Raw genomic sequence first — 144,179 nt, forward strand, 5'->3', positions numbered from 1 at the left:
GACGTCCGGTGCAAAGTTCGGAGTCCCGGGGGAAGTACTTTGCACAAAGAGAGAGAATTTTTCCCGTTCCAAAGTTCGGGTTCCCATACATTTCAGTATAGCATGGTGTTAGATGCTTTCAGTATAGGTATAATGCACTGCAATGCATTATACCTTCAATCAAAGTGAAAAAAGTAAAAGTCCCATAAAGGGACTAGGTAAAAAAGGAAAAAAATTAAATACTTTTAAAAAAAAATTACATAATAATAATAATAATAATAAAAATCCACTAATAAATTCACATTTTTATGTAACAAAAAAAAAAAAAGTGTTTGGTATCGCCGCGTCCGAAACAATCCGATCTAGACTGACAGAAGAGAAGAGAAATATCCATGTAAAAGCCCAGAACAACGTGTCACGTGTCACAATCAGAGGAGCAGGTGACAGCGTCACTGTCAGCCGACATGTTACACATCACAGTGTGTGGGGTACAATAGGGCACTATCTGACACTTGTAGAGAGACAAAAGGTCGGGCTGAGAAACGGAGCCGTGACACAGGTCTCATCACACAGAGGGACAAGTGTCTGCCGCACATCTTCCTCCTCCTCCTTCTCCCAACGCACAGGAAGATGCCGATCAGTCAGACCACAAAGTCCCATGGAGCTCGCTGTGATTCACTATGGAACCTCAATGGGCTCATTGTGCCACTTGTCCCCAGAGAGGAGGCATCCTGCAATGTCCGACACAAACGCCCTTCCCCCGGCATGTAACATAGTAACATAGTAACATAGTTTGTAAGGCCGAAAAAAGACATTTGTCCATCCAGTTCAGCCTATATTCCGTCATAATAAATCCCCAGATCTACGTCCTTTTACAGAACCTAATAATTGTATGATACAATATTGTTCTGCTCCAGGAAGACATCCAGGCCTCTCTTGAACCCCTCGACTGAGTTCGCCATCACCACCTCCTCAGGCAAGCAATTCCAGATTCTCACTGCCCTAACAGTAAAGAATCCTCTTCTATGTTGGTGGAAAAACCTTCTCTCCTCCAGACGCAAAGAATGCCCCCTTGTGCCCGTCACCTTCCTTGGTATAAACAGATCCTCAGCGAGATATTTGTATTGTCCCCTTATATACTTATACATGGTTATTAGATCGCCCCTCAGTCGTCTTTTTTCTAGACTAAATAATCCTAATTTCGCTAATCTATCTGGGTATTGTAGTTCTCCCATCCCCTTTATTAATTTTGTTGCCCTCCTTTGTACTCTCTCTAGTTCCATTATATCCTTCCTGAGCACCGGTGCCCAAAACTGGACACAGTACTCCATGTGCGGTCTAACTAGGGATTTGTACAGAGGCAGTATAATGCTCTCATCATGTGTATCCAGACCTCTTTTAATGCACCCCATGATCCTGTTTGCCTTGGCAGCTGCTGCCTGGCACTGGCTGCTCCAGGTAAGTTTATCATTAACTAGGATCCCCAAGTCCTTCTCCCTGTCAGATTTACCCAGTGGTTTCCCGTTCAGTGTGTAATGGTGATATTGATTCCTTCTTCCCATGTGTATAACCTTACATTTATCATTGTTAAACCTCATCTGCCACCTTTCAGCCCAAGTTTCCAACTTATCCAGATCCATCTGTAGCAGAATACTATCTTCTCTTGTATTAACTGCTTTACATAGTTTTGTGGGATTCATACAAGCACCATACAGAGCCACAACCCAGATCTATCTATCCATCTACCTATCTATCTCTATCATCTATCTTTCTATCTATCTTCTATTATCTATCCATATATCTATCTATTATCTATCTATCTATCTATCTATCCATCTATTATCTCTCTATCTATCTATTATCTATTTTTTATCTACTATCTATTATCTATCATCTATCTATATTGTCTATCTATTATCCACGATCTATTATCTATCTATTATCTATCATCTATCTATTTATCTATCATCTATCTATCTATTATCTATCTATTATCTATTTATCTATCATTATATCTATCTATCTATTTATTTATCTATCATCTATCTATTATCTACCTATCTATCATCTATGTATTATCTATCTATCTATCTATCTATCTATTATCTATCTATCTATCTATCTATCTATCTATCTATCTATCTATCCATCTATTATCTATCTATCTATCTATCTATCTATCTATCTATCTATCCATTATCTATCTACTATCTATTATCTATATATCTATCTATATACAGTGGGGGAAATAAGTATTTGATTCCTTGCTGATTTTCTAGGTTTGCCCACCGACAAGACATGAACAGTCTATAATTTTTAAGGGTAGGTTAATTTTAACATTGAGAGATAGAATATCAAAAATAAAATCCATAAAATTACATTGTGTAAATTATATAAATTTATTAGCATTTTGCAGTGAGAAATAAGTATTTGATTCTTCTGGCAAACAAGACTTAACACTTGGTGGCAAAACCCTTGTTGGCAGGCACAGCAGTCAGACGTTTTTTGTAGTTGATGGTGAGGTTTGCGCACATGTCAGGAGGAATTTTGGTCCACTCCTCTTTCCAGATCATCTCTAAATCATTAAGATTTTGAGGCTGTTGCTTGGCAACTCACAGCTTCAACTCCCTCCATAAGCTTTCTATGGGATTAAAGGGAACCTGTCAGCAGATTTTGCCACTATAAGATGCGGCCACTGCCTTTCAGGGCTTATCTACAGCATTCTATAATGCTGTAGATAAGCCCCCGCTCCAACCTGCAAGTGAAGAAAGATAAGTTATATTATACTCACCCGGGGGGGCGGTCCAGTCTGATGGGTGCCGCAAGTCCGGGTCCGGCGCCTCCTATCTTCTTGCAATGCCACCCTCCTGCTTCATCGCTCCCCGGCATTGCGCTACTACGCAGGCGTACTTATCTGCCCTGATGAGGACAGAGTAAAGTACTGCAGTGCGCAGGCGCTGTGAAATGTCAGAGGCCTGGCGCCTGCGCAATGCAGTACTTTACTCTGTCCTCAACAGGGGAGATAAGTACGCCTGCGCAGGAGCGCAATGCTGGGGAGCAATGAAGAAGCAGGAGGATGGCGTCACAAGATGAAGGGAGGTGCCGGACCCGGACAAGTGACACCCATCATACCGGACCGCACAGGACCGCCCCCCCCCCCTCCGGGTGAGTATAATATAACTTATTTTTCTTCACCTGCAGGTTGGAGCGTGGGTTTATCTACAGCATTATAGAATGCTGTAGATAAGCCCTGAAAGGCGGTGGCCGCATCTTATAGCGGCAAAATCTGCTGACAGGTTCCCTTAAGGTCTGGAGACTGGCTAGGCCACTCCATGACCTAAATGTGCTTCTTTTTGAGCCACTCCTTTGCTGCCTTGGCTTTATGTTTTGGGTCATTGTCTTGCTGGAATACCCAGCCAGGACCCATTTTTAATGTCCTGGCGGAGGGAAGGAGGTTGTCACTTAGGATTTTACGGTACATGGCTCCATCCATTCTCCCATTCATGCAGTGAAGTAGTCCTGTGCCCTTAGCAGAGAGACACCTCCAAAACACAATGTTTCCACCTCTATGCTTGACAGTAGGAATGGTGTTCTTTGGATCATAGGCAGCATTTCTCTTCCTCCAAACACAGCGAGTTGAGATAATGCCAAAGAGCTTAATTTTTGTCTCATGACTGTGATCATGATCATGACTGTGGTCCCAGCTGCCTTGAGATCATTAACAAGTTTTCCCCGTGTAGTTTTAAGCTGATCTCTCACCTTTCTCTTGATCAAGGATACCCCACGAGGTGAGATTTTGCATGGTGCCCCAGATCGATGTCGATTGACAGTCTGTAACATTCCTGCCGGCATCACTGCATGGCTTCCCATCTTCCATCATACTCACCACTCCGGGCCATGCTGTGAGTTCTGTCTTGTGGCGGCTCCTTGCTGCGGGCCTCATGTCCTTGCTTGCTGTATACTTCCTGACTGTATGCTTAGGGTGGTGGCCCCGGCACTTCCTGATTCTTATAGAGACTGTGTGCACACTCCTAATATGTCCCCAGCCTATTGCTAAGAGGCATGAGGTACTTAAGGCAATTCCACCCACTGGGAGATGCCTGAGCAACGATCTTTCTTAGTCTGTATTCTGATACTGAGTTGCCAGGTCCTGTCCTGTTACTCCTTTTGCTTCTGTCACCCTAGGGGCTGTATACCCAGGCCTGTTCCTGTGTGTCTCATTTCCACCACCCTGGGGGCTGCTTACCCAGGCCTGTTCCTGTTTTCTGTGTGTCCTGTTCCTGCCACCCTGGGGGCTGTATACCTGGGCCTGAATCCTTGTCCTGAACTTGTTCCCATGTCTGTCCTTGTCTGAACTCGGCCCTATACCTGTACTTGTTTGTATCCTTGTTTGTTGCCTTCCCTCCTCAGCTGTGTGTATCCTTGTGTCTACTCTTTCTGCTCTGCTCTCCCTGCAATCCGAGGCTCTGCTCTGCTCCACTTGCTGTAACCTGTGGCTCTGTTATGCTCCGCTCGCCGCAACCTGCGGCTCTGCTCTGCCCTGCTCTCCGCAACCTGTGGTTCTGCTCTGATCACTGCAACTCGCAGCTCTGTTCTGCTCTGCTCGCCGCAACCTGCGGCTCTGCTCACCACAACCTGCGGTTCTGCTCTGCTCTGCTCGCCGCAACATGCTGCTCTGTTCTGCTCTGCTCGCTGCAACCTGTGGCTCTGCTCTGTTCTGCTCACCGCAACCTGCGGCTCTGCTCTGCTCCCTGCATCCAGCGGCTCTGCTCTGACCTGCTCCTGTTCCCGCATCCTGCTTTGCTCTGCTCCCCTTGTGCACCCTGTGTGTCTTTGCCCCTCCAGTCTGAACTGGTTCATACCTGCTCCCTTATCCTATTCGTAGCCGACTGTGTTCCTGCCCTTCCCGTTATCATCCTAATTCCTCCAATGTGTTCTGTGCCCGCCTGCCTGTGAGCCGTGCCTACCTGCCTGCCAGAGTGCCAGCTGTGCCTGCCTGCCTTACCAGAGTGCCAGCCGTGCCTGCCTGCCTTACCAGAGTACCAGCCGTGCCCGCCTACCTGCCAGAGTGCCAGCTGTGCCTGCCTGCCAGAGTTCCAGCCTGCCTGCCAGAGTGCCAGCTGTGCCTGCCTACCAGAGTGCCAGCCTGCCTGCCAGAGTGCCAGCCATGCCCACCAGAGTACCAGTCGTGCCCGTCCGTACTTGCTCGCACCTGTCACTAGTGTTTCGTCCCTCAGTGGGATCAGCTGCTACAGCCAGACACCGCCCTGGAGGGGTACCTGGCAGCTACCTGCTTCACAAGCCTGACCTCATCATCAGAGGCTCCATTGAACACCAAGGTAGCTGCTTAGTCATGCCCCTTCCAGGGTAGTCTGGTTTGTGGCACAGTGGGGCCACAATCCTCGCTCGTGCCACCCAGTCAGGGGGTGAGCATTACACAGTCATTTTATATTGCTTCCTTTTTCTTACTATTGTACCTGCAGTTGTCTCCTTCATCTCACCCAGCGTCTTACTTATGGTTTTGTAGCCCATTCCAGCTTTGTGCAGGTCTAGGATCTTGTCCCTGACATCCTTATAAAGTTCTTTGGTCTTGCCCATGTTGTAGAGGTTAGAGTCTGACTGATTAATTGAGTCTATTGACAGTAATCTATCTATCTATCTATCCATCCATCCATCCATAATTTTTTGTAGAATCTGGGTATACTGTAACCCTTTCCCACGTTCCTCTCCATTCTTGCTGCTCTGTAGACCACCACCTCCATACCATGAGTTGCCTCCTTTGACTGTATCTTCCATCAGAAGGAACAATTAAACATTTGGAGGTCTCCGTTACTGACTTTCATTGTTACCTCGGACTACAGGACCACAAGCTGCAGATTTTATAGCAGGTTTCATCTTTTGCATTGAAATCCACAGTGGAAATTCGTCTCAGTTCCACCACATGATGAGCGTCTATGCTGCGTCCATCGGTGTCAGAGATTCTATAGAAGCTGAACTTTATTTTTATCGGTAAATATAGTTCTTTTTTTCATTCACAGTGAAGCCGGAATCAGCAGAACCCAATGGCGCTCAGAATAAGTCATTATGTTTTTGTTTGTTTGCTTTGTTTGTTTTGTTCTTTTTACTTTAGAACGTTGAAGTGTTTACTTGTGCGATTCTCCTTCTGGAATGATACATTTTCGATGTTTGGCCGTAATAATAAACTGTGTGTTCCGGAACCTCTCCATGAACTATGCGGAGTAATCAAGGACAAGTAGCAGGAGGAATACGTCTCTGATGTTTATGAATCGTGCGCACTCAGGACGGATGAGTGTACCGTGTAGAGACCGTCATCCGGGGATAATAATAATAATAATTTTTATTTATATAGCGCCAACATATTCCGCAGCACTTTACAATTAAGCGGGGACATGTACAGACAATAAATTCAGTACGAGTTAAGACAATTTAAACAGTGACATTAGGGGTGAGGTCCCTGCTCGCAAGCTTACAATATACAAGGAAATGGGGGGACACAATAGGTGAAAAGTGCTTGTTATTTCAGGTCTGGCAATTATAATAAATAGGGATTTTCATATAAAGCTGCATGATCCGGTCATCAGCCCGTGTGTTTAAGTGCAATAGTCAAGTATAAAGTGCAGTTATCATATGCATGGAGGGTGTGGAGACAGATGAATAGTAGGGTGCAGATTCAGAATAATATTTAGAAGGAGGGAACAGGGCAAAGTTCGTTTACTGAGTAGTTGATGTGGTAGGCTTGTTTGAAGAGATGGGATTTTAAAGCTCACTTGAATAGGTCGGGGCTAGGTATCAGTCTGATCGTCTGGGGAAGTGCATTCCAGAGAGCTGGCGCAGCACGAGAGAAGTCTTGGAGATGGAGGTGCGAGGTTCGGATTACGGGGGATGTTAGTCTTAGGTCATTTGTAGAACGGAGGGCACGTGTAGGGCGATAGACGGAGATGAGAGAGGAGATATAAGGCCGTGCAGAACTGTGGAGAGCTTTGTGGGTGAGAGAGATGAGTTTATACTGGACCCTGTAGCGAATGGGTAGCCAGTGTAATGACTGGCACAAGATGGAGGCATCGGTGAAGCGGCTGGACAGAAATATGACCCTGGCTGCCGCATTCAAGATGGATTGGAGAGGAGAAAGTTTGGAAAGAGGGAGACCGATCAGAAGAGAGTTGCAGTAGTCCAGACGGGAATGAATAAGAGCGACAGTAAGAGTCTTAGCAGTTTCAACGGTGAGAAAAGGTCGGATTCTGGAGATGTTTTTAAGATGCAGGTGACAGGAGCGAGTGAGTGATCGGATATAGGGAGTAAAGGAAAGTTCGGTGTCGAATATGACCCCAAGACAGCGGGCATGCTGCTTGGGAGTTATGGTTGAACCCTCCAGGGTAATTTCGATGTTGGGTAGAGTGAGTTTAGTAGAAGAGGGAAACACAAGTTGTTCAGTTTTGGAGAGATTTAGTTTCAGATAGAGGGAGGACATGATATTGGGAGACCGCAGACAGACAATCCTTGGTATTTTGAATTAGGGTAGGGGTGATGTCGGGGGAAGAAGTGTATAATTGGGTGTCGTCAGCATAGAGATGGTACTGGAACCCAAATCTGCTGATTGTTTGTCCAATAGGGGCCGTGTAAAGAGAGAAGAGGAGGGGGCCCAGGACTGAGCCCTGTGGAACCCCGATAGTAAGGGGACGAGGAGAGGAAGAGGAGCCGGCAAAAGATACAGTGAAGGAGCGGTCAGAGAGGTAGGAGGAGAACCAGGAGAGGGCTGTGTCCTTGAGGTCTATAGAGCGGAGCATAGTGAGGAGGAGCTGGTGATCCACAGTATCAGATGCGGCAGAGAGATCCAGAAGAATCAGCAGAGAGCAATGACCTTTGGATTTAGCGGTTATTAGATCATTAGAGACTTTAGTGAGGGCAGTTTCAGTGGAGTGTAGAGAGCGGAAGCCAGATTGTAGGGGGTCAAGAAGAGAGTTATCCGAGAGATAGCGGATTAGACGGGAGTTGATGGGAGTGGGGATGTGTATAAACACGAGAATTGAAATCTAGATGGTTATTCTATTTCTTTCATGCTCCAAAGTAACAAATAGAATGATAAAATAAAACTTGATGACGCAAAGGTTGTATCTAACCCCTAAATGTGGGTGCGGAGCAATAATTGCCAGACTCATTCATTCATTCATTCATTCATTTATTTCTTAATTAAACCTTCACCTGACCAGGCGATTTTCCGCTTTTACATTTTCTTTTTTTCCTCCCGTTCCTCCCAGAGCCGTAACTTCTCTATTTTTCCGTCGACGTGGCCAAAAATGAGGGCTTTTTGTTTTTTTTTTTATAGGACGAGTTGTACTTTTGAATGACATTATCCATTTTATCACGCGTCGTACTTTAAATCTGGAAACAAATTGCAGCGAAACGACAAACAGAATGCAATTGTTTGAGCTTTGCTTTCACAGTGTTCATCGTACGGTGTTGCGGCAGCCAAAAAAAATTTTTTTGTCGCTTTGACTTTTGTTTTCTCATGACAGCATTTACCAATTGGGTTAATTATTTTTTTTTAATAAGTTTTTCTATTTTCATAGATCAATGTATAAGGATGTGGAGATACCACATATGTGTATTTTTTAATTTCTTTATGTTTTTTTTTTCTTTATTTTTATCTTTTGCATATGTTTAATGGGGAAAAGGGCAGTGACTGGAATTTTAATTTTATAAGCATTTTTTACATATCTTTTAAATATACTGTATATATTATTTCATTTTTACTGTGTATTTAGTCCCCTAAGAGAATTTGAACGTGCGATCGTCTGATCGCCTGTGCTGTATAAAGCAACACTCTATTATCGCTGTATATAGGAAAAGTCACAGCCTGGCTTTCAAAGCAGTATCGTTATTTGTAATTGGCTTACAAATACTGAAGTAAAATACGGTACTTATAAAATACTGCACGTGTGAACGTGACCTTAGTTCTGTATTCGTTGCTTTGTATAGTTTGTTACAATTCCGGTATATCAAACATGTCACTTTTTACTGTTTTATTATGCTTATTTAATAAAATCTATTAAAAATAGGTAATTATTTTGATAGGTTTTGTTCTGTTATCTTTTAGAAGCTTCATAGAAATAACATTTTACTTTTGCTGTTTACCTTTTCTTCTATCTATAATGTACTGAATATTATTTAGTTTTTTGTTAGAGAAAATTCTCTCATAGACAGCAGTGCAGCCTGTGGCTCACTGTTAGTGTTTCTGCCTCCCATACTGTAAGTTTAATATAAGTTAAAAAAAGAAAATGCTTTATTCTTTCCTGCGAGTGAATAATATAAAGGGTGGAATTAGTTTCCCAATCTATTACCTGTCACACCCCCGGTGACTTGCACAGGTGGAAAGTGCCGACATACTCACTGCGGTCACTGCTCTGCTATCCCAGTTGCAGGCTGTCTCACTGAGCTGCCTCTTGTAGCATTTCCAACACTGCTGCTTCCTCCTGCTGTTAAATCTCCACCTGGCTACATGGAGTCGCAGACACTTTCTACAGATATTTAACCCCATTGTGTCCTGCAGAGGTGAGATCCTCTGCCCTATCCCCAAGCAGCCAGGGGTTTATTAACCAGTTCCTCCCACCCCTTCTTGCCTGATTTAAGGTTATATTTCAGTCTCTGTCTAGATTCCTGTAATGTGCTGTCTTGCAGTGTCTCTCCTGTTTTCTGACACGGCTTGCCTACATGTTTATCCTGACCTCTCTGCTCCTGACCTCAGCTACATATATTGAACCTGTGCTGCCTGCCCTGACTTCGGATTATCTGGCCAGTCTTTTCCTCCGTCCACCTGTGCCTCATATGCGTGTCTTTGACCCTCCGGTCCCCTGCTGCAGACCCGGGGACTGCCCTGGAGTGGTGCCTGGTGACTAACGGCAGCCAAGCCTATCCTCACCATCAGAGGCGCTAGTGAATACCCAGTAGTCATTCAGTCACGCTCCTCCAGGGAATGGCCGTCCCGTGGCGCAGTGGGTCCACACTCACCAGTGTTACCTTACCTTATCAGTGCATTTTCTGCTCAGTTCCGGTCACACTGTTGTCTCACTCTTGGCTGTGCTGTTGCTCATTCATTCCTTTTGGGAGTTTTGATTTAAGTCTAGCGTCATTTGTATATTTCATACCTCTTATCCCATCCTTACCCCTCTGCCCTGGCTGATAGAGTTATCCAGTCCTTAAATCTTTCTTTTTACCCCAATTTGGTATATAAGAATGACGTCTCCTAATGGGGAAACCCTATTAAGATTGATATAACCAGAAAAAAAAATTCTAATCTTGCGATGACAATTTAACATGTCAGAAGTCACCATTAGGTGGAGCTCTCTCTACCTAAATTCATACAACCCCAATGGAACTAATTTGGAGCTGAAGAAATATGCATGCAAAGAGCTCCACCTGGTGGTGACTGCAGGCAGACAAGAATTTATCACTTCACTGCAAGAGAACTTATCATGATTATGCAGGCTACAGAGCAGCAGGAAGTGAGTAGGAAATATTCAACATAACTTGCATTTTATTTATTTATTCCAGCTGTGTCTATGCTTAAGAGTCCAGAGGGTGGCCATAATCAGTGATTGACAGCCTTCCCTTTATAACTGTGCATAGAGATATCTGTAGAGCCGCCCACTGGACTCCTAAACATTGAAAAATAGCAAATTAAATAAATAAGATGCAAAATGTGTGATATTATCCCTCCAAATGTGTCATGTATAGGGGGCTCAGAAGCTGACCGTGCTCCATGCATCGCCGATGCAGGTTGTGGGATACAGCCACCATCTGATTCCAAGTGCTGTGATTAGAACTGGCTCCGATTGCGGTAATTCCATCTGTTCGATTCTGCTGTCAATCATGACTTCAGTGTTTAAGTGTTTGGAATTTCGGGGAGGTCTCGCATCTGTGTGTTCGGATACTCAACCCACCCTCGTGTCTGCCTTGTTCACATTTGAAGACCAGCAAGTGGCTGAGCCTCATAGTGTATTTCCTACAATACACTGCAGCATTACAATATTTTATATTTTATATCACAGGATCAAATCCCCTAGAGAAAAACAATTAAAAAAATCCTAAAAAAAATATATATTTTAAAATAAAACTTTTAATAGTAACTGCCATAACTTGCTTTCTATATTATTATACTCACAGGAGCTCCACCCACCCCCAGTCTCACACATGGCCATCTCCCATGTGGTGCAACTAGGACCTTCCTGACATCACAGGAGCACTCCCCCTGGGAGGTATGTGGTTAACCAGTCCCACCCATCACTTTCAGGCTAACCCTGAAATCCAGCCCTTTACTAAAATACAGGTTTGTGGGACTACAAGACCCTGCGACCTGTCCTGGATTCAGATCGCAACAGATGTATGTCTGTGCAAAACATACCTGTCTCTGAGAATACCACCACATACCCTCATCCTCTGTTCAAACCAGTGGGCATGAACGCATGATCATAGTCCTGGGCCCCGAGAAAAGACATCCCTGTCATCTCGGGCTACCAGTCGAGGGGACCCTCTCCATCCATCTATAAACATTGGCTTCTGGAACCTGATCCCTCAGCCTCACCTGTTCCTCAGGATAGCCACTCGAACCGCCGTGACTTCAGATGTGGACAGAACCACCAGCTGTTTAGCTTCTGGGGACCAAAACACCCTACAGGCTTCCACAGCCTTCTTAATGTTGTCATGCACCGACTCTCTGGCACACTCTTCCATCAGGTCTTCCTGGACCTCTGCAAGGTGCTTGAGAAAGGGAGTCTCACTCGTCTCCACTGCACAGAGACGATCGCCTGGCTCAGTTTCCGGCATCGGCTCTCTTCGAATATCCACCTCTTCGATTCGCTTGGCCTAAACAGACACCTGCTGCTCCATTTTCTTCAGGGCTGCCGTATTCATCGCCTGGCTTTCTGCCAGGCAGCCTTTGAGCTCGGACACCTCTCATTCCAATGCACTCACTCGGCCCTCAGCAGCCTGTCTCTGAAGCTTCTCTTGCTTTATTTGAGCATGTATAGCCTCCTTGAGCCTTCTTAGCTCGCTTCTTCTATCCTCTGAACTGGGTGAGCTTCCATCACTCAAGGAGGTATGTGCTTCAGGCCCTACTTCTTTGGTGGCTTTCTCCACTCCTGCACCTTCGGTCATCACCTGGGATTCAGCTGTGACACCGCCAGCCCTTTCTGGGGTCTCAGCAGTGTCACCTTCCAAGGTATTTTGCTCCCTCTAACTCTTCAGAGAAGGGCAAAGAGTCTACCAATCAATAATAAAAATGTGAAAAAGCAAGGTAGATGTGTGGAAAAAATCTTTAAAATTTAACTTTTATTATTCTACTATAAAAGAATCTATATGGTTCATAAATTTACTCAAACATACAGTGTCATGCGAATATATTTGGCCCCCTGAAACTTTCAATCTTTTCCCACATATCATGCTTCAAACATAAAGATACCAAATGTAAATTTTTGGTGAACAATCAACAACAAGTGGGACAAAATTGTGAAGTTGAACATAATTTATTGGTTATTTTAAATTTTTGTGGAAAATCAAAAACTGAAAAGTGGGGCGTGCAATATTATTCGGCCCCTTTAACTTAAAGGGAACCTGTCACCCCGATTTTTCAGATTGAGATAAAAATACTGCTAAATAGGGCCTGCGCTGTGCGTTACAATAGTGTATGTAGGGTACCCTGATTCCCCACCTATGCTGCGAAATACATTACCAAAGTCGCCGTTTTCGCCTGTCAATCAGGCTGGTCAGGTCAGGTGGGCGTGGTGACATCGCTCTTTTCTTCCACAGCTTTCCGTTGGTGGCGTAGTGGTGTGCGCATGTCCAAAGTGACGAATCCACTGCGCGCACGTGAAGAAACAGCGCGCGATTTGCGCTATTACCCCTGTCATCGGTGGGGGCGGCCATCTTCCTGTGGCCACGCGTGCGCAGATGGAGCCCTCTGCTGCACGGGGCTTCAGGAAAATGGCCGCGGGATTCGTCACTTTGGACATGCGCACACCACTACGCCACCAACGGAAAGCTAGGGAAGAAAAGAGCGATGTCACCACGCCCACCTGACCTGACCAGCCTGATTGACAGGCGAAAACGGTGACTTTGGTAATGTATTTCGCAGCATAGGTGGGGAATCGGGGTACACTACATACACTATTGTAACGCACAGCGCAGGCCCTATTTAGCAGTATTTTTATCTCAATCTGAAAAAACGGGGTGACAGGTTCCCTTTAATACTTTGTTGCGCCACCTTCTGCTGCGATTACAGCTGCAAGTCGCTTGGGGTATGTCCCTATCAGTTTTATAGATCGAGAGACTGAAATTCTTGCCCATTGTTCCTTGGCAAACAGCTCGAGCTCAGTGAGGTTGGATGGAGATCGTTTGTGAACAGCAGTTTTCAGCTCTTTCCACAGATTCTCGATTGGATTGAGGTCTGGACTTTGACTTGGCCATTCTAACACCTGGATACGTTTATTTGCTAACCATTCCATTGTAGATTTTGCTTTATGTTTGGGATCATTGTCTTGTTGGAAGATAAATCTCCGTCTCAGTCTCAGGTCTTTTGCGGACTCCAACAGGATTTCTTCAAGAATGGTCCTGTATTTGGCTCCATCCATTTTCCCATCAATTTTAATCATCTTCCCTGTCCCTGCTGAAGAAAAGCAGGCCCAAACCATGATGCTGCCACCACCATGTTTGACAGTGGGGATGGTGTGTTCAGGGTGATGAGCTGTGTTGCCTTTACGCCAAACATATCGTTTTGCATTGTTGCCAAAAAGTTCGATTTTGGTTTCATATGACCAGAGCACCTTCTTCCACATGTTTGGTGTGTCTCCCAGGTGGCTTGTTGCACACTTTAAATGACACTTTTTATGGATATCTTTCAGAAATGGCTTTCTTCTTGCCACTCTTCCATAAAGGCCAGCTTTGTGCAGTGTACGACTGATTGTTGTCCTATGGACATACTGTCCCACCTCAGCTGTAGATCTCTGCAGTTCATCCAGAGTGATCATGGGCCTCTTGGCTGCATCTGTGATCAGTCTTCTCCTTGTTTGAGATGAAAGTTTAGAGGGACGGCCGGGTCTTGGTAGATTTGCAGTGGTATGATACTCCTTCCATTTCAATGTGATCGCTTGCACAGTGCTCCTTGGGATGTTTAAAGTTTTGGAAATCATTTTGTATCCAAATCCGGCTTTAAACTTCTCCACAACAGTATCACGGACCTGTCTGTTGTGTTCCTTGGTCTTCATGATGCTCTCTGTCCTTCAAACAGAACCCTGAGACTATCACAGAGCAGGTGCATTTATAAAGGGGCTTGATTACATACAGGTGGTTTATATTTATCATCATTAGGCATTTAGGACAACATTGGATCATTCAGAGATCCACAATGACCTTCTGGAGTGAGTTTGCTGCACTGAAAGTAAAGGGGCCGAATAATATTGTACTCCCCACTTTTCAGTTTTTGATTTTCCACAAAAATGTAAAATAACCAATAAACTTCATTCAACTTCACAATTGTGTTGCACTTGTTGATTGTTCACCAAAAATTTACATTTGGTATCTTTATGTTTGAAGCATCATATGTGGGAAAAGGTTGAAAAGTTCCCGGGAGCCGAATACTTTCGCAAGGCACTGTATGTCAACAAAGACAACACAGCAACAAGTCACATATAAGCATCACTCACTCTAGTGATGTGATGTATAAATGAATGGGTAGGGATAATGGGAAATTATCACTTTAAACATGTACCCTACTAAACAACCAATAAGCAAGATATCTTGAAGGCACAAGAACACAGCAATGCACTGGTGAGTATTTATTTAGACTGGTGGTCTATATTAAATGTAAAGAAGAAACAATATGAATAACGAAAAGGAACGATCTCACCCAGCGTTGTTCCTTCCTTCACTGGACTGCAAAGGTTTAAGGTCCAATTCATCCACATCTAATGGGGAGGCCTCTATAAGTATCCATACAGTACTCTATCACGCGGACACATCCAAGGACCATGCATGATTCATCCCCAAAGTGTAATTTTCACTTCATACACTTTGGAGATGAATCATGCATGGTACTTGGATGTGTCCACATGAAGCCTCTCCTCAGTACAAGACATATGAAAGCCCTCATAGAATTTGCTAAAAAACATATGAGGGACTCCCAGACTATGACAAATAAGATTCTCTGGTCTAATGTGACGAAGATAGACCTTTTTGGTGATAATTCTAAGCAGTATGTGTGGGGAAAACCAGGCACTGCTCATCACCTGTCCAATACAATCCCAACAGTGAAACATGGTGATGGCAGCATCATGCTATGGGGGTGTTTTTCAGCTGCAGGGACAGGACGACTGGTTGTCATTGAAGGAAACATGAATGCGGCCAAGTACAGAGATATCCTCGAGGAAAACCTCTTCCAGAGTGCTCTGGACCTCAGACTTGGCTGAAGGTTCACCTTTCAACAAGAGAATGACCCTAAGCACACAGCTAAAATAATAAATGAGTGGCTTCAGAACAACTCTGTAACCATCCTTGACTGACCCAGCCAGAGCCCTGATCTAAACACAATTGCTCATCTCTGGAGAGACCTGAAAATGGCTGTCCACCAATGTTCACCATCCAACCTGACGGAACTGGACAGGATCTGCAAGGAAGAATGGCAGAGTATCCCCAAATCCAGGTGTGAAAAACTTGTTGCATCATTCCTAAGAAGACTCATGGCTGTACTAGCACAAAAGGTGCTTCTACACAATACTGAGCAAAGGGTCTGAATACTTATCACCATGTGATATTTCAGCTTTTCTTTTTCAGTAAATTTGCAAAAATTTCTAAATTTCTGTTTTTTTCAGTCAAGATGGGGTGCAGAGTGTACATTAATGAGAAAAAGTGAACTTTTTTTAATTTACCAAATGGCTGCAATGAAACACAGAATGAAAAATTTAAAGGGGTCTGAATACTTTCCGTGCCCACTGTATCTATCATCTATCTATTATCTATCTGTTATCTATCTATTATCTATCTATTAATCTATCTATCTATCTATCTATTTATCTATCTATCAGTCGATGCAAAACTTTTGGGCACCCTGCATAGTTGGTACCTAGTAGTACGCCCTTTTGCAGGTATCACAGCTTGCAAACACTTTTTGTACCCAGACAAGAGTCATTGAATTCTTGTTTGAGGGATTTTCTTCCATTCTTCCTTGGAGAATTCTTCCAGTTCTGTGAGATTCCTGGGTCGTCTTGCATCCGCTGCTATTTTGAGGTCTAGCCACAGGTTTCCAATAATGGATAATCAGGGGACTGTGAGGGGAATTGTAAAACCTTCAGCTTGCACCTTTTGATGTCATTTATTGTGGATTCTGACATCCTCTTTTCAATTTCAGCATTTTTGCAGATGGTGTTATGTTTGCAGAAAGAACTTGTTGATATTTCGTTGAATCTATTCTTCTCTCTTCCCGTGAAATGTTCCCTGTGCCATTGGCTGCAACGCAACCCCAAATCATGATTGATCCACCCCCATACTTAATGGTTGACGAGATTTTCTTTTCCTGAAATCCTGTGCCCTTTTTTTCTCCACATATATCTTTGATCATCATGGCCAAATAGTTCTATTTTAACCTCATCGGTCCACAGGACTTGTTTCCATAATGCATTAGTCTTCTTTAGATGTTCTTGTATACTTCTGTACCAGTCGTGACTTGTATTGTTTAAGATTATTGTACTTGTTTTTATTATGTATACCCCTCCTCACATGTAAAGCGCCATGGAATAAATGGCACTATAATAATAATAATACTTCTGCTGCTGAATTTTATGGCGAGGACGCAGGAGAGGTTTTCTTCTGATGACTCTTACATGAAAGCCATATATGCGCAGTGGTCTCTGAACAGTATAACAATGTACCACAAATCTAGAGTCTGCTAAATCTTTCTGAATACCTTTTCAGTCAAGCAGGGGTTCTGATTTGCCTCTCTAGCAATCCTACGAGCATCTCTCACTGAAATTTTTCTTGGTCTTCCAGACCTTATCTTGACCTCTACAGTTCCTGTTAACTGCCATTTCTTAATTAATTAGATTTTGAAGTGAGGAAAGAGCAACTTGAAAACAATTTACCATCTTTTTATAGCCTTCTCCTGCTTTGTGGGCCTCCACCAATCTCATTTTTAGAGTGCTAGTCATCTGTTTAGAAGAACCCTTGGCTGCTGTTTTTTGGCACACGATTAGAGGAGGCTGGGTTTTTATAAAGCGATGATTTTACAAAACGATGATAGTGAACAAGTCATAACCCTAACGGGATAAGTAAGGTCTGAAACCTTGTTCAAAGTTATCTGAGGACACAAATCTACAAGGGTGCCCAAACTTTTGCATTAGCCCATTTTCCTTTTTGTAATTATTTAAAATGTAAAAGAAGAAAATAAATATATATTTTTTTCTAAACTACAAAAGAAAGGTGTCATCTTTAACTTGAACCCTTTTAGATATCATTTCATCTTCAACTTGCTTAACTAGTCACAATAACAGTATTTTTGACCAAGGGTGCCCAAACGTTTACATGTCGCTGTATGTATACCGGATTTCATCCAATCTCCCTATAGGGTCCATCCCATATCCTTCCTATAATCGCCAGCAGCTCTGTTAGCCCCCTTCTATCTCTGTAAGCCGATACCTCACCTACATCTTTCCTCATCCTTCTACTTATATTTCCAATGTAGCAGAGCTGAGTTTGTTAGTAGATTCTTACACTTGGTGAAGATAATCCTAGGCAGGAGCAATCGTTGTGTGGTGATATATTCACCTCTGCTACATCTGAGGTCGTCTCTCTCCGTAGATGTAGCAGAGCTGAGTTTGTCATCACACATACGTAAATCTTTTATGAGTGGAGAAGACGATCGTTAACGGTTGTGGAGACTTCTTCCATCTCTTATATAACAGATTGGGGACTTCTTTACTGTCTTTACACTAGAAAAGTATCATGGCAGCAGATTGATTTCCGGTGTAATATTCATACATCTTGCAGTGTATGTGGCGTTATTGGCCATAGTGACCGGTATGGGAACATTAGTCGTATTTGGGGCTGGATTCCCAGATAAAAGTTTACAGTGATTGGGGACCAAAGACAAACTCATCTGTGAGCATCGCCGGCTCCTCTCAGCTACATCTGCCTCTGTCTGCGGACGCTCAGCCTCTTCGCCCCTTTATAGTCTCTTCCCTCTTGTCTCTCCGATCCTTCTCCTCCCTCCTCTCCAGTCATCAGCACCTCTTGGACGTCCTCCCCATCTCACACAAACTCTTCCCCTGTTCCTCTCCTTCTTTCAGGAGATAAATCCCTGCACTCAGCATCTCTCCTCTCCTGGATTTCCTGCCATCAGCTCTTTTACCCTGTAAAGGATGTCTGACACCGGATCCCGCACATAGAGGAGCACACGAGGGGCACTACAAGGACCAGGAGCACTGGGATATTAGGCTCCAGAGTAGGGGATCTGGTCCATGGGACGTCTGAAGATGCTGCTGGCCGCCCACCTCCCGCACAGCCTCCTCTTCTGGGGTGAGAGACACTGAACATCATGGCGAAAGTTTATCATGGGTGGTAGATAGAGCTGTGCTGGTACTGCAGGTGTGAACGACGGCTAAAGAATCTGTCTGTCTATTTATCTATCTATCTATCTATGTATCTATCTATGTATATCTTGTAATGGCTGTACTGTATCTATCTCTATCTAATCATCTACTATATCTATCTATTCTATGTTATCTGTCATTATAACATCTGTGTCCCTCTATCTTTACCGAAACATCACTTAGAATATCTATAGTCTATTTATCTATCATAATATCTATAGGAGAAGGAGGTCTGGGAGCTTCAAGGGGATCCACATGCAACACCAAATGGGTAGAGCCAAATCAGGAGGCAGGTGGGCACAGAAAACAGGAAAAGTAGAGAGGATAGCGGCACATCACTGATGAAAAAATGGAAAAAACTGCATTCCTATGACTAAGGGGGCTGCATGCACCTCAAACGCGTAGGGTTTTTCATGTTTTTAATATGGCTTGTTATGCCTGAATAAAGTTTTTTTTTTCAGTTTTTCATCAGTGGTGTGCCGCTATCCTCTCAATTTTTCCCAAAATATCTATACTGCACCTAATTATTTATTATATATTTCATCTATCTATCTATATATATCCATCTACTCTGTCATCTATCTATCAATTATCAATATCTATCTATCTATGTCATCTATTATCTATCGATTATATATCTATCTATTATCTATCTATCTATTATCTATTTATCTATGATCTATCTATCTATATTATCTATCTATTATCTATTTATCTAATTAAAGAAAATTTGGCAGTACTACCAAAAAAAAAGAGAAATCTGCCGAAACGTTGCTGCTAATGGATCAGTAAAGCCGAGGTTTTTCATTTTGATTTTTGGAGTGCTGCCTGTTTTTTTCTGATTATCTATCTATCTATCTATCTATCTATCTATCTATCTATCTATCTATCTATCTATCTATCTATCTATATATATCTCTATCTATCTATCTATCTATTATCTATCTATCTATATATCTTCTATCAATTATCTGTATCTCTCTCTATGTTGTTAGAACTTGTGTATGGCGTATATATACACGAGTGTTGCAGACCTTTAGATAAACCTCTTATATGTTGTGTATTATAGTGTGACCTTTGTATAATTATGATCATAGCCTGAGAGCCATTAGTGTCTGTATTTAGCCCGGGGTGGATGTATATAACTGGAGAGGGTGAGGGGCCTGTGAGGGAAATGTTCAGTATTTGATGCTAATATTATCTATAGTTTGGAGGCAATATAATATAATACACTCAGTCCTGTGTCCTGTCCGCCCGGGATGAGCAGATATTGTGCTCTCCAGACTGCTGGAGCAGAAGTCAGTGTGTGATGTATTATATACAGGGCAGTAGGTGTGTGCATATCCCGGTATATATATCTATATACTGTGTGTACAGTGTGCAGCCGCTTAATAATATCAAGCAACTTCTGCCAATTTATAACACTGATTACATCCCATGTAATAGAGGGTAAACTGGTAACTAATCAGTGACAAAATCTGTGCTAAATCTGCATGTAAAACAGCTGTTGATTTACTGCTGACTTCTATGTGTGGTCATACATCTATCTATCTATCTATCTATCTATCTATCTATCTATCTATCTATCTATTATCTATCTATTATCTATCTATCTATTATCTATCTATCTATCTATCTATCTATCTATCTATCTATCTATCTATCTATCTATCTATTATCTATTATCTATCTATCATCTATCTATCTATCTACCTATCTATCTATTATCTATCTATCTATCTATCTATTATCTATCTATCTATTATCTATCTACCTATCTATCTATCTATCTATCTATCTATCTATCTATCTATCTATCTATCTATTATCTATCTATCATCTATCTATCTATCTACCTATCTATCTATCTATCTACCTATCTATTATCTATCTATCTATCTATCTACCTATCTATTATCTATCTATCTATCTATCTATCTATCTATCTATCTATCTATTATCTATCTATTATCTATCTATCTATTATCTATCTATCTATCTATCTATCTATCTATTATCTATCTATCTATCTATCTATCTATCTATCTACCTATCTATTATCTATCTATCTATCTATCTATCTATCTATCTATTATCTATCTATCTATCTATCTATCTATCTATTATCTATCTATTATCTATCTATCTATCTATCTATCTATCTATTATCTATCTATCTATCTATTATCTATCTATTATCTATCTATCTATCTATCTATCTATCTATCTATCTATCTATTATCTATCTATCTATCTATTATCCATCTATCTATTATCTATCATCTATCTATCTATTATCTATCTATCTATCTATCTATCTATCTACCTATCTATCTATCTATCTATCTATTATCTATCTATTATCTATCTATCTATCTATCTATTATCTATCTATCTATATCTATCTATCTATCTATCTATCTATCTATCTATTATCTATCTACCTATCTATCTATTATCTATCTATCTATCTATCTATCTATCTATCTATCTATTATCTATCTATTATTTATCTTTTATCTATCTCGATCTATCTATTATCTATCTATCTATCTATCTATCTATCTATCTATCTATCTATCTATCTATCTATCTATCTATTATCTATCTATCTATTATCTATCTATTATCTATCTTTTAGCTATCTATCTATCTCGATCTATCTATTATCTATCATCTATCTATTATCTCTATCTATCTATCTATCTATCTATCTATTATCTATCTATCTATCTATCATCTATCTATCTATTATCTATCTATATATCTATTATCTATCTATCTATCTATCTATCTATCTATCTATCTATCTATCTATCTATCTATCTATCTATCTATCTATCATCTATCTATCTATTATCTATCTATCTATTATCTATCTATCTATCTATCTATCTATTATCTATCTATCTATTATCTATCTATCTATCTATCTATTATCTATCTATCTATCTATCTATCTATCTATCTATCTATCTATCTATTATCTATCTATTATCTATCTTTTAGCTATCTATCTATCTCGATCTATCTATTATCTATCATCTATCTATTATATCTATCTATCTATCTATCTATCTATCTATCTATCTATCTATCTATCTATCTATCTATCTATCTATCTATTATCTATCTATCATCTATCTATCTATTATCTATCTATATATCTATTATCTATCTATCTATCTATCTATCTATCTATCTATCTATCTATCTATCTATCTATCTATCTAATCTATCTATCTATCTATCATCTATATCTGTCCATACCAGTTTTCAGGATTTGAAGCTTGGATTGTCTGCAGCGTTACTGCTGACATCAATCATTCCTGAGCCAAAACTGAGATCTGATCTGCTCCATTCTAAGTCAATCAGATCTGTTGGGACACAAGTGTGATCAGAGCCTTGGGCAGATGTTAATCTGATGGAGATCTTGGTCCGGCTTCACACGTACGGACGGCGATGTACGGACCGGTCAGACAGTAATGAGGCTGTTGTGTTCGGGTCTGGAGACTTGCGGCCAGTTGATACCTCGCCGTCCTTCCCATACCATGAATGTCGGGTTTGGTGTTAGCGGGTCTGGTATTGTGAACAATTCCAAGAGGCTGCGATGAATGAGGGGAGGCAGCTGTACGGTGGGCTACGGGGAATCCCGCTCCCTTCCGATCTGTTATTGACAGTCCACCTTCGGTGTGACTAAACTTTCATTTTTTTTATAATTTTGTTTGGTTTGAAAAGTTCTGAAACTTTGCAAATCACTTTATTAGAGGATTTGTCTTTATACCTGTAAAGAATAACATATAAGTGACTGCCAATCCCCGGCTTTTACCCCCGGTCTATCGTCCTGCCTTCAGTTGCAGTGATATTCCCTTTAAATGCTTCGCAGTGTTGTATCCCCGGCCGAATTACGATTTTCCGCTTTATGACGTAATGTTGCATTTCCCCTGGTATCGTCCATTGGTGTAAGTTATTATGTATTCATCCCCACTAGAGTCCAGGGATCAATTATTCATCCCCTCGCTATGATCTGCCTGTTTTACGTCTTGTTATGAGCCGTCTACTGTATACTGTAATATCCTTTCTGTAGGTCTGCGGTGGATGTAATCTTTGCTCCTTGTGTAACGTCGGGTCTCTAGGTCCTTTCAGTATTTATTACTATCACGCTGCTCTATCACTGGTTGTGATTACAAATCCCTTCGCCTTGTATCATTGTGTCATTTTTTTTTTATCAATAATTATTTGCTTTTTAATGTCTTTATTTTTTAGTATCTAGTGCTTTGTTTTCCTGAGAGCTCCAGATCCTCTACATACACACAGAATTAAAAAAAAAATAACAATCTGGCTTCCTGAAGCAGCCACTAGGGGGAGCTATGCAGCATACACTGAACATTGGACTCAATAATCACACAGTATGTGAGAGCTCACTCTAGTGGTGGATGTAGGTAATCATTATGTTATCTTTAAAGGCTACATTTGACGTGGAAAAATTCCTTTTACATTTGTTAGTGGTTTCCTTTAGTTTAGATCCGATGATATGTAGTAATTTTCTGATTTTTCATGCGTGGGAGTGTCCCTCCAAGTAATACAGGCTGGATGTGAGGTCTGTGAATATCCAGGTTGCTGCTATTTATTTATTTTACTCAATTATATAGCTCGATTAATTCAACAGAGCGTTACATACTTCATAATCACTGTCTCCATTGGGGCTCACAATCTACATTCCCTATCAGTATGTCTGTGGAATGTGGGAGGAAACATGCAAACATGGGGAGAACATACAAACTCCTTGCAGATATTGTGAGATTTGAACCCAGGGCTGCAGTGATAACCACTGAGCCAACGTGCTGCCTACCTGATATCTTCATTAGCTCACATATCAGCACAGCTTTTATCCTGCACTTATTTATTCTTCATGTGCTTTCCTCCTTCTCTATAGCCTTTTTTCCTGCCTTCCCTGAGACTGTACATGCTTTCCCCTCTCTCCACACTGTGGAAATTTGCATACAAAGCCCTTTCTCTCCTTGCTGCTATTTCTTACAGAAGTGAAGCGAAGCAGAGGGAGCCTTTAACCCATTATCTACCAACGTCCTTTTTTTTGGAACGCCTAATCTTCAGCTTCTAGCAGCTATGATTTTATAATTTTTATAATTAGGTCCAATTTTTTTGTGTTGTGTTTGTAACATGAATGTTTTCAAAATAGGAAATCACGTCATTGTCATTTTTAATTGAATATTGGGACGCCCTTTTCTGAAAAATCCGTACTTGTAAACATTTTGCAAATTATGTTTCTGATTCATTAGGACCCAAATCATTAAAAATCTGTCAATAAAAAAAATGAAAATTGCTAATTTGGCAAGTAATGGGTTAAAATGTAAGTTAGTGCAGGAGATTTTGAGCTTTGTATCAGGCAAAGTACTGACTTCTGTAAAGATATATCAGCTAATGAAGGTACCCCCAGCAATGAAGTGTAAATTGTGTGGGAATCCAACAAAACTGAATCATTGCATGGTTCAAGGGGACTTACACATAGAATCTAGGCTTGTGCTTCCATTAGGCTGCAGTCTGCATAACTTATGAACTTTCCACTGGATTTATAGATGACGGTTAATAAATCATTATGGGTGCTATAGCAGAGCCAGGTGAGACAGGGTTATGCCCTAGCTCTGCATGTCTTGATGAGATGCACCTGACTAGCTTTTTACTAGAACCAGGTCCTGTGTTCACTTTGGGGTGCTGGATGGAGCAGAGACGAGTGTGCTGTTGGTGAATGAGCAGCCAAAATGTGAGCTGCAGCTAAGAGGGAGAAGTGCTGGGGTCTCTCTGTAAATGGAAACTGCGCGGTTCAGCTAGGAAAGCTGAGCAGTCTGTGTGTTGGAGCTGTAGAGTAACGTGCGGAAGCTGCAATCTGTTCAGTGTGAACTGTGCCCGGAGTTGAACACTTCTTTTTGGCGCTGGAAGATGCTGGAGCTCTGGCTGAAGGGGATATTGAGACTGATGGGATTGTGCCTTCTCTGTGTGTGTAGTTTGCTCCCGGAGAATGGACTGTAATCTGTTCGGGGAAGCCCGCACTGACATATATGTGCTCTGCTAAATGAACCAGAAGAGGCTGTTTTTCCGGTTTTGAATCCCTTGGAGTTCAATGAAAGCAATAAAACTGCACCTGTTAGGACCAAACCACATTGCCTGTGTGAACGCTACCAAATGTTCTCCCCTGGTTTCCCCCCTGTGGCCAAGTGGAGTTGAGTGGCGCAGCTGCTTGTGAATGCATCCTGCTGCTCCATTCTTTTTTTGGTGAGAATACACACCCATCCAGTATGTAAGAAGGTGTCCTGACTGTCCCCCAATGATGAAAATAAAGATCGGGCATGTCAGATTTCAACATGCCCGATCCTTTAATCCTCACGTTGATAGGCCACCTCTAAAGGTGTCTGGCTGCAACTTATACAGATCATCATTAGAACCGGTGGAGCATGCATGTATATGGGGTGGGGGACAGGAGCAATAGTTGTTGGCCTAGTTCAGTCGACAGGTATTAAAAGTGTACGGACAGCGTTAGAGAAAGCAGTGGCAATGGGATAAGTTGCACTACTAGGCAAAAACACCCGTATGCCCCATTCCAGTGCGGTCCTATTGTCCTGATTACCTCCTACCTTTAATTATTGACTGAGTCTCCCAAGTCCAGGAGAACTCCTATCTTTATAAATTCAGGGCTCCCTATTAGGATACTTAAAAATGATATTATAATACGGGAATATCAGCAAAATACAGACTGCTGCTACTGTCCCACTATACAGTAGTGTTAATATATGTCAGTTCACACTGACATACAGTGGGGAAAAAAAGTATTTAGTCAGTCACCAATTGTGCAAGTTCTCCCACTTAAAAAGATGAGAGCGGCCTGTAATTGGCATCATAGGTAGATCACAACTATGAGAGTCACAATGAGAAAACAAATCCAGAAAATCACCTTGTCTGATTTGGCAAGATTAATTTTGCAAATTATGGTGGAAAATAAGTATTGGTCACCTAAAAACATGCAAGATTTCTGGCTCTCACAGACCTGTAACTTCTTCTTTAAGAGGCTCCTCTGTCCTCCACTCATTACCACAAAAACACTAGGGCATGCCCTTATCATCTCCCGCCTTGACTACTGCAACCTCCTACTCTGTGGCCTCCCTTCTAGCACTCTGACACCAATCCATCCTACACGCTACTGCCCGACTAATCTACCTGTCTCCCCACTATTCCACAGCCTCTCCCCTATGCCAAGCCCTTCACTGGCTTCCTATCATCCAGAGACTCCAGTTCAAAACTCTTACTATGACATAAAAAAGCCATCCACAACCTGTCTCCTCCATACATCTGTGACATGGTCAAATTATGGTGGAAAAAAAGTTTTTGGCCATTAACAAAAGTTCATCTCAATATTTTGTTATATATCCTTTGTTGGCAATGACAGAGGTCAGACGTTTTCTGTAAGTCTTCACAAGGTTGGCACACACTGTTGGAGGTATGTTGGCCCATTCATCCAAGCAGATCTCCTCTAGAGCAGTGATGTTTTGGGCCTGTCGCTGGGAAACATAGACTTTCAACTCCCTCCAAAGGTTTTCTATGGGGTTGAGATCTGGAGACTGGCTAGGCCACTCCAGGACCTTCATATGCTTCTTACGAAGTCACTCCTTCATTGCCCTGGTGGTGTGCTCGGGATCAGTATCATGCTGAAAGAGCCATCCACATTTCGTCAGGGGGCGACAAAGACAGCGTGCTGAAACGCGCGTTGGGGTGGACGCCATCCAGGAGCTAATGCGCCACATTACTCTGTAAGTGATTACCTATCTTTGGTCTTATTACTGTACACAATTCTTGATGCTTTAACGGCACCTTATTTTACACCTCCATTCAGTACTGCTATTATGTTGCTCTAGTCACTTTATGACATACACAGTTTTTTATACCATGTCAATAGTATTTACTACACTGTTTTAATATAAAGATTTTTAGTATCACTTGGTATCTTAATTTTTTGATTTGTTCACAACATACTGTTCACTTTTCTTCGTTGTAATATATTTTTTTGCCATACTGCACTAAGCACTTTTTCTAATCGCCACCTGTGCATATTTATTTCTGAGTAATTGTATGTACATTATCTTTATCTATTTCTATATAATTTTACACAGTAGTGGTCCTTTTACATATCCCTGCATGTGCGTCCCTTTTAATATTTGTCTATTTTACCTACCATTGCTTATTGTCCAGTTATCTCTACCTGTATTTAATAAATAAAGTTTCTACTTTTGGACTATATGATGGTTTCTTTCTCCTCTTTTAGCCTTATGTTATTTTCCGATTGTCCACGTAGTCTCACTTTAGTCAGGCTGTTTGGTGGTAGGATCATTATTATTATTATTTTTACTCTATATATATATTTTATACTCACTGAATATTACGGATACCCTCACCAACATTTAGCAATTCCTTTGTTACATTTTCTTTTTGATACCTATTATTATTATTATACATTTTTATAGCGCCATTTATTCCATGGCGCTTTACATGTGAAAAAGGGGGCAAATATGGACAAATACAATAAACATGAGTAAAAAACAAGGCTTACGGGTACATAAGGAGGGAGGACCCTGCCCGCGAGGGCTCACAGTCTACAGGGGATGGGTGAGGATAAACTAGGAGAGGGTAGAGCTGGTTGTGCGGCGGGTCAGCAGGTTGAGGATCACTGCAGGCTGTAGGCTTGTTGGAAGAGATGAGTCTTCAGGTTCTTTTTAAGGTTTCCGTGGTAGGCGAAAGTCTGATGTGTTGGGGTAGAGAGTTCCAGAGTATGGGGGAAGCACGAGAGAAGTCTTGGATGTGATTGTGGGAAGAAGAGATGAGAGGGGAGTAGAGAAGGAGATCTTGGGAGGATCGGAGGTTGCGTGTAGGTAAGTACCAGGAGACCATGTCACAGATGTATGGAGGAGACTGGTTGTGGATGGCTTTGTATGTCATAGTAAAGGTTTTGAACTGGAGTCTCTGGACGATAGGAAGCCAGTGAAGGGCTTGGCATAGGGGAGAGTCTGGGGAATAGCGGGGAGACAGGTAGATTAGTCGGGCAGCAGAGTGTAGGATGGATTGGAGAGGTGTTAGAGTGCTAGAGGGGAGGCCAGAGAGTAGGAGGTTGCAGTAGTCAAGGCGGGAGATGATAAGGGCATGCCCTAGTGTTTTTGTGGTAATGAGTGGAGGACAGAGGAGCCTCTTAATGAAGAAGTTACAAGTCTGTGAGAGCCAGAAATCTTGCATGTTTTTAGGTGACAAAATACTTATTTTCCACTGTAATTTGCAAAGTAAATCTTGCCAAATCAGACAAGGTGATTTTCTGGATTTGTTTTCTCATTTTGACTCTCATAGTTGTGGTCTACCTATGATGTCAATTACAGGCCTCTCTCATCTTTGTAAGTGGGAGAACTTGTACAATTGGTGGCTGACTAAATACTTTTTCCCCCCACTGTAGATTATATCTCCTGTAACTAACGCGTTTCACAGACAGAATGGGGAATATGATTTCCCTGCAGCTTCCTCCCTCTATTATCAGAGACCCCTCTGCAGCTAAACTAAGCGATTCCCATAACACACATTCTTGGACAATTGCTGGTTGTCAGATTCCCTAATATATGAATCCTATAGATTGGATATGAACTCGCCGACTTGGATGCAGAGTATAAAATCCCGTACTAGAGCGATTGATATGTGATGCAATCAGTATGGCTGTAACCTTACTAATGGCTGTGACCCTCTGACTTATTATTTGTCTATGCAAAGCTGATAATGTGCCTAATGTAGGCACTAACTGAAGAACGCGGACAAAGAAAAGAGCTGTCTGCGACAACACGGCATAGACGTGATAATTCAAGCCCCGGACAGACACACAGAATACGCTCATTCACTGACATAATATATTGCAGGCTATCCAGGGACAACATGTGTCGTGTAGAGAGCGATTAGCGCAACTGCTAAGATCAGAAATATGGAGTTCTTGCTCTTAGATGTGACTAATGTTCTAAATTTTTCTATTGTAGCATATGGGTTTGCATAGCAAACTTGTATTTGAATTTTGCAGCGGGGAACCGAAATGCAATGTTGTAATGTAAAAAAACAAAACAAAAAAAATATCCTCCCAAACATGGTATTTTGACAGCTTTTCTATTTTTTTTCTAAAAATGTAAACTAAAGTGGGTGCAGTGTACCCCGCTGGAAAGTCACAGACCTTGAAAAAGCTTTATTTTCACACTGGCAGGCACAGAATTTGGTGGTTAAGGTCGCATTAGTTTGTACCAGCTTTATAGTTACAGTCTCTGATGAGGTACAGCACTTGCAGGTTACTCTCCCACAGACTCGTGAATAGCAGAACAGAACAGTAAAACAGCCGCTATACGTAGGGTAGCAACTGTTTAGCACAGCATATACCGCCTAGGCACAAAGCTTTCATGGCTCTCATGGTGAGGTGTATTCACTAAGTCGTAGGTCTGGAGGAGTTGCATGGACCAGAGATGTTGATGTAGCAGAGAACAGCCGAGCTAGGTGTGCTGGACAGCATCTGGAGCAATGTGGAATAGCAGATCTGGTTGGGCTGGATGGCTCTCAAGGTATTGAAATAGCAGAGGTGAGTATGATAGCAACATGGTCATGGAACAATGCAGCTGGGTGTGATGTGTGGTATTTTAGCTGTGGAAAAGCAGAGCTGAGTGGACAGGCACCTTGGCACAGCAGAGCCAAGTATGCAGACATACTCCTTGGGAAAGTAGAGCTAAATATGAGGATAGACAATCGGAAAAGCAATGCTAAGTATACTGACAGGCACCTTGGAATAGCAGATTTAAGTAAACGAATGGCTAGATTAGAATAGCATGGATAGATGAAGCAAAGCCCAGCTGAACAGCGAAGTTGAGTTTGTCAGGAGACTCACTTTCTCACTTTGAGATATATGCAGCAGAGTCGAGGTGTAAAGCTGGATTTGTAATGTGACACACAATAGAGCAAGTAGAAAAGCCAAATGCTTTGGTAGTGACTAGGATGTCAAGTTGTCAACTACCGGAATACTCAGGTGGCATATTCCCACCTGAGTCAGCCAATAAGGCTGTATCTTATAATATCAGAAGTGCAGGCTGGGTTACGATGGTAACCGATGTACACTGGAGCAGAGGGAGATGGCCGCCGGAGAAGGAGGCTGCAGAGCCTGATCTCTGGAGTTAGCTGTCACGCAACGTTAAGGAAAGGCTAAGTGCAACACAATGGGATAAGGGAAAGGGAACCAAACACTAGGGCAGGGGGAGACCCCTAGACAGATCTAACGTCACCATGTCTGCCCTATCGTCCCTTTATAGGTTCCGCACCTGTCGCCGAGCAGGATACCTAATCCCTGCCTGACCCTGGTGATAATCCCTGCTCCAGAAGGACAGGATGAGCACTAGTCAATCCCCACTACTGCTAAAGACAGCTGGGATACACAAAACAATGGAACACTTAGCTTGAGTAGACTCAGAGCGAAACACCAACATCATCCAAACTCCAAAGAAGACACTAGCCGACTGCTGCAGCTCCAAGTCTCAACAGTGAAGTGCAAATAAAAGATATCGCAGCAAGTTAGGAGTTATAAACACCCAGATCCAGGTGTGACCATAAGAGCAGGGGGAGGTGGCCACTGGGTTCTAGTGTCACAAGGACCGGGCAGAAGTCTCCAAAGCAAACTGCTGAGACCCTCTGCAGCCAGACGTAGTGCAACGGTCTGCAGCCTCTGACACATCCGTGACATTAGCACACGTAACAAATGCATACACTTTAAATGGAATCTATCATTAGGATTTACCCAACTAAAGACTTTAGTCTGCTGTGTGTATCCTATAAGTGTGTCCTAGAAGTGTGAAGATTAATGTAGAATTAAAACCAGAATTGAACCAGAAGGGAACTGAAGGTAACTGGACACAGTCACTGTAAACAATGTTTCACTTTCACCCCTATAATCCTTCACTTTCTGCAAACTCCCCTAATCCCTACTTCTAGTAAGGAACTGTTCATCTCCTCTACAATCCTCCCCATCCATCTCACCTCCTCCTCAGAACTGTTCCTCAACATACAATCCTCTGTCTCCAAACACAGACAGCCACCTCATGTCCTCTCCTGCTCCCACCTGCTAACACTTTCTCTGCTCCTTCTTACTGCTGGTGATATCTCTCCAAATCCTGGTCCTCCTCACCACATCCCCACAGTCAGTTCTACCTCCCATCCATGCTCTATCACAAACTTCCGTAACCTCTCTAACCTTATACCCATTTGCCCAGACCCCACTTCCCCAGTCCCACTAACAGGAGCTCTGTGGAACGCTCACTCTGTCTGCAACAAGCTTTTCTACATCCACGATCTTTTTGTTAGTACCAAACTTTCCTTCCTCACCATCACCGAAACCTGGCTCACCCCTTCTGACACAGCCTCTCCTGCTGCACTTTCGAATGGCGGCTTCCACCGTTCTCACACACCCCGCCCCAGCAGCAAGCATGGTGGAGGACTTGGTTTTCTCCTGTCAGATAATTGCTCCTTCAATCCCACTGCCACCCTCTGTTACTCTCCCTTCCTTTGAGGTGCTCTGTGCAGCAAATTGAGTCAAACTTTTCAAAAAGTGCACAATAATAGTAAACTCGGCACAGCTATAGACTCTCCTAGAGGGGAATCTACTGTATCATCCCTGCACAGCAGAAAACTGTTGCAAAAAAAAGTTGCAAACCCTGAGTAAGATTTTGCCCTGCAGTTTAGCAATGCCACTTTTTTTTTAAAAAGTGGACAGGATTAGTAAAAAGAGTGGGGGCTAAACCGGCAAAATCTATTTAGTATAATAAATTAAAGAAACAAAAAAAAACATTGCACAAGAGAGTGGACTAGAGATGAGAGAATCATTGAAATTGGAATTGACTAGCTTAAGCAAACATTCACAGTAAATTTGATTATTGGCAAATCAAAACTATTCAAAATATTCCAATTGCTCTGGAGAATGTATAGGACACTATTCTCTTCTCCTAATATACTAGACTTGTTCACTACTGTGCTGTCACACACTATCTGTACAGTTTCTTCAGTGTTTTACAGTTTTCTCTCTTGCTAAGCTGTAACCCGTGCTGTCCTCTCACTCCCAACATTAACAATAAAATTGCTGCTGCATTCCCTGCCTCTACTTTTATACAGGCTATGATTGTCCCTCCTGATTGGCTGGGCTATATCACGTGATGTGATAGCTGTAAGGCATTCTAGGGGAGTCCTCTCGCAAAGTCATGTGATCCTTCCTTGGTTGATGCAAACTTCTACAATCTGTAAAATGGTGGTGGTAGAATTGAGCAAAATGCTTTGTAACAGCCTTGTCTAGCATCCAATTTGTTAGTCTATGACCATTATACCAGAGGCCTGTGAACTACATCCTACCTGACAGTATTCCCGGCACTTCTTTTGAATAGTTGGTCCAGTGCGTCATCATCCTTGAACCCGTGAAGAAGGCATGATAGTGCGCTAGGAGGACAAATTAGATGATGAGTCATTGATGAGAACAGGTAGGCAGAGGTTCGCTGGGCTCTGCTCCAGCAGCACAGGACTACTGAAGTGGGGCTGCAGCTATGGCACATCAGGCTTCTACAGGTGTTTATGTCCTTGCACAACTTTTCACAGATGAGCGCTACCATCACCCTCATCTTGCTCCTTATAGTACTGCCCAATCTTTGCGCATTTGTCCAATCCAGATCTTCCTAATTCTCTGACTCATACTCATGCCTGGCTGCTACCAGTAACCCCCTATAAATGAAAACCCCAGCTTGTCTTCAGGATTCCCAGTACTAAAAATCAACTAACTTTTGCAGGACTCTGATCTATGATGTACATCATCATAGAGATGATCAATTTCATTCCCACTGCCCTAATCAAGGGATTGATGTGATTTATGTCCCATATGAAATGGATTTAGTTTCCCCTGGTTCTGAAGTGGATGATGACCCATTCTATGCTGTCAGAAACATGCAGCTCCATTTCAGCTGCTTCTGATCTGGACATTACCTCTTCCTATAAAAACTGGTCAGACCTTCTTGTCCCTGCTGGTGAAAGATTTGTCTTCCTGTGCTAAAGCTAACTGGTTGGAGTAGAATTGTTGTAGTAGTATTCTGTGGTTTTCTGTAGTACATGTGTGTTTATCTCCCGGTCCCTGTTGCCGTTTAGTTTATTCCTCCCTGTTCCTATCCTCCTCCCTATTGTTGTTTGGTGCTTTTGTATGATAGAGGTTTTCTGTAATCCCTGTTTTGTCTTTATGTCTCGTTAACCTTACATTTCTATCCTATGCCTCATCCTCATGGGGTGGCGGAGGGGACAGATCAGAGATTACCTGGAGCATAGTAAGGTCTAGCGTACCCCCGGGACAGGGATAGTTAGGGTCCCAGTTCCAGGGACAGTTTGAGGCCCCCCTTCCTTACCGAAGACCGTCACAGCGTGACAGGCTTTGTGAATTGAATTGTTCATATCTACATTATAGTCTTTGTATGCTATAAAGGATGTTAACTGAGGGTGTACAGAATGAGAAAAACAGCGCAGCGCTTGTCTATAGGTTGTGTGTGATATTGCAGTTCAACCCTATTGACTTCAGTCAGCTAAGCTGCAATACCAATTGCAACCTGTGGACAATTGTGGTGCATTTTGTGGTAGAAAGCAGCCATGTTTTTCTAATCCTGCCCAAGGGTTCAGAGGAGGGTTTGTCTAAAGCAGATGACCAAAATTAATGTTCAATCACTTGAATATTTAATTGCTGGGTCTGATTCCCCCCCCTTGTGTAGGTGCATTATTTATAGTGTCCTAAGTATTTAGAAAATTATCTACAATCCCCCTCTACTTTCATTAGTAATGAGTCTCTTCTCGCCAATCAGACTAAGCACTAATGTTATTCAATCTCGCCGCGTTCCCTTTAAGCTTTCTTCCTTAATGAATGCTTGTGAGAAGAGTGAGAACGATGTGCCATATTAGTTATGTGCATTATGATCCTGATAATGATGTTTTAAGGTGAGAAGTGGTGGTGAAAACCAATCCTAAAGAGAGTCAAACAGGTTAAGATTGTATTAGTAATTAGTAAAGGCTTCAAAAATAGTAGATCTGAGTATAGCAACGTAGGCCGTGGCTTAAAAGTATGGAGACCTTAAGATACAACAATTAGGTAGGTATTCATGTGTTATCTTCACTTTTGGTCCCATGTCCTGAAGAGATAATGATGGCCTTATTTACCATAATGAAGAGGGCTCAAGAAAAGATTGTTCCATCAGTCTGGGTGAGGGAATTCTTGACCAAGGTCCAAGATGATCCCACCTTCCAACGAGTGAAAGATTTATTCATAGGATCAATATGGTCCCACTGGTCAGAGAAAGGAAGATGGTGAACACCCAGATGAACCCATCTTTAAGGGTTAGGAAGATGGTGATCAAAAACCAAGAAGGTTCAATTTGCCACAAAGAGGAACATAGTGATGAGGGACCATTAAGGTCCCATTATTAGTCTGAGCAAAATGGTGACCAGATGATGGTACACAGTAAGATGGTCCCATCCGTGAGGGTGAGGAAAATGGTGGCTAGGAACCAAGAAGGTTCAACCTGCCAGAGAGAGGAACATAGTGATGAGAGACCAAAATGGTCCCATATATCACTGAAAGATAGTGAACAAAGACCAAATGGTTCAGTTTATCAGGGAAAAAAAACATAATGACCTGGGACAATGATCCTCTTAATTGACAGGGAGAGGAAGGTCGTGATCAGTGACTAAGATGCTCCACTCTTTCAAAGAGGAACATAGTGACCAAAGAGCAAGATGGTACTTTTTTTTTTTCCAGCAACAGGAAACTGGTCAACAGGAACTAAGATGGTCCCATCTGCCAGAGAGAAAAAGATGGTGAAAAAAATCTAAATTGTCCCATCTGTCAGTGATAGGAAGATGGTGACCATGAACAAGGATGGTCCTATCTGACATGGAGATGAAGATGGCAAACACGAACCAAAAGGATCCAAGTAACCAAGACCAAGATCTTCTTAATTACCAAAGGGCGGAAGGTGGTGAAGATGAATTATTATGTTCTCATCTACTAGGTCCAGACAATGGACAAACAAAACTTAGATGGTTCATCTGTCTGTGACAGAAAGATGGTGACCAGCAACAAATATGGTGAGATCTGACAGGGAGAGAGCTGTTCCTGAATTAGTAAAACATATCTAGCATTTATTTAATTCACCTTATTCTAATTACATGCTAAATAGTTCTGGAAGTTTATTCCCCTCTTTCCTATAATTGACTTACTATGCGGAAATAGGATCACATCACAAATCCTTGCCAATCTATGTAGGTCAAGGGCTTTGTGGTCTTGCTCATTGACTCCTCTGTCCTAGGAAATCATCATTGGATGTACCAATGTGAAGACATGCTTGCTTTTCTTCAGTCTCACATATTTAGATAAATCTTATTTGGTCACAGTCCACACTATACTAATTGGAGCCGGGAAAACCATCGACAGTAACATTTCTGACATTATTGTAATTGCCCCTTTTTTGTTTAGTTTTTGGAGTTCTTCATCTGTTTTTTTCATTTGCACCAAATTCTTGTAAATGTTCTCCTTTTTATGTCTGTCTTACATGTGTTCATAGTTTATTTTTTTTTATTTTTTGCCAATGTGAGTGTGGTTTTTGTTTTTCTGATTTTTGCAGCCGATTCATCAATTGCGACCTTTTTTTTATGTATGCCAGACATAATCGCGACTTTTTGCTCTAAAAAAAAAAAGCGCATAAAGAGGTAAAGAACAAAAATAAAGAACATTTTTATTTATTTTCTGCCAAACTCCTTAAGCACAATTGCCATTTTGAATAAGTTGGTGCAAAAACAACAATGAATAGCAGAAGGGAATAAAAAAAGGAAAAGTGACTTAAAAAAAATGAATTGTGCCCATAGAGCTATGTGGTTTTCGTTTTTTCTGTTCATATAGCTGAACCCACAAACTAAAAAAATCCACGAAGCTAGAGGTTTGATGCTGTGTATAAAATAACTATACGATTATATGGTGATGAAAAGCCCAAAGGCTTAGTCATAAGGGGTGCACAGGAAGGACTACACGAGGACTTTGGTGGGTGAGGGTGGTCAGATGCCCTCATAAGAAGCCACCATTACTGGAAATGGCTTTGGGATCCCCAAGCTTCAAGTGTCAAATTTTTTTGCGGGCCCAATGCCGACCTATCCAGAAGAGTTGTGCGCTAATTAGTTTGGGAGTTCAGAAAATTGTTTGCGTAACAATCTTTGGAATGCGTAGACGAATAAAAGGAGAGAGCATCTCTCCAATTCTAAATGTGGGACCCAACAGTGAGACTTTGACTTTTTCTGCTCATTTATGGCATATCCTCTATATATGTCATAGATGTCCAGGATTGAAATACTCCTTCATGCGTTTTAGGCTTGACAAATCAATGTAATACCTCCTTTCCCCTGTGGAGGTGCTATAGGGAAATTGAACACTTGATGCCAAGTTGGTTATAGGGGGCCACACTTCAAGTTGGTGAATCTCGTGTATGACGGCTCTAATATGGCGTTGTCGATAAGTGATCTAGTGATGGTTGGGAACAATTTGGCGTCCTATGTAACTATCGCTATGGCGGATGCGCACTTGTAAGACCACATACAGGGACCCTGGAGCCCAGATACTTTCTAGTCATTCCAGGCAGTTCCACATAATTAACGTCTACACTGGAAATGATTAATGTTCATATACATACTATACGTGTATCTACTCCTTTCTTGGAATTTTGGCTTATACTAAACTAAAATAATCTGTTCATACTTCATAACAACATTTCCAGATCCACATTTCTGCCCCTGGAAATACTTGTCTCTGACTATATCTTTATTTTCTAGTCATTAAAAATAAATGTGAGCAGTGGCGTAGCTGCAAGGAGTGCAGAGGTTGCATTTGCCACCGGCCCTTGTGCCCGAGGGAACCCAAAGGCCCTTCTGCTACATAAAAGAGCAGCAGTGCTATGAATAGCAATTAACTATTTGATGTCCTTTGTTTTGCATTGAGTTCCAAGAACTCTATGAAAAACTAAAAAAACAAACATAACCTCAAAACATAAAAAAAAGGAATCTACAACAACAAAAAAACAACTTTATGTAAAAACCTATTATGCATGGAAATGAACGCAAATTGCATACTTGTGGTCACCAGATCCTGAAGAATCCTGACACCGTGCAGTGCGCGCGCCGCGAGGATTCACAAGTCTGCAGTCATCTAGTGTAACTGCAGATTTAGACAACCCCTTCAAGTCTTTTAGCTCAGTTTTGGGCAGAAACCGAGCTGAAGCTCCAAGTTTTTGAGGAGGATTTTGAACAGTTTCCACTCTTAAAACTCAGCAAAAAAAATATTCAGCGTGAACATATCCATAGGCTATATTAACACGTTGAGGTTTTGCAGCATTTTTTGCTGCTTTTTTTTATGTTTCAGCATGTTTATGTTTCAGTTTCAGCAAAAGCCACAAGATTTCAGAAATTTCATGCCCACTCTTGTGTTTTTTTTTTTCCTTACGGAATTTGAAAACTGCGGAGTTTTTTTTAAAATCTGCATCACTTCAATTCTTTCAGTGTTTTTTTTCATCCATAGAAAGCAATGGCAGCGTGAAAAAAATGCTCCAAAAAAAAAGCAATGGCATTTCTCGCTGCATTTTCGTGGTGTTTTTGAAGCATTTGAAGGTGATATCTTAGATAGAGAATTTCCAGTATTATAGAGGTTGTCACCGTCCCCAGCTTCCAGCCTGAAGATTCTGGTAGAGTCTCCTCTTACTATGATCCATAGGGAGGTCAATAGTGCGCCTCCCTGGGGTCACGGCTGGAGCGTGTACCTAACATGCTCATAAGAATAGAGACTCATTGGTTGTTGTGACATTAGATTAAGAAGCTGTAATTGCTACTAAATCCTCTGACTAATAAATAAGCAACCGCATTATACAAATTTTGGAAGAAATGCATAAAATCCAGCCAAACATGTAGAGTAAATCATTACAAAGAAAAACTCAAAACACAGTCCACTCTGTTGGAAAATAAAATATCTTTCATTACTTTTAGGCTTGCACAGCGATAGAAACAAAAAAAATTACGACAACATCTTCAAAAACAGCACCACACCGGGCCACAGGTTACGCATGGTATTGCAGCTCAGTTCTATGGAGGTGAGCTGTGGTTACCTACACAACCCATGGTACCAGTGGCATATTATGGGTAGCCAACTTCCAGGGCAAGGCAATCTTTTGTGCCCCCCTAACCTAGGAATTTATACTTGAACCTCTTCACCTTTTGGTAACCTAATTGTGAAGAAAACTCACAACGTTTTGACCTCGCAGGTTTTTCAAGCCATAGAAATGCATATATCTTTCTATCCCTTGATAAAGGCCCTGCACGGCTGAAACGTTGTGATTTTCCTGCACTAATAAAATTACCAAATGGAGGACGTCTGGTGCCCTGGTTCATGGATTTACCCGGGGACTGTTAGCACTCACTAAGTTTCACTTCTTTCCCAGACAAGTTTTGATCCTCTAGTCCCCCATGGATGAATATTATATTTTAAGGAAATACTGATGTATTTATAAGTTGCCTTTTGACCCTCTAATTATTTTCTACTTTTTGCATGACATGAAATTTTCTCTTTTTTTCTCCCTTTTTATTTTTTATGCAACTATTTTATTACCCTAGCTCGAAACCTAACCCTATACCTAACCCTAGTATTAAATCTAACCCTAGCTCTAAACCTAACTCTATAGCTAACCCTATAGCTAACCCTAGTATTAACCCTGACCCTAGTTCTAAACATAACCTTATACCCAGGGCCGGACTGGGACTAAAATTCAGCCCTGGCATTTGAAGTCACACAGGCCCACTTGTCACACGGTGACTGTATAATATCTTTGTACACTTGTAGGTTACAAGAAGTGAGGGGAGTGTAACACGACTATATAACATATAATTACAGCTGTATCCAGCATTACAGCTCAGTCCCCATAGAATGTAATACAGCACAGCCCCATAGAATGTAATGCAGCCAGCCCCCATAGAATGTAATGCAGCCAGCCCCCATAGAATGTAATGCAGCACAGCCCCATAGAATGTAATACAGCCCAGCCCCCATAGAATGTAATGCAGCACAGCCCCATAGAATGTAATGCAGCCCAGCCCCATAGAATTGAATGCAGCCCAGCCCCATAGAATGTAATGCAGCACAGCCCCCACATAATGTAATGCAGCACAGCCCCATAGAATGTAATGCAGCGCAGGCCTCATAGAATGTAATGCAGCACAGCCCCCATAGAATGTAATGCAGCCAGTCCCCATAGAATGTAATGCAGCCAGCCCCCATAGAATGTAATGCTGCCAGCCCCCATAGAATGTAATGCAGCACAGCCCCATAGAACGTAATGCAGCCCAGCCCCATAGAATGTAATGCAGCCCTGCCCCATAGAATGTAATGCAGCCAGCCCCCATAGAATGTAATGCAGCACAGCCACCATAGAATGTAACACAGCACAGGCCCCATAGAATGTAATGCAGCACAGCCCCATAGAATGTAATACAGCACAGGCCTCATAGAATGTAATGCAGCACAGCCCCCATAGAATATAATGCAGCCAGTCCCCATAGAATGTAATGCAGCCAGCCCCATAGAATGTAATGCTGCCAGCCCCATAGAATGTAATGCAGCACAGCCCCATAGAATGTAATGCAGCCCAGCCCCATAGAATGTAAGGCAGCCAGCCCCCATAGAACGTAATGCAGCACAGCCCCCATAAAATGTAATACAGCACAGGCCCCATAGAATGTAATGCAGCACAGCCCCATAGAATGTAATACAGCACAGGCCTCATAGAATGTAATGCAGCACAGCCCCCATAGAATATAATGCAGCCAGTCCCCATAGAATGTAATGCAGCCAGCCCCATAGAATGTAATGCTGCCAGCCCCATAGAATGTAATGCAGCACAGCCCCATAGAATGTAATGCAGCCCAGCCCCATAGAATGTAAGGCAGCCAGCCCCCATAGAACGTAATGCAGCACAGCCCCCATAAAATGTAATACAGCACAGGCCCCATAGAATGTAATGCAGCACAGCCCCATAGAATGTAATGCAGCCAGTCCCCATAGAATGTAATGCAGCACAGCCCCCATAGAATGTAATGCAGCCAGTTCCCATAGAATGTAAGGCAGCCAGCCTTCATAGAATGTAATACAGCACAGGCCCCATAGAATGTAATGCAGCACAGCCCCATAGAATGTAATACAGCCCAGCCCCATAGAATGTAATGCAGCCAGTCCCCATAGAATGTAATGCAGCCAGTCCCCATAGAATGTAATGCAGCCAGTCCCCATAGAATGTAATGCAGCCAGCCCCCATAGAATGTAATGCAGCCCAGCCCCATAGAATGTAAGGCAGCCAGCCCCCATAGAATGTAATGCAGCACAGCCACCATAGAATGTAATACAGCACAGGCCCCATAGAATGTAATGCAGCCCAGCCCCATAGAATGTAAGGCAGCCAGCCCCCATAGAACGTAATGCAGCACAGCCCCCATAAAATGTAATACAGCACAGGCCCCATAGAATGTAATGCAGCACAGCCCCATAGAATGTAATGCAGCCAGTCCCCATAGAATGTAATACAGCACAGCCCCCATAGAATGCAATGCAGTACAGCCCCCATAGAATGTAATGCAGCACAGCCCCCATAGAATGTAATGCAGCCAGTTCCCATAGAATGTAATGCAGCACAGCCACCATACAATATAATGCAGCCAGCCCCATAGATTGTAATGCAGCACAGCCCCATAGAATGTAATACAGCACAGCCCCCATAGAATGTAATGCAGCACAGCCCCATAGAATGTAATGCAGCCAGTTCCCATAGGATGTAATGCAGCACAGCCACCATACAATATAATGCAGCCAGCCCCATAGAATGTAATGCAGCACAGCCCCCATAGAATGTAATACAGCACAGCCCCCATAGAATGTAATACAGCACAGCCCCCATAGAATGTAATGCAGCACAGCCCCATAGAATGTAATGCAGCCAGTTCCCATAGGATGTAATGCAGCACAGCCACCATACAATATAATGCAGCCAGTCCCCATAGAATGTAATGCAGCACAGCCCCCATAGAATGAAATACAGCACAGCCCCATAGAATGTAATGCAGCCAGCCCCATAGAATGTAATGCAGCCAGTTCCCATAGGATGTAATGCAGCACAGCCACCATACAATATAATGCAACCCAGCCCCATAGAATGTAATGCAGCTCCCCCCAATAGCCCCACAATCCAGCTATCACTCATTGATATATAATAATAATTTAAAAAAAAAAACACTCTACTCACCTTTCCTCTTGCCCCGCGCTGCTCCAGCCTCCAGTCTCAGCAGCTGCAGTCTGCCCGTCCGGTCACACAGCAGGTGCGTGATGATATGACGTCATCGCGCACCTGCAGTGTCAGCGGCAGGCAGAGCGGGGAATGATGGGAGAGAGAGCGACAGCAGACGCTCTCTCTCCTCCATCATTGCATTCAACTGTACTCGCGTCTATGATGCCGGTATAGTTGAATGCGGGGCCGGGAGTGTGCCGACAGCGGGGGGAGTGTGCCGACAGCAGCACACTCGAGCGGCCCACTACTGCCACCGGCCCTTCTGGCATTTGCCAGAACTGCCCGATGGCCATTCCGGCCATTCCGGATCTGCTTATACCTAACCCTAATATTAACTCTAACCCTAGCTTTAAACCTAACTCTATAGCTAACCCTTTACCTAACCCTAGTATTAATTCTGACCCTAGCTCTAAACCTAATGCTATACCTAACCCTAGTATTAACTCTAACCCTAGCTCTAAACCTAACTCTATAGCTAACCCTATACCTAACCCTAGTATTAACTCTGACCTTAGCTCTAATCCTAACCTTATACCTAACCGTAGTATGAACTCTAACCGTAGCTCTAAACCTAATCCTATACCCAACCATAGTATTAATGCTAACCTTAGCTCTAAACCTAACCCTAGTATTAATTCTAACCCTAGCTCTAAACCTAACCCTATACTTAACCCTAGTATGAACTCTAAGCCTAGCTCTATACCTAACCCTATGCCTAACCCTAGTATTAACTCTAATTCTAGTAATAACTCTATCCCGAGTCTTAACCTTAGTTTTATTCTCAGTTATAACCCTAACACTAGCCCTAGTTAGAAAACGTATTTGAAAATTAAGAGTTTATTATAACTTTTGTATTTTTTTTAAAGGGTACACTTTCTTAAAATTTGGGATTCCTACCTTAGCAGGTCTCTGCTTCTCTTCTCACAAAATTATAAGATAGAGGAGAGGCGGAGGATCTGGAAGAGAGCAGATTGCAGCTTTTATCATTTGAATCGCTGGCTATGCAGAGCACAGCAGTTGAAATTAGTTTTTCATAGGCTGCTGCCCTCTGTATAGACAGCAACCAAGTTCCCTTCATTACACTGAGAGCTTTGTCATCTTGGTTGCTGCCTATGCAGAGAACAGCAGCCGATGACATTTTGACTTGGTCCTGCATAGGAGACTGCAGCACCGACTGAGATGTCAAAGTAGCTTTACATACAGTATCTAGCTCGCTTGCCAGGCGCTCACTGTGTTCCTGAAAAAGAAGCAGTAGTGGGTGCAAATTTTGCACCCCAATAAAATGTTGCGCTCAGGGAAATTCTCCATTGGCCTTTTTTCCCTTCACACTACACCCTTATGCTGGTTCTTGAGGAAGGCAGACATTTTTTTCTAATGCTGTTCAACCCCTTTAAGGGCTCAACAACCCCTTTAAGGGCTCAACTACACAGTAACATTTTTAATGAAGTATTTCAAAGAACGTCGTAAGGTGATGAAAATGGAAATGAGAAAGTTCCCATTATTTTACTTACTTTGCCAACTTTAATATTTTTCATCACACCTTTTTACAAACAGTGTTTTAAAAACAAAGGGGTATCCCCAGCAGTGATCTAAATCAATAGGCATTAAAAGGGTTGCTTCAGGGTCTATTTCTAGCACTGCCTTGCTCCCCTGCCTTCCTTCTTGTAAACTGCAGAAGTAATTTAGGCAGTAAAATATAAAACACAAGGTCATGTGATAACTGTGTCACAGCTCAGAATTATAAAAGGCCCAGGGGAGCAGAGAAGGAGAGGAGTCGACAGCTGGACCTGCATTAGGACAGACATATAGAAGTTGCTGAGCTGGTTTATAGCCTCAACTACCAGTACAAGACAGACCAGTGAAGTGAACTGAAGCCTTGAGTGAGGAAAACGATGAGAGAGAGCCAACCAGAGAGATCAAAACGACCAGAAAGAGGGAGCCGATCATAGGAATTGCAAAAGATGGAGAGCCAATCAGAAGAATTGAGGAAGAGGGAGCTGATAGATAGAGCGGACCTGAGGGATCGAGATGAGCCAAAAAAGGAGCCCATCAGGGGAATCGAAAGAGAGAGGGAGCCCATCAGGGTAATCGAGAGAAAGAGGGAGCCGATCAGAGAAATCGAGAAAGAAGGAGAGCCGATCAGAGGAAGTGAGGAAGAGGGAGCTGAGAGATGCAGCTAACTTGAGGGATCGAGATGAGCTAAAAAAAAGGAGTCCATAAGGGGGTGCGAGAGAGGGAGCTGATCAGAGGAATCGAGAAAGAGGGATCTGTGAGTTACAGCCTACCCGAGGGATCGAGATAAGCCAAGAAATTGAGCCCATCAGGGGAATCAAGAAAGAGGGGGAGTTGATGAGAGGAATCTAGGAAGATGGATCCGTGAGATACAGCCTACCCAAGGGATAGAGATAAGCCAAGAAAGGGAGCCTATCAGGGGAATCGAGAGAGAGAGGGAGTTGATCAGAGGAATCAAGGAAGAGGGATCCAAGAGATAAAGCCGAGGGATCAAGATAAGCCAAGAGATGGAGCCCATGAGGGAATTTGAGAGATAGAGGGAGACTATCAGAGGAACTCAGATGACTGCGGTGTAAATTACGATACACAGGGGACTTGGGGGCTGCCCTTCAGGAAACGTAGGTGGCCAGCGTAAATGCATCGCTGGAGTGAATAATCAATAAGGGACTTGAGGCCTAACAGAGTAGTACCACTGATTCCCGTTAGGGCCTGTACTGAGATTGTTACTGCTGACTTACTAATTAAGCTACTGAGACGTCATTACCCTTCATTTTTGTTTGTTGCCTTGCAAGATAGAGATTTCATTGTTCAAATTCTTATAGCAACTCAAACCCCCCAAAAGGGGAATACATGTCTATTGTAAAAGACTTCATTGCATTTCAATAATTTGTTAATACTTCTTAAAGGGAACCTGTCACCCCGTATTTTAAAGATGAGATAAAAATGGCATTAACAAGGGCCAGAGCTGAGCTTTACAGTACTGTCTTCTGTGTGTTTATATTCCGCACCTATCTTGCCGAAATACCTTTTGAAAGTCGGCGTTTGGTGCTGTCACTCAGTCAGGTCTGGTCAGATGGGCGTTGATAAGTTGCGGTTCCTCCCCCACCTCTTGCGTTTCCCTGCGAATGTTATTCCCGCCGTCAACGTTGTGCTTAGCGCCTGCGCACTAACGTATAATTTGGCGCCTGCGTATTATGGTTTTCCCAACTGTGGGCAGATCATAATGGACATTACTGCGCATGCGCGTGTCGGCACTTTTACCTGTGTGCCCCGGAAGTGGTCATATGCGCATACTGTATAGCTGGATGCCGGTAACAGTTTCTCAGCCCCACCTGCGATCGTAAGTTTTACCGGCATCCAGCTATACATTAAATGCGCATATAACCACTTCCGGGGCACACAGGTAAAAGTGCCGACAAGCGCCTGCGCAGTGATGTAACGTACGCTATGCCCACAGTTGGGCACAGCATAATGCGCAGGCGCAAGAGGCTCATTTAATGCGCAACTGCGAAAAAAGTGCGCGATCTGTGTGATTCACAGAGCGCATTTAAGTCATACACGCCGAGGAGCAGGGGGGAGGAACCGCAACTTATCAACGCCCATCTGACCAGACCTGACTGAGTGACAGCACCAAACGCCGACTTTCAAAAGGTATTTCGGCAAGATAGGTGCGGAATATAAACACACAGAAGACAGTACTGTAAAGCTCAGCTCTGGCCCTTGTTAATGCCATTTTTATCTCATCTTTAAAATACGGGGTGACAGGTTCCCTTTAATACTGTATCCTAATCATCTAAACCTTTGTGTTAGATTAATAAATAATCTTTGGTTAAGTTACCACTGTCTTCATCTTCCACGCTGTTGCATCCACACACCTTTTTACAACTACGCCACCTGCCAATCCTCCATTACCGTTCTGCCACTCCTGTGTACCTACCTTTGACTATGCTACCAGCCTCTTCTCCCCTTAGTGGTTGCAATATTAAATCCAGACCAGATCATTACACAACCCCTTTAATATAGTGTTGTCCTCCTCTCTCTTTCTTTGTAGCTATAACAGCTTTCGCTCTTCTGGAAAATGTTTTACAAGTTTGGGAATTTCTAACCATTCATGCAGAAGAGCATTTGTGTTTTCAGGCACTGATGTTGGAGGAGAGTCTGGTGTCACAATCTCCATTTTAGTTTATCCCAAAGGTGTTGGATCTAGTTGAGGTTCGGGCTCTGTGCGGCCGGTCAGCTTCTTCCACCAATCTTCCTCAACCATGTCTGTATGGATGTTGTGCATTCGGCTCAGTCATGGGGAACAGAAAAGGACACTCTCTAAACTGTTCCCACAAAGCTGTCCAAAATGTCTTGTATGCAAAGGATTAAGATTTCCAATTCTAGGATCTAGGCCGTCCCTTGAAGAACACCCCATAGCATTATCCCCACTCCACCAAACTGTACACATTGCAGTCAGGCAGGTAACGTTCTCCTGGAATCACCAAACTCAGAATCATCCATCAGATGCCAGATAGAGAAGTGTGAAACGTCACTGCACAGAACACGTTTCCTCCAGAGTCCAGTGGTGGCGGCTTTACACCACTCCATCCGCCGCTCTGCATTGTGCTTGGTGATATAAGGCTGCACTGCAGCTGTTTGGCCATGAATCTCCCGGCGACGGTGCAGTGCTCGTGGTAACGTTAACCCCAGAGGAGGTCTGAACTCTGCAGTTATGGAGTCAGAAGAGCGTTGGTGACTTTTCTGCCCTATGCTCTTCAGTGCCCAGTGACCACGCTATGTATCGTTACGGGCTCTCCACTTCGTCACTCAGTTTCTGCGGTTCCTTCCACTTTTCAATAATATATCTCAAAGGTGATGGGAGAATATTTAGGAGGAACAAATGTTATGAACGGAATTGTTACACCGTTGGTTCCTATTATAGGACAGCGCTGGTATCACTGAGCTCTTTACTACCAGCCATTCTGTCCCATTTTAGTAAAGGCAGAGGGTATGGCAGGTGGCAGAAGGTTAAACACCGGGGGGGTTGAGGGGCCGGATGTTATGCACTGGGGAGAAAGGGGCCGGATGTTATACACGGGTGGGGAGGGGGCTGAATCTTACACATATTATGCGAGGGGCTGGATTTCATACACTGGGGAAGGGGGGTGAGGTGCCAGTTGTTATATACTGGGAGTGAGGGGCCCAATGTCATATATCGTGAGCGAGGGATCTGAGGATATATACCGGGGACAAAGGGGCTAAAGTTATATACTGGGGTGAAGGTCCAGATGTTATATTTCGGGGGCGAGTTGTTATACACTGGGGCAATGGTACTGGATGTTACCAAGGAGGGGGGAGCGGGGAGATAAATGTTATATAACGGGGGCGAGGGACCAGATGTTCTACACAGGGGGTTCGAGGGGCCAGATGTTATACACTGGGGGTGAGGGGCTAGATGAAATATGACTGAATGAGGGGGAAATATGACTGAATGATAAACCTGATTTCAATGATAAAGACGTGTCCCAAGACTTTTGTGGTCATATGTTGTCTGATGCCAAAATGATATATAAATAGACAATCCCGGTAATGGCAGCCATATTGAATATCACACAGTTTTACCTGAAATAACTATATACACTGTATGTATATATACAGTGGGGCAAAAAAGTATTTAGTCAGTCAGCAATAGTGCAAGTTCCACCACTTAAAAAGATGAGAGGTGTCTGTAATTTACATCATAGGTAGACCTCAACTATGGGAGACAAACTGAGAAAAAAAAATCCAGAAAATCACATTGTCTGTTTTTTTAACATTTTATTTGCATATTATGGTGGAAAATAAGTATTTGGTCAGAAACAAACAATCAAGATTTCTGGCTCTCACAGACCTGTAACTTCTTCTTTAAGAGTCTCCTCTTTCCTCCACTCATTACCTGTAGTAATGGCACCTGTTTAAACTTGTTATCAGTATAAAAAGACACCTGTGCACACCCTCAAACAGTCTGACCCCAAACTCCACTATGGTGAAGACCAAAGAGCTGTCAAAGGACACCAGAAACAAAATTGTATCCCTGCACCAGGCTGGGAAGACTGAATCTGCAATAGCCAACCAGCTTGGAGGGAAGAAATCAACAGTGGGAGCAATAATTAGAAAATGGAAGACATACAAGACCACTGATAATCTCCCTCGATCTGGGGCTCCACGCAAAATCCCACCCCGTGGGGTCAGAATGATCACAAGAACGGTGAGCAAAAATCCCAGAACCACGTGGGGGGACCTAGAGAATGAACTGCAGAGAGCTGGGACCAATGTAACAAGGCCTACCATAAGTAACACACTACGCCACCATGGACTCAGATCCTGCAGTGCCAGACGTGTCCCACTGCTTAAGCCAGTACATGTCCGGGCCCGTCTGAAGTTTGCTAGAGAGCATTTGGATGATCCAGAGGAGTTTTGGGAGAATGTCCTATGGTCTGATGAAACCAAACTGGAACTGTTTGGTAGAAACACAACTTGTCGTATTTGGAGGAAAAAGAATACTGAGTTGCATAAATCAAACACCATACCTACTGTAAAGCATGGTGGTGGAAACATCATGCTTTGGGGCTGTTTCTCTGCAAAGGGGCCAGGACGACTGATCCGGGTACATGAAAGAATGAATGGGGCCATGTATCATGAGATTTTGAGTGCAAGCCTCCTTACATCAGCAAGGGCATTGAAGATGAAACGTGGCTGGGTCTTTCAACATGACAATGATCCAAAGCACACCACCAGGGCAACGAAGGAGTGGCTTCAGAAGAAGCATTTCAAGGTCCTGGAGTGGCCTAGCCAGTCTCCAGATCTCAACCCTATAGAAAACCTTTGGAGGGAGTTGAAAGTCCGTGTTGCCAAGCGAAAAGCCAAAAACATCACTGCTCTAGAGGAGATCTGCATGGAGGAATGGGCCAACATACCAACAACAGTGTGTGGCAACCTTGTGAAGACTTACAGAAAATGTTTGACCTCTGTCATTGCCAACAAAGGATATATTACAAAGTATTGAGATGAAATTTTGTTTCTGACCAAATACTTATTTTCCGCCATAATATGCAAATAAAATGTTAAAAAAACAGACAATGTGATTTTCTGGATTTTTTTTTCTCAGTTTGTCTCCCATAGTTGAGGTCTACCTATGATGTAAATTACAGACACCTCTCATCTTTTTAAGTGGTGGAACTTGCACTATTGCTGACTGACTAAATACTTTTTTGCCCCACTGTATATATATATATATATATATATATATATATATATATATATATAAAGATATAAAAAAACCTAATTTTTGAAGATGAGAAAGGGAGTATATTTCAAGGAACATATCAAAAATGTGTGCCTCTTTATAGATCTGGAAGAGCTGATTTTGTCCTTGATCTGTGCCGTTCTGTAAAGATGAGACATATATCCTGGGCTGTCTTCTGCATGTGTCAAATGAGATTTCGGTCCAAGTAACAGTTACTAAAAGTCACCTCTAAAGTCCCAATGTTTTCTTCCTCGTCCAATCCCACGGACTGTCCCACATCTGTCCGGACGCTGGCCCCATTCTCTCTATCAGAGCTCAGAGTCCCCACAGGACTTCATTAGAAGCTGGGGCCACGCTCTGCATAGTAGTAATGAGAGGATCGCGTGCTCTGCAGGGAGGTGCAATGTTCTGCAAGAATGAGAAGAACCGAGTCTATAACAATGCCTGACAGGATGATGCAGCTGAGCGGCCATAGTCTGCTGAGCAGTGAAGGGTAGACGTAATAGATGCCAGCGTTCATGAATTAAGCCTCTCGGTCGCGGACTTCTTGGTGGCCATGGACATTGAATATGTTGAGAATTAGTCACATTGCATATCTTCTGCATAAAGACTCTTCATATAATACCAGATAGGTGAAAGCCACTTTTCCTCACAAAAAGTAACAGGATCAATGCCTCTGAGTGTCCCCATCACATTTTGTCCCCATAGTGGCTGCTAAGGCGACAGTTATGCCTGTAAGAGGGCCGCCGATCTCACGTGGAAGGGACTATCCTCAAATTACCTTACAGGTTTCCCCTCTCGAGCCGGCGTCTGTTTTAACAACAGAACCAAACAGCTTTTCTCACATGAGGTACTTGGCTTAAATATTACCGCATCAAAATATTTACAGTCTCTGCAATTTTTCTCCAAAACTCAGCTTCCACCATTTGCACATTTCACGATCTTGGTGGCGTAATCATCAGTGCCCACATACAGGCCTCTCGGGTAATATGACAGAGGTACTCTCTCTAAGCTCCTCACCCTCACTCTCTTTTATTCCTCTCCTTATGGGTGAGCATGGCTTCATGCACCCACAGGACTCATAGAGGCAATCTCCCTTCCAGCCAGGCTCGGACTGGCCCATAGGAGAACTGGACAATCTTCCGGTAGGCCCCTGTGAAGAAGAAGAAGTGCTGATGAGCAATGTTATTGAACTTGATTCTCAATTTTCAGAACTGACTCTAATTTCTGAATATCCTTTTTTAAATATGGGGCCCAAAACTGGATCCCATATTCTAGATGTGGCCTCACCAGTGATTTCTATCGGGGTAACAATATGTTGGGATCGCAGGATGTTATCTCTCTTTTTAGATACTTTAAAATCTTGTTTGCTTTTGTGGCTGCTGCTTGACATTGAGTACTGCTGCTCAGCTTACTTGTAACCAGAATACCCAAGTCCTTCTCCTGTTTCATATGTCCTTTGCACACCACTGATGTCAGACTTACTGGATGGTAGTTGCCTGGAACCACCTTCTTACCTTTTTTTAAATATCGGTACCACATCAGCCATCCTGCAATCCTGTGGCACCACCCCTGTTACAACAGAGTCTAAAAGCATAAGATATAGCGGTCTGTCAATTACTGAGCTCAACTCCCTCAGCATCCGTGGATGAATTCCCTCTGGGCCAGGGGATTTGTCAATGTTTAATTTGCATGTAGCTGAACAGGGGGCCCCAAGAATTAATGTTATTGGTGGGTCTTTGCCAACCCAGCCTGACACTGCTTCTGTCACCTGGAGTAACAACCAATTCAGATGTGCTCTTTACTCATTTAGGCGGCATAGCTCCTACCCACTCCACATGTCCTAGTGCCCTCTGCAACTGACCCAGAATGGAGGGAAGACGACTCTTAAATAACCTCTCTCTGTCACTCATGCTCTGTGTCCAGCCTTTCTCAGGCATCATACTTAAAATTGCTTATCATACTTTGCACTGCACGATTAACTAAAATGAATGCTCCTAGGAACGTTTGTTTCTAAAATTGTAAAATTGTACAGTGTAAACAGGCTGGTGATTACAGCTCGTTCGTCGGGTGAAACTATTTTTGGTTTTGCACAAAGGATCATCATCGTCCTCGGCAGCACAACGTTTTATGGAAAGGGGACCTGTGCTACTTGTTACAGATTTGCATTGGAGTCCAGTAAGTGCCCCCGACCTCTCAGCTATGACCCTCCAGAGGTACACCTCTTGTTCCCACCTGGTACTGGATTCCATTGAATGCCAATGTCATATGTAAATCGTGCTTGCCGACTTTCAGTAATCTATTCAGGAAGCTGCCTGAAGAATGGACTTCGACTTTCGAAGCCTGAAGTAGTTAAAAGAAGCGACAAAACACAGAAAGTATGCTAAGCAAGTTGTTTTGACAGTGCGGTGCATACGTTAATTCTTTTTGACATTTTTAGGTTCTTTTTCAAGAAGCTTCTAGGTGGAATCCACCTGTAAAAAACGTGGTTTGCACTTACCCTAATGGTTTGTTCACACTGAGTTTTTTTGAGTTTTTGGAGCACAATGTTACCGAAAACATAGGTGCAAAAACACTCATACCTATGGATAAAAAAGCTCAAAAGACTGAAAAAATGAACCGCAAAGCTATAGTATGTGCACACGATGTCTTTAAGTTTTCTTCCACAAAGCCGCTTCATGAAAAAGATGGCTGCTTTTTCCTGAAGATGCTCCACCGGCCCCATCTTTTTTCCTATATCTTCTATTACAGAGAGCGGGCGGCTGCGAAACGAAGCTGCACAAAGATTGCGGTACATGCTACTTCTTTTTCGGAGTGGACCCACTTAAAAAAAAAAGAACTTTGCTCCTAGCCTTACAACGCAGTGGTAATGGAAATCTTAATGATCTTTTCCAGGATCCTGATATGTTGCTGGAGGATAGGGGAGCAGTTATATGAAGGAAGAGGAGTGACAACTGCTTCATGCACATGTCTGTTGTTTTTCGAATATGTTTATATATGTTTTATATATTTTTCTTATACTTTTAACCCCCAGTTCCAGGTCATCACCTGGGGGTCTTGCACTTTCTTTTATAATCCAGTATCATTCAGAACTTAACCAGCTTGTCTCTGATGTGAAAATCTCATCCTTTCGCGTTTCTCCTAAGCTCGCGCTGTGACATCATTCCAGCACATTCCCGCACACCTCCCTCCGACTATCTGATGCTGCACAACTCTCCCCCCGATGGTACGCTTCCCTTCTTCCCAGGGTAACTGATAAAGCAGTTTCTTAAATGCTGGATTAGCAAAGTTATCAAATTTAATTTTGTCCCTTCGGTGACTAAATAGCAAAAGCCGCTTCCACCGGGGGGGGAAGAAAAAAAAACGGTAAAAGGTGGAAAGTCACAGACTCTTACAGGAGAGTAAAAATGCAACACTAGAGAAAGCGAATCGAGAGAAATCACGGAATGCGAAAAAGGAAAATAGGATGGGGACACGAGAGAGGATAATGGGCGTGAAGTGGAATTTAGGAAGCCATACTAGAGTGCAAGGTGCGGCAATTACCTTGTATCTATCGGGTGTAAAACCCACCATAGACGTAGCTACAATCATTAACAACCCACCCGTGACCCATAATCGTTAATGATAATCATTATGGCGCTACATTGATTGGTTCACACTGATGGAAATTTTTTTTCTCCTTCAATGTGAACAAAATTTCCGAAATGTCGCTACTAATTAACCTCTTAACGACCACCAATACACGCTCTGTTTAAAAGGGGGTCTATTCCGCAGTGCCGTAAAAGCCATGGTGCAGAATATCGGTTTCACTGAGAATCTTCCTGACGTCTATTTAAAAAAAAAGCAGAATTCAACTCTCCTCATCCTTGTATTTCAAGGCAATATGCACTAGCGGCAACCAGGGGTGTAACTACAATAGGTGCAGGGGTTGCGATTGCCCCCAGGCCCTGGAGTCTAAGGGGCACAAAAAGTCCCTTTGGACTATATGAAAAGACCAATACTATTAAAGACTTGCAATAATTTGGGGTCCGGTTGGATCTTTTGCATTGGGGCCTATGAGCTTCAAGTTACGCTACTGGGAGCAGTATAAGGACCACCGTCAGGAGACAATGGTTGTGAGGTCTAACCGGCCGCATGACAGTCCATATCATGACAAGTGTCACATTAGGATGTCAGAATCCGAAAAACAAGTGCATTTGAAACATAAAAGCTACTTAAAGTTACTGCTCAGCTGAGCCATAGACCACAATGGTCAGCAGGGTACAGCTCTCTAAATTTTATCTTATTTACTAATAGTATTTTTTTTTATATTTTAGCTGTTATGAGAAAGTCACTGGTAAAGTACTGAAGGGGAGATGTGTTTCACTACGCTTAATGGCGCTAGTGATATAAAACCTAGAGATTTTCCTCCAGCACACTTAAGTGTGGTGAGGGGTTAACAGCTAATTTGTGTAATGGGCTGAGGTTTTTGTGGACATCCATATAGCAGGTGGGAGGTTGTCCACCTTATCTCCACCCCGGGTGCGGTCTGAGGCTTAAATAGCTGGCCTCCAGTCTGGGTTCAGTAGGGCTGGAGAGAGGTTCTCCAGTGGTTTGTGTCCTGAGCAGGATAGACTGAACCTGTACTATCCCTAGGTTGCTCCAGAGCGGCAGCTCCACACTAATGTATGGACTGTGTTACAGCATTTTTTTTGTTTGCCTGTGTTTATTTTTCCCTTCATGTTGGTGTATGCTGTCTGTCTAATAAACCAACAGAACATTTAAAGAGACAGCGTTCCTGTTTTCTACTTCCATGTACCGCTGAGTGAGCTAAACTACCGCACTGTATAGAAAAGCGCAGTATACGGATGTTTTCTACACTTCTAAAAAAAACCATAAAGATGGACAAAAGTATTATTGAACCACTTATGACAATTGTAGTCAATGGCTCCACCATGACTACATCATAATGTGAACAGCTCCTAACAGGACCTGCTGTAAAAGCTCCAGGAGAAATGAGAAAATTGTAGCAATTGCATTGAAGTAAAAAACACTTAGAAATCCCGAATTCTTCTAACCAAGCCGTGTTATATATCAATACAAACATTGATCAATACTGGACACAAGTATGAATTCGTATTTAGGGATGCTCTACGACATGTGAGAATAATTTTATTTTTTGGCAGCAGCTAACCCGTCCCCCAAATTAAAAATAAAACAAAAACAAATTCCATGTTGTTGATTTATTAAGTCTGGATTTTCATACAGAACTTCTTTAAAGAGGGTCTTCTGCTGGCACATTTTTCATGGTTGTGCACTACCGGGATAGTCCACTGATTTCAATAGTAGCTGTGAAATATTTAATTTTACTGAAGCTGGAGCAGAGGATACACAGATTACAGATTACTACGGGTCCAGGTAGCAGGACACCCTGAGACCAGTTTATCATCTAGGGCAGGGGTCCCCAACCCGTAGCTCGCGAGCCACATGTGACATGTGGCTCGCCGACGGTCACAGAAAAAAAAGTCCCTAGGGACTGTACAGCGGTGCAGGAGAGCTATTTGTAAGGCCCCGCCTCTTTCCGTGATGTCACGCCTCTCAGGAGAAGCTCCATTTGACATTAACCCAACCGTCACCCACAAGGCCTACGGCTTCCAGCCAATCACCTCTCCCCACTCTTCTTGCTTACAGGAAGCTTGTGACTTCCGTGTTGCTATTGGTGGTTGCACAGAGACTAGCGATTGGATGTTCCTCAACTACAGTGGGCGGGAACGCGAGCGGCAGGGATGCGTTGTCCCAGTTACCTGTCCCGCGCCGGTTATGTTGTTTTGCCTGGTGTTCCTGACGTGAAGTGATGCGGGCCTCTTCTGTGAGGCTTCCCGCTCTACTTCTTCACGGTTGGTCTTATGGTGGGGCTGTTCCTGACTGCGGTGGGGCTGTTCCTGACCGCAGTGTAATATCTGCATAAAGGAGCCATGTCTCACCGGCTATCTAAGGAGGAATTGGATGAGCAGTTTGAACAGTTCTTAAAGGAGGTAACTCACAAGGATCTGCACTGGCCGCTGCCTCACATCTCTCACAACGTGACGGCATATGTCAGCTACAACAGAGCTACCAATGGTGTGTGTGGTGCCAGCTTCTGTCCTTCCACAGCTACCTGCGATTATATATTATACTGTTATTACATGGCCACAGATCGCCTTATTGCTCAGTGGTGCCATATCCATAGGATAGGATATTAGTGGGGTCTCCACATCAGGGACCAGCTCTGAATACAGTGTAGAGGCCATTCTTCGGCTCTGCAGCTCCGCTCCTAATGAAATGGATGGGGCTGATCTACAGCACCCTGGTACACGGAGCTGTGTTGGATCTGTATGCTGTGGACCACTTACACATGTCCATACTGCTCTGTACTGGTTGCCTTAAATGGGGCCAATTCCATATGGAGCAGTATATGGGGCCAATTCCATATGGAGCAGTATATGGGGCCAATAATATATGAAGCATCTTATGGGACTGTTAAAGGGTATTGACTTTTAAGATTGCCACTTCCAATAGGTGGCACTAGAGTTCAATTTGCATAACAATAATCTACTATATAATTGTCTAAGGGTCACTTCCTTCTTTCTGTCTGTCCTTCTGTCACGGATATTCATTGGTCGCGGCCTCTGTCTGTCATGGAATCAAAGTCACTGATTGATCTCGCCAGCTGCCTGTCATGGCTGCCGCGACCAATCAGCGACGGCCACAGTCCGATTAGTCCCTCCCTACTCCCCTGCAGTCAGTGCCCGGCGCCTGCTCCATACTCCCCGCAGTCACCGCTCACACAGGGTTAATGCCAGCAATAACAGACCACGTTATGCCGCGGGTAACTCACTCCGTTACCACCGTTATTAACCCTGTGTGACCAAGTTTTTACTATTGATGCTGCCTATGCAGCATCAATAGTAAAAAGATCTAATGTTAAAAATAATTTAAAAAAAAAAATCATTATATACTCCCCTTCCACCGCCTTTCCCGCTCCTCGCGACGCTCTGGTGACCGCTCCATGCAAGCGGCAGGTTCCGGTGCTAAGGATGGTAAGCGACAAAGACCTGCCATGATGTCACGTGACCGCAACGTCATCACAGGTCCTGCGCTCATACCAACCCTGGGACCGGAAGCTGCCGCGTGCACCACACACAGGCGACAGGACTACAAGGGACCCTCATGAATACAAGGGGCCCTCTGAAGCTGAGTATATGTTTATTTTTTAACCTGTTACATACGTGGCTGGGCAATATACTACGTGACTGGCCAATATACTACGTAACTGGGCAATATACTATGTGGCTGGACAATATACTACGTGGCTGGGCAATATACTACGTGACTGAGCAATATACTACGTGGACATGCATATTCTAGAATACCCGATGCGTTAGAATCGGGCCACCATCTAGTGTAAAATACATAAGGATAGAGTGAAAGCAAAAATCTGCATGTTATTATTTGTGCCTTCTCTAGGTTTTTCTATGACTATCTGCATTGTGGCTCTCGACCAACTTTCATAGCGGAATGTGGCTCTCAAGGTAAGAAAGGTTGGGGACCCCTGATCTAGGGCATCTGTTCGTAACCATTGTCATAACCAGAATCCTATGCTCCCGATGCAAAATTTGAACCTGGGCCCCACCTGCATTTTGGTCAGATGTATGGACGCTTGTAGCGTTCTAGATCCTATAAAGACATGCATACTCATCCCCATGTAAAAATGTCCCCCTTCCTGGCTGTTTCCTTTAATAATCTTCCCCATCATGGTCCTCCATCCTGTAATAATGTCTCTCTTCATGGGCCCCTTCCTGGTATGCTGTTCGTCATCATAGGCTCCTTCTGATCCCCTTCCTGTTGTAATATCCTCCATCCTGAGCCACTTCTTGCAAAAATGTCCCCCTTCCTGGTATAATGTCCCCTATCAGTGGATCCTTCTTTATATAATGTCCCCATCCTTTAACAATGTCCCCCATCCTGCTATATTGTTACCCATCCTGATCCCCTTCTTGGTGTAATGTCCTCCATCCTTAGCCACTTCCAGCTAAAATGTCCCACTTCCTGGTATAATGTCCCCTATCAGTGGATCCTTCTTGATATAATGTCCCCATCCTTTGACAATGTCCCCCATTCTGCTATACTGTTACCCATCCTGATCCCCTTCCTGGTGTAATGTCCTCCATCCTAGCCACTTCCTGCTAAAATGTCCCACTTCCTGGTATAATGTCCCCCCGCATGGGTTCCTTCTTGATATAATGCCTCCAACCTGGTATACTGTCCCCTATCCTGATGAATTGTCCTCCATCCTTAGCTACTTCCTGCTATAATGTCCCTCATCATGGGCTCCTTCTTGATATACTGTCCCCCATCCTTTAACAATGCCTCCATCCTGGTATGCTGTCCCCCATTATGGGCCCCTTACTGGTGTAATGTCCACCCTCCTGAGCCACTTCCTGCTATAATGACCCCCTTCCTGGTATAATTCCCACTATCTGGTATAATGAACCCCACCTTGTATAATGCTCCCCATCCTGGGCGCCTTACTGGTATACTGAGCCCCTTACAGCACATCCGTGTGAAGTGGGCTTCTGAGGCTTTCTTCATTCATGGGCCTGGTCATGGCTCTGCGACTGTGATTGTAACAGATCTAGTACGTTTTGCATCCATTTTTTCCCTTTGTAATGGATCTATTTTTACAATGGCACGCGTGCACATAATTCTCTCCGCCCATTGACGTCATTGTGGGTTGCCGATGAGGTGTCATGGCAGTCGTGGTCTACTGTTGACTGTGGCCGGGCTTTAAACGAGACGGTGATTTCTGCTGTATGCAGATGCTGTGGCATCGCTGTACATAGCACAAGCGATTGGACGGGCGCAGCTTCAAGTCCCCTAAGAGGACTAACAAGTACTGTGAAAAGTAAAATTTAAAATCATAGAAGTTCTAATCCCCCATCTTTATCCCCTATTGAAAATATATATATATATATATATAAAATACAGATATGTGGTATCGCCGCATTCAGAAACGTCTGATCCATCAAATTTTGAAAACAATTAACACAATCGGTCAGTAAACGAGCTGAGGTCTGAAACAGTAATATTCACTAACACACCAGGAGCTGAGATCAGAGGTGTAGACCAGGTAAGGCGGAACGTATAACTGGCAATGGGGTTTATATAGTGAGCAGCCCAACACACAGAAGGAGGTAACAACAACCAAAGAAGGGAAATAACCCCCGAGCTCACTGTCTGGATGGTACCACAATTCCCAGGGAATTAAATAGCACTTGTTGTTGGACCATGTTGCTTGCAATAAAGGTGCTGCACCGCCCGACGACAGAAGTGAAAGCAAGAAGAAGTGTCACCTTTCATTGTAATCCTCTCTGTCATGATAATGAGACTTCTGAATAGTTTTTCATACAGGAAACAAGAGTTTAGTATTGGGTCTATGGGTCTAGTGGTCGTTATAAAAAATGGCAACATTTCTATGCTTTTTATATAGCTAGTACAATGAACGCCAGTTACAGGTCTTCATAGAACTTTATGAGCACCAACTGTCACAGCCCATTTACCTTTGAATTGAGAATTTTGAGAGGGAACGATCAGTCCAGGAGGAGAGAGAAGCAGACTTTTCTGATAAGATATATTATGAAGTTTCTTATTTTCATGCGTTCTAATGATTTTTGGTTAAAAAAAAAAAAGTATCAAAAGGATGCTTACACTTAAATAATACTAACTACACGGCGGCCAAAAATTTTGTCTCGCTTCTTAGTATTAAGCAATGGGTAACATTGTCGTAAAAAGGGGCAACAAGGCAGGGGACTCTGATCACAAATCAGAAAGAGGTTGTGTCCCAATGCTAAGACTCTCATTGATCATGAACCACCCGGTGATCAGCCAGTGTTCCTTGTCTCTACAGCACCTCCACAGGGGAACTTAAGTATTACATTCTTCCCATTAAAATCTATGAGCTGTCTTAGGAGGACTCCCCTTCTGTTACCCCAAAATGCCTTCATAATTTATTTGATTGAAAATGGGTTTTCTAGACTGACATTCCATCGATTTAAACGCCATATTTATGCGCATTGTATTGAAGCGGAAATGTTCGACCTGAATCTGATACTAGCAGATATCAATTAATATTAATATAGAGGACGGCATTAAAATAAATTGCATCAGTTTCTGTGAAAAGTGGTTAATAGAGTGGATTGTGCATGCAAACTGAGAAAAATAAAGAGTCTCCAAAATGTCTCATATATCATATTTATAACTCAGGTTTGCTGTGCATGTACTCGTGTAGACTTTCCCATGATATATTGCTCACGGTTTGGTTTCTATATCAGAGTATTAAGTCTGGTTCTGATCCATCAAATCCATCCATCTGCCTCTGCTGGTGAGGAGCCTGCTGTAAACTCTTCCCTTGTGGCCACTGTAAAAATTGCAAGATTACTCATTTGTTTCTTTTTTAAGAAATATTGTGATCTGAAAAAAAAAATTTCCAAAAAAAAATAAAAAAATACATATAGCAAAAAAACCTGATTTAAGCGATAGATCATTTTCTGATGAAACATTGCCAATAAAGTAGCTGTCGGCATTTCAGAGCCCTATTTTAAGTTAACACCTATGTTTTGGGAAAACCCTTTAAAGACTAACTGATACTTGCCAGAATTTATTTACATGGTCTAAATATCGCTGTTCTTCTGAATCCGGCGCTGTTTTTCTTTTGTTCCTGAGACTCTCTGTTCCTGAGATATGGCCTCTTCTTCCCTACATAGAGATTTTAGACACCTGGGTGAGGTTTACAAAGAAGGCGCCCACAGAAAAGAAGGTTTATATAAAGGGAAAAAAGGCTATATCTCAGGAATGGAGAGGCGCAGGAACAAAAGAAAAACAGCGCCGGATTCTTGAGAACAGGGGCACTCATATCAGTTACAAACAAGTAGCTGTCGGCATTTCAGAGCCCCATTTTCAGTTAACGCCTATGTTTTGGGAAAACCCTTTAAAGACTAACTGATACTTGCCAGAATTTATTTACATGGTCTAAATATCGCTGTTCTTCTGAATCCGGTGCTGTTTTTCTTTTGTTCTTGAGACTCTCTGTTCCTGGGATATGGCCTCTTCTTCACTACATAGAGATTTTAGACACCTGGGTGAGGTTTACAAAGAAGGCGCCCACAGAAAAGAAGGTTTATATAAAGGGAAAAAAGGCTATATCTCAGGAATGGAGAGGCGCAGGAACAAAAGAAAAACAGCGCCGGATTCTTGAGAACAGGGGCACTCATATCAGTTACAAACAAGTAGCTGTCGGCATTTCAGAGCCCCATTTTCAGTTAACGCCTATGTTTTGGGAAAACCCTTTAAAGACTAACTGATACTTGCCAGAATTTATTTACATGGTCTAAATATCGCTGTTCTTCTGAATCCGGCGCTGTTTTTCTTTTGTTCTTGAGACTCTCTGTTCCTGGGATATGGCCTCTTCTTCACTACATAGAGATTTTAGACACCTGGGTGAGGTTTACAAAGAAGGCGCCCACAGAAAAGAAGGTTTATATAAAGGGAAAAAAGGCTATATCTCAGGAATGGAGAGGCGCAGGAACAAAAGAAAAACAGCGCCGGATTCTTGAGAACAGGGACACTCATATCAGGTACAAAAAAAAAAAACCCAACATAATTATGGCAAGTGATGGGCTTTCTGTTGAGAATGCCAGGCAGTGCTTGTTTTAAGATGTATGGAAATAAGATTCTCTGCATAAGAACTAAGAAGGGATGTGAGGGTTTTCTTTTACATAGTCACTGTTTAATATATGCATGTTGACTAATAGGGAAGTCATAAAAATGGCATCTCATCCTAACCCTGGGGCTATCCTGCCATGGGAATGTACTGAGTTATACAATATGTGTAAGCCAGTGCAGCCATGACATGATGCCGACCGAATGCTGCAGGAAACATTATATTGCCGGAAAACCGCTCACTGCAACAGAAGCCGACAGCTGAACTTTATTGTTTACTATGGAAGTATGATTTAGCAAGAGCAGTCCTCCACCCCCTACTCAAATTAAAGAAGTCCCTCGAAGATCCCATATTGGGCTGCACTTATTAAAGGCTCAGCATGGGGACGGTGCAGGGACCTACTAGAGATATAATTGGTGGCACCCTCCTGTTTTAGAGAGATAATTATAATAGTGACATGTATTGCACCTTGGGTGATCATCACATAGCCTTAAAGGGTTTTTCTGGTGTTATATGAATAATGCTTAAAGGGATTGTCTGGCATGTAAAAAGATCTAAAATTGACACAGATGTTCTTAAAACATTTAGTTTATAACTTTAAAAACTTCCCTGCCATTTCCAGAAATTTACATATCAGTTCGCTATATAAAGTTCTGCAGTTTTCTAATATGTTTTGCGTTTCAATTCTTCTTCACTCAAGATATTCTTTGCAGTCAGTGAATGAGAACACAGTCCTATGTATATGCACACACTGCCTTATTGAGCTCACAGAGCATTGCCTACAACGAATGCAATCGTATCCGCCTCTCAGTAGAAAACAGGACTCTCGCAGCTGCAGGGCTTGTTACAGTGTATCAGTACAGATTATCAGCCCGTAGACCGACAGACTCATTATTCCGATTCCTAAATCTAGCTGCTGTGGGAGCAGGATATGATTAGGATAGTTGCCAACTGTCTCCGATTTTCCCGGCTTCTCAGGTCAAATGAGGCGGACCGGTAGAATTGGGTGAAGTCTTCATGCCCTGTATGAAAACAATGAATATTTCTATTCACTTCAAATTTTGAAAATGACAAATAATCAAAACAGTAAATGATAAAGTTATATTAATTATACCACAATTGAGCTTTAAAAATTGCTCTATTCACATCTGATTTGGAGGATCCATCATAGATTCTGCCAAAAATTTAAGAGCAGAATGCTGACCTATTTTTACTGGGAAAATGGGGGACAAAACAACAGAAAGCCAATAGACCCGATTAGAATCAGTGAGGTCTACTTTGCAACAGGAATAAGTGGCTGTCAGTCAACTCTGGTGGTGCCCTCATCTCTCGTGAGGACCAAGGTTCGTGCCCGACAATTCTTTCCCCTGAAATGTGCAATCAGGAGAGAGTTGGGACACCCCCATGCACATTACATATTGGATGCTAGAGAAGGGCAAGATGATCTGTGGGACCCTGGTCTAGTGGCCATGTCAGTAGTCTGTGGGTGGCGAACGGACCGGTGTCCTGCAAACGTCGTCCTACCAGAGCCTCTTCTAACTAGCAGGTCTGGCTGTCACATAATGACAAGGGACTGCGGGCAACTACTCGATCCCTCGAAATAGGAGTGCCCTAGGCTATCCCTGCCTCCCGAATTACTCCTGATGGTGGAGATGCTGGGGTTTCATATCTTGCTATGCTCCAATCCTACCCTTATCTGTTCCTTCCCCCATAGGGAGGTGTGAGGCCGAAGTGTATAGGCAAATATTACCAGACAAACAGTGGTAAACAGATAGGGATAAAAGAAAACAACAATCATACAAATACACTTACAAAACAACAGAGCGGGAAACAGGGAGGAATAGGAAGGAGAAACCAAATGGGAGAGGATAAGGATAAACATCGAAGCGAACTCCACCCAGCTATCTGAAAAACTCTCTAACCACCTGCTCCACACACTGAACTCTCTCCATCAACTCCAAACCAGGTATTGGAAACTATCACTGGCAAGGTCAGAAGCAAGAAGGGTTCTTATACTTGCTGGGAGTAACAAACGCAGAACAGCTGATACAACCCAAGACACAGGACTCCGGGAGTCCCACGGAGCAGTTTAACCCTTGCAGCCCCAGAGCAAAGAAATCTAGAACTGCTAATAGGATGGTGAAGCCGTTCTAACTACCACAGGTGTATGTGCCACCAGAAGCTGCAATCATCTGACCCCGCATTGTCACAGTATCCCCGTGACAGTACTCCCCTCCTCAGAACTCGGTTTATCAGGATGAGAGGTATGAAAGGCCAAAACCAACCTTGTCACATGAACAGCGGATTCTGATACAAACATTCTTTCCTCTGGAATGTAACTGTTCCAATCCACTATATATTGAAGAGACCAGCGAACCAAGCAAGAATCAAACATTTTAGCTATCTGGAATTCCAGACTTACATTAACTATGACAGGTGAAAATGGTGGTAGGGATGATAATGAGGAGGCCACATATTTTTTTTTAGATGAGAACGGTAAAATAGATTATGGGTCTTAAAAGTAGATGGTAGAGCAAGGCGAAACGCCATTGAATGGACGACAGCAAAAATCTTATAGGGACCAATGAATCTGGGTTCTAGTTTCCAAGAAGGAACCTCTAATTTAATAATATTTGAGGATAACCACACAAAATCACCCACACCCAGCAAGCGTTTTCGATCAGCCATACTCTTGTATCTGGACCCCATCCTCCTTAAGTTATTAACAACAACTCGACATACCGATATAGTTGATGAGGAAAACCATTCTTCCTCAGGTACCCCAGAAGAACGATTACAATTGAAAGCGCAAAACTGAGAATGAAACCCATTTGCCCCCAAAAATTGGGACTTGACAGTTGATTCATGACAACAATAATTTACAGCGAATTCTGCAAGCAGTTAATATGAAACCCACTATTCCTGATTCTCAGACACAAAGCACCTAAGATATGTCTCAAGATTTTGGTTCAGTTTGCCCATTAGATTGTGGATGAAAGGTGGATGAAAATGAAAGATGAATCCCTAAATAAGCACAAAATGCTTTCCAAAATCTAGATATAAATTGAACCTTCCCAGTCGGAAACAATATCAGATGGAATCCCATGCAATTTCATGATCTCCGTAATAAAAATTTGTCTTGGCATTCGGTAATGCAGGTAACACAATGAAATGAGCCATCTTGCTGAATCTATCCACCACCACTGAACTTATTGTGTCATATGCTGACATAGGTAGATCAGTGATGAAATCTACAGACAATCGAGTCCATGGTCTACAGGGAATCGCCAAAGGTTGAAGAGCCCTGGACGTACAAGTATGTGGCGTCTTAGAGTATGCACAAGTACTATTGGCAGCTACATAATCCTGAACATCCTGGTGGATCCAAACTACTAAAACGATGAGTAAGAAGATCTGTCTTGGCCTTAATATCAGGAAGTCCAGCCAAGACTGAATCATGAAGTTCACTCAAAATTCAGAGGTTCACAGGGACAAACGATTTACCTCAAGGACAGGCAGCAGGGGCATCCCCCTGAGCCTCTATGACCTCTTTCACCAGATCAGAACATATTGTAGCAATAACTACTCCTTTCTGTAATGTGGGAACCGGCTTGCGATTACTTCCTCCCCACGGAAAACAACGAGACAATGCATCCACCTAAATGTCCCTTTTCCACAGCCTATAAGTTACAAAAAAAGTTCAGTTTAGTAAAAAACAATGACCACATTGCCTGTGTATAGGTGTCAGACATTTAGCTGATTCCAGATACAATCGATTTTTGTGATCAGTGATGACCACTACCGGATGAACAACCCCCTCCAAAAAATCTATGTCTATCTCCAAAATGAACGGTAGAGTAACATCTGGCTGTATAACAAGCAGTAGATTTTTTCAAGTTAGCAAACAGTTTACAGGCCGGTTTAGGTCATTTGGAAAAGTCTGTTCCTTTCCTCGCCATATCTGTAAACACTTAGGCCACTACTGAAAAGTCCTTGATGAACTTGCAGTAATAATTGGCGAAACCACTGTAAATCTTTTACATTTTCAGGATGATCCCAATCCAATACCACCCGGCATTCTCAGAATCCATACGAAAGCCAGTGGAAGATAATAGATGTTCCAAAAAAGGAATCTCCTGAACAGTAAACATACATTTTTCTGACTTGACATAAAGTTTATTTTCCCTGAGTATTTGTAGGACCTGCCTGACATGTACCTGATGTCACTCAAGGTCAGGCAAATAAATCAATATGTCACCTAGATAGACTTACACAAATCTACTTGCCAGATTGCAGAAAATGCTGTTTACAAATTGCTGAAATATGGTGGGAGCATTGGTAAACCTAAATGGCATGGTGAGGTTTTCATAGTGTCCCTCCTGTGTATTAAAAGCAGTCCTCCACTTATCCCCCTCCTTAACACGGATGAGATTACAGGTCCCCCTAAGGTCCAGTTTGGAAAACAACTTAGCCCCGATGATCTGATTAATGAGATTCGGAATAAGAGGGTATGGATCCGAAATAGTTATCTAATTTAGTTCCCGGAAATCCAAGCAAAGGCACAGCCCCAATCTTTTTTCTTAACAAAGAAAAATCTGGCTGCCACTGGAGATGAGGAGGGTCTGATGTGTCCCTTAGCAAGACTCTATGTAAAATAATCTATCGTGTTCTTCCTCTCAGGACCAGAAATATTATACAACCTGCTCTTAGGCAACTTAGTCCCAGGAATCAAGTTGACAGAGCAATGATAAGGGCGGTGAGATGGTAGTTCTTGACACCCTTGTTTCGAAAACACATCCTCGTAATCAGAGAAATACTCCGGTAGAGACCTGGTACTTACTATGGATAAATGAGTGCTCATGCAGTTATTTTGACAGTAATTGGTCCACCTCACTACCTTCCGTGCCTGCCAGTCCACTACAAGATTGTGTAGCGTCACCCAAGGTAGTACAAGAACTATTGGGGAAGGAAAGTGGATCGCCCCCGTGGGCAAGGGGTACTCGGTACCGGGTCCTTCGATTCTCAGGGGGATGTCACGGTGGCTGACCCGGTCCATGGCCCTCGGGAGGTCTGTTGAAAAGGGAAAGGTCTTTAAAGGGATATGTTCGTGACGCCACCTGTGGTATTTGGTCAGGGTGACTGACGCTGCTAAGTGGTCCGCTGAGGTGATGTTATGGCAGCTAGTTGGTATACCTTCCCACAGGTGAAGTGGATCCCCATGGCTTCCCAGTGTATAGATGGTGGATGGTGTGAGGCGCAGTTGAAGAACGAGGACATAAGTTTTCAGTCTCTTTACCTTTTACTGAAGGTGTCAGCATCCACAGTCCAGAGCACAGATCACAGGGCAGGCAGAGTCCGGCTGGTTTGGAGGTAAATCCAGAGTCCCCTTATCCAGGTAGAAATCGGTAGCCTTCCTCTAGCGCCTTGGTGTTGTAGTACCTTACTGCTGAGCCTCTCATAAGGTCCTCACAACTGTTGTAGATGTTCTAGATGTTATTCCTCTCTCTGTCCCCCTGATGGATAGGACAACCCGTATGACCGGTGGCCTGAGGCTTTTTACAGGGACTCTAGCATGCCCCGGCTGTTGTGAAGTCCGCTCTTGGGCTCCCTCCGGTGGTTGTAAGTGGCACTTTTGTGAGTTCTGCTCTTGGGCTCCCTCTTGTGGTTTCAAGTGGTATGTGTTGTGAATTCTGTGGCTGAGTTCACTTCTGTGGTCACAAGTGGTATTGCAGTCTCTGGGCTTCCTCCCTCAGGTGTTTTGGTGAGCTCGTTGGCTGCCTTGCTATTTAGCTCCACCTGAGTCTGTCTTCCTTGCTCCTTGTCAATGTTCCAGTGTTGGATCTGAGCTACTGCATCTTTCCTTGGGCCTGCTGCTCTGCTAGATAAGTGCTTCTAGTTTGTTTTCTGTTTTTTTTTCTGTCCAGCTTGCTATTGTCTTTTGCTGGAAGCTCTGAGAAGCAGAGGGGTGCACCGCCGTGCTGTTAGTTCGGCACGGTGGGTCTTTTTGCCCCTTTGTGTGGTTTTCGTTTTAGGGTTTTTTGTAGACTGCATAGTTCTCTTTGCTATCCTCGCTCTGTCTAGAATATCGGGCCTCACTTTGCTGAATCTATTTCATTCCTACGTTTGTCTTTTCATCTTGCTAACAGTCATTATATGTGGGGGGCTGCCTATTCCTTTGGGGTATTTCTCTGAGGTAAGTCAGGCTTGTATTTCTATCTTCAGGCTAGTCAGCTCCTCAGGCAGTGCCGAGTTGCATAGGTAGTTGTTAGGCGCAATCCACTGCTGCTTATAGTTGTGTGAGGATAGATCAGGTACTGCAGTCTACAGAGATTCCACGTCTCAGAGCTCGTCCTATTGTTTTTGGTTATTGCCAGATCTCTGTATGTGCGCTGATTACTGCACGCTGTGTTGCCTGATTGCCAGCCATAACAGGTATGGCTGCTCCTTGGATTTAGCTGTCCGCAGCTGCTTCTACTGATCGTCTTTTCTGCTCGGCTATTTTCGCCTGGCTTTTTTCCTTCAGCCAGTGCCACTTGTAAATGGTTCCTGGTTGGATTCACATCTCTTTGGATTTCCCTGTTTTCCTGACCAGTTCAGCAAAGCTAAGTTCTTGCTTGCTCTTTTCTGTCTTGTGGACTTATCCGTTCTGTGCTTTTTATGTTTGTCCAGCTTATCAGTATGAATTAACTCAGTGTTGCTGGAAGCTCTGGGAAGCAGATTTACCCTCCACACCTTTAGTCAGGTGTGGAGATTTTTGTAATTTCTGCGTGGATTTTTTTAGTGTTTTATACTGACCGCACAGTATTCCATCCTGTCCTATCTAGCTAGACTGGCCTCCTGTGCTCATCCTGGTTTCATTCTGTGTATGTCCTTTCCCTCTCCACTCACAGTCATTATTTGTGGGGGGCTAATCTATCCTTTGGGGATTTTCTCTGAGGCAAGATAGTTTTCCTGCTTCTATCTTCAGGGGTAGTTAGCTCTTAGGCTGTGACGAGATGCCTAGGGAGAGTTAGGAGCATCCCACGGCTACTTCTAGTGTTGTGTTGAGCTTAGGGACTGCGGTCAGTACAGATTCCACTTCCCTCAGAGCTCGTTCCATGTTGCTCCTAAACCACCAGATCATTACAGTACAAGTGGCCATAAATGAATTAAATGCATCTCAAAAAGAAGGAAAAAATTCTGAGCCATTTTTTTTTCTGTGCTCTCTTTTTGTCTTTTTTTTTTCCTCTTGACCTTTGGGTGGTGCAGGATTTGTGCTCTGGCATGGATGTTCAGGGTTTGTTTTCTCGTGTGGATCAACTTGCTGCAAGAGGACAGAGTATCCAAGATTATGTTGTCCAGACTCCGGCTTTGGAGCCTAAAATTCCTACTCCTGATTGGTTTTTTGGAGACAGATCCAAGTTTTTGAACTGTAGAAATAACTGCAAATTGTTTTTTGCTTTGAAACCCCGTTCTTCTGGTGATCCCATTCAGCAAGTAAAAATCATTATATCCTTGCTGTGTGGTGACCCTCAGGACTGGGCATTCTCCCTTGAATCAGGGGATCCGGCATTGCAGAATGTAGACGTATTTTTTCAAGCGCTCGGATTATTGTATGATGAACCTAACTCTGTGGATCATGCAGAAAAAACCCTGTTGGCCTTGTGTCAAGGTCAGGAAGCGGCAGAATTATACTGCCAGAAATTTAGGAAATGGTCTGTGCTTACTAAATGGAATGAGGATGCTCTGGCTGCTATTTTCAGAAAGGGTCTTTCTGAAGCCCTTAAAGATGTTATGGTGGGCTTCCCTACGCCTACTGGTTTGAGCGAGTCTATGTCTCTAGCTATTCAGATTGATCGGCGTTTGCGCGAGCGCAAAGCTGTGCACCATATGGCAGTGTCCTCTGAGCAGAGTCCTGAATCTATGCAATGTGATAGGATTTTGACTAAAACAGGACGGCAGAAATTCAGACGTCAGAATAGGCTGTGTTTTTACTGTGGTGATTCTGCTCTTATTATTTCTGATTGCCCTAAACGTACTAGGAGGGTCGCTAGGTCTATTACCATTAGTACTGTACAGCCTAAATTTCTTTTATCTGTGACCCTGATTTGCTCATTGTCGTCCTTTTCTGTCATGGCATTTGTGGATTCAGGCGCTGCCCTGAACCTAATGGACTTAGAATTCGCCAGGCGCTGTGGTTTTTCCTTGCACTCTTTGCAGAGCCCTATTCCTTTGAGGTGCATTGATGCTACACCCTTGGCCAAGGATAAACCTCAGTACTGGATGCAGATGACCATGTACATGGCTCCTGCACATCAGGAAAATTGCAGTTTTCTGGTGTTGCATAACCTGCATGATGTTGTTGTACTGGGTTTTCCATGGTTACCGGAACATAATCCGGTGCTGGATTGGAAAACTATGTCTTTGACTAGTTGGGGTTGTCAAGGGGTACATAGTGACGTTCCTTTGATGTCAATTTCCTCTTCCCCCTCTTCTGAGGTCCCTGAGTTTTTGTCAGATTTTCAGGATGTATTTGATGAGCCCAGGTCCAGTTCCCTTCCTCCACATAGGGACTGTGATTGTGCTATAAACTTGATTCCAGGTTGTAAGTTCCCTAAAGGCCGACTTTTCAATCTGTCTGTGCCAGAGCATGCCGCCATGCGGAGCTATGTTAAGGAATCTTTGGAGAAAGGGCATATTCGGCCGTCTTCGTCACCATTGGGAGCGGGTTTCTTTTTTGTTGCTAAGAAGGATGGCTCCTTGAGACCCTGCATAGATTATCGTCTTCTTAATAAGATCACGGTCAAATTCCAATACCCCTTGCCTTTGCTTACTGATTTGTTTGCTCAGATTAAGGGGGCTAGTTGGTTTACTAAGATTGACCTCCGAGGGGCATATAATCTTGTTCGTATTAAACAGGGTGACGAATGGAAAACTGCATTTAATACGCCCGAAGGCCATTTTGAATACCTTGTGATGCCATTTGGGCTCTCTAATGCTCCATCTGTGTTCCAGTCCTTCATGCATGATATTTTCTGCAATTATCTTGAAAAATTCATGGTTGTATATTTGGATGATATTTTGATTTTTTCCGATGATTGGGAGTCTCATGTGAAGCAGGTCAGGATGGTGTTCCAGATCCTTCGTGATAATGCTTTGTTTGTGAAGGGGTCTAAGTGCCTATTCGGAGTTCAGAAGGTCTCTTTTTTGGGTTTTATTTTTTCTCCCTCGTCTATTGAAATGGATCCTGTTAAGGTCCAAGCTATTCATGACTGGATTCAACCCACATCTGTGAAGGGCCTTCAAAAATTTTTGGGCTTTGCTAATTTCTATCGCCGATTCATTGCCAACTTTTCCAGTGTGGTTAAGCCCCTTACTGATTTGACGAAGAAAGGCGCTGATGTGACGAATTGGTCCTCTGCAGCTGTTGAGGCCTTTCAGGAGCTTAAACGCCGATTTACTTCTGCCCCTGTGTTGCGTCAGCCGGATGTTTCTCTTCCTTTTCAGGTTGAGGTCGACGCTTCTGAGATTGGGGCAGGGGCCGTTTTGCCTCAGAGGGAATCTGATGGTTCTTTGATGAAACCGTGTGCCTTTTTTTCCAGAAAGTTTTCGCCTGCGGAACGCAATTATGATGTTGGCAATCGGGAGTTGTTGGCTATGAAGTGGGCGTTTGAGGAGTGGCGACATTGGCTTGAGGGAGCTAAGCACCGCGTTGTGGTCCTGACTGACCATAAGAATCTGATTTACCTCGAGTCGGCCAAGCGGCTGAATCCTAGACAGGCTCGATGGTCCCTGTTTTTCTCCCGTTTTGATTTTGTGGTCTCGTATCTTCCGGGATTTAAGAATGTTAAGGCTGATGCCCTCTCTAGGAGTTTTTCGCCTGATTCTCCTGGAGTCCTTGAGCTGGTTGGCATTCTTAAGGAAGGGGTGATTCTTTCTGCCATCTCCCCTGATTTGCGGCGGGTGCTTCAGGAATTTCAGGCTGATAGGCCTGACCGCTGTCCTGTGGGGAAGCTGTTTGTTCCTGATGGATGGACAAGTAAGGTGATTTCTGAGGTTCATTGTTCAGTGTTGGCTGGTCATCCTGGGATTTTTGGTACCAGAGATTTGGTTGCTAGGTCCTTTTGGTGGCCTTCCTTGTCGCGCGATGTCCGTGCTTTTGTGCAGTCCTGTGGGGCTTGCGCCCGAGCCAAGCCTTGCTGTTCCCGCGCTAGTGGGTTGCTTTTGCCTTTGCCGGTCCCTGAGAGGCCCTGGACGCATATTTCCATGGATTTTATTTCGGATCTTCCTGTTTCCCAGAAGATGTCTGTTATCTGGGTTGTCTGTGACCGGTTCTCTAAAATGGTCCACCTGGTACCTTTGCCTAAGTTGCCTTCCTCCTCAGATCTGGTTCCATTGTTTTTTCAGCATGTGGTTCGTTTGCATGGCATTCCGGAGAATATTGTGTCTGACAGAGGTTCTCAGATTGTCTCTAGGTTTTGGCGGGCCTTTTGTGCTAGGATGGGCATTGATTTGTCTTTTTCTTCGGGGTTTCATCTTCAGACAAATGGCCAAACTGAGCGAACTAATCAGACCTTGGAGACCTATTTGAGATGCTTTGTGTCTGCTGATCAGGATGATTGAGTGTCTTTCTTGCCGTTGGCTGAGTTTGCCCTTAATAATCGGGCTAGTTCGGCTACTCTGGTTTCACCTTTCTTTTGTAATTTTGGTTTTCATCCTCGTTTTTCTTCTGGGCAGGTTGAGCCTTCTGATTGTCCTGGTGTTGATTCTGTGGTGGACAGGCTGCAGCAGATTTGGACTCATGTGGTGGACAACTTGACGTTGTCTCAGGAAAGGGCTCAACGTTTTGCTAACCGCCGTCGCTGTGTTGGCCCCCGACTTCGTGTGGGGGATTTGGTTTGGTTGTCTTCTCGTCATGTTCCTATGAAGGTTTCTTCCCCTAAGTTTAAGCCTCGGTTTATTGGTCCTTATAAAATTTCTGAAATTATTAATCCGGTGTCTTTTCGTTTGGCTCTTCCAGCCTCTTTTGCCATTCATAATGTTTTCCATAGATCTTTGTTGCGGAGATATGTGGTGCCCGTTGTTCCCTCGGTTGACCCTCCTGCCCCGGTGTTGGTTGAGGGAGAGTTGGAATATGAGGTTGAGAAGATTTTGGATTCTCGTTTTTCGAGGCGGAGGCTTCAGTATCTTGTCAAGTGGAAGGGTTATGGCCAGGAGGATAATTCTTTGGTTGTTGCCTCCGATGTCCATGCCACCGATTTGGTTCGTGCTTTTCACTTGGCTCGTCCTGATCGGCCTGGGGCCTCCTCAAGGGGGGGTACTGGTCTGAATTCCGCTCTTGGGCTCCCTCCGGTGGTTGTAAGTGGCACTTTTGTGAGTTCTGCTTTTGGGCTCCCTCTTGTGGTTTCAAATGGTATGGCTGCTCCTTGGATTTAGCTGTCCGCAGCTGCTTCTACTGATTGTCTTTTCTGCTCGGCTATTTTTGCCTGGCTTTTTCCTTCAGCCAGTGCCACTTGTAAATGGTTCCTGGTTGGATTCACATCTCTTTGGATTTCCCTGTTTTCCTGACCAGTTCAGCAAAGCTAAGTTCTTGCTTGCTCTTTTCTGTCCACAGATTGTGGACTTATCCGTTCTGTGCTTTTTATGTTTGTCCAGCTTATCAGTATGAATTAACTCAGTGTTGCTGGAAGCTCTGGGAAGCAGATTTACCCTCCACACCTTTAGTCAGGTGTGGAGATTTTTGTAATCTCTGCGTGGATTTTTGTAGTGTTTTATACTGACCGCACAGTATTCCATCCTGTCCTATCTATCTAGCTAGACTGGCCTCCTGTGCTCATCCTGGTTTCATTCTGTGTATGTCCTTTCCCTCTCCACTCACAGTCATTATTTGTGGGGGGCTAATCTATCCTTTGGGGATTTTCTCTGAGGCAAGATAGTTTTCCTGCTTCTATCTTCAGGGGTAGTTAGCTCTTAGGCTGTGACGAGATGCCTAAGGAGAGTTAGGAGCATCCCACGGCTACTTCTAGTGTTGTGTTGAGATTAGGGACTGCGGTCAGTACAGATTCCACTTCCTTCAGAGCTCGTTCCATGTTGCTCCTAAACCACCAGATCATTACACCTGGCCTCTCGTGGGTGCCACCTTGCCTCCTGGGTATGGGGAGGATAAGTAACATGAAATTAGCTGTCCTGTCGGTCGCTGGAGCAAGGCATAAAGGACTGTTGTTCCATCGGTGTTTCGGCTACCGGATCCTGTACCTCAGAAGGAGGCAGCCTGTGTAGGGCAGAACTCCTTCTGGTTTCCTCTCCTTTTGCTATGACTTCTTCTCACTCTCTACAATAGAGTTCTCTGTTCGTGTCCTTTCTTAGGAACTGCCGCACGTGGGGCAGGTGCAGCTCCGTGGCTTTCTGTCTAGGCCTCTGACAGGATCCCACCCCTGTCAGGGACCAACTACCTGAGCGGAGCTCAGATAGCAGCTGCCTGAACAAAGCTCAGATCGCTTCTGCCTAACTTCCTATCCAGACCACCAGTTTTACCTAATTGTGAAGAGTGCCCTAATAAATAGGATCATAGCTCCCCCTTGTGGACTGGAGTATGAAATGTGTTGTATGTTTGTGTTACCTGGAAAAGAGATCTCCTTTATTGCCTCCAAACGTAAAATCACTCCCCCTAGAGGAGAACAACATTACTGCAACGACCAGGACCCTGGGGCGCTGCACAAGCCCTCTCAATACATAACATTTCATGGGTCCAGTGTGCATGGCCCCTATCTGAAGACGTATATACTGAACGAGCTGAGTGAAATACCACTGGCTCAAGGCTGCAGAATCTATAGCGATTATTGGAGTAGGTCTTGACAACTCATGAGGAACAAGGCCCTAGGTCTGGATGAACCAGGCGTTAACCAGATTAAACCCCACCCCACTGCGGCTGTTTGTGGTTAAATATGGATAGGCAGGTACCCACAAAATTACCCATACCCCCACAAAAAAACACACTCCTCTTTTGTGCCAAACCACGGGAGGTCTGGTGCAACAAGTTGCCAATCCAATTGCATGGGTTCCTCAGTGGACTCAGACCAAGATTGATTAGACACATGACTCCCCGACAGTTGAGGTGTCACCTTTTATCTCTCTCTCTCAGAAGGTGGTTTATAGGAATAGCTGGCCAGATATCACTGGCAAGGTCAAAAGCAAGAAGGAGGGTTCTTGTTGGAAGTAACAAACTCAGAGCAACTGATACCACCCAAGATAGAGAACTCCAGGAGTCCAGCTAAGCAGTTTAACCCTTGCAGCACCAGGGCAAAGAAAGCCAGAACTGCTAATAGGACAATTAAGCCGTTCTAACTACTGCAGGTGTATGTGTCACAGGTCGCTGCGATTGTCTAACCCCACTCTGTCGCAATATCCCCATGACACCGGCATGATATCACTGTTACCGCATGACATACTCATGACATCGGCATACTAATCAGGAGAGGCACCAAAAATGCCGGCAGGTAGAAGCAGGGACTACTGATGTGGCCGCTAAACCGGGGTCCTACAAATCATTTTGCTCAACTCTATCGGCTGGTCTCACCATATATCACCCAGTTTGCCTGACATTCATCTGATGTGTATGGTTTCTTGTTTGGTCTAGGATCCGATATGTTAGAGTTCATCCTCTAACATAGTCATGTCTCCTTTCAGCTCAGATCAGCCTCGCTCTCTCTGGGTCTCCATCAGCATCCTGGGCTCACACAGACTGCCTCCAAGCCAACGAGCAATGCGTTAGTGACCAGTCCTGCAGCTCCAGACTCCGTACGCTGCGGCAATGTCTAGCGGGCAGGGATCGAGATGTCCTCCTTTCCAGCCAGGAGTGTAAAACTGCTCTGGAAGTGCTTCAGGAAAGCGCTCTCTACATGTGTCGCTGTCGAAGAGGAATGAAGAAGGAGCTCCAGTGTCTACAAGTCTACTGGGGGATACATGCTGGCCTGACAGATGGTGAGAAGAAGTTTGTGCTCCCAAAAATGAAGCAGGCATAGCAGTGCCTGAATGTCTTAGGAATTATTTCTGTTATTGGAAGTCACCATTCCCCAACATTGAGAAAGATTTGATGCTTTCTAGATCTCTGCTGTCCATCTATATTGTAGAAATGGACAAGTTATATATGTCAAATGGAGGCAGACTCCCCATTTGAGAAGTGCTCAAGGTTTATGAACATCCAAAGCGTCCCCCGTCAGTTGCAGCACTCCCATAAAGGGTATCATATCCTTTCCAAAAACATCTATCAACTATCCGTTGGATTGTAAAATATAGAGGTAGAGGTTCAAGCTCTCTGACTCCCACTCCACTAATGGCTCTTTTTTTTTTAAACTGGAGGACTACTTTACAGCATATGTCCGGAATATGCTTTAGATACCTAAAAAGTGGAAGTCACATTGCTTAATTCCAAACCATGGGGGAACGTTGCTCCTGTTGGACCTCTTTTGAGATTTCAAAGGGAATCTGTAAATATGCTCAACCCTCCTAAGCCGTCTATATGGGCATGTAGATAACAGAAAACTGAAAAAAAAATGATGCCATGATATCTGCGATCCAATGTCTTATTCAAGAGAAATCCACATTTTTCTTAATATGTAAATGAGCCATTAAGATCTATGGGCCGGAAGTAGATCTCCCTGAAAATCTGCCTCCAGAGTTTATTATAAATGAAAGGGGGGCGTTACCAGTGTGAGACATGTAGATCAGGAGAGCAGACTGTCAATCACTACATGTCTCACACTGGTAATGACCCCTTTCAATTACAATATAAGCTTTGGAGTTAGATTCTTAGGGAGATCTATCTCCCACCTATAGATCTTAACAGCTCATTTATATATTAAGAAAAATGTGGATTTCTCTGGAATAAGACATCAGATCGCAGTTAATAAGGTATAATTTTATTCCGCTGTCTATGACCTACATGCATATATAGACAGCTTAGGAGGGGTGATCCTACCGACAGATTCCCTTTAACTCGTAAATGTAGTGCTCATAAATGTACAGTGACTTAAAGAGCTATTTTTTTTCTTACTTAAATGTGGCTAAAATAATTTTTGTAATTAGGTTTCATTAAAAAATTGAATCCATCAATAATCTCATTCTTAAAGATCAATGGGAGAGTTTCTAACTCTTCTACCTCTCTTTTTTTTAGCTCCTCTCAGCTGATTTAGGATCACAGACCACATCAAACTTGAATGAGCAAGGAAACAAAGAGCCCGGAAAAGCCAAACAGTTAAAAATTTTTGTAATGAAACCGAATCGCAAAAATGATTTTATCCCCCAAAACATGAATTTACTCGTGATGGTCCAGCCCTTTAAGGCTGATTTCAACAAGTTAAAGGTCCTTATTCACAACTGTATGTTACAGAGAACAGAGGAGATCATCACAAATTGTACACTGATCACAGTGACCATTGAGAAAGGTTGTAATTATTCAGATTTGTCTCTGCAGGGGATGAGTTTTACGAGTCGTCACCATATGAACCAGTGACCTCCCGCTTATCAGACATCTTTCGCCTGGCATCTATTAACTCCGGTGAGCAACAGTAAAAAAAAAAAAACCCTTGTAAAAAAAAAAAATCTTTGTATATAAAAAAATGAAGGCCTCTATAAAGGGTATATAAAATGAAAAGTTTTCCAATTCCCTAATACACTTTGTCCCATGTTTATCAGTCTGGCGTTTTATTTTCTGTGGGTCAACAGCATTGGAATGGCACTCCCGATAATGAAGACAGGTGTTCATTGATTAAGTACGCTGAGGAGTTACATACAGGTGTCCTCCTTAGTGACCAAGTCATTTTTTCAACTTTTTCCAAGTGTGTTGCACAAAACTATATTTTTGTGCAATTGTGGCACAGAAAAGTCGCAACCGTTTTTTTTCCACACGACTTACAACAAAAGTTGGCACGAGTTAATTAAAAAAAAAAACCTTTTCTTCTATTTCGGTAATGATCTCTGCTCGTAGTAATTGAATGAAAACATTGTTTATTTCCAGAAGATAAAACTCTTTCCTGATGCTTACGCACGTGCAGGAGAGATGCCGACTTCTGGAAGTTTGCTGCCTTTCTTGTTGGCATTGCAGCTAAAATGTACTATTGCAATACAGTTGACATGTGAGATACACATTCTAGGTGTGGCATAGTTGAGTTTCTATAGCATGCGGGTGAGGTCAAACTGACCAACCAGGCACCGAAGCATCCTCCGATGGACACAAGAGGGTCACCTAATGGGATGACCATGGCGCCTGCCCAGTGAGAGGCCGTTGTTATTGCACGCCAGATAATAAGGCTTCTTGTCTATATAAATGTAGTTAATATTTTCTGATCTCCCCTATCTTACATCCCACAGGCAAAGAGGCGGCCATCATGAAGCAAAATGCCTGCTTGGATGCAGCAAAGTTCTGCAACGTCAATGACACATGCAAAAAATTACGCTCCAATTTTATCTCCGTCTGCAACACAGTGGCGGATGTGCCATGTTTCCGTCGTAAGTGTCATAAGAGCCTGCGTACCTTCATGGAGCGCATCCCTTCAAATCTGACCCACCCCCTTCTGTTCTGTCCCTGTGGGGACAAGCCGTGTGCGGAGAGACGCCGCCAGACCACAGTGCCGAGCTGCTCCTTTAATCTACCCGATGTCCCCAACTGCTTGGAGGTGTGGGCCACCTGTAGACAGGAGCCAGTTTGCAGGTAAGGTGGCACGTTGTAAAAATGTGGCTATTCCAAAATTATTGTTTAACCCTCTTTAGCCTTTCCAGGACTTAGACCTATCTCTTTAACTTCAATACCCTAAAGTGACTACTACACAGTCTTCTGAGCTGTGATGTGCTGGTTCTGTACACCGTGTACATCCGGCCACAACTGGAGATTCTGAGTGCCGGGTGCCAATCTAAAGGTACCGTTACAATAAACGATTTACCAACGATCACGACCAGCGATACGACCTGGCCGTGATCGTTGGTAAGTCGTTGTGTGGTCGCTGGAGAGCTGTCACACAGAGAGCTCTCCAGCGACCAACGATGCCGAAGTCCCCGGGTAACCAGGGTAAACATTGGGTTACTAAGCGCAGGGCCGCGCTTAGTAACCCGATATTTACCCTGGTTACCAGTGAACACATCGCTGGATCGGCGTCACACACGCCGATTACACACGCCGATTCAGCGATGACAGCGGGTGATCAGCGACCAAAAAAAAGGTCCTGATCATTCCCAGTGACCAACGATCTCCCAGCAGGGGCCTGATCCTTGGTCGCTGTCATAACGATTTCGTTAACGATATCGTTGCTACGTCACAAAAAGCAACGATATCGTTAAAGAAATCGTTATGTGTGACGGTACCTTAAGGATAGGTCACCAATGTCTAAGTCATGAATAACTTCTTTAAGACTTAAAGATAAGATAATGATCATAGGGATTTGTAATTTTTTTACTTCTAGATGGTCATCTCTTTCCAGATCTATTCAATCAGATAACATTTTGGTGGCATTAGGATATGCCACCTGCATTAATTGTCCCTACTGAATAAGCCAGCAATGGTTCTGGTAGCCAGGGCATACAGGGTTTCTATACCGCCAAAGCCATTTTTTGATGCATAAACCTATTGGGAGGCAGTTGTACAAGATCCAGCTATACGTAAGAGTACTAAAAATGCTACTAGGGTATGTACACATAACGTCAGGAAGAGTCTACCTGTAACCAGCCTTAAAAAAAGCACTAAAAAACTACCAAAAAGAATGGACATACACACCATAACATCACAGCGACTTGCTATGCATAGAATCCTAGAATATTAGAGTTGGAAGGGACCCCCATGGTCATCTGTCCAACCCACTGCTCAATGCAGGAATCACTAAATCATCCCAGACAGATGTCTGTCCAGCCTCTGTTTGAAGACTTCCATTGAAGGAGAATTCGCCACCTCTGGTGGCAACCTGCTCCACTCATTGATCACCCTCGCTGTCAAAATGTTTTTTCTAAAATCTTATTTTTTTCTAATATCTAATAGAAAACTTGTTGTTTAGTTTATTTGTACTTTCTTTAAGTGCTTCAGGTTTCCAAAGCTACGGAGCACTTCAAAGAACTGCCAGGTCCGTTCATCTGGTGGCTTATGCTTAGAAGCCGCTCACTGTTAGTATGTACATGCAAAGCTGCAGCAAAAATGTCAAAAGTCGCACTTCAGGAAAAATACTGAAGGTGTTTTCTTGAGGTGCCTTTTGCAAAACTCAGTGGGTACGCTGGTGCCTGAAAGACATTGTGAGCAAATACGGATGGAAAATCTGTTGATTGAGGAAACAGCACCTCAAGAAAGGTGGAGTCCTACAGGATGGATCTCAACTGATCCTAAAGTGATGGCATAGGTTAGCAATACACCATCACTTGATAATACCTCTTTGCCCCCCGGGACTTTGTGTGTCACTTTCCATAGTCAATCCACATGTATGCAAACACAATACTCTACCGTGTAAGACTTTATCGAAAAACTCCTGCTGTAAAGATTCCCCCCATTATTACATGGCAAACTCAATATTAATATTGGACAAATGCCAAATGACGTCATCACTATAAAATGGCACAATATATACAGTAATGAATAGGTACATACCTACGGTAATTATATTCTGACCTCATTTAAGCTCGTGCCTCATCCACATCTTGTTTTTAGTAATATGTTCCTATTCCCACCATTCTTACTCATATCCCTCAATTTACTGTCATGACGAATAGTGCAGTACATCTGAAATGGGGCGTTTCAGTAAGAAAATAAAATATACTATTGCAAGCAAAGTACAAAAAATACTAAAAAGTTCTCATATGTTCTCATATGTTTAAAATAATCACAATTCTCTAATATCAAGATATCAGCTCAATTTTTGATACAGACCCTAAGATAAAAACAAAATGAGCAAGTAAATAAGTAGTACATGTAAATAACATAGGGTACTTAGCACTATTTTGATTAAAAAAAGGCAAAAAACATCCCACTTCAACAAGGTGTTCCCAATTGGGATAGTTCTATGTCTAGTTTTAGACCTTAAAATAGACGGGGCAGAACTTGACCTAGGCCTGACTGTTCAGACACCTGCCCATGGGAAGCTACATAAGTGTCCAGCCCAAAAAGGGGGAGCCACGACCCTGTTTATACAAAGTACAAAAACATTATATAAAACCAAAGAAATGAGCTGGAACATATGTTGGTATAAGTTCAATGTGTAGGTGAAACTTCACACTGTGGCCATTTTAAACAGACAGAAACTTAGGTTCAAAATGGCCACAGTGTGAATTTACACCTACATATTACACTTCTCACACTACTCATTACTTTGGTTTTGTTCAACTTTTGATATGCAAGACAGCTTCCTTCAACCTCTCCCTATTATTATTATTATTATTTATTATTATAGCACCATTTATTCCATGGCCCTTTACATGTGAGGAGAGGTATACATAATAAAAACAAGTACAATAATCTTAAACAATACAAGTCACGACTGGTACAGGAGGAGAGAGGTCCCTGTCTGCGAGGGCTCACAATCTACAAGGGATGGGTGAGGATACACAGTAGGTGAGGGTAGAGCTGGTCGTGCAGCGGTTTGGTCGATCGGTGTTTACTGGTTGTAGGCTTGTCGGAAGATGTAGGTCTTCAGGTTCTTTTTGAAGGTTTCGATGGTAGGCGAGAGTCTGATATGTTGTGGTAGAAAGTTCCAGAGTAGGGGTGATGCGCGAGAGAAATCTTGTATGCGATTGTGGGGAGAGGAGATAAGAGGGGAGTAGAGAAGGAGATCTTGTGAGGATCAGAGGTTGTGTGCAGGTAAGTACCGGGAGATGAGGTCACAGATGTATGGAGGAGACAGGTTGTGGATGGCATTGTACGTCATGGTTAGGGTTATGTACTGGAGTCTCTGTGCAATGGTGAGCCAGTGAAGGGATTGACAGAGGGGAGAGGACGGGGAATAGTGGGGGGACAGGTGGATTAGTCGGGCAGCAGAGTTTAGAATAGATTGGAGGGGTGCAAGAGTGTTCGAGGGGAGGCCACAGAGCAGGAGGTTGCAGTAGTCAAGGCGAGAGATGATGAGGGCATGGACTAGGGTTTTTGCAGATTCTTGGTTTAGGAATGTACATTCCCTGACAGAAGTTATGTCGCTTATCCATGTTATGTAAATAAAAGCTTATAACCTGATGTTAAATTCATCCATAGGTTGTATAAATTATTCTTTTGAAAGCTGAAAGCTGAAACCCTCTGAAATGTGGTTTAGGTTAAGAAAACAAATTGTCATCAATGCAGAAATATTGATCAGTTAATGAACACAGAATGGTCTGATTTTGGCAAGACAAAAGTTTTATCGCCTGGTCATATAATGCACCCAATCCTAGTTTACATCCTCACCTGTGCTCAGTAAATGATCGTTTAATTAGTGTGTGTGTATAAAAAGAAACACAGCATCCCAGACCTTCACTTGAACTGCAACTTGAGTTCTGACAACATGCCAAAAATCCACCCTGCGACCAAAGCCTGGATTATCAAGAGGCTGAAGACCAGATCCACTGCAGAGGTGGCTGGCACTTTTAATGTGTCTCAGCGTCAAGTACAAAGAATTAAAAAAGATTTGAAGAGACTGGAGATGTGTTTGACAAGCCCAGGTCCGGCGGACCCCGCAAGACAACTGCTCGGGAGGAAAGTTTGTTGGTTAGAAAATCCAAAGCAAGCCCCTCTTCCACTGCAGCAGAGCTCCAACAGGCCTGGTCACCTCAAGTCCCTGTGTCAACTAGAACAGTTTGTAGGATTCTGTCTCGAAATTGCCTCCATGGTCGAATCAGTGCCCAAAAGCCAGCACTAAACAAAAGGCAAATAAAAAACTGTGTGGCATTTGCAAAGTCCCACAGCCTGCTAAACAGATGGACGCTGGAAAAGTGGCAGAAGGTGGATTTCTCTGATGAATCTTCAGTAGAATTACACCACAGCCGCCGCAAATACTGCAGGAGACCTACTGGAGCCCGTATGGATCCAAAATACACCCAGAAAACAGTTACATTTGGTGGTGGAAAGATCATGATCTGGGGTTACATTCCGTATGGGGGTGTGCAAAACATTTGCAAGGTGGAAGACAATATCAATAGCCTTAAATATCAAGAAGTATTAGCTACCTCTTATATTCCAAATCATAAAAGGGGTCAGCAGGATGATGCTCCATCTCATACATCCATCTATACAACAAAGTTCCTCCAGGCAAAAAAGATCAAGGTGCTCAAGGACTGGCCAGCCCAGTCACCAGACATGAATTTCATTGAGCATGTTTGAGGTAGGATGGAAGAGGAAGCTTGGAAGACAAAACCAAAGAATCTAGATAAACTCTGGGAGGCATGTAAGACTGCATTCTCTGCTATTCCTGATGACTTCATTAATAAATTGTATGAATCATTGTTGAACTGCATAGATGCAGTCCTTCAAGCTTATGGAAGTCACAAAAAATATTAAATATGACTCTAATAGCACCACAACTTCATTCACCAATGTTATGCAACATGTATTTGTATTTAAGTTAATTATTTGTTTGAATATCACATTACTTTCTGTGGGTGACAAAACTTTTGTCTTGCCGAAATCTGACCATTCTGTGTCCATTAACTGATCAATATTTCTGCATTGATGCCAATTTATTTTCTTAACCTAAACCACATTTCGGAGAGTTTCAGCTTTTTTGAGTTGAAGGCGGCAGAAAGTGGAAAGGGCTTGGATATGTGGTTTGAAGGAGAGAGTGTCAAGGATTACCCCGAGGCAGCGAGCTTGTGGGACTGGGGAGAGTGGGCAGCCATGCACTGTAATGGATAGGTTCATTGGGAGGGTCGCGCGAGATGGGGAAACATGATGATGAATTCTGTTTTGTCTATGTTAAGTTTTAGAAATCTAGCAGAAAAGAAGGATGAAATAGCAGACAGACATAGTGGGATTCTGGTTAGTAGGGTGCTGATATATGGTCCAGAGAGGTAGATTTGTGTGTCATCAGCATAGAGGTGATACTGAAAGCCGTGAGATTCTATGAGCTTTCCCAGGCCAAAGGTGTAAATGGAGAAGAGCAGTGGCCCTAGGACTGAACCTTGTGGGACTCTGACAAATAGGGGGCGAGGGGAGGAGGTGATGTGTGAGTGGGAGACGCTGAATGTCCTGTCTGTTAGGTATGATGAGATCCAGGATAGGGCCAAGTCTGTGATGCCAAGGAATGAGAGGGTCTGTAGTAATAGGTAATGGTCCACTGTGTCAAAGGCAGAGGACAGGTCCAGGAGGAGGAGGTCAGAGTAGTGTCGCTTGCTCTTGATGGTTAATAGGTCATTGGTGACTTTAGTTAGGGCAGTTTCAGTGGAGTGGTGGGACCGGAAGCCAGATTGTAAGTGGTCAAAGAGGGAGCAGGAAGAGAGATGAGAGAACAGTTCAAGATGGACGTGTTGTTCCAGTAGTTTTGAGGCATAGGGGAGAGGTGATATAGGGCGATATCTAGATACAGAAGATGGGTCAAGAGGGGGCTTTTTGAGGATAGGTGTGTTTGAGGCATGTTTAAAGCTTGAGGGGAAAACACCAGTTGTTAGTAATAGGTTGAAGAGATGGGTTAGGGTTGGGATGAAGACTGTCGCGAGGTTTGGGATGAAGTGGGAAGGGATCGGGTCAAGTGCACAGGTGCTGAGATGCGATCTTGAAAGGAGAGTGGAGAGTTTATCTTCTGTAATGGTGGAGAAGTTGGTTTTGGAGGTGGAGGGCTGGGAAGTTGGGAGGAATGGCTCTGGGGGTTGTCGACCAAAACTGTCTCTGATCTTATGCTTGAAAAATTAGGTAAAGTCTTCAGCCGAGATGAGTGGGAGGGAGGAGGTGCAGGGGAATGGAAGAGAGAATTGAAGGTGTTGAATAACTGTTTAGGGTTGTGAGACAGGGAGGATATGAGAGATGAGAAGTAGGTTTATTTAGCTGTGACGAGAGTGGCCTTGTAAGTAGAGAGGGACTGTTTGAATGCGATGAAGTGCTCGTTGGAGTGGGATCTTTTCCATCTCCGCTCTGCAGCCCTGGAAGCTCGCCTCAGTTCTTTGGTCAGGCTGGTGTGCCAGGGCTGTCTGCTGATTTTGCGAGCTTTCCTATGTGTGAGAGGGGCAAGAGATTCCAAAGCTACAGCTATTGTGGTGTTATATAGAGCGGCAGCGGCATCCGCATAGTGTAGGGAACTTATTTCTGTAAGAGAGAGAAGGTATTCAGAGAGTGAGTGTAGATCGAGGTGTTTAAGATTTCTGCAAGGGTGGGCAAGTTTGTATGTTGGGGGTTGTAGACAAGGAGTTGAGAGGGAAGAAAATGTGAGTAGATTGTGGTCTGAAAGAGGAAGAGGTGAGTTAGAGAGGTTAGATAGGGAGCAGAGGCGGGTGAAGATGAGATCCAGTGTGTGACCATCTTTGTGGGTGGCTGTAGAAGACCATTGAGTGAGGCCGAAGGAGGAAGTGAGAGATAGAAGCTTAGTGGCAACTGAGAGGGAAGTGTCAATGAGGATGTTGAAGTCACCCAAGATTATATAAAGCGTATATATGATAAAGCGTACTAGACTTCTGTTTCATTTCAATATCTAAGCCAACATCCAAAGCCAACCCAGATGGTGAGGTCTGGCTTAGCTATTCCAATGAGCAAGTCATCCAGCCCCCTTCATACACATCACCAATAAACGGAGTGGACAGGATGTTCTCTACAGTGTCAAAACATAGTTCGAAGTTGAGCTTCCAGGATGGGTACCGACATCTCAAGATCTTGACATCTTTTTTTTAATTTATGCACATAGGTAGGTTTCATTCTTTTTTTTTGTTACTTAAAGGGTATATCCACTACTGCATAAACTTTTATTGATAGTCCCAGGGTATTCAATGCATTTAACAAAAATCCATACTTTCCTCCTGTACCCGGTCTTCAGCTCTCAGCCTTGTGTCCCCCTTCGGTCTCCTGACATAAACAATATCATGAGGCTATTGCCAACAATCAGCGGCCACTGATCGTCTGCAGCCTTCACAATTCCGAGCTGAGAATAGTGTTTCTTCCCTTTTTAAAGGGGTAGCTGAAATATCCCTTTAAAGGTGCACCTAAGCTAACTGACATCAGCCATTTTTTATTTTAGTAACTATAGAGGTATACTTTAATCACAGAGTAACCCCGACTTCATAGAGTGTATGTTGGACCTACGAAAGGTCTCCAGAACATGATATAATACATCCCCTAGTATATAAGAACTAAACCAATAACCCAAAGGCCAAATATTACAAATAATAGACTCAAAAATCGAAGGGACAAAGCAAAAAAATTAAATAGATAATAAAATTCTTAAGTAATCCCAAAATGACAAACAAAATCATAAATGCTAGAAGAAACAGTCAATAATAATGGAGAAACCAGCTTAAAAAGACTAAAAAGACATACATAATAGAAAGGAAACAGGTAAAATACGTAACAGTGCACATAAAAAAGCCAAATACAGAAACAAAAACATCTCCACCCACCCCCAATACGGGTCATGTTATAAGTTATAGCGATATTGCATCAATAAAAGTTTAAAAGTGTATGCCTCATATTAAATAGTATGATATATAAAATGCATAATATGTCCAAACAGATGGAATTATAGACGACATCCATACAGGAAGACAAAGCCGTAAATAGATATAGCATTAATCAAAGGATTAAATGTGGAAAATAGTAAGCCCAAGAGGTCGCATGTTTCACCAATACTGGGCTTCATCAGGAGGTCTGATAGAATATATAGCCCCATCTGTCTCCTTGGTTTCTTCTCCCATCAGTGCAATATTTTATATATTGATCTTTGCAGGACAACAAAAACCAGATTAGTATTTTAACATTTAATAATTTCCATAGTGCCTGTTATAAATCATTATATTGTCTTTTTACGACACCTAGGTCCAGACTGGCGGATTTTGTTACTAACTGTCAGAGTTCTCCTCAGTCTGTTAGTGGCTGTGTACGAGATAACTATGCAGCCTGTCTCGGAGCGTATGCCGGGCTGATTGGTGAGTTTCTGGCTTTCCGGCTTCTTGGTCTTGCTTCAGTGGGCATTACCAATTTCCGTAATCCATTACTGGTTGCCTTTGTGTTTTTTTTTCTTTTAGGATATGATGTAGCTCTGAATTTCCTAGACTCGGATCCGCATTCAGTTTCCATAGGACCTTGGTGCTCTTGCGGTGGAAGTGGTGACCAGGAATCTATGTGTGAACTGTACTTGAAAGAGTTTACGCAGAACCGCTGCCTACGTGAGTGGGGATACGGAAAAAGCAGATCCTTATTTTATCTTCTAGACCAGAGAAAGCAGTCAGACTTCTGATATGTTATAGATAAGCAGGAGAACTCAGACCTTCATTAATTACTGATTTCCCCTTTAAGTGCATGATATCCATTAGATAAAACACCGGTATAATCAGCACCGTTCTGTGCCCTCCATACACGCAAGGCTGGGCTACACAAACATTTTTAAATGCATGTCTCAGATGTATTGCGATTGATCGAAGTCACATTGACCCTCATGATAATTCAATTTTGTGTATGCAGCGGCATTAGAAATGCATGAAAGAACGTGGTCCGATAAAATGTGTTTGTGAAAGCATTGTCTCTAGATTTGATCTTTGTAGATGATTAATTTACTGTAGGGAAAAGGATGATCCAAAGGAGATAGATAATAGATAGATGATAGATAGATAGATAGATAGATAGATAGATAGATAGATAGATAGATAGATAGATAGATAGATAGATAGATAGATATATAGATAGATAGATAGATAGATAGATAGATAGATAGATAGATAGATAATAGATAATAGATAGGTAATAGATAGATAGATAATAGATAGATGATAGATAGATAATAGATAGATAATAGATAGATAGATAGATAGATAAATAGATAGTTAGGTAATGATAGATAGATAATAGATAGATAATAGATAGATAAATAGATGATGATGTTCGTCCTTCGTTTTCGAAGATGACCATGACTTCAGGGTTTACGCAGTGGTTGAAGTCATGACTTGCGCTTGACTTGGATTAAAGTGAGGAGGAGTTGCGCAGTCGTCAACCTCACTCTCTCACCCGTACCTATCGAGCCCCAGTGGCAAGAGCTAGGCGAGACAACTGGAGATAGGTCAGGGTGAAGTGGATGGCCAGCAGTGTCCTATATGTGCCTCGCTGCGCCCTCTCAGCGCTCCACAACACTGTGCTGGAAATCGCTTGTCTGTCCATTGAACCTTGGTTTATTCCGCACAGTCTGCCATATCCAGTCTTCACATGCAAGGGTAGGCAAACCCTTGAAAATCACTGTAGGTCTCAAAGAAACCCAACAGCTACCCTCACCTGGTTTGGCCCGCCTGCCAAGGCGGTGTTCCGGGGTGTACCCGCTGCCGCATGCTAGCAGCTACTTGGAGGTACAGGTGAGAGTTGAGCATCAGATGAGGACCAAAGATGGAAGAGCTGTCCAAAGAGGACACGGCAAGCACTCCACCAGAGGTGCTACCTCTATCTAGATACCCCATATACCCCAGATATATAGATATAGATAAATAGATAGATAGATAATGATAGATAATAGATAGATAATAGATAGATTATTATGATTATTACTAGATTGTGGCCCCATTCTAACGCATCGGGTATTCTAGAATATGCATGTCCCCGTAGTATATGGACAATGATGATTCCAGAATTCGCGGCACACTGTGCCCGTCGCTGATTGGTCGAGGCAACCTTTATGACATCATCGTCGCTATGGCAACCATTATGACATCTACGTCGATACTGTGCCCGTTGCTGATTGGTCGAGGCCTGGCGGCCTCGACCAATCAGAAACGTGAGATGTATACGTCCTTTATGACATCATCGTCGCTGTGCCCGTTGCTGATTGGTCGAGGCCTGGCGGCCTCGACCAATCAGACGGTGGGATTTCTACGTCCTTTATGACATCATCGTCGCTGTGCCCGTTGCTGATTGGTCGAGGCCTGGCGGCCTCGACCAATCAGAGACGCGGGATTTCTACGTCGATGCTGTGCCGGTCTCTGATTGGTCGAGGCCTTGTGGCCTCGACCAATCAGAGAGCCGGGATTTCCAGGACAGACAGACAGACAGACAGACAGACGGAAAAACCCTTAGACAATTATATATATATAGATTATTTATTGTTATAGCGCCATTTATTCCATGGCGCTTTACATGTGAGGAGGGGTATACATAATAAAAACAAGTACAATAATCTTACACAATACAAGTCACAACTGGTACAGGAGGAGAGAGGACCCTGCCCGCGAAGGCTCACAATCTACAAGGGATGGGTGAGAATACAGTAGGTGAGGATAGAGCTGGTCATGCAGCGGTTTGGTCGATCGGTGGTTACTGCAGGTTGTAGGCTTGTCGGAAGAGGTGGGTCTTTAGGCTCTCTTTGAAGGTTTCGATGGTAGGAGAGAGTCTGATGTGTTGTGGTAGAGGGTTCCAGAGGAGGGGGGATGCACGAGAGAAATCTTGTATACGATTGTGGGAAGAGGAGATAAGAGGGGAGTAGAGAAGGAGATCTTGTGAGGATCGGATGTTGCGTGCAGGTAAGTACCGGGAGACGAGGTCACAGATGTATGGAGGAGACAGGTTGTGGATGGCTTTGTATGTCATGGTTAGGGTTTTGTAGTGGAGTCTCTGGGCAATGGGGAGCCAGTGAATGGATTGACAGAGGGGAGAGGCCGGGGAATAGCGGGGGGACAGGTGCATTAGTCGGGCAGCAGAGTTTAGATAGATAGATAATAGATAGATAAATAGATAGATAATAGATAGATAGATAATAGATAGATAGATGAGATAGATAATAGATAAATAGATAGATAATAAATAGATAAATAGATAGATAATCATAGATAGATAGAGAGATAGATAGAGAGAGATAGATAGAAATACTAACATTTCACATTATATCTCTAGGAAATGCCATCTATGCCTTTGGCAATGGTACGGATATTGTACACAAACAGAACACCCCTCGTCCTGCCCTCACGACCATTTCTCCTCAGACTGAGAAGAGACACGTTCTCCCAGATAACCAGAGTGATAGTAACACACAGTATGAGATAAACCCAGACATCTGTGACTCAATCCAGGTAAGAGCCAAAACCTGTGACGTATGTAGTTGATCCCACATACCTCCTAACTTTGCGGGGCACAGAAGTATTGCTTCTAGTGAGGTCGAATAGAGGCCCTTTTCACAGTATGATATCACTTTCATGGCCCTCACACTGCCCACCATGCACAGTATGAGCCCCCTGTATTGTTCCGTAGAGCGGTAGTCGTGGGCGAGCTGCCGCTCCTTGACGCCCTGGCAATTTACAGAAATTCATGTCTCATTCCCAATGTGCTGGCATGTGTGGGGTGCGTTACACTCACTATCTGTAAGCCGCAGGCCTCCACTGTCTCCAGGCCTCAATTTTCAGGAGCCCCGCATATAACTCAGGGGACACCAAGTTAGTTTCAACACACAAAAGTTTACTGGACAGTTCAAGTTAATCAGATTGTAACGCGCAGTATCGGGCACAACACTTCTCATTTCTTGTTCCTTAGTACAGTACATTTTCGGTATTTCTTTCTGTTCTTCCTGGACTATCCCTATACTCACTGATCCTGTCAGCAGCAGGGACTCCCAGTTCAGTTCCGCAGTACTCCCGAGATTCCTCACCACCCCACATGCAGTCCAATGTCCATCTTCCTCTGTATGCCAGGGGATGAGATGCTCTTAGTAGCGCCTGTATCGAGCCTTGAGCTCCGGACGTTGCAGGAATGTTCATAGGGATTTTATAAGGCCTTGTGCTGCCTAGAACATCAGGTTACTGTATACTTTATACATTACTATATCATAATTTATGTTAAAAATACGCATAACACTATTCACACTACGTTATAGGACAAGGATCTGACGGGTCCCTGCTCCACCATCTTGTTCAACTGTATCTGTATACTAAGTAGACATGGGAATTTTATTCTTGGGACACAGAAAGAGCTGCAACATAGTTCCTACTTCTTGAAACAGCAGGACAGCTCCCCAAATTTCGGTCTGTTCTGCTAGATTCAGATGATCAGAATGTGTGGATCCAATGTGTTGTAGATAACAGTTGGGTTGGCTGTAAATCTGTGGTTCGAATACTTGATAGCAATGTGTGACCTGCCGCTGATGTTTATAATTACTTATTGCAGGATAAGAAGAATGACAGTTCTCCCCACATCAGGATCTGTGTTTCTGAGGTATTACATCTTCTTTACCACCTTCTAGCATTATTCCATGACTTGTGAAGTTGTGATCATGCTGACTATTCTCATCATTGCTCTATTTAGTCAATAAATCATCTATAAGGTTCTCAGATTTTCGTTCCACATATTCTTTCCAGCCTTCAGCTCTCCAGCTTTTATGAACCAACAATGCCTAGCGTCCTCTGAAGCTGTGGACTTTCAAGATATGGAGGAAGTTCAGTTCTTTTACAGGTGGAAAACCAAAGGTTGGAGATATCTGGTCCAGAAACGCTCTTAGTATCAAAGTCACTTATCTATATTTAGGATGGCCATAACTTATAGGGACCATCCTTCTGACCTCAGTGGGCAATCGTTTTTGGTTTTGGTATTATCACTTCTACTACTTCAGAAATAATCGTAAAAATATTCTCCCTGGAGGCTTGTCGTTTGGGCATTTCCACCATTTGCAGTAGAGAACCTTCCTACTAGATATTTATAAAATGCTCTGCATACTAATTCTGTTTTCCCTTCTCTCAAACGAACTCTACACCCTAATCCTCCTTCATGTTATCTAATCTATTCTTCCTTTTAGTGTTTTTGTCAACTCTTCCCACCATTGTTCCATTACTTTTATTCCTGTACCTCACTTTTCGTGAAATATTGCCCCTTCTTCCCTATATATAATTCTAGTCTTGTTAGGAAACATGGTCCCCAAGAAGACTCCTAAAGGGAAGAGTTTAGGATCACACTAGTGATGAGTGAATCTATTCGCAGGACCCTGGTCCGCTGTCCATGTCGGTCATTGGTGGCCAGTGGAAAGAACCTAGCAAACCCTCTCCTACCTGTTTGTATCTTCCAGTTATTAGGTCCAATGTTCCGTCATGCCTGTGTGCCTACAGATATTGCCGGCAGGTAGGACGCTTCCATCAGTCAGCCACAGACTACTGAGGTGACCACTTGACCGGTGTTCTGAGAATCGAATCGCCCACTTGGCTAATAAGACTAAATTTATATACAGGGAAGAGAGGGCCATATCTCATGAACGGAGTGGCGCAGGAACTAAAGAGAAACAACACCAGATTCAGATTAACAGTGGCATTACAACTGGTGAAACAATTACGTCATTTGGGCAAGTGAAGGTCCTCTCTAAATTATTTTTTGGGGAGTAACTTTTTTTTAGATTAGTTAAAAAAAATACTCACCTCTCCTCTCTCTACCAGTTTTTGTCTTCTCCAATCTTTCCCACTCTCGTTTTGACATTGCTTGGACCTCTGCTTCCTGCTGTATCAGTCATTACTCATTACAGGGACATTTGACCACTGCAGCCAATCAATGATTTATTGGACACATGCCACTAGAATAAAATAAGTGACTACCCAGGTCAATCATGAGATGAGCCTCCTCTCCATATTTAACAGTTAGTGCAGATGTGTCCTAACCCTCCAGTTTTAACAAACTGGGTGCAAGCTGTGTCTGTGCACTTAGTATGCACTTTATTTTGGGAACTGTTCCTAATGAATACTGTAACATTGCCATAGGCCCTCATTCACCAGAGGCCAAAAGTGTGTTCCTCGGGCCTCCATTTGGCCATTATACCTTTGTATGCTGTTTATTTTATGGCATAGAAATGCAACAGATGGCATTTTTTTTATATTGAGGGCCATTGCAAAAAATGCATACCATGCGGAATACGATTTACAATGTGTCTAGGGTAGACCTGTATGCTGACTGTGGCCATTGTCTGGCACTTATCTCCTGAGGACATGTACCTTAAAGAAGGACTGAACCTAGTGATGTGTGTATGGGGCCTCCATACTCTTCCCTGACAGATGACATCAGCAGTGGTGTAACTTGGAGCTCGCGGGCCCCGATGCAAAATCTCAAACAGGGCCCCTAACTTTCATGGCTCTGTAATAATATTGATCCAATAGGGACCAAAGGGACTGTTTTATTTCATAGAATTATAGAATGGTAGCGTTGGAAGGGACCTCCTGGGTCAACATGTCCAACCCCCTGCTAAATGCAGGAGTCACTAAATCATTCCAGACAGATGTCTGTCCAGCCTCTGTTTGAAGACTTCCATTGAAGGAGAACTCACCACCTCTAATGGCAGCCTGTTCCACTCGTTGGTCACTCTCATCTGAGCTCCTTAGGTTCCGAGTGCGATTGGAACCCCTGCACATATTATAGTTACTCCCTTGAACGTCAGAGAAAGGAGGATCGGTCACGTTGAATTTCAAGGCCTGATCGTTTTGTTCTCAAGGAAGGTTGAGCTATCGGGCAGCAGCTAACTCCCCACTCCCTATAGAAACCGCATGCACACTCGGCCGAACCAAGGGCTTTTTGTAGTCAAAGGGCTTTTTAACACCTTGTTAGCCGTGCTCCTGTTCCGTAATCATGCAGTGCAGGGGGTCTCACAAGGATGACCCCCGTAGCCATCCATATAATTTATTTCGGGATCTTTGACTTGCTGCCATGTTCTTGTCTTTTCCTGATTACATTGTCACTTCTGTCACGTTCCTAATCGTGGTGAGTTGTTGTATCACCTCGCAGTCCTAGAGGTCTAGGAGGGTTAATCCTGGTCGGACATGTTCTCCATAATGCTGCACCTTCATGTGTCATCTATTTGCTCTTTTTTGCAGTCACAGCTCAATGCAGAGCTTCTCCCGGACTTACGGATAGAAGACAACAACTCCGGGATGTCTCCGCACCACGCCAGCATGATGTCCACCCTCATTGCTCTGTACCTCACCACCCTGTTCTGAGAGAGCCCTCTGGCACAAGGATGACACGGACTGAAACCTTGTACATAACGAACCTTTAGAAAGCGTTGCCGGCCAGCAAACTTGTGACCACCGGATAAAAAAAGGTGCTGGACTGATACAGTAATTTACCGGGTACAGTCACCTGCCGGGCACTCGGACATTACAGCCGCCTCTAGATCTGTAAATTATTGGTCAGTTAGACATGACTGCGTGAGTAAATATATGTATAGATAGAATAAAATTAGGGCGCGATAATGAACTCCAAGGTGGAGAGAAGACCTGCAGAGTCACAGCGGAGCGATGCGCTGCAAATTCCGATAGGGATGAATCCATCACAAAGACTTCTACCCAGCAGATTTTTCTGTCAACCTGAGAGGGGAGAAATATCACAACCGTATTGACCCAAAGCCAGACAAAAGTGAAGACGTGGAATATAAAGGAGGAAACCTGCAAGGAAGTGAAATAAAGCCGCCTGCACGGCGAAGCTGACAGGTGATGAGTTAGCAGCAGGGAGATATGTCGCTCCAGCTCCCTGTATATAAATATCTTTATACTTCCTTCTGCAATTCTGCATTTTTCTTCATTTAACGAATTAAAATGTATTGACCCCAAAGTCTCATTCATTTTATTATTGAGCTAGAAAAAGAAGTGGTTAGACATCTCCAAGGGATGAGGCGGGGGATGGCGGAGAGACGGAAAGAGACTGCAAAGAGACACTTATCTTCAGATGTCATTACCGGCAGTAGATAGGGGACCCCGACTGATCAGCAAGTAAACCATGCAGCCTCTTGGGCCATAATTGCCAACATGTCCCACTATTAAGGACAATTTTTTTTCATGCATATATTTTTGGCTAAAAACAATTGTTGTCGTTGCCATACATTAAAAATGTAGCATCCCTTCTTTAGCCTTGCAATGTAGCGTCTATTGTTGGCCCCAGAATGAGTTAACTGAGAATCAGTCAGTGGGGGTCGTTATGACAGTCTAGCGGGATAGTTTGCCTCTTTCCAAGCTCCTCTCAGATGATTTCTATCCACTCCACATCAAAGTTGAATGTGCGTAGAAACAAAAAGTCTGGGCTTCCTAGGAGATCAGCAATTTTAAGTATATACTGCAATACTATGGCATCAAAAGATTTCATATTGAAGTCCTCTAGATAGACTGAAAAAAAAAAAAGATAAAAAAATGTATAAAAGTATCACGGCTCACACCATGCTGCCAACAAGGTGTCACGGATCCCAACAATATGTCAGGGATCCCAGGGAAGATACCTTTATCATCCCCACTGCTCACACCAATTTGTCACGAACAGGGGTGGTTTGGTTGCCCCTGGTTCCTTCTGAAAGGGATTTATCTATATCCCACTTCCCTGTTTCGGTTTGGAACTTGTAGCTCTCTGGCGCCCCCCTTACCCTCAGGTCAGATTAGGTACTGCACCTAGGGTAATTAGTTGCCAGAAAGGCTGCCTGCTATGTTCTGGCTATTGGGCACACTGCAGCGAGGGCAATATGACTACTCCCACACAGGCAGGAACAATAATTATCAACACCGCCGTCGCTACAAAGATTCCCAATCACACAGAACAAAGTATGCTGCCACCAGCTCCGATTCCACAAGGGTCCGGAGCCAATCCAAATTAGTAGCGTGATTCACTTCAGAGGAAGCGACAGTTCGTTTATAGAGCATGAAGAGACAAGCTAGTAGATTATATATTTTACTCCATAAAAAAGGTAGGCAGTGTTTACAAGGTATAAACAGATTATATAAAGGAGACAATTCGCATGTAAATGGAAATTACAAATAAAAAAGGATTAACAGAAGAAACACACATACAGTTCCTTATATCATTTCATATCAGCATGGCGGCCGTGTGCTCAGGAGATACATCCAGGTGCATTAGACCAGCTGTGCTGAACTGTTGCTAGCTTGCTTCCTGGGCCAAGACTGAAAACTTACTATGCCCTCTGGCGTGACATCACTGAGTGGGTTGAGTAATGATGTGCACTCTTTTCCCAGTTATTTATGTTTTTGGAAGCCCCCAGGCAAAGGCATTCCTAGGCAAGGGGAGCGAAAACAAGTAGCTTTACGGGATTGGTCGTCTGCAGTTTAAAAGCCACACCCTGCTCACACATTAGTATCAAGTTGCACTGTTTCTCTGCCATAGGGCTCTGTTTGTGGTATGAGCTAATGCAGGGGGGAGAAAGGAGGGTCGAAGCTGCAGTGTGTGTGTAGAAAGCCATGTAACCTTCTGAAACTAAACTCACAATATGCCATTTTTGGCATTATCGTGACAAAAAGGTTTTGAAATCACCTTCTTTTTCCAACTAACAAATAAAGAAATGTAAATATATACAGCATAGGACTAGTGCTCTTTGGACCCACCAGAGAAAATCATTCTTGGGGCCGACTATGTAGCTACATAGAAATAAATACAAGACCAATAATTGTGCAGTAAAACACGCTAATTTCAGGGTGTAATATAAGGTAGCACACGTCTTAATTATTGTACGTAGCAGGGGTTGGGGTAGCCCCCCTCATAGAATAGAATGTAGCCCCCTCATAGAATAGAACGTAGCCCCCTCATAGGGTATAATTCAGCCCAACACAGAATATAATGTAGTCCCCTCAGAGTATAATGCCACCCCCTCACAAGGTATAATGCAGCCTCCATAGAATATAATGTAGCCCCCTCATAGGGTTGTATAAATAGAACAATAGTCAAAGTAAGTAATACATAACACTGTGGCCAAGAGAGGAAAGCACCTCACTCCCTAAATAAATCCACCACAACAAAGGATAATAAGCTAGTGGAATACTCCCAAAAGTATAAACACAAGAGAAGATGGAGTACAAATAGACCACCAAAAACCAAAACTAAAAATTCTATGTACAAATGAAAAACAATCAACATCATAGTACAAAAAGGAAAACAATCAAGGAGACATACTAGTACAGCAGGGAAAAATAAGTCACATATTCCCAAGGGTGAGCAGGATCAGATATGTAAACAAATAAAGATAGTGTTAGTGACATGCATAATCAACAAAATCTGGAGAGTAAGGCTTCTTTCACACTAGCGTCGGAATCTCCCCGTCGCAATGTGTCGGGGAGAGATTCCGAGGCTAGCGTTTAACGTACTGCACAATGGAGGCAGCGGATGCATTTCTCCGGCGCATCCGCTGCCCCATTGTAAGGTGCGGGGAGGTGGGGGAGGAGTTCCGGCCGCGCATGCGCGGTCGGAAAAAGCGGTCCGTCAGGAGCAAAAAACGTTACATGTAGCGTTTTTTGCTCCCGACGGTCCGCAAAAGCACGACGCATCCGTCTCTCGACGGATGCGACGTGTGGCAATCCGTCGCAAATGCGTCGTCAATACAAGTCTATAGGGAAAAAACGCATCCTGCAAGCACTTTTGCAGGATGCGTTTTTTCTGCAAAACGACGCATTGTGACGGATTGCAGAAAACGCTAGTGTGAAAGTAGCCTAATCAAAAAGGTGTCAGTACACAATAAACACCAAGTTCCTAACCCTGCTAACCCATCACCAAAGGCAGTGTCCTGAAGTTTCCCTGCTGGCCCCTTTGACGAGCGTTTCGCATGACAGCTTTTTCAAAAAGGGGGTTGTTTTTTTATTTGTATGTAATATTGGACTACAGAAAGCAACAGTGTAGAATAACTACACCATAAACATACCCTCTGGATCAAAGTAGAATCAGCTGTGGAGGATATCCACTATTAAAACATAGCTTTTAATAATACATTTAAAATCTTGTACACCCAAAATAGACACAAACAACAAAAAGAAGTGCTCAAGTGAACCAGTGCTCAGAATTAAAATATGGATTGATCTCACCAAAGATGACGGACAATGGTAACTTCCAGCTGTAAGGATGAGGTCCGGGGTTGTGAAATGGAGCCAGAGTGGAGATGGATGTCTGTGTCCGTAGTCTAAGGAGGACTTATCTTAGACTACGGACACAGACAGTCATCTCCACTCTGGGGCACCTAGCCACTTCTGGACCCATGATATGTACGGACTTGTATTTGGACTCTTTGGGCCTATTGGCACCTATCTCTATTGAACTCCCCTGATGATTCTCCGTGACTGGAGTTAAAACGCGTAGGGAGGAAAAGGATTTATGTCTGGGAGAAGAAAGGACTTTGCCTTCATCTACACTTGGTGTGGCGGTTCTCTATAGTGAGGTCCACTTGGGGCCTGTCCTTGTGAGGACAGGAGTTACATGGGGGTAGACAGGGTAGATAGTGCATTCATAGCCCTGCCTCCATTTCACAACCCTGGACCTCATCCTTACAGGTGAGATCAATACATATTTTAATTCTGAGCACTGGTTCACTTGAGCACTTCTTTTTGTTGTTTGTGTCTATTTTGGGTGTACACGATTTTAAATGTATTATTAAAAGCTATGTTTTAATAGTGGATATCCTCCACAGCTGATTCTTATGTAATATTGGTAATACAATTTTCTAGATAATTTTTATTTTTGTTTTTTGGTGGTCTATTTGTAGTCCGTTTTCTCTTGTGTTTATAGGGCATAATGTAGCCCCACTCATAGATTATAATGCAGCTCCCCTCATAGGGTATAATGCCGCCCCCCTCAAAAGGTATAATGCAGCCACCCGATAGGGTATAATGAAGCCCCTCTCATAGGATATAATGCTGCCCCCTCATAGGGTATAATGCAGCCCACCTCAAAGGGTATAATGCAGCCACCTCATAGGGTATAATGAAGCCTACCTCAAAATGTATAATGCAGCCATTCCATAGGTTATAATGCTGCCCACTCATAGGATATAATGCAGCCTCTCCCTCCACAGAATATAATGCAGCCCCCCCATAGGGTATAATACAGCCTCCCCTTCACAGAATATAATGCAGCCCCCCTCATAGGGTATAATGCAGCCTTCCCCCCACAGAATATAATGCAGCCACACATGGAATATAATGGAGCCCCCCCATAGAATATAATCCACCCCGCAGTCTTATGGCCATCAGGACTCACTGATATATATATATATATATATATACATATATATATAAAACAACACAATACTCACCTCTACTCCTTGCTCCCATGCTGATTCCGGTTCTGCTCCGGTATCAGCAGCTGCTCTGCCGTCTACCCAGCACACATCGGGTACACGATAAAGTGACGTCATCGCGCACCTGCTGTGTCAGAGGCAGAGGCGAATGATGGGAGAGGGAGCGTCATCTCCTCTATTATTGCTTTCAACTGTATCGGCATCTATGGAGGAGCGGGGGCCCTGGTCTGCTGGCTCTAATATCAGGCAGTGTTAGCCTGCAGCTAACACTGCCCACTATTAAAGTTAAATTAATATTCACCTCTCTCTGCGCCCATGCGGGTGTGGGGAAGAGTGAATATTCATTTTTCTTTAGCAGCAGGGACAGGCTTTAGCCGCAGCAGCCAGCTTCTGCCTCCTGTCACTCGCTGGTGCTCTGCTGGCACAGAGCGAGCCCCACTGACTCACGGACCCCATAGCAGCTGCGTGGTCTGCCGCTATTAACGACACACCACTGGCTGGGGGCCCCTGGAGCAGCGGGGGTCCTAGGCAGCTGCTGACCCTGTATGGCAGCAGGTGCCAGTGCTTGGGCACAACGGAGAATCCTCTGGTTCTTCTGTGGGCCAGTCCGACCCTGAATACAGTATATATATATATCTATGTATATATGTATATGTGCGACATTACCAATCCTGTAAAACTCTGATCCATCAAGATATAAAAAAAAACAGAATTGCTGGCTCCCCCCACAAATACAATGAAAAGCAATGAAAACATCACACTCCAAAAATGGCAATAAATCAACGGCTCAGTGGGCAAAAAAGAAACCCTTGACGGAAAAAGACACGACAATGACAACACAAATCATTTTAATTTTTTTGTTACACAGATTTGATTATATTTACCGTTTATTTTTTACCATGCAATTGTAAGGAGATGGACATACTGCCCATGGTCCCCCTTGAAGAAACAAGTATATTGTTGTAATGTGAACTGTGATGTATAATGTTGATAATCTGTGTAGTTTGACAGCAGGGATAGTGAGAGTTAATGTTTGGGACTAGCCCAGAGTGGGAGAGGCTAGGTTAAAGGGAAAGTGACAGTTTCTTGGTAGTGAGGGAGATATGGCCTGTAGTGCATAGAAAGAGGACCTATGTAAGCAGTGCTGAATTCTCGAGTGTCCAAATTGAGAGGAGACCAAAAGGAAGAGATAGCGATAACCGGAGCAGAAGTGACTGAGAGACTGAGTGGTTTTCCAGAGATGGGTCCTGGGAGAGGATGCCTGGCTGAGGACTCTTGAAGGTAATAGGCCTAGACAGGATGAGTACACAAGACAAATAGAGTGCCCCATGCGAGAGTTCCAGAGCGTCGGTGGAGAAGATCAGTACTCGCCATACTGGCACCATAGCTCCCATAGGGGGAAAGAAGAGACGGAACTGAGGGTTGAGAAAAGGATGCTTGCTAAACAGGACAGTAGTGTCGAGCTGGTTTGTGGTGAAGTCGTGAGGAACAGTGAGTGCAGAGGACAAGAGAGTAAAGAGGAAGGAATTGCGACTGTGTGGAAAATGCTTTGAGTTGTGAAGGAAATTTTCGTTGTCTGTACCCGCTATCCCTTGTATACATACAAGGGATAGCGGGTACAGGGAGAAATACGAAAAAGAGGCCTTTAGGCAATTACGTGATAGGAAAACTTACTCCCTGCTACAGGAAAACCCGATGAAACAGTATCAAAATAAGATTGAGACTATACTTGATATTGCCTTTGAAAGGGGTATTATTTCTAAAAAGATACATGATGGCTTATTGGTTCAGAATCCTAGGGTGCCCACGTTCTATCTTCTCCCTAAGGTCCATAAAGATGCTACCAATCCACTGGGGCGTCCCATTGTCTCGGGCATGGGGGGGCTATGCGACCCTATATGTAAGTATATTGATCATTATTTGAAATCTCAGGTTGAAACGCTGCCCTCCCATGTCCGGGACACTACGGACGTCCTTAGAAGGTTGGATGGTATGTATCTTGAACCCGACATGTTGCTGGTGACTGCTGATGTGGAGTCGCTCTACACGTGTATTGATCATGAGGAGGGCTTGATGGCTTCACAATTCTTTTTGGAAGCGAGTAATATTGATCCAGATGTATGCGGTCTGGTGCTTGAGCTGTTGCGATTTGTCCTGACACATAATTTTTTTACTTTCAAAGATCGTTTTTATTTACAGCAGCGCGGGACCGCCATGGGGGCGGCATGTGCACCGGCTTATGCAAATTTGTTTTTAGGCCTTTGGGAACGAACCATCTTCCCTGACGATGCACGTGCCGTCCCCCAAATTATTGGCTGGTTCCGCTTTATAGATGATATTCTTTTTATTTGGCAGGGTATGGTTCAGGAGTTGGATTTATTTATGTAGGACTTAAATCGCAACGGCTCAAACATCAGACTTACCTATACACATCATAGGCGGGAGATCTCCTTCCTGGACATCAACATACGGGTCGGTGAGGATGGATCCGTGATGACTGATGTTTTCAGGAAGGAGACCTCCGTGAATGCTCTGCTTCATGCGTCATCGGCACATGTCGGGTCCACTATTAGGGCAATACCTACTGGACAATTCCTTCGAATGCGAAGGATTTGTACTTCTTCAGAAGTTTTTGAAAAGCAAGCCTTGGACCTTGGGGGGAGACTTTTGGAGCGTGGGTACAGTAGGAGAAGTATCAAGAAAGGATACAGGAGAGCCAAAAACACTAATAGAGACACTTTACTCTCTGGCCATCATGTATCTAGAAGAGATAAGAAAGAGGTGGGACAGGTTACTACAAGATTTATATCAACTTATAATCACCAGTGGGAAACTATGAGAGCTATATTATCCAAACACTGGTCGATATTAAAAACGGATCCTGTCCTGGCAAAACATCTACCTGAGAGACCTATGATGACGGCAAGAAGGTCTAGAAATCTGCGTGACATGCTCGTTGATAGTCACTATATAGCCAAACCCATTGATCATTTTGGAGCAGGGAGAACAAAAACAGGCTTTTTTCCTTGTGGGAATTGTTTGGCCTGTAAGAATTTAACTAGGGCCACATCCTTCACATCTAGTGATAACTCACGTGAATTTAAAATTAAGGAGCATATTACATGTAGTACGACTCATGTAATTTATTATGCCCGCTGTACGTGTTCATTGATATATGTAGGATTGACTTCCAGATAACTCCGTGTTAGAACACGGGAACACGTAAGAGACATCATGGTAGCCACTAATGTGGAGGATGTGAGTGCCCTGAAAACTCTGCCCAGACATTTCAGGGATAAACACAATTGCGACCCGAAATGTCTAAAAATATTTGGCATTGATAGAGTCAGATTGGGAATTAGAGGGGGGGACTACAAGCGGATTCTGGCTCAAAGAGAATGCAAGTGGATAGCAACTCTGGGAAGCATGGTCCCCAATGGACTGAATGAACAACTGAGCTTTGCCCCATACCTATGATTTAGATTTAGCTTTTATCTTGTGTGTCTGTATTTCTTCTGTATATTAATTGATTTTTTTCTTTTTTTAGTTTTTTATGTTTATTATTTATGGTCTCCTGAATGAATTCACCTGATCCCCTAGAGTGGAGATACGTATGAGTATTGCCGCACTGCCCTGTTCATGGACTAGAACTTGAAAATGATAATGGAGTGAAGGACTTAAATTTACTTGACTTAAGCCGGATGTATGAAATTCCTTATATGCTGATTGGAATTTCTTTTATTATGTCACGTGTTAATATTTTTGATATATTGATTGTTGTTATTATCACTGTTTATTATTATAGTTTGCACTCAGCACTTTATATTATTAATCTATTATCACTCCTTTTTTTGTTTTGAGTGTTGGTCTGGCTATGTCTGGCTATGCATTTCACTATTTATATGTTTATTTATATAATTATTATTATTCACTTTGCTTATGGTCACTCATCCGGCTAGTATTAATTGAAGGGATATAACTCCATTGCGATCCCCGCTTCCGTTCCTAATGGTGCGTGATGATTTATATCATCATGGTTAATGCTGACATAATACTCGTACCTGGGCGGAGCTTACTTGGATCCGTCATTTCCGGTTTTCCGGGATTCACTTAGACATCATGGGAGGCGTTGAATAGGGCACTGGGACATGTGCGCATGTCCGCGATGTCTGTGGGCGGTGGCATCGCTCCGGCGTCCTGATTGCGGCGTGCGCCGGCCTCGGTCACCATGGCAATGGCCGGGGTTGGTGCGGGTCGCATGGGACGCTTTGCGGTGATGTCACATCCGGTCCTGCGGACCTTACGGACATGCGCCGCTGATTGTGTCCACAGTGGGGACAGGTGTGCTGGGTATTTATAGTCTAGAGACACACGTTAGCAAGCATGGCCCCCTGAGGAAGCCCACGCGAAACGTGCGTTGGGGCTGCGTTCAACCTTGTAAACGGACCTTGTTGGGTAAGATACAAATTTAGCTATTCTGACTCACATCACACTGGGCTACGGATATTGAACCTTGGGCCACACTTGTGGTGATCTATGCATTTCTTTTCCTTGGATCTCTCCGTATAGCCAGTGTTAAATGGAGATATGTATATCATACTATACACCCATGGTCCTTTTTTACACTATGTAAACTTGGTTGTTTCTGTCTGTGTCCTTCACATATTTTAAATTGTCTGTCCTTTGATATATAATTTTTATTATATTGTATTGTATATTTTACATTTAATAAACAATTGATTTTATATTTTTTGGTGGTTTGGTACTCCTGTTTCTCTCTTGTCTACATTCTTGTATGTTGCGCACCCGGTTGTGACAGTGCGTATTTTATTGTTCTTCTGGGTATTTTTACCCTTGTATATATTCCCTACCAAGCTCCCGTTCAGGAAAAAGTCTATTTTTAAATGGCGGTCTCCCTCATTGAACTGTGAAACATCTGGTCCTGGCAAACCAGCAACATCGGTTACATGCTGCTGCACGGGCATAACGCCCTCACAGCACAAGTCCGCACACCCAACCAGGACCTCCACCTTCATGTAACATGCCGGGGCGCAAAAGACGAGCACCTCTCCCATGGCTGCCGCCCTGCGCCATGTTACACATTGAACTTTGTAAAAACAAATCCCCCCACCCAAAAAAATGTGGAAAGAGATTATTTTTCACCATTTCACTGTATGTCGATTTTTTTCTTAATAATAATAATCTTTATTTTTATATAGTGCTAACATATTCTGCAAATTTCTTCTTTTACAGTACATCAAAAAGTACAACTCATCCTACAAAAAAACCAAAACATCTTATTTGGGTATGTCGATTGAAAAATTAAAATAGTTATGGTTCTTGAAGAAAGGGAGGTAAAAATGTAAGCGGAAAAAAGGATGGAAGGGAAGAGGTTATGCCATCTGCTACTGTAAAGAGACAACCCTCAGAAATGGTACCGGATTACTGACTGAGCCCTGCTATCTCCGAGAAGCTCAGCTCTGCTACATCTGCATTTTTGGCGAAAAGAAGCAGCGAAATCAGAATTAACTTGCTCTGATTCCAGCCTTTTTCTATTTTAATCTTTTCTTAATTAACCATGGATTCTTATCAGGCTTTCAGTCATTAGTCATGATAATTGAGTTTCCAGTGCATTATTAGGTCAGATGCTCAAGACATGGAAAAAAATGGAAAATATTGTTAGACGTATATAAAAATCCTAGTAATACAGAGACTGTGTGGTCGGCCGGAGCATGAAACAGTTAACAGCGAGATGTTCAGCTCTGCCCTTCCGATTCCTTAGGCTGGTATCTGCAGCACACTGGCTACTAGGGCAGCTGGGAGGCTATGAGCCCTGTGGGGGGATTTATTAGCTGAAGGGTGGTCTGCAAATGTTATGGAGTCTCCAGATATGTTTGCAGATCTTATGCTATCACTCTGAGAAGCCATCAAATGCATAAATATGTAAATGCTCTAGTGCCGGATATTAAAAAAGCGTGACAAAGTGTAATTGCATGAAGAAAGCAACATTCCCCTTTCTACTGAACACATAATACTGCAATACAACAACCAATTAATGCCAAATCAGATGCAGGGACTACCGGGACCACATGGGAAATATGTAAACCAGAAACTGCTGGTTCACAGAACCACAATCCCTCAATCTGGGACAGACGGGACCCGCCTTTCACCCCGCCCCACCATACCACTATATAGGTGAGATGTTTAGCCCCTCATTCTTGTGGGAAAAAGAAAATCGTAATGTCCCTGGACAGTTTCCTCTCCATTGTTTGCTTCTGTTGTTGTGTGTAGGGAGAGGAAAAACCTTAATCTGGTTAACTGACACTTGAATAAAGGCCCCTTCACATTAAGCGACGCTGCAGCGATACCGACAACGATCCGGATCGCTGCAGCGTCGCTGTTTGGTCGCTGGAGAGCTGTCACACAGACAGCTCTCCAGCGACCAACGATGCCGGTAACCAGGGTAAACATCGGGTAACTAAGCGCAGGGCCGCGCTTAGTAACCCAATGTTTACCCTGGTTACCATGCTAAAAGTAAAAAAAAACAAACACTACATACTTACCTACAGCCGTCCGTCCTCCAGCGCTGTGCTCTGCTTCTCTGCTCTCCTCCTGTACTGTCTGGGAGCCGGAAAGCAGAGCGGTGACGTCACCGCTCTGCTTTCCGGCTCACAGACAGTACAGGAGGAGTGCAGAGCACAGCGCTGGAGGACAGACAGCGGTAGGTAAGTATGTAGTGTTTGGTTTTTTTTACTTTTAGGATGGTAACCAGGGTAAACATCGGGTTACTAAGCGCGGCCCTGCGCTTAGTTACCCGATGTTTACCCTGGTTACCAGTGAAGACATCGCTGGATCGGTGTCACACACGCCGATCCAGCGATGTCTCCAGGGAGTCCAGCGACGAAATAAAGTTCTGGACTTTATTCAGCGACCAACGATCTCCCAGCAGGGGCCTGATCGTTGGTCGCTGTCACACATAACGATTTCATTAACGATATCGTTGCTACGTCACAAATAGCAACGATATCGTTAACGATATCGTTATGTGTGAAGGTACCTTAAGTGGTCAAGTTGAGCTGAAGCCCCCTAGTCACAGGTCACACACAATGTTGTCTCAGCTTGTACTGAAAGATACATATGGACTAAAGCCCCCGTACAGATTAGACTAATGCCAATATTAGTTATATGGGATGACGATCCAATGTGTATGGTTCCTCCACACGTTCCCCAATATTGATCTTGGGGGAGAGAAAGATTTGGCACGTTTGATTTCCTTTTGATCTCAGGGCTTTCTTGTGTATGAGGGAACCAAAAGAGAGTTGTCAGTTGAAAGAACATTTGGCCGAGGACAGGTCTTGTATATGTGGGGCTTTAGAGCAGCGGTGTTCATCAAAGATGGGGGATCCACAAGATCAAAATGGACCACCAATTAAGATACCAAGTTTAATACCCAGTTCTACGACTCTTGGAACAGTTTCTTGTGATATCGCTTGCCAACAATTCTGCTTCTCTGGAAAGGTAAAGTTGTCGTCAGCCTGTGGCAGTTGAGATGGGACCAAAAAGGGCAAAAATGTGTCCCGCCTTTGTGGTACATGCACCCTAGGTAAGCAAAGACACATACATCCCCAAGTCTTTATGGGCAAACAGGACATTTTAGTTTTGCCACTTTTGGAGTGTAAACAAGTTAAAGACCACTGTTGTGGGCTAACAGGAATCAAGGAGCACACAAGACTAGAAAGGTCCTTTGGACCTCGGTGTGGGTGTACTTATTAATATAATGGGCACTGTGATGCAGCGGTAGGACCATATACAGTGAAACGGCAGTGACCCAAGCAAGTTCAAACAAAACGTTCTTTTATTGTGTTACTTCACACAGTCAATATAGTATACAGCTTCTTCATACAGTCCATTAATAATGCATGGATATATGACGCAGTCAATACACAGGCCGAACTTCCCTCTGTCCAGTTTCCCTGGGTGACCGCACGCCGGTAACAAGTCTCTGTACTCACTCAGCGCACTGCACTCTTTATCCTCTGGAGTGTAGCCAGGTACATATAAGACAGCCCAAGACGCAGGGTGTCAGTCTCTCTGGTTCCTTTAGCCTCTGTGCTGCTCCACACAGAGAGCTCTACAGACAACTGCCCTGTCTGCTTCCAAGAACACACTGACACACCTCCCCCACTGCTACAGGGCTTTTTAATCAGTCACTGCCTCACTATTCTAATTACAGCCACATCTGTATCTGTAGTACGGCCTCATGGCCTCACTACGCTTCCATTCACATTCTGGAGAGCACATACAGCGCCCCCTAGCTGTAACAGGGGTCACTGCCTCACATATCCTCCCCCCTGTTCATATATGTGGGGTTGAACATTTGTTACCCCGTAAGGGTGAAAGACAGGGCATCGGTATGCCCCCCTGACATCCCCGTTCACTACATTAAGAAACCAAAGTCGGGACCGGAACCATCGATCAACGCACGCATCCCTCCCCTTTGCGTTTCTCCTCCATATTTCATTACGGGACCACCCACCCCGATCTCCATTGCAGAAGCCAAACCCTCTTTTCTGATTAACCGCAGATTTGGGCCAGTTTTGGGTGGTCTTTACTTTGTTTACTTCAGGTTCACTAACCCCACGGGTCCTCCTGTCACCTAAGTATCTGCTTTCGGGCCCCTGGTACCGCTTCCTCTGTACCCTTACCTGTGCCTCAGTGACTATATCACGCTGAAACGCCTCGGACAACTCTGAGCATATATCTGTACTACGCCGCACCCGAACCGGAGCCTCCCGACACTGCTGTCTAGCGAGCGCTCTATCAAATTTACTCTGACCCCCGGCCCCTTCCTTGACCGGTGCCATAGAGTTCCTCGTGCGCACGTCCCCAGTCGCCTCTGCGATCATACACTCTCGGCTCTTCTCATACCTGCGTCTTTTATATCTGCATCTCCGAAAGGGACCCTCGATCTGAGCTGTCCCAACCTTACCAGGGAACACCTCCAGCCCAAGGTTCAATGGGGTCCCCACAACCTCTACTGCCACAACCTCTAGAGGGAGCCTATCGGGATTACACTCTAATCCTAAATTGGCGACCCCTGTGGCATACATCTTATGATCTTCGGGTTCTACGCCCGAAACATCTTTAGCTTCTCCTGCCATTACCTCTAGGGGAAGCCTATCAGGATTACACTCTGTCCCTAGGTTGGTGACCCCTATGGCAGGTATTTCAACATCTTTGGGTTCTGCACCCGGTATAACTTTTTCCATGAGAGGGTTTACCCTGGTCTCCCACAGGGACCAAAACAGGGGAAAATCTCTTCCCAACACAGTCCCATAGGGAAGGGTCTTTGCCACTCCCACCACATGTCTAATGTCTCCACATGGTGTAGAAACATTGACCTCCACGGTCGGGTACTCACGGATTTCCCCATGGATACCCATCACCTCCACTTTCTGTCCATTGGTGTTGTCCCCAGCAACAAGGGAACGATGGACCAGAGTCACTTTACGCCCAGTGTCCAGGAGAGCCTCTGTTCGGCACCCATTCACAAGTACCTGGCACAATTCTGGTTCGCTGCCAGCTGTGCTCGTAGTGGTGATACAGACAGGCTGGACACACATAGACTCCTGACCAGTGTTCCCACAGTCCATGGGCTTAGATGTCACCAAACAGTTACTAGCCCCATGCATGGGCTCTGGTGCAACGTCCTGAGTGGACTTATACCGCTCAATAAATTCTATCAGCAGTTCCAGGTGGCCTAGGTCCCTCAGCCCGACCCAACGCTGCATGGTGGCCGGCAGAGCCCTCACCATCCGATCAGCCACGATTCTCTCCATCATCTCATACGGAGAACAGAACTCAGGCTGGAGCCACTCCTCCACCAATTGCAACAAGTCACTTGCTTGAGACCTGGCAGACCGAGTCTCTACATAGGACCACTGGTCCACCCAATGATCGCCCCTTACCTTTGGGGTCTCTTCAGGACTCTGCTGTTCACCCCTCACATTAGAGGTCCCCACTTTATATCGTTGAAGCTCTGCTAGCTCCCTCTGCAGCGTCTCCTGCTGCCGCTGCTGCTGCAAAAACTCTTGCTGGGAATGTTGAAACTGCAGCGTCTCTTGTCGAAGCCTTTGCTGACTGAGCGCAACCTGCTCCAAAAGTTCCTCCATTTTTTCAGCTGGCTTAAACTGTAGCTTTGCAGGCTTAATCACTGATATGCAGCAGGCTTTGGGTATGCCTCAGGTCACATGCCCGCATTCTCCACCATATGTGATGCAGCGGTAGGACCATATACAGTGAAACGGCAGTGACCCAAGCAAGTTCAAACAAAACGTTCTTTTATTGTGTTACTTCACACAGTCAATATAGTATATAGCTTCTTCATACAGTCCATTAATAATGCATGGATATATGACGCAGTCAATACACAGGCCGAACATCCCTCTGTCCAGTTTCCCTGGGTGACCGCACGCCGGTAACAAGTCTCTGTACTCACTCAGCGCACTGCACTCTTTATCCACTGGAGTGCAGCCGGGTACATATAAGACAGCCCAAGACGCAGGGTGTCAGTCTCTCTGGTTCCTTTAGCCTCTGTGCTGCTCCACACAGAGAGCTCTACAGACAACTGCCCTGTCTGCTTCCAAGAACACACTGACACACCTCCCCCACTACTACAGCGCTTTTTAATCAGTCACTGCCTCACTATTCTAATTACAGCCACATCTGTGTCTGTAGTACGGCCTCATGGCCTCACTACGCTTCCATTCACATTCTGAAGAGCACATACAGCGCCCCCTAGCTATAACAGGGGTCACTGCCTCACAGCACCAAAAGCATTTGCGCTACTTACACAGGTATAGATACAGGAAAGAAGAAGCAGGAGGGAATATAACTACACTAACAAAAGGGTAACAATGTTTTGAACTTCTGACTTTCAGGCTCCATATCTCACCATCTACTATTGATTTGAGCAGGAGACAACCATCATTTTAAAGATAATCATCTTGGCTATCTCATACATAAATTTGCCTTGCAACTATTTAGTATATGACTAGTTATGCAGATTCTTGTTATGTTACTGCATTGTTACTGTTTTGCTCCTGGTGGTGGAAAAATCTTTAAAAAAATTAAAACCTGTTCTCACATTCCCTAATAGCTCAGTGTGTTATTAGGTTGATTCCCAAGCAAAAGGTCACTGGTTTGAATTGAAGATCAGCCATGAAGAAGAGTTCCCAAGAAAAAAGAAACAGCATCATCCAGTTCAATGATAGCGGTTTCTCGGTCAAGAAAACTGCATCAGGTGAGTGCCATGACAATTGGAAAAATATGAAGTGAAGTACATCCATCCATTCAGATGCCAAGAAGTGGATGTCCAAGCAAAATATTGGAGTGAAGAAGTCGGCTCATTCCAAGGTCTATCAGTCCTGGCGAGACAAACACGGCAGTGGAGATGGCTCGTATGCTTCATGATAGTGACATCATAGATGTCCTTGTAAGCACCGTGTGAGTAATGTTACACAAGCCAGGAATTGTGACCTGAAAAAAGGTGAAGAAGCCCCGACTTCAATATCGCCATAAGAAGCGTCGACTTGAGTTTGCAAAAAAGCGCGAAAAGTGGACAGTAGAAGATTGGAAAAGGGTGATTTGGAGCGATGAGATGAAAGTCAATAGACTAGGCTCTGATGGGTGCTAATGGTTCTGAAAGAAATAAGGGAAAAAGGGGCTAATGGATCGAGAAATTGACGGAACTGACAAGCTCAGTGGAGGAAGCATGATGATATGATCACCAGGATCGATTGTGGTCTCAATCAATGCTGAGCTAGTTGTGAATATCCTACAAGATGAGTTACTTCGTACATTTGAGTACTATGGGTATAAAAAGGACGACATAGTGTTCCAGCAGGACAATGACCTGAAGCATACGTTGAGCTTGGCAAAGAAATGGTTCAATGACAATTAAGTAAAGGTACTGCATTGGCCCCCACAGTCCCCAGACCTCAACCCAATCGAACACTTGTTGTCATGCAGCTGCGGTGCAGTACAACGTAACCTCCACCAGGGGAAGCTTGATAGGGAAGCGAGACTGCACACACCGAGCAGCTGAACAGACGCCACCTAGGGCCGAGAGCAAAGTCAGGAAAGAAAAGTCAGAGCACAAGATAGCCCAACAGTACAAAAGGATTTAGACAGAATGGATAGTCAGGATGTAGCAAGGGATCAGTAAACCAGGAAGAGCAAAATAAGGTACAATAGGGACAAACTGAAAAGGAGTCAAAATCCAAGCCAGGAGGTCAAAACCAGAGAGTCAAGCAAATCTACAGACAAACAAAGAAATGCTGGGAAAGGGCCGGCAGGGAGATAATAGACACAGGACAAGTCAGGGTTCACAGTAGGACAAATCAAGGGCTTCTATAGTCAGTCTCACACGTCAAAGACAGAGCTATAGCTGACACCATCCTCAGGATGCCTGGGAGCTAAATAGCAAACCCAAGCCTAGAATGAGGCAGAGCAAAGTTAACCCTTGACATGATCCACCCAGAGAAAGAGCAAACAGGACTAAACTCCGGAACGGATCATGACACTTGTGAGTAAATTTGAAGAAAAAGCTGTATACATACCCAAGTGAGGCAACCAGTATGCCTGAACTTTGGGAACATGTAGATGAGACGTGGGATCAGATTTTGGTCAAGACATGTTTGAATCTAAGAGCAGCCCAGAAAGATTCAGTCAGTGTTGAAATACAAACGTGGATTTAAAAAATACTAGCAAAATAATAAAAATGTAGACTATTAGGAGAAAAGCAGCAAAAATGCAGTAATATGACAAGAATCTGAATAACTAATCATATGCTAAATAGATGCAACTCAAATTTGTGTATGAGAGATCCAAGATGATTGTCTATAAAATGATGGTGGTCACACAATGAAAGCAGTAGTGGATGATGAGATATGGAGCCTGAAAGTCAAAAGTTCAAAACATTGTTACCCTCTTACTCGTCAGTGTATGCTCATAAGATTTGTCTAGATACTTGGCAAGTCTCCCAGAAAAAAGGTAGATTTCCTGGACTCCCCAAAGAGTTGGCAAGTTTCCTGGGAATTGCCAAAAACTCAGAACCCTCCAGGGAAACTAGTCTTCTGAAAGGTCGAGATGATATAGATATAATTTTTAGATAAAATTGTTGATAGTCCTCACTGGAGTCAGCAGGTCTTCTCAGTGCAGGAGGCCATGGGAAGGCAGGGCGTCAAAGAGGAGTGAAATTTTTCTATAATTGTGTGCAAAACTGGTTTACAAAATGGGGTTTGGGTGGCACCTAGAAAGGTAGACTAACATGCTACTATTAAATAGTGCTTGTAAGATTAGTGTACTTAGTAGCACCATATCACTTTATAGTTCCAAAAGAGTACTGCTATATAAAGACCACGTCAGACAACCATACAGTGTTCTAATAATATGCAGATCCACATAACAGTCTATTAAAGTGCCTACTGTCCAAACAATATGTGGTATACAGATAATACCGCCATATAGATATCACATGATACTGTCAATGATTTGATTTTCTAAATAATACCACTATACATCACTAAATAATATTGCACAGTATTAGTTTGCTTCTGAATGTTATAGGATCAGCTGGTTAAGTGGATTTTCTAAGCAGCATGGATTGAAGACAATGGTACAGCAAGCAAGACTTGCCAGACAACACTTGGATCAGTGAAAACCAGGATAGCATAATATGCAGAATGGCAGGCAGAAAAGCAGAGCTCGAACCATCAGAAGAAACAGAGACAAGAGTGTGAACATACTCAGGAACAACAGATGTATAGTTAGTCTAGGACTTGCAGCAAACAAATGGTTAATGGCAGATTGAAGACGATCAGCAAACAAATGTTAATCAGAGGCAGAAGTGATGAACAAGCAAACTGAATACTTGAATTAGAATTTAAAAAGTGTCCGGAAGGACATATAAAAGAAATGATACCTCTGACCTTTCTATTCTGACACTGCCCCAGCCCCCAACTGGTCAGTACTTCCTGATCCCTCTTGACACTCTGGAGCTGAGCGCTTATGGCACCTTTAGACCTGCCAATCCAGGCTGTTAAACAGCCACTGAAATCAGTTTACATAGGGTGATATGCTACCGATAAGGATGATTTTTTTTGCCAGCATATAAATCATTGCACCGGAAGATTGAGTGTTTCGCTCATTTGCCAGATAACTGCGGGCCTATTTAGATGGGCCGAAAGTAGGGGGAAGCGTTCCCATGACCGTTTGCTCATCAATTATTGTCTCATCTAAATAGACAATCATTGGCCTCCACAGTGACTCGCCTTAGCCAGCTGAAAAGGAAAGAAGAAGAAACTGGCAAGGGACTGGGTTGCACTGGAATCAGCATGTCTCGGGATCAGCGAGGTATATTTTTTGCTATTTTAAGCAATTTTCTTCTAAGTTTGCAGTGGACGAGTCTTTTAATATTTTTGGACCCTCCCAACTTTTAGTTGCAGGAAGATCAAATGGATCAAAACAAAACTTTGGCGTATCTTCCTCTTCTCATATAAATGAGTCTGCTGGTTTAGCTTAACTTTTTGTTTTTCTTGCTTATATTTTTAAGGAGGATATATTATAAGCTTATTATTTATTATATCTGCTGTGGCCAACAAAGTTCCACACTAAACTTTCACGTGGACTTTGCTTCCTGTTTTGACTGATGATACATTTTTTTAGAAGAACTTTCTTTGTGCTCCATTCTGAGATTGACCGAGCTGTGTATTATTCATTGTGTACAATTCACAATGTTCTGTACGGAGTAGAAGAGGATAATTTCCATTAAGAACAACAGGCTGAAGAAGAGCAGACCGTCTTCACATAGGCCATGTGTTTTATCTTGAAAGAGCTTTGGCAGAAACCCAGAGATACCCAGAACTACTTATCCCTCAAGTCTATTTCTAGACCCTTGGGGGTTAGCCAATCTTCGTCCCCTTTAGCCACCCTCATGGAATCTCTCCTGGACCTGGTCCACTTATATCTGGGAGAGATGCCAGAAGATGGTCTCCACAGATAATAGATCACGTTATGCACAGTGTATTCCTAAGCAGATGTTTCATTTAAAATTCTCCATTATTCAATTAATTTTCGACGATAGTCAGTTACTGCTCTCTGTGGTAGCTAACCAAGCCCTTGACAATAATTACAAAAACAGACAAGTAATGAAGAGTTACAGATTGCTCAGGTGTGAGCCAAGACAACTTAATGCCATACATATTCTGCCTCCCGAAAATCCAGAGGGAGGAAGAATAGCTAACTGAATATTTTATGCAACATGCATGGTTGATCAGTATAGATTCTCTTAAATGTCGACTGGTATTAAGGGCTATACGTTTCTATTGTATGAGTACCCACATGGGTACTGTAAATATCCCAGGCTGAGCCCCAATTCCAAGGTCCCCGCCTCTAGAAAAGACATGAACCCAAGGAGCAACATTATTTGGAATGTGATCTGTAGGATTATATGTCTACTATCATGTGGTCCCTTTTAAAGTTGGATACTGGTTATTATTTGGGAACTACGTGGTGGTATTAAATAGGCTGTACAAGTAGTATATTTCTAAAGGTGAAGAAGATGGCCAGCACCCCCAAAAGATGTTGCCGTTGTGACTATGTTGTGATGTGCTACATTAATGCATCATTTGTATGTTGATGTTTGATGAAAATTTATATTGTATTATTATACTTTTCAAATGTGTTGTTATTGGGGAGTAGTAAAAATAATATTGCAGGCACAGGGTAAAAAGGGTTTAACAGTTAGCTAAACCCTGCAGCTGAAAGGAGTAAAAGAGGGAGTCTTACAAGTAAGTTCTAGAGAGTTCAGTTCAGATGATTGAGAGAGTCAATGACAGGAAGTGGATCAAGTTAGGCGCATGAATAGGAATGAGACAGAAGTAGCAAGTCTGCAACTTGATGGAAACTGTAACATCCCTGCCGACATCACTGCATGGCTTACCATTCCCCACCAGGCAGGTACACCGAGTTACTCACCACTCAAGGTCCTGCAGTGAGTTATGTCCTCTGTTTGCTGTATGCTATAAGCTCCATGTCCTCTGCTTGCTGTTTGCATACTGGCTGCATGCCAAGAGTGACCGTGCCTGCTGTCCGGGTGGATCGCCGTCTTTGCCAGAGACATAAAGAGACACCCCAATGTGCAGGAGGTCCAGGCTAAGGGAAACCTGGTCTGAGTCATCTGAGAAACCTATGCAGTTGGGTGGAACATCTCGTTCTGGAAAGCAGTCCGTTGTTCAGCTCAAAGAGGGAGTATGCTTTTCTTGTTGTAGAAAGGGCCATTTCATGGGCACGTGTACTTCACTATCTCACTGTGAACAGCCTCTGGAAAACTAAGGAGCCCGAGCTGCGGGTAAGTTAGCAACTTGGGTGTACATATCTCCTCCATGGGTAGGACACAAGTTTTCTGCCTGCTGAAATCCATCTGGGCAAAAATAAGGTGGTTGTTTCTGCCTTTCTGGACAGTGAGGCGGGAATTAACTTGATCAATGCTAGGTTCGTCTGGGTCCAGGACCTCAAACCACATACGCTAAACAGATCTATACCCATAATCTCAATCTACTCTGTACCCTTGAGACCGGTGTATTTTACTTAAATCTTCTGAGGGTTACATCTACAGATAGGGGCCATGAACTCAGAAGGTACTGACAGTTTTGTGCTAGAGATCCTGCCATCTCCTGTGATTCTTGGACTCCCTTGGCTCACTCTGCACAACCATGTGGTAGATTGGCAGACTTGGGAGGTGGTAAAGTGGAGTGAGTATTGTTAAGGACACTGCCTTGGGGACACATATTGCAAAGGTGCATACCCAGTCTGTGCCTAAATATCTGTCTGACTTTGGGGATGTGTTTTCAGAGCAGGGATGTGGAGAGAAATTATGACATTGGTAACAGTGAACTCTTGGCAATCAAGTGGGCCTTTGAAGAGTGGCGTAATTTTTTGAAGGGGGCAGTTAATCCAATTATGGTAATCACGGATCACAAGAATCTCGTATATCTAAAGTTTGCGAAACATTTAATGCCTCGACAGGCAAGATGGGCATTGTTCTTCTCCAGGTGTAACTTTTATGTTACATATAGACAGGGGAACAAGAACTTTAAGGTGGATGCCTTATCTCGTTGTTTTCCTGAGGGTGGAGATAATTGTGAACCGGTTCCTATACTACCAAAAGGTGCGGTTATTGGATCTATATGCTTCAATCTTGAGAAAGAGGTTGTTGAGGCTCAGGGGGATGCCCCTACTATCTGTCCATTAGGTAAACTGTTTGTACTTGTGAATCTCCATCTAAGAGTTCTTAGTGAACATTATGATTCAGTGTTGGCCAGATATCCCGGTTATAAAGCCACCACAGATCTTCTTACTCCGCATTTTTGGTGGTCAGGAGTACATCAAGATGTCCAGGAGTATTTAGCCATCCAGCAGTGTCTGTGCGCATTCTAATGCGCGTTCTAATTCTCATATTTGTCCATCTGAGTCTTTTCAACCATTGGCGATTCCCAGTAGATATTGGACTCACTTATCAGTCGATTTTATCATTGATCTACCCATGTCGGCAGGTAATACTGTAACTTTGGTGGTGATGGACAGATTCAGTAAAAGGTAACATTTTATTACACTAATCGCTTTACCTAACACCAAGACTTTAGTGCAAATTTTCATAAGTGAGATTGTAAAATGACTTGGGACCCCTACTGATATTGTTTCCAACTGGGGGGTGCAGTTTATTTCCAAAATTTGGAGGGCATTTTTCACTCATTTGGGGATCCACCTGTCTTTCTCTTCAGCATTTCACCCACAGTCTAATGGTCAAATTGAATGGGTTAACCAAAATCTTGAGACTTATCTTAGGTGTTTTGTGTCTGAGAATCAAGAGGATTGGGTTACCTACTTACCTCTAGCTGAATTTGTGGTAAATAATCGATGTCAAGAGAGGCCGTTGGGGGCCCTGGCCCTCAAGGGAGGATGACATGAAGGGGTAACGTGGGAATTTAGTGAGCCTTAATGTTAGGTAGGCATTCGGGGTTAACAGAGGGGTAGGTGGCAAAGGGGGGTTGGGTCCGGGGGGTAGGAGAGGTTTGGAGGTGGAGCGTAGGGACACTATAGAAGGGATCAGCCATTTTGTGGTGGCAACCATTCCACTTACCTCCCTTGAGAGCATATGAAGCTCCCACCCACCCTCCCTTTTTGTGTTGTTTGTAACAGTGGTTGTCAGTTACGAAATTTATTTTCTTAAGTTCATAATTTGTCACGGCAGTGGGGCGTGGGGGGGAGGTCCTCGAAGTTGGTGGAATTGGGGAATGGCAGATTGGAGGGGGGATCTCTAGTGGTCCTGGACTCCCCATGGATTTATTTCGAGTGGGCGGGGTAAATAATCCTGTGGAAGGGATGATTAAGGGGCTTGTTAATCGGTTTTGGTTTGGCCGGGTTGGTCACTATCTGCCTCCGAGCTGGTGCATAGCAGCTGGAGGTAAGACTAAACCTGGAGACCAAGGTGGAATTTGCATATCTGCTGTGTATTTATTTCGGGGCTTCGACGACCACCCGAAATTAAATTGTTTGTAATTTAATGTTTAATAAAAGGTTGCTGTGACCATTTAATCCAATTGGAGTCTCATGTCTTACTTGTTTGGGGGGAATTTTTTCTAGGTGGTAGAAGATTGTCAGAAAATTAAAGGTTAAATAGGTTGGCTACAAAGGCGCACATGAGTCCCGTGTACCCCTTACGTTATGAGTCTACTGTTAGGTTCCCGTTTTTCGGGACACAGGGGATTCATCTTCTGTTCATCTCATTTAATAGAAATTTTTCTTCTGGAATACCTAAAGAAGAACAATTTTCTTCATCAATTACATCTGTGTGGCAAGGGGTTATTGATAATTTGAGGAAGATGGGGTCCAAATATAAGAGTGTGGCTGATAGACGTTTGGTGGGTTCGGACCTGTGTGTTGGCGATTTAGTGTGGTTGTCCTCAAGTAACATTAAGTTGAAGGTTCTCTCTTGGAAACTGAGGCCAGGTTCATCAGTCATGAAAAACACCAAAAAAGGACACATTCAAGAAAAAACACCAAAAACAGGCAAAGATGCTTACCTGTCTAAACAGGCCTCAATACAAATGCACAAGCAGGGTGCAGCGGACCCAAACAAAATAGCAAATGCACAGGTGCGATACCTAATGAAACAGCCAGCCTTCAATAAGGGTTTGGCCGTGTGGTACACCAATGCACTAAGATAAAATACTCTGTATGTGGCGTGTTCACACAAGGAATACAAAGCGTCTGGCTGCAGCCTATTAATGACGCCATATGGCGGGCTGCCCAGTGCTAAAATGCATCCCGTGTGAACAGAGGCCACAGTGTACAGAACAATTCGGGCCCAGCTGCACCCTGCAAAAAATATACGTGCAAAAAAACATATAAATATATGTAAGGTCTTAGTTGATATTAGGGCCATAATATGGAAGCTGGCAACCCACGCCAAGGGTCCTTACGTATTGCCAGTCCTACTCTAACATGAAAAACACCAAAAAAGGACACATTCAAGAAAAAACACCAAAAACAGGCAAAGATGCTTACCTGTCTAAACAGGCCTCAATACAAATGCACAAGCAGGGTGCAGCGGACCCAAACAAAATAGCAAATGCACAGGTGCGATACCTAATGAAACAGCCAGCCTTCAATAAGGGTTTGGCCGTGTGGTACACCAATGCACTAAGATAAAATACTCTGTATGTGGCGTGTTCACACAAGGAATACAAAGCGTCTGGCTGCAGCCTATTAATGACGCCATATGGCGGGCTGCCCAGTGCTAAAATGCATCCTGTGTGAACAGAGGCCACAGTGTACAGAACAATTCGGGCCCAGCTGCACCCTGCAAAAAATATACGTGCAAAAAAACATATAAATATATGTAAGGTCTTAGTTGACCTTACATATATTTATATGTTTTTTTGCACGTATATTTGTTCTGTACACTGTGGCCTCTGTTCACACAGGATGCATTTTAGCACTGGGCAGCCCGCCATATGGCGTCATTAATAGGCTGCAGCCAGACGCTTTGTATTCCTTGTGTGAACACGCCACATACGGAGTATTTTATCTTAGTGCATTGGTGTACCACACGGCCAAACCCTTATTGAAGGCTGGCTGTTTCATTAGGTATCGCACCTGTGCATTTGCTATTTTGTTTGGGTCCGCTGCACCCTGCTTGTGCATTTGTATTGAGGCCTGTTTAGACAGGTAAGCATCTTTGCCTGTTTTTGGTGTTTTTTCTTGAATGTGTCCTTTTTTGGTGTTTTTCATGTTAGAGTAGGACTGGCAATACGTAAGGACCCTTGGCGTGGGTTGCCAGCTTCCATATTATGGCCCTAATATCAACTAAGACCTTACATATATTTATATGTTTTTTTGCACGTATATTTTTTGCAGGGTGCAGCTGGGCCCGAATTGTTCTGTACACTGTGGCCTCTGTTCACACAGGATGCATTTTAGCACTGGGCAGCCCGCCATATGGCGTCATTAATAGGCTGCAGCCAGACGCTTTGTATTCCTTGTGTGAACACGACACATACAGAGTATTTTATCTTAGTGCATTGGTGTACCACACGGCCAAACCCTTATTGAAGGCTGGCTGTTTCATTAGGTATCGCACCTGTGCATTTGCTATTTTGTTTGGGTCCGCTGCACCCTGCTTGTGCATTTGTATTGAGGCCTGTTTAGACAGGTAAGCATCTTTGCCTGTTTTTGGTGTTTTTTCAGGTTCATCAGTCCTTATAAGATTGTGACCATCGTCAATCCTGTAGCATTCCGCCTTGCTGCCCACTTTTAGGATCTATAATGTGTTTCATCGATCTCTACTCAAAAAATATATTGCGTCCACTGTACCATTACCACTACCACTTCAGTATCTGGTACACTGGAAGGAATACGGTCCTGAAGAAAGGACGTGGATACCAGCATCTGACGTCCAGACTTTTCATGTGGCACACGCTCATAAACCTGATTCTGAGGTTCTTGAGGTCCCTCGTAAAGGTGAGCTGTAATGTCATGGGTTTACCGAGACAGAGAAGAGCCGGAAAACTACAGCGTCTGATGTCTTCTAGTCCTGCATTGATTAAAGCACTTCACCTTCATATTAAACGGGGTAAGTTTCTTTAAGCAGTGGAGGGGTTAATCTGCTCAGTTGAAAGCTCCTGGAGCTAAGGCTCTCAGCTGTGTGCAGTGCCCCAGAGACCTGGTCGTTGCAGTATGTCACTCTGCCGCTAAGGGGAGTGATGGTACGTCTGATGGCACTAAAGGAGTTCTTCTGACCAGGTATCACCAGCACACATTACACTTCACACTCCGGCCACTGGGGGAGAAAAAGGCTTTATTTATTGGGCCACTCCTAACACTGGTAAAACTAGGGGTTGGATAGGAAGTTAGTCAGAAGCTGACTGGGTTGGATTCAAGCAACATCCCGTGGCAGGGGGTGTTGCAGGGAGAAGATTCAGGGGGGTCCCTGTCAGGCGTGGGAACCTGGCAGGTACCTGGCGACCAGAATAGAACGTAACGGAACCGCGCCTGCACATCCCGCGGCGGTATCCTAAGAAAAAGACACGAAGCGAAGGATATTGTGGAACAGTGAGAAACGAGATCAAGCACAAAGGAGAGCCAGTAGGAGTCGTGCCCAGAGAACGGCAACATCCTACTGAGGCGTGTAGCCGGTGGCCGGAACACCGAGGAAGTAACTGACTCTATGCCTTACTTCAAACTCCACAGGACAGTTAATTATAGGTTGGCTGTCTACCTTAAATTTCCTACGCAGACATAGGGGGCAACGCGTGGAGAGGGGCATCTCTAAGGTCCCGGAAGAGCTCTGAGCCTTCCCGTCATACGGGTGCATCCTAGCCATAACATACCTGGGGGACGAGAAACTAGAAACATCTGGAACGAAAGAGAAAGAATTAGAAAGAACTAGAAAGAACGAACGAACGAGAACAGAAGTTGTGAGGACTATTCCGAATGCTCAGCAGGCTAGCACTACAACACACAGGCGCTATTGGTAGGCAACGATTTCCACCTGTAAAGGGAACTCTGGATGTGCCATCGGACCGGCCGGTCTCAGACAGCCCTGTTAACTGTGCTCTGGATTGCGGATCCTGAAGTCTTCAGTAAAGAGGTAAAGAGACTGCCACCTTGTGTCCTCGTTATTGTCTGCACCTCACACCATCGCCATCTACATTACTGGGAAGCCCTGGGGACATACTTCACCTGTGGGAAGGTATACCATCTAGCTGCCATTCCATCACCCCAGCGGACCCCAAGCAGTGTCGGTCACCCTGACCGAACACCACAGGTGGCGTCACGAAACCTTGACAGACTCGCATCACTTTTCATTGGACGCCCCTTAGCAGGGTCACGGACCGGGTCCAGCCACCGTGACAACCCCAGAACTGAGAAAGAAAGAACCGGTACTGAGTAACCTGTGGCCCTGTGTCTGGGGGTGCTCCATGTGCACTGTTAGCCACTTCCATTTCTAATTTAAACTGAGCCATGGCTAGCACTCATTGCCAGAGATAGCGTTTGCTGCATGGCTGGTAGTTGTTAGTGGTTGTTATTGGAGAAGGCGTTTGGTGGATTTATCTGTGACTGTTGCTAGGTTCAGGGCCGCCATAAGGGCATTACAGCCGTTACTGCTGTATGGGGCCCGGTCAGCAGCAGTACACAGAGGGGCCCGCGGATCCAGGACCCCACTGTTGTGCTTCTACTGATCGGGCCCCATCATGCACTAAAATACTGTGCACTGCGGCGCACACGTCGGCGCTGGGGCCCGGGAGCCTTCTTAGAGCTGTGCACGGCCGTCTCACCTAGTCGGCTGCACAGCTCCTGCTCGGCTGTAGCTAGAATGTATGGGCGCCCTGCAGGTCCTGACTACAGCCCATACATTCTAGCCGTCTCAGTAGTGAATGTGCTAGAATGTAGGAGCTCCTGTCAGGTCCTCTCAGCAGCCCATTCTAGCTGCTGGTTCACTGCTGGAAACACTAGACTCCCTGGGAACGACTGAGGTAAGTATAAAAAACATTTTTTTTTTAAATAGATGAGGTGAGGTGGGGGGGGAGTGAGACTGTTTTAGGGAGTACTGCACATGATGAAATAATAGGGGGCTGCAAATGATGAAGTGTATTTGAGGGGGTACTGTACATGAAATCATAGGGGACTGCAGATGAAGTGAAGGGGGGATAGGGGACTGCAAATGATGATGTGGGGATGATGGGGAATGCAAATGATGATGTGGAGGTGATGGGGACTGCAAATGATGTGGGGGTGATGGGGACTGCAAATGATGATTTGGGGGTGATGAGATCTGCAAATGATGTGGGGGTGATGGGGACTGCAAATGATGTGGGGGGACTGCAAATGATGATGTGGGGGTGATGGGGACTGCAAATGATGTGGGGGTGATGGGGACTGCAAATGATGTGGGGGTGATGGGGACTGCAAATGATGTGGGGGTGATGGGGACTGCAAATGATGTGGGGGTGATGGGGACTGCAAATGATGTGGGGGTGATGGGGACTGCAAATGATGTGGGAGTGATGGGGACTGCAAATGATGTGGGGGTGATGGGGACTGCAAATGATGTGGGGGGACTGCAAATGATGTGGGGGTGATGGGGACTGCAAATGATGTGGGGGGACTGCAAATGATGATGTGGGGGTGATGGGGACTGCAAATGATGTGGGGGTGATGGGGACTGCAAATGGTGTGGGGGTGATGGGGACTGCAAATGATGTGGGGGTGATGGGGACTGCAAATAATGATGTGGGGTGATGGGGACTGCAAATGATGTGGGGGTGATGGGTACTGCAAATGATGTGGGGGGACTGCAAATGATGTGGGGGTGATGGGGACTGCAAATGATGTGGGGGGACTGCAAATGATGATGTGGGGGTGATGGGGACTGCAAATGATGATGTGGGGGTGATGAGAACTGCAAATGATGTGGGGGTGATGGGGACTGCAAATGATGTGGGGGGACTGCAAATGATGATGTGGGGGTGATGGGGACTGCAAATGATGTGGGGGTGATGGGGAATGCAAATGATGATGTGGAGGTGATGGGGACTGCAAATGATGTGGGGGTGATGGGGACTGCAAATGATGATGTGGGGGTGATGAGAACTGCAAATGATGTGGGGGTGATGGGGACTGCAAATGATGTGGGGGGACTGCAAATGATGATGTGGGGGTGATGGGGACTGCAAATGATGTGGGGGTGATGGGGACTGCAAATGATGTGGGGGTGATGGGGACTGCAAATGATGTGGGGGTGATGGGGACTGCAAATGATGTGGGGGTGATGGGGACTGCAAATGATGTGGGAGTGATGGGGACTGCAAATGATGTGGGGGTGATGGGGACTGCAAATGATGTGGGGGGACTGCAAATGATGATGTGGGGGTGATGGTGACTGCAAATGATGTGGGGGTGATGGGGACTGCAAATGGTGTGGGGGTGATGGGGACTGCAAATGATGTGGGGGTGATGGGGACTGCAAATAATGATGTGGGGTGATGGGGACTGCAAATGATGTGGGGGTGATGGGGACTGCAAATGATGTGGGGGGACTGCAAATGATGTGGGGGTGATGGGGACTGCAAATGATGTGGGGGGACTGCAAATGATGATGTGGGGGTGATGGGAACTGCAAATGATGTGGGGGTGATGGGGACTGCAAATGATGTGGGGGTGATGGGGACTGCAAATGATGTGGGGGTGATGGGGACTGCAAATGATGTGGGGGTGATGGGGACTGCAAATGGTGTGGGGGGACTGCAAATGATGATGTGGGGGTGATGGGGACTGCAAATGATGTGGGGGTGATGGGGACTGCAAATGGTGTGGGGGTGATGGGGACTGCAAATGATGTGGGGGTGATGGGGACTGCAAATAATGATGTGGGGGTGATGGGGACTGCAAATGATGTGGGTGTGATGGGGACTGCAAATGATGTGGGGGTGATGGGGACTGCAAATGATGTGGGGGGACTGCAAATGATGATGTGGGGGTGATGGGGACTGCAAATGATATGGGGGTGATGGGGACTGCAATTTATGTGGGGATGATGGGGACTGCAAATGATGTGGGGGGGACTGCAAATGATGATGTGGGGGTGATGGGGTCTGCAAATGATGATGTTGGGGTGATGGGGACTGCAAATGATATGGGGGTGATGGGGACTGCAAATGATGTGGGGGTGATGGGGACTGCAAATGATGTGGGGGGGGACTGCAAATGATGATGTGGGGGTGATGGGGACTGCAAATGATGATGTTGGGGTGATGGGGACTGCAAATGATGTGGGGATGATGGAGACTGCAAATGATGATGTTGGGGTGATGGGGACTGCAAATGATGTGGGGGTGATGGGGACTGCAAATGATGTGGGGGTGATGGGGACTGCAAATGATGATGTGGGGGTGATGGGGACTGCAAATGATGTGGGGAGACTGCAAATGATGATGTGGGGGTGATGGGGACTGCAAATGATGTGGGGTGATGGGGACTGCAAATGATGTGGGGGTGATGGGGACTGCAAATGATGTGGGGATGATGGGGACTGCAAATGATGATGTTGGGGTGATAGGGACTGCAAATAATGTGGGGGTGATGGGGACTGCAAATGATGTGGGGGTGATGGGGACTGCAAATGATGTGGGGGTGATGGGGACTGCAAATGATGTGGGGGTGATGGGGACTGCAAATGATGTGGGGGGGGACTGCAAATGATGATGTGGGGGTGATGGGGACTGCAAATGATGATGTTGGGGTGATGGGGACTGCAAATGATGTGGGGGTGATGGGGACTGCAAATTGTGTGGGGGTGATGTGGACTGCAAATAATGATGTGGGGGTGATGGGGACTGCAAATGATGATGTGGGGGTGATGGGGACTGCAAATGATGTGGGGATGATGGGGACTGCAAATGATGATGTTGGGGTGATGGGGACTGCAAATGATGTGGGGGTGATGGGGACTGCAAATGATGTGTGGGGACTGCAAATGATGATGTGGGGGTGATGGGGACTGCAAATGATGTGGGGGTGATGGGGACTGCAAATTGTGTGGGGGTGATGGGGACTGCAAATGATGTGGGGGTGATGGGGACTGCAAATAATGATGTGGGGTGATGGGGACTGCAAATGATGTGGGGGTGATGGGGACTGCAAATGATGTGGGGGGACTGCAAATGATGTGGGGGTGATGGGGACTGCAAATGATGTGGGGGGACTGCAAATGATGATGTGGGGGTGATGGGGACTGCAAATGATGATGTGGGGGTGATGAGAACTGCAAATGATGTGGGGGTGATGGGGACTGCAAATGATGTGGGGGACTGCAAATGATGATGTGGGGGTGATGGGGACTGCAAATGATGTGGGGGTGATGGGGACTGCAAATGATGTGGGGGTGATGGGGACTGCAAATGATGTGGGGGTGATGGGGACTGCAAATGATGTGGGGGTGATGGGGACTGCAAATGGTGTGGGGGGACTGCAAATGATGATGTGGGGGTGATGGGGACTGCAAATGATGTGGGGGTGATGGGGACTGCAAATGGTGTGGGGGTGATGGGGACTGCAAATGATGTGCAGGTGATGGGGACTGCAAATAATGATGTGGGGGTGATGGGGACTGCAAATGATGTGGGGGTGATGGGGACTGCAAATGATGTGGGGGGACTGCAAATGATGATGTGGGGGTGATGGGGACTGCAAATGATGTGGGGGTGATGGGGACTGCAAATGATGTGGGGGGACTGCAAATGATGATGTGGGGGTGATGGGGACTGCAAATGATATGGGGGTGATGGGGACTGCAATTTATGTGGGGATGATGGGGACTGCAAATGATGTGGGGGGGACTGCAAATGATGATGTGGGGGTGATGGGGTCTGCAAATGATGATGTTGGGGTGATGGGGACTGCAAATGATATGGGGGTGATGGGGACTGCAAATGATGTGGGGGTGATGGGGACTGCAAATGATGTGGGGGTGATGGGGACTGCAAATGATGTGGGGGTGATGGGGACTGCAAATGATGATGTGGGGGTGATGGGGACTGCAAATGATGATGTTGGGGTGATGGGGACTGCAAATGATGTGGGGGTGATGGGGACTGCAAATGATGTGGGGGTGATGTGGACTGCAAATGATGATGTGGGGGTGATGGGGACTGCAAATGATGATGTGGGGGTGATGGGGACTGCAAATGATGTGGGGATGATGGGGACTGCAAATGATGATGTTGGGGTGAAGGGGACTGCAAATGATGTGGGGGTGATGGGGACTGCAAATGATGTGGGGGGACTGCAAATGATGATGTGGGGGTGATGGGGACTGCAAATGATGTGGGGGTGATGGGGACTGCAAATGATGTGGGGATGATGGGGACTGCAAATGATGATGTTGGGGTGATGGGGACTGCAAATGATGTGGGGGTGATGGGGACTGCAAATGATGTGGGGGTGATGGGGACTGCAAATGATGTGGGGATGATGGGGACTGCAAATGATGATGTTGTGGTGATGGGGACTGCAAATAATGTGGGGGTGATGGGGACTGCAAATGATGTGGGGGTGATGGGGACTGCAAATGATGTGGGGGTGATGGGGACTGCAAATGATGTGGGGGTGATGGGGACTGCAAATGATGTGGGGATGATGGGGACTGCAAATAATGATGTGGGGATGATGGAGACTGCAAATGATGATGTGGGGGTGATGGAGACTGCAAATGATGATGTGGGGGTGATGGGGACTGCAAATGATGTGGGGGTGATGGGGACTGCAAATGATGTGGGGGACTGCAAATGATGATGTGGGGTGATGGGGACTGCAAATGATGATGTGGGGGTGATGGGGACTGCAAATGATGTGGGGGTGATGGGGACTGCAAATGATGATGTGGGGGTGATGGGGACTGCAAATGATGTGGGGGTGATGGGGACTGCAAATGATGATGTTGGGGTGATGGGGACTGCAAATAATGTGGGGGTGATGGGGACTGCAAATGATGTGGGGGTGATGGGGACTGCAAATGATGTGGGGGTGATGGGGACTGCAAATGATGTGGGGATGATGGGGACTGCAAATGATGTGGGGATGATGGGGACTGCAAATGATGATGTGGGGGTGATGGGGACTACAAATGATGTGGGGGTGATGGGAACTGCAAATTATGTGGGGGACTGCAAATGATGATGTGGGGGTGATGGGGACTGCAAATGATGTGGGGGTGATGGGGACTGCAAATTATGTGGGGGACTGCAAATGATGATGTGGAGTGATGGGGACTGCAAATGATGTGGGGGTGATGGGGACTGCAAATTATGTGGGGGACTGCAAATGATGATGTGGAGTGATGGGGACTGCAAATGATGATGTGGGGGTGATGGAGACTGCAAATGATGTGGGGGTGATGGGGACTGCAAATGATGATGTGGGGGTGATGGGGACTGCAAATGATGATGTGGGGGTGATGGGGACAGGAAATGATGTGGGAGTGATAGGGACTGCAGATGATGAAGTGTGTTTGAGGGGGTTCTGCACATGATGAAATGATAGGGGGCTGCAAATGATGAAGTAAGGGGGACTGCAGATTAAGTGATGGGGGGATAGGGGACTAAATGATGATAGGGGACCAAATGATGAAGTGGGGGTGATGGGGACTGCACGTGATGTGAGTGTGAGGGACGTGGACAGCAATTGAATTGAAGGTGGGGGTGGGAAGAGCAAATGGTGTATTGAAGGTGGGGAGAGCAAATAATGAATTTTGAGGGTGGGGAAGAGCAATTGATAATGAATAGAGGGTGGGAGAGAGAGAGAAGACATGGCAATGAATTGAGGCAGAAGGGGCATGTTACTATAATGAATTGGGGTAAGGGTTAGAGCGGGAGGTAAATAGTGGGGGTCGTTGAGGATAAAGTGACTGGTAATAAATTGGGAGAAAGAATACAGGTGCTAATTAATTTATATGTATTAAATGGGGAAAGTGGCTATATACAGATAGTGGGGGCACAGTGGTGGATTATAACTTATATTTGGAATGGTGGGTTGCATAATAATAACCAATTATATATTAATGGTGGGTGAACGTCTGTAGTCAGATGTGTAGTGTAGAAGAAAGGGAAAAAATGGGGAATGTGCTCTGGAAGCGGTGCTCTAGATAACTGTGTTATTTTATGCAGAGACGAGTCCTGGCAGAAAGAAGTGATGGCGGTCTGCGCTGGATTAAAAGGAAATGCAAAGATGAAGGACTTTAGCTAGAGACGTCACTGGTGAGTAGTGTTGAGCGATACCTTCCGATATCGGAAAGTATCGGTATCGGTTTGGATCGGCCGATATTCAAAAAATATCGGATATCGCCGATACCGATACCCGATCCCAATGCAAGTCAATGGGACCAAAATATCGGAATTAAAATAAACCCTTTCTTTCCTTGTAGGTTCATTCTACATGAAGGAAAACAACTAAGAATAATGTAGGATGTATGGGGGAGGTGGCGGAGACATTAAAGGCAATGAGGATTAGTCCAATCAAATAGAATAGCATGTTTTGTTTTTTTTTTAAAGACGTTCGGATTGAAAAAGATATTGACTATGTAAATTTTTTTTATTTTGTCAGATATTGATGTTTCACTATTCCACGCCCTTCCCCTTCTTTTTTTTCTTTTTTTTTTTTTCTTTTCCCACACTTTCATCTTCATCATCATCAGCATCTTTGACATCAACTTCTTCACCTTATTCATCTTCTTCTTCATCTTCTACCTATTTTTTTTTTTTTATTACATTCTTCATATTCATTTTCTTCAACTATTATTATTCTTCCTATTCTACATATTCTTTTTATTCCACTGTTATTATTCTTCCTATTCTACTTCTTCATCATATTCTCATTTGTGACAGGCATTCCCGTAGTTGTTATCTATAAAAGTTGGAAGATTACACCTTCCGTTCTGCCAGTCACAAAAGTTACATTTGTCCGCGTTCAGTTTGGCCTGCAGCATCAGGCTTTATCCAGGGGCACCACGAGGAGGAACGGACTCACCCCCATACACTGCTTAGTCTTCTTCTGCATATAATTTAGATAATATCTTTTGCTCTGATATTAAGTCTAAAGGTACCTTCACACTCAGCAACTTTACAACGAGAACGACAACGATCCGTGACGTTGCAGCGTCCTGGATAGCGATCTCGTTGTGTTTGACACGCACCAGCGATCTAGATCCTGCTGTGATATCGCTGGTCGTTGCTGAAAGTCCAGAACTTTATTTGGTCGTCAGATCAGCGTGTATCGTTGTTGTTTGACAGCAAAAGCAACGATGCCTGCAATGATTTACATGGAGCTAATGACCTGTGACGACCTGTGAGAACGATAAGTGAGTAACCCTTACGTCACTGGATCGCTCCTGCATCGTTCTGGAGCTGCTGTGTTTGACATCTCTACAGCGACCTAAACAGCGACGCTCCAGCGATCTAGTTTAGGTCGGATCGTTGTCTATATCGCCGGAGCGTCGCTAAATGTGACGGTACCTTTATGCTTAATGTTCTTCTGCTCTTTGTTCTGCAGCCTCTTGTTCTTCTGCTTCTCGGTCTTCCATGTTGTCGTCTCCAGGGTCGTCGTCTCCAGTGTCGTCATCTCCGCCGTCGTCGTCTCAGCCGTCGTCGTCTCCGCCGTCGTCGTCTCCGCCGTCGTCGTCGTCGTCATCGGGGTGGTCTTCCGGGTCGTCGTCATCGGGGTGGTCTTCCGGGTTGTCGACGTTAGGGTCTTCAACTTGGAAATGTAGCAGAAGGTACAAGAAGGCTGAGAAAATGCCAAGAACCAGCTGATGGAACTGGAACTCGGATGGCTACCCGAAGGTTCAAGAGCCTATGGAACTACCGAGGACCAGCTGACGTTACTGGAACCCGGTTACTAAGCAGGAGGTACCCGTGCTAAAAAGCACTACCAAGGACCGCCTGACGTTGGCGGAACTCGGATACCCAGAAGGAGGCACCTAAGCCAAAGGCTCTGCCCGGAACCAGCTGACGGTACTGGAACCAGGATGGGGAGCAGAAGGTACAAGAGCAAAAGACACTGCCGAGAACCAGCTGACGGTGCTGGAACCAGGTGGTGGACCCGAAGGCCCACAGGAGAGGAGAGAACAGCTAGGCCGCGAGGCAGCCGCAGTTACCGAACCCCAACAGTCCTACAGGGGGAGCTGGGCCTACTGGCACTACAGAACCAGCCTTGACTACCAGTTCACGCAGCCCACATAGGAAGCTCCTAAACTGGAGGCACCCTGGAGTTGGCTAACTCGACCGCACCACGACGGGGCAAGCATAGGCGTCTCAGTGAAGTTGACACAACCCGGAAACAGCTGACGGTGCTGAAACCAGGCTTGGCACGAGGGAGTACCTGTGACAAGAACACTGCCGAGAACCAGCTGGCGGTGCTGGAACCCGGATGCGTTGCCCCAGTGTGCAAGAGCCAATGGCACGACCGAGGACCAGCTGACGGTGCTGGAACCCGGTTACTAAGCTGTAGGTGCCCGCGCTTAAAAGCACTACCAAGGACCGCCTGGCGTTGGCGGAACTCGGATACCCAGGAGGAGGCACCTAAGCCAAAGGCTCGGCCCGGAACCAGCTGACGGTGCTGGAACCAGGTGGTGGACCCGAAGGCCCACAGGAGAGGAGAGAACAGCTAGGCCGCGAGGCAGCCGCAGTTACCGAACCCCAACAGTCCTACAGGGGGAGCTGGGCCTACTGGCACTACAGAACCAGCCTTGACTACCAGTTCACGCAGCCCACATAGGAAGCTCCTAAACTGGAGGCACCCTGGAGTTGGCTAACTCGACCGCACCACGACGGGGCAAGCATAGGCGTCTCAGTGAAGTTGACACAACCCGGAAACAGCTGACGGTGCTGAAACCAGGCTTGGCACGAGGGAGTACCTGTGACAAGAACACTGCCGAGAACCAGCTGGCGGTGCTGGAACCCGGATGCGTTGCCCCAGTGTGCAAGAGCCAATGGCACGACCGAGGACCAGCTGATGGTGCTGGAACCCGGTTACTAAGCTGTAGGTGCCCGCGCTTAAAAGCACTACCAAGGACCGCCTGGCGTTGGCGGAACTCGGATACCCAGGAGGAGGCACCTAAGCCAAATGCTCGGCCCGGAACCAGCTGACGGTGCTGGAACCAGGTGGTGGACCCGAAGGCCCACAGGAGAGGAGAGAACAGCTAGGCCGCGAGGCAGCCGCAGTTACCGAACCCCAACAGTCCTACAGGGGGAGCTGGGCCTACTGGCACTACAGAACCAGCCTTGACTACCAGTTCACGCAGCCCACATAGGAAGCTCCTAAACTGGAGGCACCCTGGAGTTGGCTAACTCGACCGCACCACGACGGGGCAAGCATAGGCGTCTCAGTGAAGTTGACACAACCCGGAAACAGCTGACGGTGCTGAAACCAGGCTTGGCACGAGGGAGTACCTGTGACAAGAACACTGCCGAGAACCAGCTGGCGGTGCTGGAACCCGGATGCGTTGCCCCAGTGTGCAAGAGCCAATGGCACGACCGAGGACCAGCTGACGGTGCTGGAACCCGGTTACTAAGCTGTAGGTGCCCGCGCTTAAAAGCACTACCAAGGACCGCCTGGCGTTGGCGGAACTCGGATACCCAGGAGGAGGCACCTAAGCCAAAGGCTCGGCCCGGAACCAGCTGACGGTGCTGGAACCAGGTGGTGGACCCGAAGGCCCACAGGAGAGGAGAGAACAGCTAGGCCGCGAGGCAGCCGCAGTTACCGAACCCCAACAGTCCTACAGGGGGAGCTGGGCCTACTGGCACTACAGAACCAGCCTTGACTACCAGTTCACGCAGCCCACATAGGAAGCTCCTAAACTGGAGGCACCCTGGAGTTGGCTAACTCGACCGCACCACGACGGGGCAAGCATAGGCGTCTCAGTGAAGTTGACACAACCCGGAAACAGCTGACGGTGCTGAAACCAGGCTTGGCACGAGGGAGTACCTGTGACAAGAACACTGCCGAGAACCAGCTGGCGGTGCTGGAACCCGGATGCGTTGCCCCAGTGTGCAAGAGCCAATGGCACGACCGAGGACCAGCTGACGGTGCTGGAACCCGGTTACTAAGCTGTAGGTGCCCGCGCTTAAAAGCACTACCAAGGACCGCCTGGCGTTGGCGGAACTCGGATACCCAGGAGGAGGCACCTAAGCCAAAGGCTCGGCCCGGAACCAGCTGACGGTGCTGGAACCAGGTGGTGGACCCGAAGGCCCACAGGAGAGGAGAGAACAGCTAGGCCGCGAGGCAGCCGCAGTTACCGAACCCCAACAGTCCTACAGGGGGAGCTGGGCCTACTGGCACTACAGAACCAGCCTTGACTACCAGTTCACGCAGCCCACATAGGAAGCTCCTAAACTGGAGGCACCCTGGAGTTGGCTAACTCGACCGCACCACGACGGGGCAAGCATAGGCGTCTCAGTGAAGTTGACACAACCCGGAAACAGCTGACGGTGCTGAAACCAGGCTTGGCACGAGGGAGTACCTGTGACAAAAACACTGCCGAGAACCAGCTGGCAGTGCTGGAACCCAGATGCGTTGCCCCAGTGTGCAAGAGCCAATGGCACGACCGAGGACCAGCTGACGGTGCTGGAACCCGGTTACTAAGCTGTAGGTGCCCGCGCTTAAAAGCACTACCAAGGACCGCCTGGCGTTGGCGGAACTCGGATACCCAGGAGGAGGCACCTAAGCCAAAGGCTCGGCCCGGAACCAGCTGACGGTGCTGGAACCAGGTGGTGGACCCGAAGGCCCACAGGAGAGGAGAGAACAGCTAGGCCGCGAGGCAGCCGCAGTTACCGAACCCCAACAGTCCTACAGGGGGAGCTGGGCCTACTGGCACTACAGAACCAGCCTTGACTACCAGTTCACGCAGCCCACATAGGAAGCTCCTAAACTGGAGGCACCCTGGAGTTGGCTAACTCGACCGCACCACGACGGGGCAAGCATAGGCGTCTCAGTGAAGTTGACACAACCCGGAAACAGCTGACGGTGCTGAAACCAGGCTTGGCACGAGGGAGTACCTGTGACAAGAACACTGCCGAGAACCAGCTGGCGGTGCTGGAACCCGGATGCGTTGCCCCAGTGTGCAAGAGCCAATGGCACGACCGAGGACTAGCTGACGGTGCTGGAACCCGGTTACTAAGCTGTAGGTGCCCGCGCTTAAAAGCACTACCAAGGACCGCCTGGCGTTGGCGGAACTCGGATACCCAGGAGGAGGCACCTAAGCCAAAGGCTCGGCCCGGAACCAGCTGACGGTGCTGGAACCAGGTGGTGGACCCGAAGGCCCACAGGAGAGGAGAGAACAGCTAGGCCGTGAGGCAGCCGCAGTTACCGAACCCCAACAGTCCTACAGGGGGAGCTGGGCCTACTGGCACTACAGAACCAGCCTTGACTACCAGTTCACGCAGCCCACATAGGAAGCTCCTAAACTGGAGGCACCCTGGAGTTGGCTAACTCGACCGCACCACGACGGGGCAAGCATAGGCGTCTCAGTGAAGTTGACACAACCCGGAAACAGCTGACGGTGCTGAAACCAGGCTTGGCACGAGGGAGTACCTGTGACAAAAACACTGCCGAGAACCAGCTGGCAGTGCTGGAACCCAGATGCGTTGCCCCAGTGTGCAAGAGCCAATGGCACGACCGAGGACCAGCTGACGGTGCTGGAACCCGGTTACTAAGCTGTAGGTGCCCGCGCTTAAAAGCACTACCAAGGACCGCCTGGCGTTGGCGGAACTCGGATACCCAGGAGGAGGCACCTAAGCCAAAGGCTCGGCCCGGAACCAGCTGACGGTGCTGGAACCAGGTGGTGGACCCGAAGGCCCACAGGAGAGGAGAGAACAGCTAGGCCGCGAGGCAGCCGCAGTTACCGAACCCCAACAGTCCTACAGGGGGAGCTGGGCCTACTGGCACTACAGAACCAGCCTTGACTACCAGTTCACGCAGCCCACATAGGAAGCTCCTAAACTGGAGGCACCCTGGAGTTGGCTAACTCGACCGCACCACGACGGGGCAAGCATAGGCGTCTCAGTGAAGTTGACACAACCCGGAAACAGCTGACGGTGCTGAAACCAGGCTTGGCACGAGGGAGTACCTGTGACAAGAACACTGCCGAGAACCAGCTGGCGGTGCTGGAACCCGGATGCGTTGCCCCAGTGTGCAAGAGCCAATGGCACGACCGAGGACTAGCTGACGGTGCTGGAACCCGGTTACTAAGCTGTAGGTGCCCGCGCTTAAAAGCACTACCAAGGACCGCCTGGCGTTGGCGGAACTCGGATACCCAGGAGGAGGCACCTAAGCTAAAGGCTCGGCCCGGAACCAGCTGACGGTGCTGGAACCAGGTGGTGGACCCGAAGGCCCACAGGAGAGGAGAGAACAGCTAGGCCGCGAGGCAGCCGCAGTTACCGAACCCCAACAGTCCTACAGGGGGAGCTGGGCCTACTGGCACTACAGAACCAGCCTTGACTACCAGTTCACGCAGCCCACATAGGAAGCTCCTAAACTGGAGGCACCCTGGAGTTGGCTAACTCGACCGCACCACGACGGGGCAAGCATAGGCGTCTCAGTGAAGTTGACACAACCCGGAAACAGCTGACGGTGCTGAAACCAGGCTTGGCACGAGGGAGTACCTGTGACAAAAACACTGCCGAGAACCAGCTGGCAGTGCTGGAACCCAGATGCGTTGCCCCAGTGTGCAAGAGCCAATGGCACGACCGAGGACCAGCTGACGGTGCTGGAACCCGGTTACTAAGCTGTAGGTGCCCGCGCTTAAAAGCACTACCAAGGACCGCCTGGCGTTGGCGGAACTCGGATACCCAGGAGGAGGCACCTAAGCCAAAGGCTCGGCCCGGAACCAGCTGACGGTGCTGGAACCAGGTGGTGGACCCGAAGGCCCACAGGAGAGGAGAGAACAGCTAGGCCGCGAGGCAGCCGCAGTTACCGAACCCCAACAGTCCTACAGGGGGAGCTGGGCCTACTGGCACTACAGAACCAGCCTTGACTACCAGTTCACGCAGCCCACATAGGAAGCTCCTAAACTGGAGGCACCCTGGAGTTGGCTAACTCGACCGCACCACGACGGGGCAAGCATAGGCGTCTCAGTGAAGTTGACACAACCCGGAAACAGCTGACGGTGCTGAAACCAGGCTTGGCACGAGGGAGTACCTGTGACAAGAACACTGCCGAGAACCAGCTGGCGGTGCTGGAACCCGGATGCGTTGCCCCAGTGTGCAAGAGCCAATGGCACGACCGAGGACCAGCTGACGGTGCTGGAACCCGGTTACTAAGCTGTAGGTGCCCGCGCTTAAAAGCACTACCAAGGACCGCCTGGCGTTGGCGGAACTCGGATACCCAGGAGGAGGCACCTAAGCCAAAGGCTCGGCCCGGAACCAGCTGACGGTGCTGGAACCAGGTGGTGGACCCGAAGGCCCACAGGAGAGGAGAGAACAGCTAGGCCGCGAGGCAGCCGCAGTTACCGAACCCCAACAGTCCTACAGGGGGAGCTGGGCCTACTGGCACTACAGAACCAGCCTTGACTACCAGTTCACGCAGCCCACATAGGAAGCTCCTAAACTGGAGGCACCCTGGAGTTGGCTAACTCGACCGCACCACGACGGGGCAAGCATAGGCGTCTCAGTGAAGTTGACACAACCCGGAAACAGCTGACGGTGCTGAAACCAGGCTTGGCACGAGGGAGTACCTGTGACAAGAACACTGCCGAGAACCAGCTGGCGGTGCTGGAACCCAGATGCGTTGCCTTGCCTATTAAAGATTGTCTTCCTAGAGCCCCAACTAGCGGTGTTGGAGCAAAGGGTAAGCAGGGGGAGATGAGTGTAGGCCGAAGCCTGCACTGGAGGCAGCTTTGTGTCTGCGTTGCGTTTGCAGGACACTTTGCCGGCTACACACTGGGGGAACAGCTGGCGTTGCTGAACCCCACTAACACAATGGCGTGTGTTTTTCTCTGTGCAGCTAGCACTTGCGGGCAAAAACTAGCGGTGTTAGAGCCCGTGTTGAAGCAGGAGGAGGAGGAGAGGAGCAGAGTGTAGGCCGAAGCCTAGTTGAACCAATTTCAAAGGAAACCTTTAACCCCCCCCTCAGGTGTTACAAAGTACAAGAGACACACCTTGTGCAGTATTAATGCTGCACAAGTGAAAGGTTGCTCTATTAATTTGTCTACTTGCACACGCTGAATGAAAGACATACACAATTTACCCCATTCTACAGTCAAACTGTAGTGGATGCGTGACTTGGTTTTTTGATGAGACGCAGCACAGGTGTCCAAAATAACGCCTTGGTGCTTGGCGCAGCTTCCTGAGCGTTGTTATTTGCTGTACAGGAGTCTGCGCTCTTGTGTTATCCCTTGGCAATGCCCTGTTAGCGCTGCCCATCTTATGACATCATTTCATGTTGGCCGGTGCGGTTAACGATGGCCATAAATCCCAGACCCACAGTGTCTTTTCATAAAGCCACACTGCGGTGCTGGGATTCGTGGCCTTGAGCAGTAAATATTTTGGCCGCTCACACACGTCCTTACACCTGCTTCAGACTGGGCGGCCTCTGCTGATCCCTTCTCGCATGCCGCGGCCATGAGGCTGCACAGTCTGAAGAAGGCGGAAGGAGATGAGTTAAGACAGGCGAAGTTATGCACTGCTCGTGCCCATCAATCACACCCTCGCAGTCAAAATAATTAAGACAACGAGGAGCATTTTATTCAGGCAGGGCGGACGAACAGGCGCAAGTAGCCAACCAATGATGTCAGAAGACGGGAAGCGCTACCAAGGGGGGTGCTGCGTATCATTAGAAAGGAAAGTCACACCTCAGGGACAGTGGAATGGTCTCAAAGAGACACATTTTGTACGTGTTGAGTTCCACGTGGGCAAGGAGAAAACATCAGCCACCTTGTACAAATGCAGCAGTACTGCTGTACAAGGTGGCTGTTATACATATAAACACCTGGGGGTGGGGGCCAGGCTCCCTTCAATTTCAGTTCATGTGCCTGCGTGGCGTTTGCAGGTCACGTTGCAAGCTGCACAGCAGGGGAACAGCTGGCGGTGCTGAACCCCACTAACACATTGGCTGGTGTTTTTCTCTGTGCAGCTAGCATGTCCGGGCAGAAACTGGCGTTGTTTGAGCCCAGGGTCAGCAGGAGGAGGAGAGGAGCAAAGTGTAGGCCGAAGCCTGCACTGGTGGCAGCTTTTGTTCTCTTGTGCCAGCGTGGCTTGTGCTGGACACGTTGCCGACTACACAGCAGGGGAACAGCTGGCGTTGCTGAACCCCACTAACACATTGGCTGGTGTTTTTCTCTGTGCAGCTAGCATTTCCGGGCAAAAACTAGCGGTGTTTGAGCCCAGGGTCAGCAGGAGGAGGAGAGGAGCAAAGTGTAGGCCGAAGCCTGCACTGGTGGCAGCTTTTGTTCTGTTGTGCCAGCGTGGCTTGTGCTGGACACGTTGCCGACTACACAGCAGGGGAACAGCTGGCGGTGCTGAACCCCACTAACACATTGGCTGGTGTTTTTCTCTGTGCAGCTAGCATTTCCGGGCAAAAACTAGCGGTGTTTGAGCCCAGGGTCAGCAGGAGGAGTAGAGGAGCAGAGTGTTGGCCAAAGCCTAGTTGAACCAATTTCAAAGGTTACCTTTAACCCCCCCCTCAGGTGTTGCAAGGTACAAGAGCCACACCTTGAACAGCATTATTGATGCACAAGTCAAAGGTTGCTCTATTTAATTTTGCTCCTTGCACACGCTGAATTAAACACGTACACTATTTAGCCCATTATACTGTCAAACAGTAGTGGAGGCGTGACTACTAGTCTTTTTAAGGAGACGCAGCACAGGTGTACAAATTTACACCTAGGTGCTGTGCGCTGATTCCTTACCGTTGTTATTTGCAGTACAGGAAACTGCGCTCTTGTGTTATCCCTTGGCAATACCCTGTTAGTGCAGGCCGTCTCATGACCTCATTTCATGTTGGCCGGTGCGGTTAACGATGGCCATAAATCCGAGACCCACAGTGGCTTTTCCTAAAGTCACACTGCGGTGCTGGGATTCGTGGCCTTGTGCAGTAAATATGTTCGCCGCTCACACATGTCCTTACACCTGCTTCAGACTGGGCGGCCTCAGCTGATCCCTTATCGCATGCCGCGGCCATGAGGCCGCACAGTCAGAAGAAGGCGGAAGGAGGGGAGTGAAAACAGGGGAACATATGCACTGCTCGTGCCCATCAATCACACCCTCGCAGTCAAAATATATGAGACAACGGGGGGGCGTTGTGTCGGGCAGGGGGGACGCACAGGCACAGCCAGCCAACCAATGATGTCAGGAGACGGGCAGCGCTAACAATGGGGGTGCTGCGTGTCATTAAAAAGGAAAGTCACACCTCAGGGACATTGTAATGGTCTGTAATGAGACACATTTTGTACTTGTTGAGTTCCACGTGTGCAAGGAGAAAAAGTCAGCCACCTTGTACAAATGCAGCAGTACTGCTGTACAAGGTGGCTGTTATACATAGAAACACCTGGGGGGGTGGGGGGCAGGCTCCCTTCAATTTCAGTTCATGTTCCTGCGTGGCGTTTGCAGGAAACGTTGCAAGCTACACAGCAGGGGAACAGCTGGCAGTGCTGAACCCCACTAACACATTGGCTGGTGTTTTTCTCTGTGCAGCTAGCATGTCCGGGCAGAAACTGGCGTTGTTTTAGCCCAGGGTCAGCAGGAGGAGGAGAGGAGCAAAGTGTAGGCCGAAGCCTGCACTGGTGGCAGCTTTTGGTCAGTTGTGCCAGCGTGGCTTGTGCTGGACACGATGCCGACTACACAGCAGAGGAACAGCTGGCGGTGCTGAACCCTACTAACACATTGGCTGGTGTTTTTCTCTGTGCAGCTAGCATGTCCGGGCAGAAACTGGCGTTGTTTTAGCCCAGGGTCAGCAGGAGGAGGAGAGGAGCAAAGTGTAGGCCGAAGCCTGCACTGGTGGCAGCTTTTGGTCGGTTGTGCCAGCGTGGCTTGTGCTGGACACGATGCCGGCTACACAGCGGGGGAACAGCTGGCGGTGCTGAACACCACTAACACATTGGCTGGTGTTTTTCTCTGTGCAGCTAGCATTTCCGGGCAAAAACTAGCGGTGTTTGAGCCCAGGGTCAGCAGGAGGAGTAGAGGAGCAGAGTGTTGGCCAAAGCCTAGTTGAACCAATTTCAAAGGTTACCTTTAACCCCCCCCTCAGGTGTTGCAAGGTACAAGAGCCACACCTTGAACAGCATTATTGATGCACAAGTCAAAGGTTGCTCTATTTAATTTTGCTCCTTGCACACGCTGAATTAAACACGTACACTATTTAGCCCATTATACTGTCAAACAGTAGTGGAGGCGTGACTACTAGTCTTTTTAAGGAGACGCAGCACAGGTGTACAAATTTACACCTAGGTGCTGTGCGCTGATTCCTTACCGTTGTTATTTGCAGTACAGGAAACTGCGCTCTTGTGTTATCCCTTGGCAATACCCTGTTAGTGCAGGCCGTCTCATGACCTCATTTCATGTTGGCCGGTGCGGTTAACGATGGCCATAAATCCCAGACCCACAGTGGCTTTTCCTAAAGTCACACTGAGGTGCTGGGATTCGTGGCCTTGTGCAGTAAATATGTTCGCCGCTCACACATGTCCTTACACCTGCTTCAGACTGGGCGGCCTCAGCTGATCCCTTATCGCATGCCGCAGCCATGAGGCCGCACAGTCAGAAGAAGGCGGAAGGAGGGGAGTGAAAACAGGGGAACATATGCACTGCTCGTGCCCATCAATCACACCCTCGCAGTCAAAATATATGAGACAACGGGGGGGCGTTGTGTCGGGCAGGGGGGACGCACAGGCACAGCCAGCCAACCAATGATGTCAGGAGACGGGCAGCGCTAACAATGGGAGTGCTGCGTGTCATTAAAAAGGAAAGTCACACCTCAGGGACATTGTAATGGTCTGTAATGAGACACATTTTGTACTTGTTGAGTTCCACGTGGGCAAGGAGAAAAAGTCAGCCACCTTGTACAAATGCATCAGTACTGCTGTACAAGGTGGCTGTTATACATAGAAACACCTGGGGGGGTGGGGGGCAGGCTCCCTTCAATTTCAGTTCATGTTCCTGCGTGGCGTTTGCAGGAAACGTTGCAAGCTACACAGCAGGGGAACAGCTGGCGGTGCTGAACCCCACTAACACATTGGCTGGTGTTTTTCTCTGTGCAGCTAGCATGTCCGGGCAGAAACTGGCGTTGTTTTAGCCCAGGGTCAGCAGGAGGAGGAGAGGAGCAAAGTGTAGGCCGAAGCCTGCACTGGTGGCAGCTTTTGGTCAGTTGTGCCAGCGTGGCTTGTGCTGGACACGATGCCGACTACACAGCAGAGGAACAGCTGGCGGTGCTGAACCCCACTAACACATTGGCTGGTGTTTTTCTCTGTGCAGCTAGCATGTCCGGGCAGAAACTGGCGTTGTTTTAGCCCAGGGTCAGCAGGAGGAGGAGAGGAGCAAAGTGTAGGCCGAAGCCTGCACTGGTGGCAGCTTTTGGTCGGTTGTGCCAGCGTGGCTTGTGCTGGACACGATGCCGGCTACACAGCGGGGGAACAGCTGGCGGTGCTGAACACCACTAACACATTGGCTGGTGTTTTTCTCTGTGCAGCTAGCATTTCCGGGCAAAAACTAGCGGTGTTTGAGCCCAGGGTCAGCAGGAGGAGTAGAGGAGCAGAGTGTTGGCCAAAGCCTAGTTGAACCAATTTCAAAGGTTACCTTTAACCCCCCCTCAGGTGTTACAAAGTACAAGAGCCACTCCTTCTGCAGCATTAATGCTGCACAAGTAAAAGGTTGCTCTATTAATTTTTCTACTTGCACAAGCTGAATGCAACACGTAGACTATTTAGCCCATTATACTGTTAATCAGTAGTGGAGGCGTGACTTGTCTTTTTAAAGAAAAGCAGCACAGGTGTCGAAAACAACACCTTTTTGCATGGGCGCAGCTTCCTGAGCATTGTTAGTTGCTGTACAGGAGTCTGCGCTCTTGTGATCCTTTGGCCATGCGCTGTGAGCGCTTCCTGTCTTATGACCTCATTTCATGTTGGCCGTTGCGGTTAGCGATGGACATGAATCCCAGACGCACAGTGTGTTTTTAAAAAATCACACTGCGGTGCTGGGATTCGTGCCCTGGTGCACTAAATATGTTTGCCGCTCACACATGTCCTTACACCTGCTTCAGACTGGGCGGCCTCATCTGATCCCTTATCGCCTGCCGCGGCCATGAGGACACCCAGTCTGAAGAAGGCGGAAGGAGATGAGTGAACACAGGCAAACATATGCACTGCACATGCCCATCAATCACACCCTCGCTGTCCAAAAAAATAAGACACCGAGGGCCGTTGTTTCGAGCAGGGGAGATGCACAGGCGCAGCCAGCTAACCAATGATGTCAAAAGACGGGCAGCGCTAACAAGGGTGGTGCTGCGTGTCATTACAAAGGAAAGTCACACCTCAGGGACATTGTAATGGTCTGTAATGAGACACATTTTGTACGTGTTGAGTTCCACGTGGGCAAGGAGAAAAAGTCAGCCACCTTGTACAAATGCAGCAGTACTGCTGTACAAGGTGGCTGATATACATAGAAACACCTGTGGGTGGGGGGCAGGCTCCCTTCAATTTCAGTTCATGTGCCTGCGTGGCGTTTGCAGGTCACGTTGCAAGCTACACAGCAGGGGAACAGCTGGCGTTGCTGAACCCCACTGACACATTGACTGGTGTTTTTCTCTGTGCAGATTGCATGTCCGGGCAAAAACTAGCGGTGTTAGAGCCCAGGGTCAGCAGGAGGAGGAGGAGAGGAGCAAAGTGTAGGCCGAAGCCTGCACTGGTGGCAGCTTTTGGTCGGTTGTGCCAGCGTGGCTTGTGCTGGACACGATGCCGGCTACACAGCGGGGGAACAGCTGGCGGTGCTGAACACCACTAACACATTGGCTGGTGTTTTTCTCTGTGCAGCTAGCATTTCCGGGCAAAAACTAGCGGTGTTTGAGCCCAGGGTCAGCAGGAGGAGTAGAGGAGCAGAGTGTTGGCCAAAGCCTAGTTGAACCAATTTCAAAGGTAACCTTTAACCCCCCCTCAGGTGTTACAAAGTACAAGAGCCACTCCTTCTGCAGCATTAATGCTGCACAAGTAAAAGGTTGCTCTATTAATTTTTCTACTTGCACAAGCTGAATGCAACACGTAGACTATTTAGCCCATTATACTGTTAATCAGTAGTGGAGGCGTGACTTGTCTTTTTAAAGAAAAGCAGCACAGGTGTCGAAAACAACACCTTTTTGCATGGGCGCAGCTTCCTGAGCGTTGTTAGTTGCTGTACAGGAGTCTGCGCTCTTGTGATCCTTTGGCCATGCGCTGTGAGCGCTTCCTGTCTTATGACCTCATTTCATGTTGGCCGTTGCGGTTAGCGATGGACATGAATCCCAGACCCACAGTGTGTTTTTAAAAAATCACACTGCGGTGCTGGGATTCGTGCCCTGGTGCACTAAATATGTTTGCCGCTCACACATGTCCTTACACCTGCTTCAGACTGGGCGGCCTCATCTGATCCCTTATCGCCTGCCGCGGCCATGAGGACACCCAGTCTGAAGAAGGCGGAAGGAGATGAGTGAACACAGGCAAACATATGCACTGCACATGCCCATCAATCACACCCTCGCTGTCCAAAAAAATAAGACACCGAGGGCCGTTGTTTCGAGCAGGGGAGATGCACAGGCGCAGCCAGCTAACCAATGATGTCAAAAGACGGGCAGCGCTAACAAGGGTGGTGCTGCGTGTCATTACAAAGGAAAGTCACACCTCAGGGACATTGTAATGGTCTGTAATGAGACACATTTTGTACGTGTTGAGTTCCACGTGGGCAAGGAGAAAAAGTCAGCCACCTTGTACAAATGCAGCAGTACTGCTGTACAAGGTGGCTGATATACATAGAAACACCTGTGGGTGGGGGGCAGGCTCCCTTCAATTTCAGTTCATGTGCCTGCGTGGCGTTTGCAGGTCACGTTGCAAGCTACACAGCAGGGGAACAGCTGGCGGTGCTGAACCCCACTGACACATTGACTGGTGTTTTTCTCTGTGCAGATTGCATGTCCGGGCAAAAACTAGCGGTGTTAGAGCCCAGGGTCAGCAGGAGGAGGAGGAGAGGAGCAAAGTGTAGGCCGAAGCCTGCACTGGTGGCAGCTTTTGGTCGGTTGTGCCAGCGTGGCTTGTGCTGGACACGATGCCGGCTACACAGCGGGGGAACAGCTGGCGGTGCTGAACCCCACTAACACATTGGCTGGTGTTTTTCTCTGTGCAGCTAGCATTTCCGGGCAAAAACTAGCGGTGTTTGAGCCCAGGGTCAGCAGGAGGAGTAGAGGAGCAGAGTGTAGGCCGAAGCCTAGTTGAACCAATTTCAAAGGTTACCTTTAACCCCCCCCTCAGGTGTTGCAAGGTACAAGAGCCACACCTTGTGCAGCATTAATGCTGCACAAGTAAAAGGTTGCTCTATTTGTTTTGCTCCTTGCACACGCTGACTAAAACACGTACACTATTTAGCCCATTATACTGTCAAACAGTTGTGGAGGCGTGACTTGTCTTTTTAACGAGACGCAGCACAGGTGTCAAAATTTGCACCTAGGTACTGGGCGCAGATTCCTGAGCGTTGTTATTTGCTGTACAGGAGTCTGCGCTATTGTGATCCCTTGGCCATGCGCTGTGAGCGCTTCCTGTCTTCTGACCTCATTTCATGTCGGCCGTTGCGGTTAGCGATGGACATGAATCCCAGACCCACAGTGTGTTTTCAAAAAATCACACTGCGTGGCTGGGATTCGTGGCCTTGTGCAGTAAATAGGTTTGCCGCTTACACATGTCCTTACACCTGCTCCAGACTGGGCGGCCTCAGCTGATCCCTTATCGCCTACCACGGCCAGGAGGCCGCACAGTCTGAAGAAGGCGGAAGGAGATGAGTTAAGACAGGCGAACATATGCACTGCTCGTGCCCATAAACCACACCCTCGCTGACAAAATAAATATGACAACGAGGGGCGTTGTTTCTAGCAGGGCGGATGCACAGGCGCAGCCAGCTAACCATGATGACAAAAGACGGGAAACGCTACCAAGGGGGGTGCTGCGTATCATTACAAAGGAAAGTCACACCTCAGGGACAGTGGAATGGTCTCAATGAGACACATTTTGTACGTGTTGAGTTCCACGTGGGCAAGGAGAAAAAGTCAGCCACCTTGTACAAATGCAGCAGTACTGCTGTACTAGGTGGCTGTTATACATAGAAACACCTGGGGGGGTGGGGCCAGGTTCCCTTTTAATTTCAGTTCCTGTGCCTGCATGGCGTTTGCAGGTCACGTTGCCGGCTACACAGCAGGGGAACAGCTGGCGTTGCTGAACCCCACTAACACATTGGCTGGTGTTTTTCTCTGTGCAGCTAGCACTTCCGGGCAAAAACTAGCGGTGTTTGAGCCCAGGGTCAGCAGGAGGAGGAGAGGAGCAGAGTGTAGGCCGAAGCCTGCACTGGTGGCAGCTTTTGTTCTGTTGTGCCAGCGTGGCTTGTGCTGGACACGTTGCCGACTACACAGCAGGGGAACAGCTGGCGGTGCTGAACCCCACTGACACATCACCTAGTGTTTTTTCTGTGTAGACAACACTTCCAGGTGGCAACTGACAGTGTTGAAACCCAGGGAATCAAAGAGGAGCAGAGTGTAGGCCGAAGCCTGCAGTGGAGCAAGTTGAAAGGGAACCTTTAACCCCCCCCCCCCAGGCATTTGTTGCTGAAAGAGCCATCTTGTACAGCAGTAATACTGCACATGGAAAATGGTGGCTCCGAAAATTATGCTCCTTGCAAACGCTGAAGTACACACTCATATAATGTGTCCCCTCACACCGTCAAACCATCCCGGAAGTGGGACTTTCCTTTGTAATGTGACACAGCACAGCCGTCATTCCAACCCCCTTGGTGCCGGGCACCACCTCCTCAACGTTGTTTGGTTCTGTCACGGAGCCCGCACTGTAATGTTATCCCTTGGCCATGCACAGTTAGCGGTGCCCGTCTTCTGACATCATGTAGGTGTCAGGCTGGCAGTGCCTGTGCGTCCAAGCTGCCCGAGATCCAACCTTGCAGTGTCATCTAATGTAGTCCCACTGCGGGCCAGGGATCCATGGTCATGCGCAGTGCATATCATCGCCTCTCACTCACCTCCTTCCTGCTTCTTCAGACTGTGCGGCGTCACGGCCGTGGCATGCTATTAGGGATCAGCTGACGCCGCCTAGTCTGAAGAAGCGTGAAGAAGGGGAGTGAGAGGCTAGTATATGCACTGCGCATGGCCATGGATACCAGGCCCACTGTGGGATCACATTAGACGACACTGCGAGGTGTGATTTCGGGCAGCGTGGACGCACAGGCGCAGCCAGGACGACAACAAATGATGTCAGAGGACGGGCAGCGCAAACTGTGCATGGCCAAGGGATAACATAACAGCGCAGGGTCCATGACGGAATCAAACAACGCTAAGGAGGCAGCGCACGGTGCCAAGGGGGTAGCAATGACGGCTGTGCTGCGTCACATTACAAAGGAAAGTCCCACCTCCGGGACGGTTGGACGGTGTGAGGGGACACATTACATGAGTGTGTAGTTCAGCGTTTGCAAGGAGCATAATTTCAAGAGCGACCTTTCCCTTGTGCAGTATTAGTGCTGCACATGGTGGCTCTTTCAGTAACAAACGCCTAGGGGGGGGGGGGACAGGTCCCCTTACATTTTAGTTGTGCCAGCGTGGCGGTCGCATGACACGTTGCCG

At 45.3% G+C, this 144,179-nt stretch overlaps 1 protein-coding gene across 1 annotated transcript; it reads left to right on the top strand.

Annotated features, from left to right (window-relative positions):
- Positions 1–18,319: 18,319 nt before the first annotated feature.
- On the top strand, positions 18,320–92,782 carry GFRA2 (GDNF family receptor alpha 2). The gene is made up of 9 exons (XM_069767003.1): positions 18,320–18,555; positions 73,801–74,094; positions 75,587–75,670; positions 76,483–76,822; positions 85,058–85,167; positions 85,267–85,407; positions 88,109–88,284; positions 89,372–89,419; positions 92,047–92,782. Exons 1-9 carry the CDS (start codon positions 18,498–18,500, stop codon positions 92,167–92,169), a joined length of 1,374 nt encoding a protein of 457 aa, XP_069623104.1. The 5' UTR covers positions 18,320–18,497; the 3' UTR covers positions 92,170–92,782.
- The last annotated feature ends 51,397 nt before the right edge of the window (positions 92,783–144,179 follow it).

This window comes from Ranitomeya imitator, chromosome 4, assembly GCF_032444005.1.
Source record: "Ranitomeya imitator isolate aRanImi1 chromosome 4, aRanImi1.pri, whole genome shotgun sequence".
Taxonomy (NCBI): domain Eukaryota; kingdom Metazoa; phylum Chordata; class Amphibia; order Anura; family Dendrobatidae; genus Ranitomeya; species Ranitomeya imitator.

Bases quoted from the DNA above. Each gene is read 5' to 3' on its own strand.
- GFRA2 (XM_069767003.1), top strand. From the start codon at position 18,498: ATGGGACGTCTGAAGATGCTGCTGGCCGCCCACCTCCCGCACAGCCTC. The intron at 74,095-75,586 runs GTGAGAAGAAGT...TTGTCTCTGCAG, and splicing joins ACATGCTGGCCTGACAGATG to GGGATGAGTTTTACGAGTCG. The intron at 85,168-85,266 runs GTGAGTTTCTGG...TTTTTCTTTTAG, and splicing joins AGCGTATGCCGGGCTGATTG to GATATGATGTAGCTCTGAAT.